General features: G+C 64.3%; 12 protein-coding genes across 16 annotated transcripts in view; 6 read left to right on the top strand and 6 right to left on the bottom strand.

Annotated features, from left to right (window-relative positions):
- The window catches only part of VMO1 (vitelline membrane outer layer 1 homolog), a 2608-nt gene extending 406 nt beyond the window's left edge, over positions 1-2202 (bottom strand). The window contains exons 1-3 of the mRNA XM_054052765.1: positions 1927-2202; positions 679-776; positions 1-139 (exon numbers count right to left, since the gene is read on the bottom strand). The exon at positions 1-139 is cut by the window's left edge and continues 406 nt beyond it. Of these exons, the coding sequence (XP_053908740.1) occupies positions 1-139; positions 679-776; positions 1927-2103 (414 nt within the window). The 5' untranslated portion in view covers positions 2104-2202. The remainder of the gene's footprint in view (positions 140-678; positions 777-1926) is intronic.
- A 1403-nt stretch (positions 2203-3605) lies between these two features.
- On the top strand, positions 3606-5150 carry LAMTOR4 (late endosomal/lysosomal adaptor, MAPK and MTOR activator 4). Its single transcript, XM_054052770.1, has 4 exons — positions 3606-3683; positions 3781-3861; positions 4687-4804; positions 4893-5150. The coding sequence occupies exons 1-4, from the start codon at positions 3681-3683 to the stop codon at positions 4988-4990; spliced, it is 300 nt and encodes a 99-aa protein (XP_053908745.1). The 5' UTR covers positions 3606-3680; the 3' UTR covers positions 4991-5150.
- A 174-nt stretch (positions 5151-5324) lies between these two features.
- TRAPPC14 (trafficking protein particle complex subunit 14) lies at positions 5325-13491 on the bottom strand. Of its 2 annotated transcripts, XM_054052748.1 has the most exons (11): positions 12981-13489; positions 12368-12463; positions 10789-10921; positions 9995-10081; positions 9178-9298; positions 8942-9089; positions 8655-8737; positions 8397-8560; positions 6848-7002; positions 6582-6775; positions 5325-5777 (listed from the first exon to the last, which is right to left on the bottom strand). In XM_054052748.1, exons 1-11 carry the CDS (start codon positions 13347-13349, stop codon positions 5624-5626), a joined length of 1704 nt encoding a protein of 567 aa, XP_053908723.1. In that variant the 5' UTR covers positions 13350-13489; the 3' UTR covers positions 5325-5623. The 2 variants fall into 2 exon arrangements, with proteins under 2 accessions (XP_053908723.1, XP_053908722.1); XM_054052747.1 differs by having other exon boundaries at positions 6582-7002; positions 12981-13491.
- A 774-nt stretch (positions 13492-14265) lies between these two features.
- On the bottom strand, positions 14266-21577 carry GAL3ST4 (galactose-3-O-sulfotransferase 4). The gene is made up of 4 exons (XM_054052756.1): positions 21393-21577; positions 20234-20380; positions 17548-17809; positions 14266-15168 (listed from the first exon to the last, which is right to left on the bottom strand). The coding sequence occupies exons 2-4, from the start codon at positions 20341-20343 to the stop codon at positions 14356-14358; spliced, it is 1185 nt and encodes a 394-aa protein (XP_053908731.1). The 5' UTR covers positions 20344-20380; positions 21393-21577; the 3' UTR covers positions 14266-14355.
- Positions 21578-24894: 3317 nt separating this feature from the next.
- Positions 24895-48098, top strand: STAG3 (stromal antigen 3). Its single transcript, XM_054052707.1, is given in 32 exon segments — positions 24895-25529; positions 25623-25896; positions 27097-27193; positions 27268-27344; positions 27413-27617; positions 27687-27838; positions 27907-27980; positions 28069-28192; positions 28984-29082; positions 29215-29294; positions 29911-30021; positions 30146-30564; positions 31439-31575; positions 32340-32452; positions 33868-34099; positions 34208-34297; positions 34400-34423; positions 34425-34490; positions 34593-34793; positions 35875-35945; positions 37507-37532; positions 37535-37593; positions 38197-38277; positions 39566-39693; positions 39753-39922; positions 43819-43892; positions 43894-43929; positions 43931-43948; positions 44361-44462; positions 45437-45621; positions 46693-46813; positions 47877-48098. Coding segments are annotated over 32 exon segments (3969 nt in total). The 5' UTR covers positions 24895-25428.
- Positions 48099-52567: 4469 nt separating this feature from the next.
- Positions 52568-63882, bottom strand: AP4M1 (adaptor related protein complex 4 subunit mu 1). The gene is given in 18 exon segments (XM_054052771.1): positions 52568-52763; positions 52766-52881; positions 55012-55071; positions 55074-55108; positions 55666-55714; positions 55785-55833; positions 56703-56799; positions 56898-57000; positions 58764-58817; positions 59134-59200; positions 59820-59882; positions 59976-60053; positions 60152-60262; positions 62493-62589; positions 62693-62799; positions 62880-62974; positions 63085-63149; positions 63752-63882. Coding segments are annotated over 17 exon segments (1308 nt in total). The 5' UTR covers positions 63143-63149; positions 63752-63882; the 3' UTR covers positions 52568-52694.
- On the top strand, positions 63791-84240 carry MCM7 (minichromosome maintenance complex component 7). Its single transcript, XM_054052743.1, has 16 exons — positions 63791-63966; positions 64431-64510; positions 65274-65438; positions 66511-66635; positions 69715-69895; positions 72241-72378; positions 73561-73710; positions 74607-74718; positions 74795-74926; positions 75677-75760; positions 76687-77080; positions 78771-78854; positions 81107-81275; positions 82818-82927; positions 83790-84025; positions 84217-84240. The coding sequence occupies exons 1-15, from the start codon at positions 63936-63938 to the stop codon at positions 83992-83994; spliced, it is 2160 nt and encodes a 719-aa protein (XP_053908718.1). The 5' UTR covers positions 63791-63935; the 3' UTR covers positions 83995-84025; positions 84217-84240.
- Positions 84241-87137: 2897 nt separating this feature from the next.
- The window catches only part of COPS6 (COP9 signalosome subunit 6), a 147958-nt gene continuing 103680 nt past the window's right edge, over positions 87138-131415 (bottom strand). Inside the window, exons 2-11 of one of the 2 annotated variants that reach the window (XM_054052754.1) lie at positions 97385-97436; positions 95994-96119; positions 95098-95229; positions 94395-94483; positions 94225-94287; positions 93297-93344; positions 91604-91718; positions 90632-90724; positions 88763-88863; positions 87138-87292 (exon numbers count right to left, since the gene is read on the bottom strand). In XM_054052754.1, the coding sequence (XP_053908729.1) occupies positions 87152-87292; positions 88763-88863; positions 90632-90724; positions 91604-91718; positions 93297-93344; positions 94225-94287; positions 94395-94483; positions 95098-95229; positions 95994-96119; positions 97385-97403 (927 nt within the window). In that variant the 5' untranslated portion in view covers positions 97404-97436 and the 3' untranslated portion in view covers positions 87138-87151. Of the gene's footprint in view, positions 87293-88762; positions 88864-90631; positions 90725-91603; positions 91719-93296; positions 93345-94224; positions 94288-94394; positions 94484-95097; positions 95230-95993; positions 96120-97384; positions 97482-131415 lie in introns of those variants that run through there. The other variant, XM_054052753.1, reaches the window with a different exon arrangement.
- MED11 (mediator complex subunit 11) lies at positions 97916-107599 on the bottom strand. 3 transcript variants are annotated; one of them, XR_008447516.1, is made up of 9 exons: positions 107370-107599; positions 106898-107028; positions 105231-105680; positions 104652-104759; positions 103793-103853; positions 102589-102669; positions 101635-101841; positions 101182-101393; positions 99327-99460 (listed from the first exon to the last, which is right to left on the bottom strand). XR_008447516.1 is itself a non-coding variant. In XM_054052764.1 (3 exons), exons 1-3 carry the CDS (start codon positions 107452-107454, stop codon positions 105543-105545), a joined length of 354 nt encoding a protein of 117 aa, XP_053908739.1. In that variant the 5' UTR covers positions 107455-107599; the 3' UTR covers positions 104879-105542. The 3 variants fall into 3 exon arrangements, 1 of the variants encoding a protein (XP_053908739.1); XR_008447515.1 differs by lacking the exons at positions 106898-107028; positions 107370-107599 and adding an exon at positions 97916-97969 and having other exon boundaries at positions 105231-105545; XM_054052764.1 differs by lacking the exons at positions 99327-99460; positions 101182-101393; positions 101635-101841; ... (1 more) ...; positions 103793-103853; positions 104652-104759 and having other exon boundaries at positions 104879-105680.
- On the top strand, positions 108295-127327 carry PELP1 (proline, glutamate and leucine rich protein 1). The gene is given in 18 exon segments (XM_054052741.1): positions 108295-108465; positions 110045-110194; positions 111501-111572; positions 111683-111742; positions 113322-113472; positions 115540-115669; positions 115761-115848; positions 117060-117148; positions 119365-119481; positions 120070-120221; positions 121008-121134; positions 121463-121518; positions 122499-122717; positions 125734-125903; positions 125906-125954; positions 125957-126204; positions 126206-126982; positions 127229-127327. Coding segments are annotated over 18 exon segments (2856 nt in total). The 5' UTR covers positions 108295-108348; the 3' UTR covers positions 127313-127327.
- Positions 127513-131085, top strand: SNAPC2 (small nuclear RNA activating complex polypeptide 2). The gene is made up of 6 exons (XM_054052706.1): positions 127513-127730; positions 128307-128426; positions 128513-128581; positions 128734-128983; positions 129352-129514; positions 130953-131085. Exons 1-6 carry the CDS (start codon positions 127530-127532, stop codon positions 131083-131085), a joined length of 936 nt encoding a protein of 311 aa, XP_053908681.1. The 5' UTR covers positions 127513-127529.
- CTDNEP1 (CTD nuclear envelope phosphatase 1) overlaps positions 131025-131415 on the top strand; it is a 9949-nt gene continuing 9558 nt past the window's right edge. Inside the window, exon 1 of the mRNA XM_054052760.1 lies at positions 131025-131415. This exon is cut by the window's right edge and continues 47 nt beyond it. Within this exon, the coding sequence (XP_053908735.1) occupies positions 131361-131415 (55 nt within the window). The 5' untranslated portion in view covers positions 131025-131360.

Here is a 131415-nt window from a genome sequence, read left to right as displayed (position 1 = left end):
CACCCGCCCGTCCGAGCAGGCCATGTCCACGTTGTTGGCCGCCGTGTCGTCCCAAAGCCCTCGAGATGCCTCCACGCGCAGGCGGAAGGCCGTCAGGTGGCCACGGTTGCAGCTCAGCGGGGAGGACCAGGTTCCTCGGCTTGAGGGGGGAACGTGGAGAGGACATCATGGTCACCACCCCCTCCTTGGGCACCTCCTGGGTCTCTTCCTTGGAGGTGGTGTCCAGCAAGGGGTTGGGGCGGCCATGGTTGGGTTGGGGTGGTCGTGGTTGGGTTGGGGTGGTCGTGGTTGGGTCATGGAGGTCATGGTTGGATCGTGGTGGTCATGGTTGGGTCCTGGTGGTCATGGTTGGGTCATGGTGGCCATGGTTGGGTCATGGTGATCAGGGTTAGGTCATGATGGTCATGGTTGGGTTGGGGTGGCCATGGTTGGGTTCTGGTGGTCATGGTTGGGTCATGGCGGCCATGGTTGGGTCGTGGTGGTCATGGTTGGGTCGCAGTGGCCACCAACGTCACTTTAGATGAGTGTCCTGTGGCCGCTGCCCCCACCTCACAGGGACCCCCATGGCCACCGCCCTCACCCCACGGCCACCCCGACCCCCCAGGACCCCCCAGGTCCCCCCCAGGAGCCCCCAGGTCCCCCCCAGCCCCCCCAGGTCCCCCCCGTCCCCTCACTCACGGTCCCTCTCCGGCCGTGGCCACCGCCCCGTTGGCGCAGAGCAGCCGCACCGCGTTGAGGGCGGTGTCGTCCCCAAAGAACCCCTGAGGGGGCTGAACCTGGAGAAGGTGCCACCACCCGTCAGCCCCGCGGACCCCCGTGGACCCCCACAGCCTCCACGTCCCCCGTGTCCTCCATGTTCCCCCCATGTCCTCCACGTCCCCCATGTCCCCACATCCACCCCATCCCTGTGTCTTCCACATCTCCTCCACATCTCCATGTCCACCACATCCACATGTCCTTCATGTTCCCCCCATGTCCTCCATGTCCCCATGTCCTCCATGTTCCCCCCATGTCCTCCATGTCCCCATGTCCTCCATGTTCCCCCATGTCCTCTACGTCTTCATGTCCTCCACATCCACATCTTCCATGTTCCCCCCATGTCCTCCACTTCCCCACATCCTCCACGTCCTCATGTCCTCCACGTCCCCCCCGTGTCCTCCACGTCCCCCATGTCCTCCATGTTCCCCCCATATCCTCTACATTTTCATGTCCTCCATGTCCACATGTCCTCCATGTTCCCCTCATGTCCTCCATGTCTCCATGTCCTCCATGTTCATCCCCATGTCCTCCACGTCTCCATGTCCTCCTCATCTCCATGTCCTCCACGTTCCCACGTCCTCCACGTCCTCCTCATGTCCTCCACGTCCTCATGTCCTCCACGTCCCCACGTCCTCCATGTCCTCCTCGTGTCCTCCATGTCTCCCCCACGTCCTCCATGTCTCCTTCACATCCTCCTCGTGTCATCCACGTCCTCCTCCTGTTCTCCACATCCTCCACATCCCCATGTCCTCCATGTTCCCATGTCCTCCACGTCCTCCTCATGTCCTCCACATCCTCCACATTCCCATGTTCTCCACATCCCCATGTCCTCCACGTCCTCATGTCCTCCATGTTCCCATGTCCTCCACGTCCTCCACATCCTCCTCATGTCCTCCATGTCTCCCCCACGTCCTCCTCATGTCCTCCACATCCTCACGTCCTCCATGTCCTCCTCATGTCCTCCATGTCTCCTCCACGTCCTCCTCGTGTCCTCCATGTCTCCTCCACATCCTCCTCATGTCCTCCACATCCTCATGTCCTCCACGTCCTCCACGTCCTCCTCGTGTCCTCCATGTCTCCTCCACGTCCTCCTCGTGTCCTCCACGTTCCCCCCACGTCCTCCTCGTGTCCCCGCCGTCGTCCGTGATGTCCCCGCCGTGGTCGCACCTTGAGCTGGAAGCCGACGGCGTAGAGGCCTTTGGGGCAGAACTCGGGCTCCCCCCACTCTCCCCACGGTCCCCCGTTCTCCACCGAGATGACTGCGGTGGAGACATCTTTGCCCCAACCCCGGACCGCGGCCACCAGGGCCACCAGGGCCACCAACGGGCGCAGGAACGAAGCCATGGTTGCCACCTCCTGGTGCCACCACCCCTCCTTTAGAACCTCCGTGAGGACAAAGACCTGGAGGACATCAGGTTGTCGCCGCCTCCAGGTGGGACCTCGTGGACCCGTGGGTGGGACCGGCAGGAGATGGTGGTGGTGGAGCTCCTCTAAGGTTGTGCCACGTCTGCTCGGGACGACGTTGGGACCTCCTGAGGGGGTCACCGACCTCCAGGTCACCGGGGTGTCCTCTTGGCCGTGACGTCGGCCACCTCCACCCCCTGTCCTGGAGCTCCTGTTGGCCCAGCCAGGAGGACGTGGGCTCCAGGTCCGGACACAGAGAACCTGGAGAGGAACCCAACCCTTTTGGGGTGTCCTGTGGTCCTCAGAACCCCCCCGAGATCAGATTTTGGGGTGTCCTGGGGCCCTCAACCCCCCTCAGGTCAGGTTCTGGAGTGTCCCGTGGTCCTCAGTACCCTCAGCTGATGTTTTGTGGTGGCTTGAGGACCTCTAAACCCCTCAGGACAGGTTTTGGGGTGTCCCGTGGTCCTCAGGACCCCCCAGGTCAGGTTTTGGGGTGTCCTGTGGTCCTCAGAACCCCTCAGGTCACGTTTTGGGGTGACCTGGAGCTCTCAAACCCCCCAGGTCACCTTTTTGGGGTGGAGAAGACCTCACAGAGCAAAATGACTCCAAAGACAGTCTCTACACAAGGGTTGGAGAAGATTCTCCAGACCAAGGGCCCACCCAGGACCCCTCGAGAGCCACCCAGGACCCCTCCAGGACCCTCAGGACCCCTCAAGTGCCACCCAGGACCCATCCAGGACCCCTCCAGGACCCCCAAGACCCCTTGAGATCCACCCAGGACCCATCCAGAACCCTCAGAACCCCTTAAGAGCCATCCAGGACCCCTTGAGATCCACCAAGGACCCTCAGAACCCCCTCGAGATCCACCCAGGACCCATCCAGGACCCTCAGAACCCCTCGGGATCCACCCAAGACCCATGGAGGACCCTCAGGACCCCTCAAGCGCCAGTCAAGACCTATTCAGGACCCTCAGAACCCCTCGAGAGCCACCAAGGACCCATCCAGGACCCTCAGAACCCCTCGGGATCCGCCCAAGACCCATTGAGGACCCTCAGAAGCCCTCGAGATCCGCCCAAGGCCCATGGAGGACCCTCAGGACCCCTCAAGCGCCACCCGGGACCCCTCGAGAATCCCGTGGGACACCTTTCGGGCCTTTCCTGACCCTCTTTGGACCCTCAGGAGAGCTCTGGAGCCCCACAGGACCCCTCAAAGCCCCTCCGGGACCCCCTCTCACCCCCCCCTTCCCCGAGGAGCTGCAGTACCACGCGGTGGCCAATTGGCGGCAGCCGCGAGGCGGCGGGGGGCGGGGCTTCGGGGGAAGGGCGGGGTTTAGCAGAGAGGGGCGTGACTTAGCAGAGAGGCGTGGCTTGGGACGGGGCGGAGATTAGAGGAGAGGGCGTGGCTGAACGGAGGGGGCGGGGCATATCGGGGCTCCCATTGGCTGCCGCGCAGTGATTGGCAGCGCTGTGAGCCAATAGGAGCGCTCGGGGCGGAGCGCGGGAAGCGGAGCGGCCGCCATGGTGAGAGGGGAGGGGGAGAAGAAGGGGGTGAGGGAGTGAGGGGGGGGGGATATTGGGGTTCATTTGTGTGTGGGGGGGGTGTGTGTGTCCCCCCCAGAGCACAGCGCTGACCCAGGGGCTGGAGAGGATCCCGGGGCAGTGTGGGTACCTGGTGATCAGCGATGGAGCCGTCCTGGCGGTGGGAATGGGGGGAGAAGGGGGAAAGGAGGGGGACAGTGGGAATGGGGGGGAAGGGGAAAGGGGGGGGGACAGTGGGAATGGGGGGGGAAAGGGGAATGGGGGGGACAGTGGGAATGGGGGGGGAAAGGGGAAAGGGGGGGGACGGTGGGAATGGGGGGGAAAGGGGAAAGGGGGGGACAGTGGGAATCGGGGGGGAAAGGGGAAGGGGGGGACAGTGGGAATGGGGGGGGAAAGGGGAAAGGGGGGAGTGGGAATGGGGGGGAAAGGGGAAAGGGGGGGACAGTGGGAATCGGGGGGGAAAGGGGAAGGGGGGGACAGTGGGAATGGGGGGGGAAAGGGGAATGGGGGGGACGGTGGGAATTGGGGGGGGAAAGGGGAAAGGGGGGAGTGGGAATTGTGAGGGAAAGGGGAAAGGGGGGGACGGTGGGAATTGGGGGGGAAGGGGAAAGGGGGGAGTGGGAATTGGGGGGGAAAGGGGAATGGGGAAAGGGGGGAGTGGGAATTGGGGGGAAGGGGGGAGTGGGAATGGGGAGGGAAGGGGAAAGGGGGGAGTGGGAATTGGGGGGGAAAGGGGAATGGGGGGAGTGGGAATTGGGGGGAAGGGGAAAAGGGGGGGACAGTGGGCATTGGGGGGAAAGGGGGGTGGGGGGCAGCGGGAATCGGGGAGAGAAGGGGTTTCTGGGTGTGGGAGAAAGGGGGCAGTTGGGAGGAACCGTGGTGGGAGCTGGGGCTGAGATTTGGGGGGTTTCCCCGCTGTTGGGGTGTCAGACTCCAGGCGTTCCCCCCCTCTCCCCCCGGTGACGCTGCCCGTGTCCCCCCCCAGTCCTCGGGGGATCTGGAGAACGACGAGCAGACGGCGGCCGTCCTCTCGGAGCTGGTGGCCACGGCGTGCGGGCTGCGGCTGCAGCGCGGCCACGACCCCCCCTTCAAACGCCTCTCCGGTGAGATCATTTGGGTTATTTTTGGGGGTCCCCCCCCTCTCCCCGCCCCCCCCTTCTCTGTCCCCACACACTGACACTGTCCCCACAGTGGTTTTTGGGGAACACTCTCTCCTCGTCACCATCTCTGGGCAGAAGCTCTTCGTGGTGAAGCGCCAGAACCACAGTCAGGAACCCATCGCGGTCTGAGTTTCGGGGACCCCCTCTGTGTCCCCCAAGGATGGGGACGCGACCCCCGCCCCGCGGTGACTCCTGTCCCTTCCAGAGCTCTGTGTGACCCATCCCGGTGGTCCCCAAAGCCACACGGTGTCCCCCCAAACCCTCTCTTGAGACAATAAATTGTATCCCGAATCCCTGATCCGCCCTTGTTTTTGGGGTTTTGGGATTAGAACGGGGGGGGGGGGGCTGTGGGGGGTCCCCCCACTCTCTGGGCCATCGCAGCGCTCTCCAAGTGACGCCTTTGTCCCCGCGTCCCTCCCGGCAGCGTTTATTGGCACACGTGCAGACAAATAAATAACATGGAGCGAAGGTGACGCTCGTCCCGGGATTCGGGGACGTCCCCCGTGTCCCCAAAGGAAAACGGGGGGTCCTGGTCCCATTTCCCGCCCCCCTCTCCCAATCCCTCCCTTCCCAAATGGAAGCCAAAAGGCTGTAAACAGCGCTGGGACAGCCCCGAGATGTCCCCAAAGCCAAAATGTTTGTTTGGGGACAATCCCTTCTTCCCGTCGGTCCCTCCGGTGGCTCTTTCCAGAGCCCGGGAAGCAGCGGATCCCTTCCCCTCCCTCTTGGCGTCTCTCCCCCCTTCCTTTTCCGAGGTCTCCGTCACTTGACGGGTTCCACGACGAGGACTTTGCATTCCCGTTTGGCGATTTTATCCAGCGACAGCACTGCCTTCTCGGGGGGCAGATAGAGCGGCCGCCCCACCGGGGACCCCACGGGCGGCGTGATGGCGCGGCGTTCCATCACACTGCCGGACCTGCGCCGACGGAGCGCCCTCATCCCGGGCCCCATCGTCCCTTTGTGTCCCTCATCCCGGTCCCCATCGTCCCTTTTCCCTCAGTCCCATCCCACTGTGTCCCTCATCCCTCCCAGTCCCCATCGTCCCTTTTCCCTCATCCCGGTCCCCTCCGTCCCGCTGTGTCCCTCATCCCGGTCCCCATCGTCCCTTTTCCCTCCGTCCCTTTTCCCTCCATCCCATCCCGCTGTGTCCCTCATCCCTCCCGGTCCCCATCGTCCCTTTTCCCTCAGTCCCATCCCGCTGTGTCCCTCATCCCGGTCCCCATCGTCCCTATTCCCCTCCATCCCATCCCGCTGTGTCCCTCATCCCTCCCGGTCCCCATCGTCCCTTTTCCCTCATCCCGGTCCCCTCCGTCCCTTTTACCTCCGTGTCCCCCATCCCGGTCCCCATCGTCCCTTTTCCCTCAGTCCCATCCCACTGTGTCCCTCATCCCGGTCCCCATCGTCCCTTTTCCCTCCGTGTCCCTCATCCCGGTGCCCATCGTCCCTTTTCCCTCCATCCCATCCCGCTGTGTCCCTCATCCCTCCCGGTCCCCATCGTCCCTTTTCCCTCCATGTCCCTCATCCCGGTCCCCATCGTCCCTTTTCCCTCCGTCCCATCCCACTGTGTCCCTCATCCCGGTCCCCATCGTCCCTTTTCCCTCATCCCGGTCCCCATCATCCCTTTTCCCTCCGTCCCATCCCGCTGTGTCCTTCATCCCGGTCCCCTCCGTCCCTTTTCCCCTCTGTGTCCCTCTCCGCGCCGTTGCGGCCGTTGCGGTACCTCATGAGGTGGCTCCGTGCGGGCTGTTGGTGGGAGAAGGACTGGGATCTGCCGAGCCCGGCCTGGTGCCGCTCCACGAGCTCGCGCACGGCGGGGCTGCCGGGGCTGCTCTTGCGGGACACGGGCCGGGCCTCTGCCGGCGGGTTGGCCACGCTCGCCGTGAACTGCAGCTTCAGCTTCATGTGCTGCGACAGCTGCGGGGGAAGCGGAGGACGCGGTGACAACGGGAACGGCGCTCGGCGGTGTCCGCGTCCGCGCGGCCTCACCTCGAAGAGTCCGGCGCGCAGCGCCTCGAAGGCCACGCGGATGGTGAGAGCGCTGCCCTTGCGCGAGTAGCCCAGGTTGTTGAGCGGCGTGTGGCACACGATGGCGTCCAGCGCCGCCTGCGTGGCGCGCCGTTCCTCCCCGGACAGCTTCTTCCCTGAGGGAACGGCACGGGCGCCTTCTACCCCATCTTTGCAACCTCCCATCCCGTCCCAACTGCTTCCGCCTCCTCCTGTCCCACCCCAACCTTCAGTCCATCCCGTCCCAACCGCCTCCCTCCAGCTTCTTCCATCCCATCCATCCCATCCATCCCATCCATCCCAACCGCCTCCAGCTCCTCCCATCCCATCTATCCCATCCCAATCGCCTCCAGCTCCTCCCATCCCATCCCATCCCAACCGCCTCCGGCTCCTCCCATCCCATCCATCCCAATCGCCTCCAGCTCCTCCCATCCCATCCATCCCATCCCAACCGCCTCCAGCTCCTCCCATCCCATCCATCCCAACCGCCTCCAGCTCCTCCCATCCCATCCATCCCAACCGCCTCCAGCTCCTCCCATCCCATCCATCCCATCCCAACCGCCTCCAGCTCCTCCCATCCCATCCATCCCAACCGCCTCCGGCTCCTCCCACCCCATCCATCCCAACCGCCTCCGGCTCCTCCCACCCCATCCATCCCAACCACCTCCAGCTCCTCCCATCCCATCCATCCCAACCGCCTCCAGCTCCTCCCATCCCATCCATCCCAACCGCCTCCAGCTCCTCCCATCCCATCCATCCCAACCGCCTCCAGCTCCTCCCATCCCATCCATCCCAACCGCCTCCAGCTCCTCCCATCCCATCCATCCCAATCGCCTCCAGCTCCTCCCATCCCATCCATCCCATCTATCCCATCCCAACCGCCTCCAGCTCCTCCCATCCCATCCATCCCAACCACCTCCAGCTCCTCCCATCCCATCCATCCCATCTATCCCATCCCAACCACCTCCAGTTCCTCCCATCCCATCCATCCCATCCATCCCAACCGCCTCCAGCTCCTCCCATCCCATCCATCCCAACCGCCTCCAGCTCCTCCCATCCCATCCATCCCATCTATCCCATCCCAACCGCCTCCGGCTCCTCCCATCCCATCCATCCCAACCACCTCCAGCTCCTCCCATCCCATCCATCCCATCTATCCCATCCCAACCACCTCCAGTTCCTCCCATTCTATCCATCCCATCCATCCCAATCGCCTCCAGCTCCTCCCATCCCATCCCAACTTTCAGCTCCTTCCATCCCATCCCATCCCAACCACCTCCAGTTCCTCCCATCCCATCCCATCCCATCCCAACCACCTCCAGCTTCTCCCATCCCATCCCAACCTTCAGCTCCTTCCATCCCATCCCAATGACCTCCAGCTCCTCCCATCCCACCCATCCCATCCCAATCACCTCCATCTTCTCCCATCCCCGTCTCCATCCCAAATCCCCACCTCCATCCCCACCTCCCGCCCTCCTCTCCGTCCCATCCGGGTCCCCCTCGGCCCCTTCCGCCGCCCGTTCTTCCCCACCGGCCGTGGCGGTTTCCGGTGTCCACACGAGGCGGACGGCGAGGAAGTCCTGGAGGTCGTTGAGGAGAGTGTAGGTGACGGTGAAGCGCTGCCGGGCTCGCACCGGCGACTCGCAGGCGGCCGTCATCACGAAGCGCGGCCGCTCCAGGCGGATGCTCGGCAGCCTGCGGGGCCGCACACGGGAGCACGGAAACTTCCCACCGGGAGCGCGGTGGGACGTCCCCACGGACGCGGAGGAGCCTCTCCGAGGAATCTCACCGGTAATGGGTGAAGATGCTACTGGTGAACGGCAGCTTTGGCGTCGACCACTGGATCACGGCCACCAACGGAACCTCCAGGCCCTGAGAGTGGCAACAACCGCTCGGAGACGCTTCCCGGACGGCGCGGTGGACGCGCGTCCCAACCGCGGGCGCCGGGAACAGGGACATTGTTGCCCAGGTGACCGACTGGAATGGCAGCCCTCAATCCAGTCCCCTCCGTGTTGTTCCGGCCTCCCCGGAATCCGCATCCCGGACCCCCATCCCCACCCAGGGCGTCCCCCTCACCTCTTTGGCATCTTCCGGAGGCCTTTCCGGCGCCTGGAGCTGGAAGAGGAAATTGTGCTCCTCGAGGGCGCCGAGGGCGCAGGGACAGGCGGAGCCGGCGCCCGCCACGCGGCAGAAGGCGCCCACCGGCACCTCTCCGGAGTGGTGGCTGCGGAAGGGAGTGGGCAGCGGGGACGGCTCGGACCCACGGGAAGCGTCTCCCGGGGGACAGAGCAAGCGGGGCTGGCGTGGCTCACCAGACGTCGTCGACCAAGAGGACGGAGCCGTCGGGCATGACGGGCAGGTAGCTGGCGTTGAAGTTGGGCAGGATCTGCACGTCCCACAGCGACACCTCCTCCTGGGAGCACCCGTTCAGCACTGCCGGCGACCATCACCGCGCGTCACCCTACGGCACCGCCGCCGGGTACGCCCCGCGCCCTCTGCTGCGCCACAGGCACCCCACGCAACCCCCGACCCCAGCCCCGGGACCCCCATCTCACCCCCGGGACCCCCATCCCCATCCCAAACCACCCCCGGGACCCCCATCCTCACCCCCGGGACCCCTGAGACCCCCTTTCTCCACCCCTGGGACCCCCATCTCCATCCCAAACCACCTCCGGGACCCCCATCCTCACCCCCAGGACCCCCATCTCCATCCCAAACCACCTCTGAGACCCCCATCCTCACCCCCGGGACCCCCGTCCCCATCCCAAACCACCCCTGAGACCCCCATCCTCACCCCCGGGACCCCCATCCCCATCCCAAACCACCTCTGAGACCCCCATCCTCACCCCCAGGACCCCCATCCCCATCCCAAACCACCTCTGAGACCCCCATCCTCACCCCCAGGACCCCCATCCCCATCCCAAACCACCCCCGGGACCCCCATCCTCACCCCTGGGACCCCTGAGACCCCCTTTCTCCACCCCTGGGACCCCCAGGACCCCTGAGACCCCCTTTCTCCACCCCCGGGACCCCCATCCTCACCCCCAGGACCCCCATCTCCATCCCAAACCACCCCCGGGACCCCCATCCTCACCCTGGGACCCCTTTCTCCCCCCCCGTCCCCCTCACCTTTGAGCACAGTGAGGTATTTCCCGGACACGGTGAGTTGGCGGCACCGCACCACGGGCGGCGGCAGCACCGTCAGCAGAGTGCTCACTGCGGGGACAGGGACACCGCGTGGGACGCGGGGACACCGGGAAGGAGAGGGGACACCGGGAAGGAGAGGGGACACCGGGAAGGAGAGGGGACGCGGGGACACTGGAACGAGAGGGGATGCAGGGATGTGGGGACACTGGGAAGGAAAGGGGACACGGGGACAAAAGGAAGGAGAAGGGATGTGGGGACATGGGGACACAGAGAAGGAGAGGGGATGTGGGGACAAAAGAAAGGAAAGGGGACACAGGGATGTAGGGACACTGGGAAGGGGAGGGGACGTGGGGACATGGGGACACCGGGAAGGAAAGGGGACACGGGGACACAGGGAAGGAAAAGGGATGTGGGACACCGGGAAGGAGAGGGGACACAGGGACACTGGAAGAAGAGGGGACGTGGGGACACTGGAAGGAGATGGAATGTGGGGACACCAGGAAGGAGAGGGGACACAGGGACAAAGGGAAGGAGAAGGGATGTGAGGACATGGGGACACCGGGAAGGAGAGGGGCCGTGGGGACACTGGAAGGAGATGGAATGTGGGGACATGGGGAAGGAGAAGGGATGTGGGGACACCGGGAAGGACAGGGGATGCAGGGACATGGGGACACGGGGAAAGAGAGGGGATGAGGGGATGAGGGGACGTGGGGACACCAGGAAGTAGAGGGGACGTGGGGACACCGGGAAGGCGAGTGGCCGCGGGGCCCTCGTACCCTGCGCCTTGAAGGCCGCCTGCTCGTGGCGGAAGACGTGTGCGGGCGCGCGGGCCTGCAGCAGACCCAGGTACCCACCGCCCTCCCGCAGCTCCGGCGGCTCCGTGTCCCTCTTCCACACTGTCACCACGATCTGGGGACGAGAGGGGACACTGCTCCAACCCCCGCTGTCCCCACGGCTCCGCGCCACCCCCCGAGAGGACCCCGAGAGCGTTGGAGCCACGCTGTCCCCGAGGTCCCCTCCTATCCTTGAAGTCCTCACACTGTCCCCGAGGTCCCCTCTGGTCTTTGAGGTCCCCACGGTCCCTACACTGTCCCCAAGATCCCCTTCTATCCCCGAGGTCCTGTCCTGTCCCCAAGGTCCCCACATTGTCCCCAAGGTCTCCTTCTATCTTTGAGGTCCCCACACTGTCCCCGAGGTCCCCACACTGTCCCCAAGGTCCCCACATTGTCCCCAAGGTCCCCTCCTGTCTCCAAGATCCCCACACTGTCCCCAAGGTCCCCTCCTGTCCCCGAGGTCCCCTCCTGTCTCCAAGATCCCCACACTGTCCCTGAGGTCCCCACATTGTCCCTGAGGTCCTCCTGCTGTCCCCAAGGGCCTCTCCTATCCTTGGGGTCCTCACACTGTCCCCGAGGTCCCCTCCTGTCTCCAAGGTCCCCTCCGGTCTTTGAGGTCCCCACATTGTCCCCAAGGTCCCCTTCTATCCTTGAGATCCCCACACTGTCCCCAAGGTCCCCACATTGCCCCTGAGATCCTCCTGCTGTCCCCAAGGTGCCCTCCTATCCTTGAAGTCCTCCTGCTGTTCCCAAAGTCTCCTCCTGTCTCCGAGGTCCCCACACTGTCCCCAAGGTCCCCTCCTGTCTCCGAGGTCCCCACACTGTCCCCAAGGTCCCCTCCTGTCTCCGAGGTCCCCACACTGTCCCCAAGGTCTCCTCCGGTCTTTGAGGTCCCCACGTTGTCCCCAAGGTCCTCTCCTATCTTTTAAGGTCCCCACACTGTCCCCAAGGTTTCCTCCTGTACCCAAGGTCCTCTCCTATCCTTGAGGTCCCCACATTGTCCTCAAGGTCCCTACACTGTCCCCAAGGTCCCCTCTGGTCCCTGAGGTCCCCTCCTATGCTTGAGGTCTCCATGCTGTCCCCAAGGTCCCCTCCTATCTTTAAGGTCCCCACATTGTCCTGAAGGTCCTCATGCTGTCCTCAAGGTCCCCTCCTGTCTCTGAGGTCCCCACACTGTCCCCAAGGTCTCCTCTGGTCTTTGAGGTCCCCACGCTGTCCCCAAGGTCCCCTTCTATCCTTGAGATCCCCACATTGTCCCCGAGGTCCCCTTTTATCCCTTAAGTCCCCGCCTGTCCCCGAGGTCCCCTTCTATCCGTGAGGTCCCCACACTGTCCCCAAGGTCCCCTTCTATCCGTGAGGTCCCCACGCTGTCCCCAAGGTCCCCTTCTATCCTTGAGATCCCCACATTGTCCCCGAGGTCCCCTTTTATCCCTTAAGTCCCCTCCTGTCCCCAAGGTCCCCTTCTATCCGTGAGGTCCCCACACTGTCCCCAAGGTCCCCTCGTGTCCCCCCCGGGGCTCACCTTGGCCTTGACGGTGCCGGGCGGCAGTTTGTCGAGGGCGATGGTGAGGGGGAAGATCACCTCATCCGTACACACGATGGGATCCTCCACCGGGATCTGCGGGGACCCCACCGGTGCTGCCCCGAACCCCCAAACCCCCCCGGCCCCAACACCCCCCCCGCACCCCCATTTGTCAACCCCCGGCCCCGTTCCCCCCCCCCCGTACCCCCGTTTGTCACCCCCCCCATCCCCAAGCCCCCCCGAACCCCCGTTTGTTACCCCCTCGGCCCTGAACCCCCCCCCCCCCGCGTACCCCGTTTGTCACCCCCCCCCGGCCCCGTTCCCCCCCCCATACCCCCGTTTGTCACCCCCCCGGCCCCGAACCCCCCCCACCCCGCACCCCGTTTGTCACCTCCCCCGGCCCCGAACCGCCCCCCGAACCCCCGTTTGTCACCTCCCCATCCCCAAGCCCCCCCCGCACCCCCATTTATCACCCGCCCCGGCCCCGAACCCCACCCCCCGAACCCCCGTTTGTCACCCACCCCGGCCCCGCACCCCCCCCACCCCCCACCCCCGTTTGTCACCCACCCCGGCCCCGCACCCCCCCCACCCCGCACCCCCGTTTGTCACCCACCCCGGCCCCGAGGCGCCCCGGGGGGCCCTGGCCGTGGGTGAGCAGCGCCCGGCACTCCCGGAACACCGGCGGCTCCGCTCCGCTGCCGTCCGCTTCCCGCTCCCCGTCCCGCTCCCCGGTGGGCTCGGTGGCCCCGGGGCTGACGCTGGCCAAGGCGGCGAGCGAGGCGGCCAATTCGGCCCAAGGCGGCCTTCCCGGTCCGGTACCGGGACGGCAGCGCAGCACCAGGAGGAACCGGACGGTTTCGCCAAGGTAGAGGTGGTTCCGGCGCGGCAGAGCCCGGTACCGGCCCGGTTCCCCCGACAGCAGCTCCCGAGCCGCGAACGGCACCGCCGGGAAGTACATGAAGTAATCGCACTGCGACTCCATTGTACCGGGAACGGGGGGAACCGGGAGAACCGGGAATGAGGGGAGAGAGGGGCACTGGGAGAACCGGGAATGATGGGGGGGGGCCGGCGGCGGTGGGCACTGAGGGGACACCGAGAGGACCGGGAATGGGGGGATTGGGAGAACCGGGAATGGAATGGAGGGGGGGATCCCGGGGATCGGAACAGGGAGGAACTGGACCCGGGGGCAGCGGGAATTGGGGGGACCGGGAGACCAGGGAAAATGGGGCGATCCCGGGGGGAACGGAACAGGCGGGACCGGGAATGGGGGAAGGAATCCCGGGGAACGGGGGGACCCGGGGGCTCGGAGGAGGATCCCAGCAGCGGGGCCGGGGCCGAGGGGGGATGGGGGGGACGGGGGAAGGGTCCCGGGGGAGGGGGCGGACCGGCACCGGCTCCGCTCGGCGCTTCCGGAGCCGCCGCGCGTGCGCAGGGCGCGGCGCCGAGTACCGAGCGGGGAGCGCCGAGAGGGGGCGGAGCGCCGAGCGCATCGATGCGGCGCCCAATCAGCGGCCTCGGCCCTCCCGCCTTTATTGCCTTAGCAACAGCGAGGGGCGGGGGCCCCCCTTTGTTGCCATGGCAACCGTCGCGCGCGCGCGCGCCCCCCGCAGGGCGGGAAAAAGGGGAGCCCTGAGGGGAAACTGAGGCACAGGAGGAATCCAAAAGGGAAACTGAGGCACAGGAGGAATCCAAAGGGGAAACTGAGGCACAGGAGGAGCCCAGAGGGGAAACTGAGGCACAGGCTGAGCCCGGCCCTCAATGGGGAAACTGAGGCACGGGGCTGTCCCGGGGTTGGGATTACCCAAGAGGAGGTAAACTTGAGACACAAAAGGTAAACTGAGGCACAGGATGAGCCCGTTGCTCGACGGGGAAACTGAGGCACGGAGCCATACCACGAGTCAGAGCGCGAGCCTATTAACTCAGTGCCAGTAAACTGAGGCACAAAGCGGTACCGTAGGAGGGTCTGGGGTGGAGTGGGAAGGTTGCCGTCACCCCGCGGGCGGCACGGAGCCGTTGCCCGCGGCCGCGCCGAACTGCCGCCGGTCCAAGATGTCCTTGTACTGCAGCTCGGGGGTGGCGAGGCGGGCGCAGCGCTCGGCGTCGGCGGGCGGCAGCCCCGTGCGGAGGGCGTAGCCGGCGATCTGCGCCCGCCCCGGCGGCTGGAAGGGCCGCAGGCGCCCGTCGGCGATGGCGCGGGCGGGCAGAGGGCCGCCGCCGCGCAGGCAGCGTCGCGCCAGGCCGTCGCGGCGTTGGCGCAGGCGGGCGACCTCGCGGCGCAGGCGGGCGGCACCGAAGGCTTCGGCGCGGCGCCAGAAGGAGCGGTTGAGGTGGGTGTAGAGCGCCCAATCGAGGCCGTTCCACGCCCGCAAGCGCGCGGCCTGCGCCGGCGACACCCGCGGCCCCGCCGCCTCGGCCAGGCGGCCGTTGTGCGCGAAGGCGGCCACGGCGTCCTCGGGCCAACACAAAGCATCGCGAAGAAGGACCAGCGACTCGTCGAAGTGCTCGGCCAACAACACCAAAGCGAAGACGCGCTCGACGCTCGCCAACGCCGACGCCACCGCCGAGCCCGACGCCGACGGCGGCAAACCGAAGTCGAACCATTGGAGGTTACGGGCGTAGTGGTTACCGCGAGCTCCGGGTTGGTAGAACCGCTCCGGCGACGCCAAGAAGGCGGCGAGAGACGGGGCTCGGCGGAAGGCCGGCGCCACGGCGCGGTAGTAGGCGAAGGCCGACTCGCCCAACGTGCCGGGGTCCCGCACGATGGAGAAGTAGAAGCTGTCGTTGGGCATCACCTTCTGCACCTGAAAGCACCGGCGCCGCTCAGCGCCTCCGAGGCCCCACCGGCGGCGGCCCCGGAGCTCGTCGGCGTGACGCGACGCCCGCCATCGCCCTCAGACGTCCCCACAGCATCCTGGGAGTCCTCCGGCGACACCGGGCATCGCGTCTCTTCCCAACGCCTCTCCGTGTTCGACATCTCCCCGCGATGGCTCCAATGTCCCTCAGACAGCGTTTCGCTTCCCAAATCCCCTCCACGTCCTCCATTTTCCCCTCAACGTCTCACGTCCTCCATTTTCCCCAATGTCTCACATCCTCCATCTCCCCTCCATCTCCCCAATGTCCCTCAGACATCGTTTCTCTTCCCAAATCTCCTCCATGTCCTCCATTTCCCCTCAACGTCTCACGTCCTCCATTTCCCCACAATGTCCCCAATGTCCCTCAGACATCGTTTCTCTTCCCAAATCCCCTCCAAATCCTCCATTTTCCCCTCAATGTCTCACCTCCTCCCATTTTCCCCAATGTCCCTCAGACAGCGTTTCTCTTCCCAAATTCCCTCCAAATCCTCCATTTCCATCTCCCCCCAATGTCCCCAATGTCCCTCAGACATTGATTCTCTTCCCAAATCCTCTCCATATTCTCCATTTCCCCTCAACACCTCATGTCCTCCATTTCCCCTCAATGTCTCTTATTTTCCATCTCCCCAATGTCCCTCAGACAGTGTTTCTCTTCCCAAATCCCCTCCACATCCTCCATTTTCCCTCAATGTCTCATATTCTCCATTTCCCCTCAATGTCCCCAACGTCCCTCCTTGTTTCTCTTCCCAACTCCTCTCCATGTTTGCCATCTCCCCTCGATGTCCCTCAGACATCGTTTCTCTTCCCAAATCTCCTCCATGTCCTCCATTTCCCCACAATGTCTCACATCCTCCATTTCCCCTCCATCTCCCCAATGTCCCTCAGACAGCGTTTCTCTTCCCAAATCTCCTCCATGTCCTCCATTTCCCCTCAATGTCTCACATCCTCCATTTTCCCTCGATCTCCCCTCAATGTCCCTCAGACATTGATTCTCTTCCCAAATCCCCTCCACATCCTCCATTTCCCCTCAACGTCTCATGTCCTCCATTTCCCCTCAATGTCTCTTATTTTCCATCTCCCCAATGTCCCTCAGACATCGTTTCTCTTCCCAAATCTCCTCCATGTCCTCCATCTCCCCTCAATGTCTCACGTCCTCCATCTCCCCTCCATCTCCCCAATGTCCCTCAGATATCGTTTCTCTTCCCAAATCCCCTCCACGTCCTCCATTTCCCCACAATGTCCCCCAGATGCCGTTTCTCTTCCCAAATCTCCTCAAGATGTCCACCGGATGTCCCCACTGTCCCTCAGACACCCCTTCTCTTCCCAAAGCCCCTCCACGGTCTCCATCTCCCCCATTGCCCCCATCTCCCCCAATGTCATCTCCCCCTGATGTCCCCATTGTCCCCCATCTCCCCCCGCCCCTCATCTCCCCCCTTCCCCCATTGTCCCCATCTCCCCCCACCGCCCCCCATTGCCCCATCTCCCCATTGTCCCCATCTCCCCCATTGCCCCCTGATGTCCCCATCTCCCTCCCTGCCCCCATCTCCCCCCGACGTCCCCCATCTCCCCCCATTGCCCCCATCTCCCCCCATTGTCCCCATCTCCCTCCTTGCCCCCATCTCCCCCCATCGCCCCCTGATGTCCCCAATCGCCCCCATCTCCCCATTGTCCCCATCTCCCCCATTGCCCCCTGATGTCCCCCATCTCCCCATTGCCCCCATCTCTCCCATCTCCCCCCATTGCCCCCATCTCCCCCCATTGCCCCCATCTCCCCCCGATGTCCCCCCCATCTCCCCCATCTCCCCCACTGCCCCCATCTCCCCCATTGCCCCCCATCTCCCCCAGATGTCCCCCATCTCTCCCCATCGCCCCATCTCCCCCCATCTCCCCATTGTCCCCCAGATGTCCCCCATCTCCCCCAGATGTCCCCCCATCTCCCTATTGTCCCCCATCTCTCCCCATCGCCCCCATCTCCCCATTGTCCCCCAGATGTCCCCCATCTCCCCCAGATGTCCCCCATCTCCCCCCATCGCCCCCATCTCCCCATTGTCCCTCATCTCCCCATCGCCCCCATCTCCCCATCGCCCCCCATTTTCCCCCCCCCCCCGCCCCCCCATCTCCCCCTCTGTCCCCCCCCGCCCCCCATCTCCCCCGATGTCCCCCATCTCCCCTCATTTCCCCCCCCGCCCCCCATCTCCCTCTCTGTCCCCATCTCCCCCCATTTCCCCCCCCTGCCCCCCATCTCCCCCCATTTCCCCCCCCCGCCCCCCATCTCCCCCTCTGCCCCCAATCTCCCCCCCCCCAGGGTTCCCCCCCCCCCCTTGGTACCTCGGTGAGGTTGAAGCGCATGTGGTGGCAGATGATGTCGAAGGGGGTCCCCCCCGGGCTGTAGCCCTTCACCCTCTCGGCTCGGAAAGTGTTGGGGTACCCGAACTGGTAGCGATGGGGGAGCGCGAAGCGCAGCCCCCGCGTCTCGCCGAAGCGGTGCAGGAGGTTGACCACACTGCTGCCCCCCGTCTTGTGGGTCTTGAGGAACACCAGGTGCGTGTGGGGCTGACACGGCGGGGGGCGCGGGGGGCGCGGGGGGAACCTGGCCAGGGGGACGGCACCCTTGAGTCCTTTGGGTTGGAGGAGACCTTCAAGATCATCCGCTTCCAACCCAACCGCCGCGGGGACGTCGCTCCGAGCTCCATCCCACGCGGCCTCGAAGCCCTCCAGGACGCGGCCACCACCGCCGCCGTGGGCGCCCCGCGGTCTCCCCACCCTCAACGAGTTCTTCTCCATGTTTAGACTGAACCTCTCCGTTTTATCACCGTTGTCGCTCCCCAGTTTTCCTGGAGAGGCGCTGGAAAGTCGCTCCAAGGTCTCCTCGGAGGTTCTCCAGCCCCACTTCTCCTCCTGTCCAGGTCCCTCTTGGCCCTGTTGAGGTTCTCCAGCCCCACTTCTCCTCCTGTCCAGGTCCCTCTTGGCCCTGTTGAGGTTCTCCAGCCCCACTTCTCCTCCTGTCCAGGTCCCTCTTGGCCCTGTTGAGGTTCTCCAGCCCCACTTCTCCTCCTGTCCAGGTCCCTCTTGGCCCTGTTGAGGTTCTCCAGCCCCACTTCTCCCCCTGTCCAGGTCCCTCTTGGCCCTGTTGAGGTTCTCCAGCCCCACTTCTCCTCCTGTCCAGGTCCCTCTTGGCCCTGTTGAGGTTCTCCAGCCCCACTTCTCCTCCTGTCCAGGTCCCTCTTGGCCCGGTTGAGGTTCTCCAGCCCCACTTCTCCCCCTGTCCAGGTCCCTCTTGGCCCGGTTGAGGTTCTCCAGCCCCACTTCTCCCCCTGTCCAGGTCCCTCTTGGCCCTGTTGAGGTTCTCCAGCCCCACTTCATCCTGTCCAGGTCCCTCTTGGCCCTGTTGAGGTTCTCCAGCCCCACTTCTCCTCCTGTCCAGGTCCCTCTTGGCCCTGTTGAGGTTCTCCAGCCCCACTTCTCCCCCTGTCCAGGTCCCTCTTGGCCCTGTTGAGGTTCTCCAGCCCCACTTCTCCTCCTGTCCAGGTCCCTCTTGGCCCGGTTGAGGTTCTCCAGCCCCACTTCTCCCCCTGTCCAGGTCCCTCTTGGCCCGGTTGAGGTTCTCCAGCCCCACTTCTCCCCCTGTCCAGGTCCCTCTTGGCCCTGTTGAGGTTCTCCAGCCCCACTTCTCCTGTCCAGGTCCCTCTTGGCCCTGTTGAGGTTCTCCAGCCCCACTTCGTCCTGTCCAGGTCCCTCTTGGCCCTGTTGAGGTTCTCCAGCCCCACTTCTCCCCCTGTCCAGGTCCCTCTTGGCCCGGTTGAGGTTCTCCAGCCCCACTTCTCCCCCTGTCCAGGTCCCTCTTGGCCCTGTTGAGGTTCTCCAGCCCCACTTCTCCCCCTGTCCAGGTCCCTCTTGGCCCGGTTGAGGTTCTCCAGCCCCACTTCTCCCCCTGTCCAGGTCCCTCTTGGCCCTGTTGAGGTTCTCCAGCCCCACTTCTCCCCCTGTCCAGGTCCCTCTTGGCCCTGTTGAGGTTCTCCAGCCCCACTTCTCCCCCTGTCCAGGTCCCTCTTGGCCCTGTTGAGGTTCTCCAGCCCCACTTCTCCCCCTGTCCAGGTCCCTCTTGGCCCTGTTGAGGTTCTCCAGCCCCACTTCTCCCCCTGTCCAGGTCCCTCTTGGCCCTGTTGAGGTTCTCCAGCCCCACTTCTCCCCCTGTCCAGGTCCCTCTTGGCCCTGTTGAGGTTCTCCAGCCCCACTTTGTCCTGTCCAGGTCCCTCCTGGCCCGGTTGAGGTTCTCCAGCCCCACTTCTCCCCCTGTCCAGGTCCATTTTGGCCCTGTTGAGGTTCTCCAGCCCCACTTCTCCCCCTGTCCAGGTCCCTCTTGGCCCTGTTGAGGTTCTCCAGCCCCACTTTGTCCTGTCCAGGTCCCTCCTGGCCCGGTTGAGGTTCTCCAGCCCCACTTCTCCCCCTGTCCAGGTCCATTTTGGCCCTGTTGAGGTTCTCCAGCCCCACTTCTCCTCCTGTCCAGGTCCCTCTTGGCCCTGTTGAGGTTCTCCAGCCCCACTTCTCCTCCTGTCCAGGTCCCTCTTGGCCCGGTTGAGGTTCTCCAGCCCCACTTCTCGTCCTGTCCAGGTCCCTCTTGGCCCTGTTGAGGTTCTCCAGCCCCACTTCTCCTCCTGTCCAGGTCCCTCTTGGCCCGGTTGAGGTTCTCCAGCCCCACTTCTCCCCCTGTCCAGGGGGGTTGAAGCACCTCAAGAGGGGCTGAAGCATCTTTGGGTGGGTTGAAGCACCTTTGGGGGTGCAGAAGCTCCTCGGGGGGGTCTGAGGCACGTTTGGGGGTGCTGAAGCGCCTTTTTGGGGGAGGGGGGGCTGAAGCGCAATGGGGGGGGCTGAAGCACCTTTGGGGGTGCAGGAGCGCCTCGGGGGGGTCTGAGGTGCCTTTGGGGGTGCAGGAGCGCCTCAGGGGGGTCTGAGGTGCCTTTGGGGGTGCAGGAGCGCCTTTGGGGGTGCAGGAGCGCCTTTGGGGGGGTCTCACCTGCGCTGGAAGGGCCCCCGCAGGAGCTGGACGGCGAAGCCGATGGTGACGCAGACCCCCAACGCCGCCCCCAGTGCCGACAGCCGCCAACGGGGGGACGGGAGCTGCATCGTCCGGGGGGACACGGGGTCACCTCCTCGGGGGACACTGAGGGGGGACACGGGGTCACATGATACCCGTGTCCCCTGTCCCCCATGTCCCCTGACCCCCCCATGTCCCTGCCCCCCATGTCACCCCTATGTCCCCCCGAGGGCTCCCCCAGACCCATCTCCCCCCCCCCCGGATCCCCCCCATTTCCCCTCCATGTTCTCCTGCCCCCCCAGTCCTGGTGTCCCTGGTCCCCCAGAATCGGTCTCGGGGTGTCCCCCATCCCAGGATCCCCTTAACTCCCAATGCCCCCCCCATCCCAGTACCCCCCCAGCTCCCAGTGCCCCTCCCCAGCTCCTGGTCCCTGTGCCCCCCTCTAACTCGATGCACCCCCCAACTCCATGGCCCCCCCAACCCGGTGCACCCCTCTAACTCGATGCACCCCCTAACTCAGTGCCCCCCCCCAGCTCCCTGTCCTTGTGCCCCCCTAAACTCGGTGCCCCCCCAATCCTTGTGCCCCCCCTAACTCGGTGCCCCCCCAACTCGGTGCACCCCTCTAACTCGGTGCACCCCCTAACTCAGTGCCCCCCCAGCTCCCCGTCCTTGTGCCCCCCTAAACTCGGTGCCCCCCCAATCCTTGTGCCCCCCTAAACTCGGTGCCCTCCCCCATCCTGGTGCCCCTCCTAACTCGATGCACCCCCTAACTCGGTGCCCCCCTTAACCCGAGACACCCCACAGCTCCCTGTCCTTGTGCCCCCCTTAAACTCGGTGCCCCCCTTGAACTCGGTGCCCCCCCCCCACCTCCTGGTCCTTGTGCCCCCCGTAAACTCGGTGCCCCCCCATCCCGGTGCCCCCCTCTAACTCGGTGCCCCCCCCATCCCGGTGCCCCCCCCCCAGCTCCCGGTCCTTGTGCCCCTCCATCCCGGTGCCCCCCTCTAACTCGGTGCACCCCCATCCCAGTGCCCCCTAACCCGGTGTACCCCTCTAACTCGCTGCACCCCTGAATTCGGTACCCCTCACCAGCTCCCGGTCCTTGTGTCCCCCCCCATCCCGGTGCCCCCCCCACACTCACGGCTCGCTCAGCCCGGCCGCATCCCGGGGAGGGGGTGTCCCGGTGTCCGGTGCCCCGAAACGGAAAGGGGGGGGTGTCCCGGGAAAGGAGGGAGTGTCCCGGGAAAGAGTGGTGTCCCGGGAAGGAGTGGTGTCCCCGGAAAGGGGGGGGGGTGTCCCGGGAAAGGAGGGGGTCCCGGGAAAAGGGGGTTCCTCAGCTGTCCCGGCAGCTCCGTCCTCGTTCTCCGCGAAGTTTTCTCTTTGTCTCCCGCCCCGCCTCCCCCTCCCGTCCCCCCCCCGGTACCGGGACAGCCCCGCCCCCCCATCCCCCCCCACCCCGGTACCGGGACAGCCCCGCCCCCCCATCCCCCACCCCCCCCGGTACCGGGACAGCCCCGCCCCCCCATCCCCCACCCCCCCCCCGGTACCGGGACAGCCCCGCCCCCCCATCCCCCCCACCCCGGTACCGGGACAGCCCCGCCCCCCCCATCCCCCACCCCCCCCCGGTACCGGGACAGCCCCGCCCCCCCATAACCCCCCCCCCGGTACCGGGACAGCCCCGCCCCCCCATCCCCCACCCCCCCCCCCGGTACCGGGACACTTCCCCCCCCCTTCCCCGGGGCGGCACCCGAGATATTGGGGGGGGCTATAAGGGGGCTATAAGGGGGGGTATAGGGACCCCCCCGGCTATGGGGGGGGTTACAGGGGGGACTATGGAGACCCCCAGGTTATGGGGGCGCCATAGGGGGGCTATAGGGCCCCTCAGGGTATGGGGTGGGCTATGGGGGGGATTGCAGGGGGTCTATGGAGACCCCCAGGTTATAGGGGAGCTATAGGGACGCTATAGAGACCCTGAGAGTATGGGGGGGCTGTGGGGGGAAGCTATAGGGAGCCCCAGGCTATGAGGACCCCTAAGCTATGGGGGGAAGGGGGGGCTGTTGAGACCCCCCGGCTATGGGGATCCCTGGGCCATAGGGGCTGTGGGGGCCCCCAGCCTATGGGGGGGCTATAGGGATCCCCAGGCTATGGGGGGGGGTTATAGGGACCCCCAGGCTATGAAGACCCCCAGGCTATGGGGGGGGGTCCCTGTAACCCCCCCTATAGGGACCCCCAGGCTATGAGGACCCCCGGCTATGGGGGGGCTATAGGGACCCCCAGGCTCTAGTGGGGCCACAGGAACCTCCCCCTCGCCCCCCACCCCCGCAAGCCCACGTGATCACTGAGTGACCCTCTGGCCCCGCCCCCCGCACGTGCTGGGGCTGGGCGGGCGTGGCCTCGCGCATGCGCACTGAGCGCGGGTTGGGCGGCCCCTCCCTCCCGAGGGGAGGTGGGCGTGGCCTCTCCCTGCGCACGCGCGGGGACCCTCGACCGGCACGTGCGCAGCGCGCGCGCTTCGGGCGGGAACGAGAGGCGAGGCGGGAAGGAGGTGGGGCGGCGTCACGTGACCTTCGAGAGCTTTCCAGAGGGGCTTCAAACTCCCCTCACTGTGAGGAGGAGGGGGTTTGGGGGGGTTGAACCCCTCTAACTGGAACCGGGGGGGGTTTGGGAGGGTTTGAACCCCTCTAACTGTGACCGGAGGGGTTTGGGGGGGTTTGAACCTCTCTAACTGTGACCGGAGGGGGTTTTGGGGGGGTTGAACCCCTCTAACTGTGACCGGGGGGGTTTTGGGGGGGTTTGAACCCCTCTAACTGTGACCGGAGGGGGTTTTGGGGGGGTTGAACCCCTCTAACTGTGACCGGAGGGGGGTTTGGGGGGGTTTGAACCCCTCTAACTGTGACCGGAGGGGGTTTGGAGGGGTTTGAACCCCTCTAACTGTGACCGGGGGGGGTTTGGGGGGGTTTGAACCCCTCTAACTGTGACCGGAGGGGGGTTTGGGGGGGTTTGAACCCCTCTAACTGTGACCGGAGGGGGGTTTGGGGGGGTTTGAACCCCTCTAACTGTGACCGGAGGGGGTTTGGAGGGGTTTGAACCCCTCTAACTGTGACCGGAGGGGTTTGGGGGGGTTTGAACCCCTCTAACTGTGACCGGAGGGGGGTTTGGGGGGGTTTGAACCCCTCTAACTGTGACCGGAGGGGGTTTGGGGGGGTTTGAACCCCTCTAACTGTGACCGGGGGGGGTTTGGGAGGGTTTGAACCCCTCTAACTGTGACCGGAGGGGGTTTTGGGGGGGTTGAACCCCTCTAACTGTGACCGGAGGGGGTTTTGGGGGGGGTTGAACCCCTCTAACTGTGACCGGGGGGGGTTTGGGAGGGTTTGAACCCCTCTAACTGTGACCGGAGGGGTTTGGGGGGGGTTGAACCTCTCTAACTGTGACCGGAGGGGTTTGGGGGGGTTTGAACCCCTCTAACTGTGACCGGAGGGGTTTGGGGGGGTTTGAACCCCTCTAACTGTGACCGGAGGGGGCTTTGGGGGGGTTTGAACCCCTCTAACTGTGACCGGAGGGGTTTCGGGGGGGTTGAACCTCTCTAACTGTGACCGGGGGGGGTTTGGGGGGGTTTGAGCCCCTCTAACTGTGACCGGAGGGGGTTTGGGGGGGTTTGAACCTCTCTGTGACCGGGGGGGGTTTGGGGGGGTTTGAACCTCTCTAACTGTGACCGGAGGGGGTTTGGGGGGGTTTGAGCCCCTCTAACTGTGACCGGAGGGGGGTTTGGGGGGGTTTGAACCCCTCTAACTGTGACCGGAGGGGTTTGGGGGGGTTTGAACCTCTCTAACTGTGACCGGGGGGGTTTGGGGGTTTTGAGCCCCTCTAACTGTGACCGGAGGGGGTTTGGGGGGGTTTGAACCCCTCTAACTGTGACCGGAGGGGGGTTTGGGGGGGTTTGAACCCCTCTAACTGTGACCGGGGGGGGGTTGGGGGGGTTTGAACCCCACTAACTGTGACCGGGGGGGGGTTTGGGGGGGTTTGAACCCCTCTAACTGTGACCGGAGGGGGGGGGTTTGAACCCCTCTAACTGTGACCGGGGGGGGGTTTGGGGGGGTTTGAACCCCTCTAACTGTGACCGGAGGGGGTCTGGGGGGTTTGAACCCCTCTAACTGTGACCGGGGGGGGGTTTGGGGGGGTTTGAACCCCTCTAACTGTGACCGGGGGGGGTTTGGGGGGGTTTGAACCCCTCTAACTGTGACCGGGGTGGGGTTTGGGGGGGTTTGAACCCCTCTAACTGTGACCGGGGGGGGTTTGGGGGGGTTTGAACCCCTCTAACTGTGACCGGGGGGGGGTTTGGGGGGGTTTGAGCCCCTCTAACTGTGACCGGAGGGGGGGGTTTGAACCCCTCTAACTGTGACCGGAGGGGTTTTGGGGGGTTTTGAACCCCTCTAACTGTGACCGGGGGGGGGTTTGGGGGGGTTTGAACCCCTCTAACTGTGACCGGAGGGGGGTTTGGGGGGGTTTGAACCCCTCTAACTGTGACCGGGGGGGGGTTTGGGGGGGTTTGAACCCCTCTAACTGTGACCGGAGGGGTTTGAGCCCCTCTGTGACCTGGGGGGGGTTTGGGGGGGTTTGAACCCCTCTAACTGTGACCAGGGGGGTTTGGGGGTCTCCCCATCCCTGAGGTTTTGAGGTCCCCTCATCCCATCCCTGAGGCTTTGGGGTCCCTTCATCCCATTTCTGGGGTTTGGGGGCCCTCCTATCCCTTCCCTGGGGTTTTGGGGTCTCCCTGTCCCTGAGGTTTTGGGGTCCCCTCATCCCATCCCTGGGCTTTGGGATCCCTCCCATCCTGTCCCTGAGGGTTTGGCCCCATCCCGCCCCTGGGGTTTTGGGGTCTCCTCATCCCTTTGGTTTTGGGTCCCCCTCATTCCTTCCCTGGGGTTTTGGGGTCCTCTTATCCCATCCCTGGCATTTTGGGGTCTCCCTGTCCCTGACATTTTGGGGTCCCCCCATCCCATCCCTGGGAGTTTGTCTGCCCCCCCCCCCATCCCATCCCTGAGGTTTTGGATTCCCCTCATCCCATCCCTGGGGTTTTGGGGCACCCCAATCGCATCCCTGGGGTTTTGGGGTCCCCCCATCCCACCCCTGGGGTTTTGGGGCGCCCCTGACCCCCTCTGCCTCCCGCAGGCCCCGCCATGGCACCGCGCCGCCCCGCCAGCGCCCAGGGCGCCTCGTCCAGCCCGGCCGCGGGATCCGCTGTGGGGCAGAGCAGCTCCGCCCCGGCCACCGACACCCCGTCAGTTTGGGGGGACCGCCGTGGGGGTCCCCCATCTTTCCCCCCCCCTCCCCATTCCCTGGGCTGTGCCCCATTGCGCTGCCATTCCCACAGGGACTTCGGCAGCGACGACTCCGGCAGCGACTTCGAGGAGACGCTACGGCTGCGCGGCAAGAGGGGGTCTCGCCGGGGTGCTGCCCTCCCGGTATGTCGTGCACCCCGTTTTCCACAGGGTCACCCCCAGTTCTGGGGCTGCTCCGGAGTGCGGTGTCCCCTCTCCCGGCAGGTCCCGAAACGTCCCCGGAGCAGCGATCCTGGCGGGGATGGGAGCGGCACGGAGCAAAGCGGCCTCTTCGAGGCTGTCCGGTCAGCCAAGGTCGCCATGGAGGTAACGGGAATGTGGGGGGACACGGGGGTTTGGGGGGCCACGGGGATGGGGGGACACAGTGGTTTGGGGGCGCAGGGATGTGGAGGGACGTAAGGATGTGGAGATGTAGGGATGTGGGGGGACACGGGGGTGTGGGACACATGGGGGTTTGGGGGGACACAGGGATGGGGGGACGTGGGGGTTTGGGGGGACACGGATGGGGGGACGTGGGGGTTTGGGGGGACACAGGGATGGGGGTACGGGGTTTGGGGGACACGGGGATGTGGGGACATGGGGGTTTGGGGGGACACTGGGATGTGGGGGGACACAGGGATGTGGGGGACGTGGAGGTTTGGGGGGATACAGGGATGTGGGGACGGGGTTTGGGGGACACGGGGATGTGGGGGACGTGGGGGTTTGGGGGGACACAGGGATGTGGGGGGACACAGGTTTTGGGGGACACGGATGCGGAGGGACGTAAGGATGTGGGGGACACTGGGATGTGGGGGACACTGGGATGTGGGGGGACACGGGGATGTGGGGGGACACGGGGGTTTGGGGGCACAGGGATGTGGGGGGACACGGGGATGTGGGGGGACACGGGGGTTTGGGGGCACAGGGATGCGGAGGGACGTAAGGATGTGGAGATGTAGGGATGTGGGGGGACATGGGGGTTTGGGGGGACAAAGGGATGTGGGGGACACGGGGATTTGGGGGTCACGGATTCAGGGGACATAGGGATGTGGGGGGACACAGGGATTTGGGGGCCATGGATTCAGGGGACACAAGGATTTGGGGGATACAGGGATTTGGGGGTCATGGATTTGGGGGACACAGGGATTTGGGGGACACCGGGACTGGGGGTCACGGATTCAGGGGACACAGGGATGTGGGGAGGCGCAGTGCCATGAGGGCAGACCGAGGGATGTGGGGTTTGGGGGGTCACTGGGATAGGGGGAGATGCAGGAGCGCAGGGATTTGGGGGGACCCGGGGTTGTGGGGGACACAGGGATTCAGGGGACACGGGTTTAGGGGCCACAGGGATTTGGGGGTCACGGATTCAGGGACCACAGCGATGTGGGGAGACGCAGCGCCATGAGGGCGGATCCGGGGACGTGGGGGTCGCTGGGATGTGGGGCGATGCAGGGATTTGGGGGGGACACGGGGTTCTGGGGGACCCCCCTGCCCCCCTCGGCTGCTGCCCACGGCGCCGTTCCGTAGGCCGTGGTGGACGATTGGCTGGAGACGTACAAGCAGGACCGGGAGGAGGGATTCCTGGAACTCGCCAACTTCATCGTGCGCTCCTGCGGCTGCAGAGGTCCGCGCCGGCCGCGCCGTCCCGCGGAACCCCCGCCCGCGGAACCCCGCACTCATCCCCGGATCCTCCGGCAGGCACCGTGACTCCGGAGATGTTCCGGAACCTGCAGAACTCGGAGATCATCCAGCAGCTGACGGAGAAGTTTGAGGAGGTACCGAGCGGGGCGCGAAGCGTTGACGCGGGCGGCGCGGGATCGTGTCTCACCGCCGTCTCCCGCAGGATTCGGCCGATTATCCGCTCTCGCTGAGCACTCAGCCCTGGCGCCGCTTCCGCGCCAGCTTCTGCGAGCTGCTGGCGGTGCTGGTGCGGCGTTGCCAGTACAGCGTCGTCTACGATGAGTTCTTGATGGATTCGCTCATCTCGCTGCTCATCGGCCTCTCCGACTCCCAAGTGCGAGCGTTCCGTCACACCAGCACCTTGGCAGGTAGGCCGCTCGCGGCGCTCCTCGCCGCCTCCGCCACCGGATCCCACCGCGTTCCGCCGTCTCTCGCAGCCATGAAGCTGATGACGGCGTTGGTCAACGTGGCGTTGGCCGTGAAGCTGCACCAGGAGAACAACCAGCGGCAGTTCGAGGCCGAGAGGAGCAAGGAGCCCGGCCGCCGCGCCACCGACAAGCTGGAAGCGCTGCTGGAGAAGCGCCGCGAGGTGAGCGGCGGCAACGGGAGCGACGGCGCGGAGCCGAACGGTGCCTGAGCGCCACCGCGTCCCCGCAGCTCCAGGAGCAGCAGGAGGAGATGGAGAACATGATGAACGGCATCTTCAAGGGCGTCTTCGTGCACCGCTACAGGTCGGGAGCGGAACGGGGCGGGGGCGGCGGTGCGGGTGGGAGCGGAGGGGATGGTGGCGCCAAGGCGGAACGGTGCTGTGCGCGGCAGAGACGTCGTCCCGGAGATCCGCGCCATCTGCATGGAGGAGTTGGGGACGTGGATGAGGAGCTACGCGGCCTCGTTCCTCACCGACAGCTATCTCAAATACCTCGGGTGGAGCCTCTACGACAAGGTGGGCCCCAACGGGGGGGCCGGGGGGGGGCCGGGAGCCGTGGGGACAGCGTGGGGGGCCCGGAGCCGTGGGGACAGCGTGGGGGGCCCGAGGGGGGGCCGGGAGCCGTGGGGACAGCGTGGGGGTCCCAATGGCGGTCCGGGGGACACGGGGACAGGGTGGGGGGCCCGAGGGGGGGGCCGGGAGCCGTGGGGACAGCGTGGGGGTCCCAATGGGGGTCTGGGAGCCATGGGGACAGGGTGGGGGTCCCAATGGGGGTCCGGGAGCCATGGGGACAGGATGGGGGTCCTGTTGGGGGTCTGGGAGCCCCGGGACGGGACGGGGGTCCCGTTGGGGGTCCGGGAGATATAGGGAGAGGATGGGGGTCCCGCTGGGGGTCCGGGAGCCATGGGGACGGGACGGGGTCCCATGGGGGGTCCGGGAGATATGGGGACGGGATGGGGGTCCCGTTGGGGGTCCGGGAGCCGTGGGGACGGGACGGGGGTCCCGTTGGGGGTCCGGGAGCCATGGGGCCGGGACGGGGGTCCCGTTGGGGGTCCGGGAGCCAGGGGGACGGGACGGGGGTCCCGTTGGGGGTCCGGGAGCCCCGGGGACGGGACGGGGGTCCCATTGGGGGTCTGGGAGATATGGGGAGAGGACGGGGGTCCTGCTGGGGGTCCGGGAGCCCCGGGGACGGGACGGGGGTCCCATTGGGGGTCCAGGAGCCATGGGGCCAGGGCGGGGGTCCCGCTGGGGGTCCGGGAGCCCCGGGGACCGGACGGGGGTCCCGGTGACGCCGGCTGTGGCCGCAGCAGCGGGAGGTGCGCATGCAGTGCGTGAAGGCGCTGCAGGGCCTGTACGGGAGTCGCGACATGGCCGCGCACTTGGAGCTCTTCACCAGCCGCTTCAAGGTGAGCGGGATCCCACGGAGACCCTTCCGGATCCCGGTGGGATCCCTCTGGATGGCGGTGGGATCCCTCTGGATGGCGGTGGGATCCGTCCGGATGGCGGTGGGCCGGGCGGTGAGCGCAGCCCCTCGGCAGCCGCGCATGGTGGCCATGGTGCTCGACAAGGACACCGACGTGGCCGTGCAGGTGGTGAAGCTGCTGACGCTGATGCTGGAGTGAGCGCCGGAGGGATTGGGAATGGCGGGACAGGGATCTCCGGAGGGATTGGGAATGGGGGGGACAGGGACCTCCGGAGGGATTGGGAATGGCGGGACGGGGATCTCCGGAGGGATTGGGAATGGGGGGGACGGGGACCTCCGGAGGGATTGGGAATGGGGGGGACGGGGATCTCCGGAGGGATTGGGAATGGCGGGACAGGGATCTCCGGAGGGATTGGGAATGGGGGGGACGGGGACCTCCGGAGGGATTGGGAATGGGGGGACGGGGACCTCCGGAGGGATTGGGAATGGGGGGGACGGGGATCTCCGGAGGGATTGGGAATGGGGGGGACGGGGATCTCCGGAGGGATTGGGAATGGGGGGGACGGGGACCTCCGGAGGGATTGGGAATGGGGGGACGGGGACCTCCGGAGGGATTGGGAATGGGGGGGACGGGGATCTCCGGAGGGATTGGGAATAGGGGGACGGGGACCTCCGGAGGGATTGGGAATGGGGGGGGACAGGGACCTCCAGTGGGATTGGGAATGGGGGAATGGAATGGGGGGACGTGGGGGGACCGGGATCCCCCACGGGGGTTGTGGACGGAGGGAACGGAGCCGCTCCATGTGCGCAGGAACATGGAGGAGGCGCTGACGGAGGACGACTGCCGCAGCGTTTACCCCGCTGGTCTACGTCTCCAGCCGCTCGCGCTCGCCTCCGCTGCCGGACTTTTCCTCTACCGCAGGTGAGCGGCGGCGGATACACCGTCCGCCCCGAGCTCATCCCTGCCCGGCACCGGCGCTGCCGTCACGCGGGCCGCAGCCCCCGCAAAATTCCCAGCGCTTTCTGTAGCCAAAACCTTGACTCAGCCTCGATTTCCTCCCCGCTCGCCGTGGGGAGCGCCTGGCGCGCGGCCAACCCTCCCCATCCCGATCCAATCCACGTAATGGGAGCGAGCCACGCCGTAACCGCATCCTTAACGGGAACGTGGCCCGGGGCGGCGCGAGACCGGCACGCGCTGGCTCCGCTGCTACGAGCCTCGTCCGCGTGTCCCGCTCGGACGCGGCGGCGGTGTCCGGCGGCGCCGTGTTTATCTCGGCGCGGGCCTTGGCGGCTCCTGGCGGAGAGGCCGTGTTTGGGCTCGGTCCCGGCTGCGTCGTCGGCACAGCTGCGGCTGCCGTCAGCGCGGATCCTCCCCGTCCCTCGGGGGAGCGGCTGCCGCCCCTCTGTCCCCCGCGGATTCCGCTCCTGGCACGTCCCCCGGCTCCGTTCCCGCAACACGGAGGGTGTGGGGTTGTGTCCTTGGAATAAGGGGTGTGGGGGACCCCCATGTCCCCATCTGGGGGGTTTGTGGTCTGTGTGTGTCCCCCAACTCCATCCCCGGAGCACAGAGGGTGTGGGACTCCCATGTCCCTGTTCTTGGGGTTCTGTCTTTGGAATGGAGGGTGTGGTGGACATTTGTGACCCCCAAACAGGGGTGTGGGGGACCCCCATGTCCCCATCTGGGGGATTTGTGGTTCGTGTGTGTCCCCCAACTCCATCCCTGGAGCACAGAGGGTGTGGGACTCCCGTGTCCCTGTTCTTGGGGTTCTGTTCTTGGAATAAGGGGTGTGGGGGACCTTTGTGACCCCCAAACAGGGGTGTGGGGGACCCCCATGTCCCCGTCTGGGGGGTTTGTGGTCTGTGTGTGTCCCCCAACTCCATCCCCGGAGCACAGAGGGTGTGGGACTCTCATGTCCCTGTCCTTGGGGTTCTGTCCTTGGAATGGGGGGTGTGGGGGACATTTGTGACCCCCAAACAGGGGTGTGGGGGACCCCCATGTCCTTGTCTGGGGGGTTTCTGCTCCCTGTGTGTCCCCCAACTCCGTCGTTGGAGCACGGAGGGTGTGGGACCCCCTTGTCCTTGTCTATGGGGTTCTATCCTTGGAATGGGGGGTGTGGGGGACCTTTGTGACCCCCCAAATAGGGGTGTGGGGGTCCCCCATGTCCCTGTTTCTGGGGTTCTCTCCTCGGAACTGGGGGTGTGGGCCCCCCGTGTCCCTGTTTCTGGGGTTCCATCCTCGGAACTGGGGGTACGTGGGCCCCCCGTGTCCCTGTTTCTGGGGTTCCATCCTCGGAACTGGGGGTACGTGGGCCCTCCGTGTCCCTGTTTCTGGGATTCAGCTTTTGGGGGGACACGGGGACACCCCCGCAGGCTGCTGGATCCCCGGCGAGGGGCGGATGCGGAGGCGTCAGCGTCGCGCGATGGTGACAACCGAGTCTTCTTCCGTCTACTTCTGAACTTCTTCATTGAGAGTGAGGTGAGCGCGGCCGGCGGGACCCCAAAAGGGCAACGGGACCCCAAAAGGGCACAGGGACCCCCGAGAGGGCAACGGGACCCTCGAGAGGGCACAGGGAACCCCGAAAGGGGACAGGGGCCCCTGAGAGGGCAGCGGGACCCCCGAGAGGACACAGGGACCCCCAAGAAGCCATAGGGACCCCCGGGAGAGCAGAGGGACCCCCGAGAGGGTAAGAGGACCCCCAAGAAGCCATAGGGATCCCTGGGAGGGCAATGGGACCCCTGAGAGATCATTGGGACCCCCGAGAGGGCAATAGGACCCCCAAGAGGGTAAGAGGACCCCCAAAAGGGCACAGGGACTCCTGAGAGGGCAGTGGGACACCGAGAGGGCAATGGGACCCCCAAGAGGGCAGTGGGACCCCCAAGAAGCCACAGGGATCCCCGGGAGGTCATTGGGACCCCCGTGAGGTCATTGGGACCCCCGAGAGGGCAGTGGGACCCCCAAGAGGCCACAGGGACCCCCAAGAGGTTATTGGGACCCCAAGAGGGTAAGAGGGACCCCCGAGAGGGTAAGAGGGACCCCCAAGAGGGTCATTGGGACCCCCGTGAGGTCGTTGGGGACCCCCGTGAGGTCATTGGGACCCCCGAGAGGGCACCGGGACCCCCGAGAGGGTAAGAGGGACCCCCGTGAGGTCGTTGGGACCCCCGAGAGGGCGCGGGGCCCCCCGTGAGGTCATGGGGACCCCCGAGAGGGCGCGGGGCCCCCCGTGAGGAGGTTGTTCGCAGCTGCACGAGCACGCGGTGTACCTGGTGGACAGTCTGTGGGAGTGCGCCGGAGCGCGGCTGCGCGACTGGGACACCGTCGGAGCGCTCCTGCTGCGGGGGGGCGCCCCCGGACGGTACGGAACCGCCCGGAGCGGCCGGAGCCAGCGGCGCTGGGGGGCACGGGGGGGCACTGGGACGGCACTGGGAGGCACTGGGGGGCACTGGGAGGCACTGGGGGGCACTGGGGGGCACTGGGAGGCACTGGGGGGCACTGGGGGGCACTGGGGGGGCACTGGGAGGCACTGGGGGGCAATGGGGGGCACTGGGAGGCACTGGGGGGCACTGGGATGGCACTGGGGGGCACTGGGAGGCACTGGGATGGCACTGGGAGGCACTGGGAATGGCACTGGGAGGCACTGGGAGGCACTGGGAGGCACTGGGACCGAGTAGGGCTACGCCGGAACGCCCTGGGATAACCTGGAGGTATATGGGGATGTCACTGGGATGCACTGGGAGGTGCTGGGATGCAGTAGGCGAGTTACTGGGATGGGCGGGGAGAGACTGGGATGCACTGGGAGGTACTGGGATGGGCAGGGAGAGACTGGGATGCACTGGGAGGTACTGGGATGGGCAGGGAGAGACTGGGATGCACTGGGAGGTGCTGGGATGGACGGGGAGGGACTGGGATGGACTGGGAGAGACTGGGATGCGCTCAGGACACACTGGGAGGTGCTGGGATGGACAAGGAGAGACTGGGATGTGCACTGGGAGGTACTGGGATGTGCGTGGGACGTACTGGGAGGTACTGGGATGGGCTTGGGATTCACTTGGATGCACTGGGGCACACTGGGGGGTACTGGGATGCACTGGGACGCATTGGGATGCGATTGGGATGTGCTGGGATGCACTGGAAGGTACTGGGAGGTGCTGGGATTGACTGGGATGCACGTGGGATGCACTGGGAGGTACTGGGATGCACTGGGATGCCCTGGGGGGCACTGGGAGGTGCTGGGATGCACTGGGATGCCCTGGGGGGCACTGGGAGGTGCTGGGATGCACATGGGATGCACTGGAAGGTACTGGGACTGACTGGGATGCACTGGGAGGTACTGGGATGCACTGGAAGGTACTGGGAGGTACTGGGATGCACTGGGAGGTACTGGGATGCATTGTAAGGTACTGGGATTGACTGGGATGCACTGGAAGGTACTGGGATTGACTGGGATGCACTGGGAGGTACTGGAAGGTACTGGGAGGCACTGGAAGGTACTGGGATGCACTGGGAGGTACTGGGATGCACTGGGAGGCACTGGAAGGTACTGGGATGCACTGGGAGGTACTGGGATGCACTGGGAGGTACTGGGATGCACTGGAAGGTACTGGGAGGCACTGGGATGCACTGAAAGGTACTGGGAGGCACTGGGATGCACTGTGGGAGGTACTGGGATGCACTGGGAGGCACTGGAAGGTACTGGGAGGCACTGGGAGGTGCTGTGATGCGCTGGGAGCTCCAGGGCCTGGGATATTATGGGATGCTGGGCTGTCCCAGGGTTGCATCCTGCCCGCTGGAAGCCGAGGAGTGGGAGGCACTGGGATCGACTGGGACGCACTGGGATCTGTGGGAGGGTTACGGGGGGGGCTCTGGGCCGCCCCCCATTATTTCCGCCCCCCCCCCAGGGCTGTCGGACGCGCAGGAGAAGGCGCTGGTGGACATCCTGGCGGCGAGCGTGGCGCGGGCGGCCGAGGGGCGGCTGCCGGTGGGCCGCGGCCCCGCCACCAAGGTGACAACAGAGCCCAGGGCGGCCATTGGAGGGGGTCCCCCTAAATCCTTCCTCCCCCACACCCCGAACCCCCCTTTGTTTCCCGTCTGTGTCCCCCCCTTTTCGCAGCTCTCGGCGCGGGAGCGCAAAGCGCAGGCGGAGGAGCGGTCGCGGCTCAGCCATTGCCTCATCCCGGTGCTGCCGCAGCTCCTGCTTAAGGTGAGCAGGGTACGGCCCCCCCAAAAAACCAAACCCCAGCTTTTTGGGGGGGGTTTGGGGGTGACACACAGCTCCCCCCCCCCTATTTTTATGGCTCCGCAGTTCTCCGCCGACGCCGAGAAAGTGGGCTCCGCTCCTGGAAACGCTGCAATGCTTCGACCTCAGCGTCTACCGCACCGGACGCCTCGAAAAGGTGTTCTGGCGGCGCTTCAACCCCCCAAAAAAACTGGGGTTCAACCCTCCTTTTCTGGTGTGTGTCCCCCCCAAACTCCTCGTTGTGGGTCCCCCCCCGCAGCATTTGGATTCGGCGCTGGAGCAGCTGCAGGAGGTGATGGAGAAGCACACGGAGGGAGCGGTGCTGGAGGCGGCGTCGCGGGCGCTCCACGCGCTCTGCGATCCCCAAGTGGCGCTGAGCGGCCGCGCCCAAACGGCCAGGGGGCGGCTGGCGGACCGGCTGGCCGACAAGTGCCACCGGGAGGTGACAGACCTGCTCCAGGTGGGCGCTGGGGGCACTGGGAGGGACTGGGAGGGACTGGGAGAGGATGGGGGGGCAGACAAGTGCCACCGGAGGTGACAGACCTGCTCCAGGTGGGCGCTGGGGGCACTGGGAGCACTGGGGGGGGGACTGGGAGAGGGATGGGGGGGCAGACAAGTGCCACCGGGAGGTGACAGACCTGCTCCAGGTGGGCGCTGGGGCACTGGGAGCACTGGGAGTGATGGGAGGGGGGATGGGGGGGCAGACAAGTGCCACCGGGAGGTGACAGACCTGCTCCAGGTGCGCACTGGGGGCACTGGGAGCACTGGGAGGGATGGGAGAGGGATGGGGGGGGCGGACAAGTGCCACCGGGAGGTGACAGACCTGCTCCAGGTGGGCACTGGGGGCACTGGGAGCACTGGGGGGGACTGGGAGAGGGATGGGGGGGGCAGACAAGTGCCACCGGGAGGTGACAGACCTGCTCCAGGTGGGCACTGGGGGCACTGGGAGCACTGGGAGGGACTGGGAGAGGGGATGGGGGGGCACTGGGAGCACTGGGAGTGATGGGAGAGGGGATGGGGGGGCACTGGGAGTGTTGGGAGTGATGGGAGAGGGAATGGGGGGGCACTGGGAGGGACTGGGAGAGGGGATGGGGGGGCACTGGGAGGGAACTGGGAGTGATGGGAGAGGGGATGGGGGGGCACTGGGAGGGACTGGGAGTAATGGGAGAGGTGAGGGAGGGACTGGGAGGGACTGGGAGAGGGAATGGGGGGGGACTGGGAGGGACTGGGAATGATGGGAGAGGGAGAAGGGGGGACTGGGAGGGACTGGGAGAGGGAATGGGGGGGACTGGGAGGGACTGGGAGTGATGGGAGAGGGAGAAGGGGGGACTGGGAGGGACTGGGAGAGGGAATGGGGGGGGACTGGGAGGGACTGGGATTGATGGGAGAGGGAGAAGGGGGGACTGGGAGGGACTGGGAGAGGGAGGGGGGTACTGGGGCTAACTGGGAGTGACTGGGAGTAGGAGAGGGGCATACTGGGGGTAACTGGGAGTGACTGGGAGAGGGAGGGGGGGTAACTGGGAGTGACTGGGAGCGCTCAGGCCGTGTCCCTGGAGGAGGAGGAGCTGTACAGTATGGCCGCCACACTGCGCCGCATCGCCGTCCTCTTCACGTGAGCGCCAACGTGGCACCCTCTGAGACCCCCTGGGACCCCCGGCACCCCCGTGTCCCCCAGTGTCCCCCCCAGTGTCCCCAGTGTCCCCCCATGTCCCCATCGTGTCCCCGTTATGTCCCAATTGTGTCCCCATCCCCTCCCGGCTGTGTCCCCATCCCCTCCCGGCTGTGTCCCCATCCCCTCCCGGTTGTGTCCCCATCCCATCCCGGTTGTGTCCCCATCCCCATCCCGGTTGTGTCCCCATCCCATCCCGGTTGTGTCCCCATCCATCCCGGTTGTGTCCCCATCCCCATCCCGGCTGTGTCCCATCCATCCCGGTTGTGTCCCCATCCCCATCCCGGTTGTGTCCCCATCCCATCCCGGTTGTGTCCCCATCCCCTCCCGGTTGTGTCCCCATCCCATCCCGGCTGTGTCCCCATCCCATCCCGGCTGTGTCCCCATCCCATCCCGGCTGTGTCCCCATCCCATCCCGGCTGTGTCCCCATCCCATCCCGGTTGTGTCCCCATCCCCTCCCGGTTGTGTCCCCATCCCATCCCGGTTGTGTCCCCATCCCCTCCCGGTTGTGTCCCCATCCCATCCCGGTTGTGTCCCCATCCCATCCCCGTTGTGTCCCCATCCCCATCCCGGCTGTGTCCCCCATCCCCTCCCGGCTGTGTCCCCATCCCCATCCCGGTTGTGTCCCCATCCCATCCCGTTGTGTCCCCATCCCCATCCCCGGCTGTGTCCCCATCCCATCCCGGTTGTGTCCCCATCCCCATCCCGGTTGTGTCCCATCCCATCCCGGTTGTGTCCCCATCCCCTCCCGGTTGTGTCCCCATCCCATCCCGGTTGTTGTCCCCATCCCATCCCCGTTGTGTCCCCATCCCATCCCCGTTGTGTCCCCATCCCCCATGCCCGGTTGTGTCCCCATCCCCTCCCGGCTGTGTCCCCATCCCATCCCGGTTGTGTCCACCATCCCATCCCCGTTGTGTCCCCATCCCCTCCCGGTTGTGTCCCCATCCCATCCCCGTTGTGTCCCCATCCCCATCCCGGTTGTGTCCCCATCCCATCCCGGTTGTGTCCCCATCCCCAACCCGGTTGTGTCCCCATCCCATCCCGGTTGTGTCCCCATCCCATCCCGGTTGTGTCCCCATCCCATCCCTGCTGTGTCCCCATCCCATCCCCGTTGTGTCCCCATCCCATCCCGGGTTGTGTCCCCATCCCATCCCCGTTGTGTCCCCATCCCATCCCGGCTGTGTCCCCATCCCCATCCCGGTTGTTGTCCCCATCCCATCCCGGCTGTGTCCCCATCCCATCCTGGTTGTGTCCCCATCCCATCCCGGTTATGTCCCCATCCCGGCTGTGTCCCCATCCCATCCTGGTTGTGTCCCCATCCCATCCCGGCTGTGTCCCCATCCCCTCCCGGTCGTGTCCCCATCCCATCCCGGTTATGTCCCCATCCCGGTTGTGTCCCCAATCCCCTCCCGGTTGTGTCCCCATCCCATCCCGGTTGTGTCCCCATCCCATCCCGTCCCGGTTGTGTCCCCATTCCGTCCCCGTTGTGTCCCGGTCCGGCAGTGCCCACGATCTGACTCCGTGGCAGCTCTTGAGCCGTGTGTGCGGCTGCTGCGCCGCGCGGTGGCGACGGGAGAGGTTCCCCCACAGGTACCCCCCGAGACCCACCGGGGCCCTATGGGCTGCCCCACAAGTGCCCTGCGGCCCCTCTGCCCCCTATGGGGCTGCCCCACAACTGCCCTGCGGCCCCTCTGCCCCTATGGGGCTGGCCCCACAAGTGCCCTGCGGCCCCTCTGCCCCTATGGGGCTGCCCCGCAAGTGCCCTGCGGCCCCTCTGCCCTATGGGGCCTGCCCCACAAGTGCTCTGCGGCCCCTCTGCTGCTATGGGGCTGCCCCACAAGTGCTCTGCAGCCCCTCTGCTGCTATGGGGCTGCCCCACAGAGTCTCTGGGGTCTCTGCGGCCCCTCTGCTGCTATGGGGCTGCCCCACAGAGTCTCTGGGGTCTCTGCGGCCCCTCTGCAGCTATGGGGCCTGCCCACAGAGTCTCTGGGGTCTCTGCGGCCCCTCTGCTGCTATGGGGCTGCCCCAACAGAGTCTCTGGGGTCTCTGTGGCCCCTGTGCTGCTATGGGGCTGCCCCACAGAGTCTCTGGGGTCTCTGCGGCCCCTGTGCTGCTATGGGGCTGCCCCACAGAGTCTCTGGGGTCTCTGTGGCCCCTGTGCTGCTATGGGGCTGCCCCACATCTCTCCCTCAGGTCCTCGTTCCCACCATCTCCTGTCTGACCTTCCATATCCTCTGGGATCTCTCCCACCTGCCGAGCACCGACGTCCCCGAGGTGAGCGCCGCCATGGCTGTGGGGGCTGCTCCGAGCGGCCACCGCCACCGTTCCTGACGGCCACCACGGACACCCCTAATGGCCACCGTGTCCCTAACGGCCACCATGTCTACCCCTAATGGCCACCGTGTCCCTAATGGCCACCATGTCTACCCCTAATGGCCACCATGTTCATCCCTAATGGCCACCGTGTCCCATCCCTAATGGCCACCGTAGTCCCTAACGGCCACCACATCCATCCCTAATGGCCGCCATGTCCCTAATGGCCACCATGTCCATCCCTAATGGCCGCCATGTCCATCCCTAATGGCCGCCATGTCCCTAATGGCCGCCACGTCCATCCCTAATGGCCACCATGTCCCTAATGGCCGCCATGTCCATCCCTAATGGCCGCCATGTCCCTAATGGCCGCCATGTCCCTAATGGCCGACATGTCCATCCCTAATGGCCGCCATGTCCCTAATGGCCGCCATGTCCCTAATGGCCGCCACATCCATCCCTAATGGCCGCCATGTCCCTAATGGCCGCCATGTCCCTAATGGCCGCCATGTCCATCCCTAATGGCCGCCATGGTCCCTAATGGCCGCCATGTCCATCCCTAATGGCCGCCATGTCCCTAATGGCTGCCATGTCCCTAATGGCCCACCACATCCATCCCTAATGGCCGCCATGTCCCTAATGGCCGCCATGTCCCTAATGGCCGCCATGTCCATCCCTAATGGCCGCCATGTCCCTAATGGCTGCCATGTCCCATAATGGCCACCACATCCATCCCTAATGGCCGCCATGTCCCTAATGGCCGCCATGTCCCTAATGGCCGCCATGTCCCTAATGGCCGCCATGTCCATCCCTAATGGCCGCCATGTCCCTAAATGGCTGCCATGTCCCCTAATGGCCACCACATCCATCCCTAATGGCCGCCATGTTCCTATGGCCGCCATGTCCATCCTAATGGCCCGCCATGTCCATCCCTCATGGCCGCCATGTCCCCTAATGGCCGCCATGTCCATCCCTAATGGCCACCACATCCATCCCTAATGGCCGCCATGTCTCCTAATGGCCGCCATGTCCATCCCTAATGGCCACCACGTCCATCCCTAATGGCCGCCATGTCCCTAATGGACGCCATGTCCATCCCTAATGGCCACCACGTCCATCCCTAATGGCCGCCATGTCCTAATGGTCACCATGTCCATCCCTAATGGCCACCACGTCCATCCCTAATGGCCGCCATGTCCATCCCTCATGGCCGCTGTGTCCCTGACGTCCCCCGTTTTTTCCATTCCAGGAGCCGCTGCAGCGCCTTCGCTCGCGCTCCACCTCCTTCGTCTCGCTGTGCCAGAGCTGCCTGCTGGACGCGGACGGCCGGCGTGCGGGAAACAGTCGCCTGCGCGCCGCCATGCTGCCAACATGGCGGTTTGGTTGGTTTCTCCCGGATAACGGCGGCGCTGAGTCCTCTCTCGACGTCTCCTCAGGCCTTCGTGGCGCTCGCCGACCTCCTGGTGGTGTTGGGCCCGCGGATGGCGCAGGACGGCGCGAGGCGCTGGCGCGCTGGTGCTGCTGCCGGACACGGAGCTGCAGGCCCAACTCGCCGCCTTCCTCATGGATCACGTCTTCAACGACGGCGGCGAAACGGCGCCCGAGGGTACGTCCCAGCGAGGGCTTCCGCTCGAGCCGAGGTTGACCCAACGTTCCGTTCGACTTCCAGAAAGGGCGGAGGGACGATTCGGTGGGGGATGATGGGATTGAGAGGAGAACTTGAGGTGTTGTGAGGCGAGAGGAGCGTCTCATTGTCCAGAGGGACGTGGACAGGGGGAGAAGTGGGGCTTGGAGAACCTCAACAGGGCCAAGAGGGACCTGGACAGGGGGAGAAGTGGGGCCTGGAGAACCTCAACAGGGCCAAGAGGGACCTGGACAGGACGAGAAGTGGGGCTGGAGAACCTCAACAGGGCCAAGAGGGACCTGGACAGGGGGAGAAGTGGGGCTGGAGAACCTCAACCGGGCCAAGAGGGACCTGGACAGGAGGAGAAGTGGGGCTGGAGAACCTCAACAGGGCCAAGAGGGACCTGGACAGGAGGAGAAGTGGGGCTGGAGAACCTCAACAGGGCCAGGAGGGACCTGGACAGGAGGAGAAGTGGGCTGGAGAACCTCAACAGGGCCAAGAGGGACCTGGACAGGGGGGAAGAAGTGGGGCTGGAGAACCTCACCCGGGCCAAGAGGGACCTGGACAGGGGAGAAGTGGGGCTGGAGAACCTCAACAGGGCCAAGAGGGACCTGGACAGGGGGAGAAGTGGGGCTGGAGAACCTCAACCGGGCCAAGAGGGACCTGGACGGGGGGAGAAGTGGGGCTGGAGACCTCAACAGGGCCAAGAGGGACCTGGACAGGGGGAGAAGTGGGGCTGGAGAACCTCAACAGGGCCAAGAGGGACCTGGACAGGAGGAGAAGTGGGCTGGAGAAACCTCAACAGGGCCAGGGAGGGGACCTGGACAGGAGGAGAAGTGGGGCTGGAGAACCTCAACAGGGCCAAGAGGGACCTGGACAGGGGGAGAAGTGGGGCTGGAGAACCTCAACCGGGCCAAGAGGGACCTGGACAGGGGGAGAAGTGGGGCTGGAGAACCTCAACCAGGGCCAAGAGGGACCTGGACAGGAGGAGAAGTGGGGCTGGAGAACCTCAACAGGGCCAAGAGGGACCTGGACCAGGAGAAGTGGGGCTGGAGAACCTCAACAGGGCCAAGAGGGGACCTGGACAGGAGGAGAAGTGGGGCTGGAGAAACCTCAACAGGGCCCAAGAGGGACCTGGACAGGAGGAGAAGTGGGGCTGGAGAACCTCAACCGGGCCAAGAGGGATCTGGACAGGAGGAGAAGTGGGGCTGGAGAACCTCAACAGGGCCAAGAGGGACCTGGACAGGGGGAGAAGTGGGGCTGGAGAACCTCAACAGGGCCAAGAGAGGGACCTGGACAGGAGGAGAAGTGGGGCTGGAGAACCTCAACCGGGCCAAGAGGGATCTGGACAGGAAGGAGAAGTGGGGGCTGGAGAACCTCAACAGGGCCAAGAGGGACCTGGACAGGGGGGAGAAGTGGGGCTGGAGAACCTCAACCGGGCCAAGAGGGATCTGGACAGGAGGAGAAGTGGGGCTGGAGAACCTTAACAGGGCCAAGAGGGACCTGGACAGGGGGAGAAGTGGGGCTGGAGAACCTCAACAGGGCAAGAGGGATCTGGACAGGAGGAGAAGTGGGGCTGGAGAACCTTCAACCGGGCCACAGAGGGACCTGGACAGGAGGAGAAGTGGGGCTGGAGAACCTCAACCGGGCCAAGAGGGATCTGGACAGGAGGAGAAGTGGGGGCTGGAGAACCTCAACAGGGCCAAGAGGGACCTGGACAGGAGGAGAAGTGGGGCTGGAGAACCTCAACAGGGCCAAGAGGGACCTGGACAGGGGGAGAAGTGGGGCTGGAGAACCTCAACAGGGCCAAGAGGGACCTGGACAGGGGGAGAAGTGGGGCTGGAAGAACCTCAACAGGGCCAAGAGGGACCTGGACAGGACGAGAAGTGGGGCTGGAGAAACCTCAACAGGGCCAAGAGGGACCTGGACAGGGGGAAGAAGTGGGGCTGGAGAACCTCAACCGGGCCAAGAGGGACCTGGACAGGAGGAGAAGTGGGGCTGGAGAACCTCAACAGGGCCAAGAGGGACCTGGACAGGAGGAGAAGTTGGGGCTGGAGAACCTCAACAGGGCCAGGAGGGACCTGGACAGGAGGAGATGTGGGGCTGGAGAACCTCAACAGGGCCAAGAGGGACCTGGACAGGGGGAGAAGTGGGGCTGGAGAACCTCAACCGGGCCAAGAGGGACCTGGACAGGGGGAGAAGTGGGGCTGGAGAACCTCAACAGGGCCAAGAGGGACCTGGACAGGGGGAGAAGTGGGGCTGGAGAACCTCAACCGGGCCAAGAGGGACCTGGACGGGGGGAGAAGTGGGGCTGGAGAAACCTCAACAGGCCAAGAGGGACCTGGACAGGGGGAGAAGTGGGGCTGGAGAACCTCAACAGGGCCAAGAGGGACCTGGACAGGAGGAGAAGTGGGGCTGGAGAACCTCAACAGGGCCAGGAGGGACCTGGACAGGAGGGAGAAGTGGGGCTGGAGAACCTCAACAGGGCCAAGAGGGACCTGGACAGGGGGAGAAGTGGGGCTGGAGAACCTCAACCGGGCCAAGAGGGACCTGGACAGGGGGAGAAGTGGGGCTGGAGAACCTCAACAGGGCCAAGAGGGACCTGGACAGGAGGAGAAGTGGGGCTGGAGAACCTCAACAGGGCCAAGAGGGACCTGGACAGGAGAAGTGGGGCTGGAGAACCTCAACAGGGCCAAGAGGGACCTGGACAGGAGGAGAAGTGGGGCTGGAGAACCTCAACAGGGCCAAGAGGGACCTGGACAGGAGGAGAAGTGGGGCTGGAGAACCTCAACCGGGCCAAGAGGGATCTGGACAGGAGGAGAAGTGGGGCTGGAGAACCTCAACAGGGCCAAGAGGGACCTGGACAGGGGGAGAAGTGGGGCTGGAGAACCTCAACAGGGCCAAGAGGGACCTGGACAGGAGGAGAAGTGGGGCTGGAGAACCTCAACCGGGCCAAGAGGGATCTGGACAGGAGGAGAAGTGGGGCTGGAGAACCTCAACAGGGCCAAGAGGGATCTGGACAGGAGGAGAAGTGGGGCTGGAGAACCTCAACCGGGCCAAGAGGGACCTGGACAGGAGGAGAAGTGGGGCTGGAGAACCTTAACAGGGCCAAGAGGGACCTGGACAGGGGGAGAAGTTGGGGCTGGAGACCTCAACAGGGCCAAGAGGGATCTGGACAGGAGGAGAAGTGGGGCTGGAGAACCTCAACCGGGCCAAGAGGGACCTGGACAGGAGGAGAAGTGGGGCTGGAGAACCTCAACCGGGCCAAGGAGGGATCTGGACAGGAGGAGAAGTGGGGCTGGAGAACCTCAACAGGGCCAAGAGGGACCTGGACAGGAGGAGAAGTGGGGCTGGAGAACCTCAACAGGGCCAAGAGGGACCTGGACAGGGGGAGGAAGTGTGGGCTGGAGAACCTCAACAGGGCCAAGAGGGACCTGGACAGGGGGAGAAGTGGGGCTGGAGAACCTCAACAGGGCCAAGAGGGACCTGGACAGGGGGAGAAGTGGGGCTGGAGAACCTCAACAGGGCCAAGAGGGACCTGGACAGGAGGAGAAGTGGGGCTGGAGAACCTCAACAGGGCCAAGAGGGACCTGGACAGGGGGAGAAGTGGGGCTGGAGAACCTCAACAGGGCCAAGAGGGACCTGGACGGGGGGAGAAGTGGGGCTGGAGAACCTCAAACCGGGCCAAGAGGGACCTGGACAGGAGGAGAAGTGGGGCTGGAGAACCCTCAACAGGCCAAGGAGGGATCTGGACAGGAGGAGAAGTGGGGCTGGAGAACCTCAACAGGGCCAAGAGGGACCTGGACAGGGGGGAGAAGTGGGGCTGGAGAACCTCAAGAGGGTTCACCCTCATCTGGAGAACCTCAACGTCGCTGCAGACGAGAGCGAGAGCCGCATCGCCGAACTGCACCAGCGCCGCGTCCTCCTCGCCGCCTTCTGCAAACTCTTCCTCTTACGGTGGCCTCGAGCTCCGCGCCGCCTCCGACGTCCTTCAAACACTACGGAAAGGTGGGAACGGGGGGACACCGGATGGCTCTGGGGACACCGGGATGGCTGTGGGGACACCAGGATGGCTTTGGGGACACCGGGATGGGCTTTGGGGACACCGAGATGGGCTTTGAGGACACCGAGATGGCCCTGGGGACACCAGGATGGGCTCTGGGGACACCGGGATGGCTTTGGGGACACCGGAATGGGCTTTGAGGACACCGAGATGGCCTTTGGGGACACCGGGATGGCTCTGGGGACACCAAGATGGCCTTTGGGGGACCACCGGGATGGGCTCTGGGGACACCGGGATGGCTCTGGGGACACCGGGATGGGCTTTGGGGACACCAAGATGGGCTTTGGGGACACCGGGACCAGCTTTGGGGACACCGGGATGGGCTCTGGGGACATCAGGACACTGTTCCATCCTCAGTTCTACAACGACTATGGGGACATCATCCGGGAGACGATGAACTGTGTGCGTCAGATCGACCGCCAGGAGTGGGCACAGACCCTCCTCCTCAGCCTCCAGCAGGTCCGGGGGTCCCCAGGGGCGTCCGCGGGGGTCCCCAGAGGGGTCCGGGGGGTCTCCAGAGAGGTCCTGAGGGTCTCCAGAGTAGGTCTGAGGGTCTCCAGAGGGGTTTGAGGGTCTCCAAAGAGGTCTGAGGGATCTCCAGAGAGGTCTGAGGGATCTCCAGAGGGGTTTGAGGGTCTCCAGAGAGGTCCCTGAGGATCTCCAGAGAGGTCTGAGGGATCTCCAGAGAGGTCTGAGGGTCTCCAGAGAGGTTTGAGGGGATCTCCAGAGAGGTTTGAGGGTCTCCAAAGAGATCTGAGGGTCTCCAGAGAGGTCTGAGGGATCTCCAGAGAGGTTTGAGGGTCTCGAGAGAGGTCTGAGGGTCTCCAGAGAGGTTTGAGGGTTTCCAGAGAGGTCTGAGGGATCTCCAGAGAGGTTTGAGGGTCTCCAGAGAGGTTTGAGGGTCTCCAGAGAGGTCTGAGGGATCTCCAGAGAGGTCTGAGGGTCTCCAGAGAGGTTTGAGGGTCTCCAGAGAGGTCTGAGGGTCTCCAGAGAGGTCTGAGGGTCTCCAGAGAGGTCTGAGGGATCTCCAGAGAGGTTTGAGGGTCTCCAGAGAGGTCTGAGGGATCTCCAAAGAGATTCTGAGGGATCTCCAGAGAGGTTTGAGGGTCTCCAGAGAGGTCTGAGGGATCTCCAGAGAGGTCCTGAGGGTCTCCAGAGAGGTCTGAGGGTCTCCAGAGAGGTTTGAGGATCTCAGAGAGGTTTGAGGGATCTCCAGAGAGGTCTGAGGGATCTACAGAGAGGTCTGAGGGTCTCCAGAAGAGGTCTGACGGATCTCCAGAGAAGTCTGGAGGTCTCCTGGAAGCTCGTGGAGATGTGGTTATGGAGTCTTTGGAGAGGTCAGGGGTGGTTGAGGGGCACCTGGAGGTTCTGAGGGGCACCTGGAGGTTTTTGGGGGGTCTCCGGGTCCCCCCACTCCCCATGTTCCCCCTCAGCTGATGTCGGAGCTGCTGCTGACTGAAGGCCCCGAGATCCGCGCGTCCGAGGGCTTCCGGGAGATCCGGGACCTGGCGCGGCGCTTCTCGCTCTTTCTTCAGTCCCCACTCCGTCCACCACCGCCCGGGAGCTGCTCCGTCTCCACCGGTCAGGGGGGCTGCGGCCTCCGTTTGGGGGTTCCGGGGTCCCACGAGGGGGTTCTAAGACCTCATTTGGGGGTTCAAGGAGGTCGTTTGGGGCTCTGGGGGCTCAGTTGGGGGGTTTTGGGGTCTCCTGGAGGGGTCTGGGGGCTCATTTTGGGGGTTCTGGGGTCTCCAGAGGGTTCTAGGAGCTCATGTTTGGGGTTCTAGAAGGTCATTTTGGGGTCTGGGGGCTCAGGTTAGGGGTTCCAGGGTCCCCAGGGGGTTCTGGGAGCTCATTTTGGGGTTCTAGAAGGTCGTTTTGGGGTCTGGGGGCTCATTTGGGGGGTTGTTGGGGTCCCCAAGGGGGTTCTAGGAGCTCATTTTGGGGTTCAAGGAGGTCATTTTGGGGTCTGGGGGCTCAATTTGGGGGTTCTGGGGTCTCCTGGAGGGGTCTGGGGGCTCATTTTGGGGTCTGGGGGCTCATTTTGGCGGTTTTGGGGTCCCCAAGGGGGTTCTAGGAGCTCATTTTGGGGTTCTAGAAGGTCACTTTGGGTCTGGGGCTCATTTTGGGGGTTCCGGGGGTATTTTGGGGGTTCAGAGGGGGTTCATTTTGGGGTCTGGGGGCTCATTTTGGGGGGGTTTTTGGGGTCCCTGGAGAGTTCTAGGAGCTCATTTGGGGGTTCAAGGAGGTCATTTTGGGGGTCTGGGGGCTCACTTTGGGGGTTCTGGGGTACTCCTGGAAGGTCTGGGGCTCAGGTTTTGGGGTTTTGGGGTCTCCAGAGGGTTCTAGGAGGTCATTTTGGGGGTTCTAGGAGATCATTTGGGTCTGGGGGCTCAATTTGGGGGTTCTGGGGTCTCCTGGAGGGGTCTGGGGGCTCATTTTGGGGTCTGGGGGCTCACTTTGGGGTTCTGGGGTCCCCAAGGGGGTTCTAGGAGCTCATTTTGGGTTCAAGGAGCTCATTTTGGGGTTCAAGGAGGTCATTTGGCGGTCTGGGGGCTCAAATTTGGGGTTCCGGGGTCTCCAGAGGGTTCTAGGAGCTCATTTTGGGGTTCTAGGAGGTCATTTTGGGGTCTGGGGGGCTCATTTAGGATATTTTGGGGGTTCCGGGGTTCATTTTGGGGGTTCCCCGCAGGGAGGGGGTGCGCTTCGCTGTGGGCCCCCCGGGACAGGCGGTGGTTCCCCCGACTTTGCCGTTCCTGGAGGTGCTCAGCGAGTTCTCGCCCCGACTGCTGCCCCCCGACCCGCGCCTACCTGTGAGCGGGGGGGACCCCAACATCCTCGGGGGGACCCCAACAGCCCTAGGGAGCCCGGAGGTTCTTGGGGGGTTCTTTGGGGGGGGTCCTTAAGGTCCCTATGGAGCGCCTCAGGTTTCTTGGGGGTTCCTTAAGGTCCCTATGGAGCTCCTGAGGTTCTTGGGGGGTTCTTGGGGGGTCCTTAAGATCCCTATGGAGCTCCTGAGGTTCTTGGGGGGTTCTTGGGGGGGTCTTGGGGTGTCCTTAAGGTCCCTATGGAGCCCCTGAGGTTCTTGGGGGGTTCTTGGGGGGTCCTTAAGATCCCTATGGAGCCCCTGAGGTTCTTGGGGGGTTCTTTGGGGGGGTCCTTAAGGTCCCTATGGAGCCCCGGAGGTTCTTGGGGGGTCCTTAAGGTCCCTATGGAGCCCCTGAGGTTCTTGGGGGGCTCTTGGGGGGTCCTTAAGGTCCCTATGGAGCCCCTGAGGTTCTTGGGGGGTTCTTGGGGGGTTCTTGGGGGGTCCTTAAGATCCCTGTGGAGCTCCTGAGGTTCTTGGGGGGTTCTTGGGGGTTCCTTAAGATCCCTATGGAGCCCCTGAGGTTCTTGGGGGGTTCTTTGAGGGGTCCTTAAGGTCCCTATGGAGCCCCTGAGGTTCTTGGGGGGTTCTTTGGGGGGTCCTTAAGGTCCCTATGGAGCCCCGGAGGTTCTTGGGGGGGTTCTTGGGGGGTCCTTAAGGTCCCTATGGAGCCCCTGAGGTTCTTGGGGGGTTCTTGGGGGGGTCCTTAAGATCCCTATGGAGCCCCTGAGGTTCTTGGGGGGTTCTTGGGGGGTCCTTAAGATCCCTATGGAGCCCCTGAGGTTCTTGGGGGGTTCTTGGGGGGTCCTTAAGATCCCTATGGAGCCCCTGAGGTTCTTGGGGGGTTCTTGGGGGGTCCTTAAGATCCCTATGGAGCTCCTGAGGTTCTTGGGGGGTCCTTAAGGTCCCTATGGAGCTCCTGAGGTTCTTGGGGGGGTTCTTAAGGTCCCTATGGAGCCCCTGAGGTTCGTGGGGTTCTGGGGGGCTGTTGGGGGGCTGTTGGGGTTCAGGGGGGTCCCGGCGCCCCCAGGTTGGCGTTGGTGGAGCGGCTGTGCCGCGAGCGCTGGTCGGGAGGTGGCGACGGCGCCGCGTGGACCCCCATCGCCGCGTACCGGCAGTCACTGCGGCCCCCGGGAGAGGACCCCGCGAACCCCGCGAACCCCACGAACCCCACGAACCCCGCGAACCCCGCCAAGAGGCCCCGGCGCCACGGTGAGGGACCCCAAAACTGAGCCCTCAGGGGGACGGGGGGGACCCCAAAACTGAGCCCTCGGGGGCACGGGGGGGGACCCGAAACTGAGCCCTCGGGGGCACGGGGGGGGGTCCCAAAGCTGAGCCCTCAGGGGTACAGGGGGGACCCCAAAACTGAGCCCTCGGGGACGCGGGGGGGGGTCCCCAAAACTGAGCCCTTGGGGGGACGGGGGGATCCCCAAAACTGAGCACTCAGGGGCGCGGGGGGGGGGACCCCAAAACTGAGCCCCTGTGGTCACGGGGGGGGTCTCAAAGCTGAGCCCTTGGGGGTACAGGGGGGGTCCCCAAAACTGAGCCCTCGGGGGCAGGGGTGGGGGGACCCAAAACTGAGCCCTTGGGGGCACAGGGGGATCCCCAAAACTGAGCCCCTGTGGTCACCGGGGGGGACCCAAAGCTGAGCCCTCGGGGGCGCAGGGGGGGGGTCCCCAAAACTGAGCCCTCAGGGGCACAGGGGGGGTCCCCAAAACTGAGCCCATCAGGGGCACGGGGGGTCCCCAAAACTGAGCCCTTTGGGGCGCAGGGGGGGGTCCCAAAGCTGAGCCCTCAGGGGCACAGGGGGGTCCCCAAAACTGAGCCCTCGGGGGCACAGGGGGGTCCAAAACTGAGCCCTCGGGGACGCGGGGGGGGTCCCCACGAGGGCTCGGGGGGGGTCCCCAAAACTGAGCCCTCAGGGGCGCGGGGGGGGACCCCGAACTGAGCCCCTGTGGTCACGGAGGGGGGGTCTCAAGCTGAGCCTCGGGGGCACAGGGGGGTCCCCAAAACTGAGCCTCGGGACGCGGGGGGTGGGGGGTCCCCAAAACTGAGCCCTCGGGGGCACGGGGGGTCCCCAAAACTGAGCCCTCGGGACGCGGGGGGGGGACCCAAAGCTGAGCCCTCGGTGGCGCAGGGGGGGTCCCAAAACTGAGCCCTCGGGGCACAGGAGGGTCCCCATGTCCCGGGGGGTCCCCAAAAACTGAGCCCTCGGGGGCACAGGAGGGTCCCCATGTCCCGGGGGTCCCCAAAACCTGAGCCCTTGAGGGTCCAGGGGTGTCCCACAGTCCGGGGCCCCCCAAGTCTGAGAGCTTGGGGTCCTGGGGGTCCCCAAATCTGAGGTCTCAGTGTTTTGGGGGTCCCCACGGTCCAGGGGGTCCCCAAAGCTGAGGTCCCCACGTCCCTGGGGGTCCCCCAAAGCTGAGCCCTCGGGGTTCCTGGGGGGTCCCCATGTCCAGGGGGTCCCCAAGGCTGAGGTCCCTGTTGTCCTGGGGGGTCCCCAAGGCTGAGGTCCCCCTGTCTTGGGGGTCCCCATGTCCTGGGGGGTCCCCAAAGCTGAGGTCCCTCTGTCTTGGGGGTCCCCTGTCGTGTGTCCCCATGTCCGGGGGGGGGGGTCCCCAAATCTGAGGTCTCAGTGTCCTGAGGGGTCCCCATGGCTGAAGTCCCCACGGCTGAAGTCCCCACGTCCTGGGGGGGTCCCCAAGTCTGAGGTCCCCGTGTCCCGGGGTCCCCCTGTCCTGGGGGGGTTCCCCAAGTCTGAAGCCCCCCCTTTTCCCCCCCCAGTGAAACCCCCAGTCCGTCGGCGCTTCCCCACGCCGCTGCTGAGCCCGGCGCCCTCCTCCACCGCGCTGCGCCCGTGGCGCCCCAAAATCAGCCCCGGCGGCCCCCGGAGGTGAGGGACCCCCCCAAAAACAAACCCTGGGGCGGGGGGGGACACACTCCCCCCTGAAAGAGAAAGGGGACTCCCCTGAACCCCAACTCTTCATTCCCCCCAAAACAGCAGCAGCTCCGCGTCGCTGCGGCGCAGCAGGATGAGCCGGTGAGGGGGGTATGGGGGAAAAATGGGGGTACGGGGGGGGGGGAAAATGGGGGTAAGGGGGGGGAGCGGGGGGGGAAATGCGGGTATGGGGCGGGAAAATGGGGGTACGGGGGGGGAAAAATGGGGGTACGGGGGAAAAAATGGGGGGTACGAGGGGGGAAATGGGGGTACGGGGGGGGAAAAATGGGGGTACGGAGGGGGGAAAAATGGGGGTACGCGGGGGGGGAAAAAATGGGGGTACGGGGGGGGGAAAATGGGGGTACGGGGGGGGGAAAATGCGGGTATGGGGCGGGAAATGGGGGGTACGGGGGGGAAAAATGGGGGTACGGGGGAAAAAATGGGGGTACGAGGGGGGAAATGGGGGTACGGGGGGGAAAAATGGGGTGGTACGGAGGGGGAGAAAAAATGGGGGTACGGGGGGAAAAATGGGGGTATGGGCGGAAACATGGGGGTAAACGGGGGCGGATACGGGGGGGGAAATGGGGGTACCGGGGGGGAATGGGGTATGGAGGGGGAAAATGGGGGTATGGGGCGGGAATATGGGGGTACCGGGGGGGGGAAAAATGGGGGTACGGGGGGGAAAATGGGGGTACGGGGGGGGTAAATGGGGGTAGGGGGGGCGGGGAAATGGGGGTACGGGGGGGGAAAATGTGGGGTACGGGTGGGGGAAATGGAGGGTAGCGAGGGGGGGAAATGGGGGGTACAGGGGGAAAATGGGGGTATGAGGGGGGGGGGGAGGGGGGGGGGGGGAAATGGGGGTATGAAGGGGGGGAAGTGGTATGGTACGAGGGGGGAAAGTGGGGGTGATACGAGGGGGGGGGAAAGTGGGGGTACGAGGGGGGAAAGTGGGGGGGTACGGGGGTGGGAAATGGGGGGACAGGGGGAGGGCAAATGGGGGTACAGGGGGGACAATGGTGGTATGAAGGGGGAGAAAATGGGGGTACACGGTGGGAAAATGGGGGTACGGGGGTGAAAAGGGGGTACGGGGGAGAGCAAATTGGGGGTTACGGGGGTGAAAAAGGGGGTACGGGGGTGCAAGGGGTACAGGGGTGACTGGGTGAGGACATGGGGGCCCCCCCGTTCCATGCTCAGTCTGATTGGTGGAGGGAGGAGGAGATCCCCGAGGAGAGCAGTGAGGACATACCCCGGAGAAGGACGGTGGTGGGAAACCCACCACCGCCCCCGGGGCCCCCGTGAACAACCCCCCGACGGTGCCCCCCAAAACCCCCGAGATGCCCCCACAAAACCCGCGGAGATGCCCCACCAAACTCTTCCCTGTGCCACCCCCAAGCCCCTCCCGGGCACCCCCCCAAGATGGACTCCGCGACCTCTTTTCGGACTACCACCATTCATGGGAACTGAGGATGAAGGGGATTGGGGTGTGGGAAGGGGGGGGGACCACCCCCAAAAACTGCCGCCCCAACTTTTTTTTTTGGGGGTGTCTCATGGGAATCCCTAAAGCAGAGCCCCCCCCCCCCAATTTTGGGGGGTCTCACCACCCCTTCCCCCCCCCCAGGACGCCTGAGCCGTTCCAGACCCCTTTATTGTCGTTGGGACTCCAAAGTTTGGGGGTGTCTCACAGTGCCCCCCTCGAACCCCCCAAGTTTGGGGGGGGGGCACCCTAAACCGTTCGGAACGCATTGGTTGTTGTGGGGGCGCCCCAAGAGGGGTCCCGGAGCCCCCGTTGGGCGTCGTTAATAAACTCGGTTGATCTGCAGGATTGGGGGACCCCTTCCCAATATCGGGGTGCCCATTGCCACTATCGGGGTGCCCCTTCCCACTATCGGGGTGCCCATTGCCAATATCGGGGTGTCCCTTCCCAATATCGGGGTACCCATTGCCACTATCGGGGTGCCCCTTCCCAATATCGGGGTACCCGTTCTCAGTATCGGGGTGCCCCTTCCCAGTGTTGGGGTGCTTCTTCCCCCTACTGGGGTGCCCATCCTGGGGTCCCCATTTTTGGGGTGCCCATCCTGGGGTCCCCATTTCTGGGGTGCCCATCCCGGGGTGCCCATTTTTGGGGTGTCCATCCTGTTGTCGGTATCTCTGGTTTTGGGGTGTCCGGTCCATTGTCAGTGTCTCTGGTTTTGGGGTGTCCATCCCTTTGTGTCTCCATTTTCGGGGTGTCCATCCCATTGTCTCCGTTGGTTTTTGGGGTGCCCATGGTTTTCGGGGTGTCCATCCCTTTGTGTCTCTTGTTTTTGGGGTGCCCATCCCGAGGTCCCCATTTTCGGGGTGCCCATCCTGTTGTCTCCGTTGGTTCTTGGGGTGCCCGTGGTTTTGGAGTGTCCATCCCTTTGTGTCTCCGTTTCGGGGTGCCCGTCCGGTGTCTCCGTTGTTTTCGGGGTGCCTGTGGTTTGGGGGTGTCCATCCCTGTGTCTCCGTTGGTTTCGGGGTGCCCTTGGTTTCGGGGTGTCCATCCCTTTGTGTCTCTTGTTTTCGGGGTGCCCATCCCGAGGTCCCCATTTTCGGGGTGCCCATCCTGTTGTCTCCGTTGGTTTTGGGGTGCCCGTGGTTTCGGGGTGCCCATCCTGTGTCTCCGTTTTCGGGGTGCCCGTGGTTTTGGGGTGCCCGTGGTTTTCGGGGTGCCCATCCCGGTGTCTCCGTTGGTTTCGGGGTGCCCGTGGTTTCGGGGTGCCCATCCCTTTGTGTCTCCGTTTTTGGGGTGCCCGTGGTTTCGGGGTGCCCATCCCGTTGTCTCCGTTGGTTTCGGGGTGCCCGTGGTTTTCGGGATGTCCATCCCTTTGTGTCTCGGTTTTCGGGGTGCCCGTGGTTTTGGGGCGCGGTCTCAGAGGCGCAGGACGTAGGAGTCGGCGTGGGTGAGGGCGCGCAGCCAGGCCGGGGGTTTTGGGGGGCCCCGCTGACGCGCAGGAAGCGCACCCCGAGTCCCGAGCAGGTGCGCTCGGGCAGCTCGAACGCCATGGCGGCCGCGCCCACCTCCAGCAGCGCCGCCGCGCCGCCGCCGGGACGCGCGCCTGCAGGGCCGGAGAGGGGGGTCAGGGCCGGAGCGGGGGGCCGAGGGCCGTATTGGGGGGGCTCAGGGCCGTATTGGGGGGGCTGAGGGCCGTATCGGGGGGGCCGAGGGGTGTATTGGGGGGGGCTGAGGGCCGTATCAGGGGGGCCGAGGGGTGTATCGGGGGGTCAGGGCCGTATCGGGGGGGCCGAGGGGTGTATTGGGGGGCTTCAGGCCGTATTGGGGGGGGTCAGGGGCGTATCGGGGGGGCTGAGGGGTGTATTGGGGGGCTCAGGGCCGTATGGGGGGGTCAGGGCTGCAAGCAGGGGGGTCAGGGCCAGAGCAGGGGGCTGAGGGATGTATTGGGGGGGCTGAGGGGCGTATCGGGGGGCTCAGGGCCATATCAGTGGGCCGAGGGGTGTATTGGGGGGGTCAGGGCCGTATCGGGGGGCTGAGGGATGTATCAGGGGGCTGAGGGACGTATCGGGGGGCTGAGGGACATATTGGGGGGGCTGAGGGATGTATCAGGGGCTCAGGGCTATATTGGGGGGGCTGAGAGGCGTATTGGGGGGCTGAGGGGTGTATTGGGAGGGGCTGAGGGCCGTATTGGGGGGGCTGAGGGGTGTATTGGGGGGGCTGAGGGACATATGGGGGCGTGAAGGGCTGTATTGGGGGGGGCTGAGGGCCATATAGGGGGGGCCGAGGGATGTATCAGGGGGCTGAGGGGCATATTGGGGGGCTGAGGGGTGTATTGGGGGGCCGAGGGGTGGTATCGGGGGGCTCAGGGCCGCACCGGGGGGTCAGGGCCAGGAGCGGGGGCCGAGGGCCGGATTGGGGGGTCAGGGCAGCGTATCGGGGCGCTGAGGAGACATATCGGGGGGGCTGAGGGGTGTATTGGGGGGCTGAGGGACCTATGGGTGGGCTGAGGAGCGTATTGGGGGGGCTGAGGGGTGTATTGGAGGGGCTGAGGGATGTATTGGGGGGGCTGAGGGGTGTATTGGGGGGCTGAGGGACATATGGGGGGCTGAGGGCTGTATGGGGGGGCTGAGGGCCATATAGGGGGGGGCCGAGGGATGTATCAGGGGGCTGAGGGGCATATTGGGGGGCTGAGGGGTGTATTGGGGGGCTGAGGGGCATATCGGGGGGCCGAGGGCCGTATCGGGGGGCTCAAGGCCATATCGGGGGGCGGGGCTGTATTGGGAGGGCCGAGGGCCATATCGGGGGGTCAGGGCGTAGCGGGGGGCTGAGGGGTTGTATCGGGGGGCCAAGGGGTGTACTGGGGGGTCAGGCCGTATTGGGGGGCCGAGGGCCGTATCAGGGGGTCAGGGCCGTATTGGGCGTCAGGGCCGTATTGGGGGGTCGGGCCGCAGCAGGGGGTCAGGGCCAGAGCGGGGGGCTGAGGGACGTATTGGGGGGCTGAGGGGCGTATCGGGGGGCTCAGGGCCATATCGGGGGGCCGAGGGCTGTATTGGGGGCCGAGGGGTGTATTGGGGGGGTCAGGGCTGGAGCGGGGGGCCGAGGGGTGTATCAGGGGGCTGAGGGATGTATACGGGGGGATGAGGGACATATGGGGGCTGAGGGATGTATCAGGGGCTGAGGGCTATATTGGGGGGCTGAGGGGCGTATTGGGGGGCTGAGGGCAGTATTGGGGGCTGAGGGCTGTATCAGGGGGCTGAGGGGTGTACTGGGGGGCTGAGGATGTATTGGGGGGCTGAGGGATGTATTGGGGGGCTGAGGGACATATTGGGGGGCTGAGGGACATATTGGGGGGGCTGAGGGATGTATCGGGGGGCTGAGGGACATATTGGGGGGGCCGAGGGCCATATAGGGGGGCTGAGGGGTGTATGGGGGGCCGAGGGATGTATTGGGGGGCTGAGGGACATATAGGGGGGCTGAGGGACGTATTGGGGGGCTGAGGGGCATATTGGGGGGAACGGGGCCATATGGGGGTGCAGGAGCCAAATAGAGGGGGGCCATGGGCCGTATGGGGGGTGGGGGCCATATAGGGGGGGATGGGAGGGGGTCAAATGGGGGGCAGGGGCTAAATAGAGGGGGCGGGGGCCATATAGGGGGTCCGGGGGCCATATAGGGGGTCTGGGGGCCATATAGGGGGTGTGGGGCCCTCCCCCTCACCTGGAAGCGGGCGCTGAGCTGAGCGCCCCCTGGCAGCGCGGAATCTCCCAGCGCAGCCGCCGCGACTCGGGGAGCAGCAGCACGCCTGCTCGGGGGCCCCCAACTCCGGGGACAGCCTGGGGGACCCCCGGGACACCCCAGACCCACCATGGGACCCCCGGGACCCCCAAAGGAGCCCCCAGACCCCCAAAATGACCCCCAGGAACCCCAAAGGAGCCCTCAGACCCCCCAAAATGACCCCCAGGACCCCCAAAGGAGCCCCAGACCCCCCAAAATGACATCCGGGACCCCCAAAGGAGCCCCCAGACCCCCAAAATGACCCCCGGGACCCCCAAAGGAGCCCCAGACCCCCCAAATTACCCCGGGACCCCCAAAGGAGCCCCCAGACCCCCCAAAATGACCCCCGGGACCCCCAAAGGAGCTCCCAGACCCCCCAAAATGACCCCCGGCACCCCCAAAGATGCCCCCAGACCCCCAAAATTATCCCCGGGACCCCAAAGGAGCCTCAGACCCCCCAAAATGACCCCGGGACCCCCAAAGGAGCCCCCAGACCCCCCAAAAAAATGACCCTGGGACCCCCAAAGGAGCCCCCAGACCCCCCAAAATGAACCCCGGCGACCCCCCAGACCCCCCAAAATGACCCCGGGACCCCCAAAGTAGCCCCCAGCCCCACCTGGTGATCCCCTTGGGCAGCGGCAGCTCCAGGCTGACGTTGACGCTTGCTGGAATTTGGGGAGGGGGGGAGGTCAGGTCCAGGCTCGGCCCAAGCCCCCCCGAGCCCCCCGCAAACACCCACCACTATGGGGGGCAAATCGCAGCGGAGCTTCAGGAATAACTTTGAGCCTGCAGAAGAGAGGCAGAATTGGGGGGGTCTGGGGGGCTCAGAGGGGTGCGAGGGCTCCTTTGTGGGCTCGTTGGGGTCTGGCAGCTCTTTTTTGGGGGTCATTTGGGGGTCTGGGTGTCCTGGGGGTCATTTTGAGTCTGGGGGCTCCTTTGAGGGGTCCCTTGGGGTCATTTTGGGCGTCTGCGGTGTCCCAGGGGTTATTTGAGTCTGGGGTCTCCCTTGAGGGGTGCCTGGGGGGTCATTTTGGGGGTCCTGGGGCTCCTTTGAGGGGTCCCTTGGGGTCATTTGGGTGTCTGGGGTGTCCCAGGGTTTAATTTTGAGTCTGGGGTCTCCCTTGAGGGTGCCTGGGGGTCATTTTGGGGGGTCCTGGGGCTCCTTTGGGGGTTCCTGGGGATCATTTTGGGGGTCCGGGGGCGCCTTTTGGGGGTCCCGGGGGTCATTTTGGGGGTCTGGGGACTCCTTTGGGGGGGTCTGGGGTTCCTTTGGGGGTCCCGGGGGGGTCATTTGGGGGTCATAGTGGTCATTTTGGGGGTCCAGAGGCTCCTTTGGGGATGCCTGGGGGTCATTGGGGAGTCCCGGGGGTCATTTTGGGTCTGGGGGCTCTTTTGGGGGTCCCTGGGGGCCATTGTGGGGGTTCAGGGCTCCCTTTGAGGGGTGCCTGGAGGTCATTTTGGGGGTCCAGGGGGATCCTTTGGTGGTCCTGGGGGTCATCTTGGGGTCCCAGGGACTCCTTTGGGGGTCCTGGGGGTCATTTTGGGAGTCCAGGGGGTCCCTTTGGGGATGCCTGGGGGCCATTTTGGGGGTCCCCGGGGCCATTTTGGGGGTCCGGGTGCTCATTTGGGGGTCATTTTGGGTCTGGGGTCTCACCTCCCCGTGGGGTCCAATTCCACAGTGGGGAAGAGGCGGAAGGGCAGAGGGGTGGGAATGTTCATCCGCCAGTGTGTAAGCATGAGGGTCATCTGGGGGGGGGGGGACACACACACGTGGGGGTCGGGGGGGCTCCCAGTGCCCCCTCCCAGTGCTCCCAGTGCTCCCAGTGCTCCCAGTGCCCCTCACCTCGCCCTGGGGGGGGGGTGACGCGCAGCACCCGCGCGCTCTCGAACTCATCGAGCTGCACCGAACTGTGGAACCAACACTCGTCCACCCGCACGGGGGGACCGTAGCCTGGGGGGGGGGCAAAAAAGAGGGGGTACGGACGGGGAAAAAGGGGGGCCAAAAAGGGCATTGGGGGGCAAAAAAGGGGGTTTGGGGGGTGGAGAGGGGGTACGGAGGGGGAAAAAGGGGGGCAAAAGGGGGATTGGGGGGGCAAAAAAAGGGGGGTTTGGGGGTGGAGAGGGGATTAGAGGGCGAAAAAGGGTCACAAAAAAGGGGGTTTGGGGGGTGGAGAGAGGGGTTAAGGCGGGAAAAAGGGGGGGCAAGAAGGGCATTGGGGGGCAAAAAAGGGGGTTTGGGGAGGTGGAGAGGGATTAAATGGGGAAAAGGGGGGGCAAAAAGGGGGATTGGGGGCGCAAAAAAGGGGGTTTGGGGGGTGGAAAGGGGGTAAGGAGGGGAAAAAGGGGGGCAAGAAGGGAATTTAGGGGGGGGGCAAAAGGGGATTGGGGGGCAAAAAAGGGGGTTTGGGGGGTGGAGAGGGGGTACGGAGGGGAAAAAGGGGGGGCAAAAAGGGGATTGGGGGGGCAAAAAAGGGGGTTTGGGGGGTGGAAAGGGGGGTAAGGAGGGGAAAAAGGGGGGCAAGAAGGGGATTGGGGGGGCAAAAAAAGGGGGTTTGGGGGGTGGAGAGGGGGGTAAGGAGGGGAAAAAGGGGGGCAAGAAGGGGATTGGGGGGGCAAAAAAAGGGGGTTTGGGGGGTGGAAAGGGGGTAAGGAGGGGAAAAGGGCAAGAAGGGAGTTTGGGGGGGCAAAAAGGGGATTGGGGGCAAAAAAGGGGGTTTGGGGAGTGGAGAGGGGGTACGGAGGGGAAAAAGGGGGGCAAAAAGGGGAATGGGGGGTCAAAAAAGGGTGTTTTGGGGGGTTGGAGAGGGGGTACGGAGGGGGAAAAGGGGGGCAAAAAGGGCATTGGGGGGCAAAAAGGGAGTTTGGGGGGTGGACACGGGGGTAAGGAGCGGGGAAAAAGGGGGGCAAGAAGGGAGTTTAGGGGGGGGCAAACAGGGGATTGGGGGCAAACAAAGGGGGTTTGTGGGGTGGAGAGGGGGTAAAGGAGGGGAAAAAGGGGGGCAAAAAGGGGATTGGGGGGCAAAAAAAGGGGGGTTTGGGGGGGGTGAAAGAAGGGGGGTAAGGAGGAGAAAAAGGGGGGCAAAAAGGGGATTGGGGGGGCAAAAAAAAGGGGGGTTTGGGGGGTGGGAGGGGGGGTAACGGAGGGGGAAAAAAGGGGGGCAAAACGGGCATTGGGGGGCAAAAAAGGGGGTTTGGGGTGGAAAGGGGATTAAGAGGGGGAAAAAGGGGGGGCAAAAAGGGCATTGGGGGGCAAAAAAGGGGGTTTGGGGGGGTGGAGAGGGGGGTACGGAGGGGAAAAAGGGGGGGCAAAAAGGGGATTGGGGGGCAAAAAAGGGGGTTTGAGGGGTGGAGAGGGGATTAAATGGGGAAAAAGGGGGGCAAAAAGGGATTGGGGGCAAAAAAGGGGGTACAGAGGAGAAAAAGGGGGCTGAGGAGGGTAAAAAGGGGATTTGGGGCAAAAAAGGGGGTACAGAGAAGAAAAAGGGGGGCTGAGGGGGGGCAAAATGGGATTGGGGGCAGAAAAGGGGGTACAGAGAAGAAAAAGGGGGGCTGGGGGGGGCAAAATGGGATTGGGGGCAGAAAAGGGGTACAGAGGAGAAAAAGGGGGGCTGAGGGGGGTTGGGGAGGGGGTAAGGAGGGCAAAAAGGGGGGCAATAAGGGGTGGTGGGGATTTTGGGGGGCTTTTGGGGAGTTGGGGGGCGGGGGGGGGCTCACCCCTCAGCTCGGATCTCCCCACACACAGCTCCTCTGTCAGCCCCAACCGCAGCTCTGGGGGACACGGGGTCACCACTGGCGCACCCCAAAACTCCCCCCCTGCACCCCAAAAACTCCCCCACACCCCAAAGCTGCTCCCGAACCCCAAATCTGCCCCTTGAACCCCAAAATCCACCCCTACCCTAAAATCCCCCCCATACCCCAACGTTGCCCCCCATACCCCAAATCCCCTCTTTGTACCCCCAAATTTGACCCTATACCCCCAAATCCCCCCTACCCCAATCCCCCCCGTACCCCAAATTTGCTCCTGTACCTCAAATTTGCCCCCTGTACCCCAAAATAACCCCCCCGTACCCCCAAACCCGCGTACCCGGAGCGCTGGGCAAGAAGTTCTTGAGCCGGATCTCGCCCTGCACGTCCACCTTCATGGGGGTCCCCTGGAAAAAGGGGGTGCAAGGGGGGATTTGGGGGGGTCTCGAGGGTGGGGGGGGGAATTTCAGGGGTCCCAGGGCTGAGAGAGATGGGATTTGGGGGGGGTCCTGGGGTTGGGGGAGGTGGGATTTTGGGGTTCCCAAGGTTGGGGGGTTCAGATTTTGGGGTTCCCGAGGTAGGAAGGGGTCAGATTTTGGGGGTCCTGAGATTGGGGTGTGGGATTTGGGGGTTCCCAAGGTTGGGGGAGGTGGGATTTTGGGGTTCCCGAGTTTGGGGGGGGTCAGATTTTGGGGTTCCTGAGGTAGGAGGGGGTCAGATTTTGGGGGTCCTGAGATTGGGGTGTGGGATTTGGGGGTTCCCAAGGTTGGGGGAAGTGGGATTTTTGGGGTTCCCGAGGTTGGAGGGGGTCAGATTTTGGGGTTCCTGAGGTAGGAGGGGATCAGATTTTGGGGGTCCTGAGGTTGGGGTGTGGGATTTGGGGGTTCCCAAGGTTGGGGGGGGTATGGGATTTGGGGGGTTCCTGGATTGGTGTGTGGGATTTTGGGTTCCTGGGGTTGAGGAGGTCAAATTTTTGGGGGTTTCCTGGGGTTGGGGGGGTGTCAGATTTTGGGGTTCTCGGCTCACGTTGGCGGCGATGACGACCGTCAGCTTCTCCACCACATCCACAAAGATCTCATTCCTGCTGCTCTGCGGCCAAAAAATGGGGGGAAATCCTGGGAAATGGGGGGGGGTCCTAAAAAATAGGAGGGGGGGGCGCCCCAAAAAAATGGGGGGCCCTACCTGGTCCCCCCGAGGGGGGAGGACGGGGCGGGCGGCGGCGCTGGGGGCCACGCGGCTCTGCTGCGTCTCTGCTCCAAACTGGGGGGGACAGCGTAAGAGGGGGTGCGGGGGGGGGCATTTGGGGGGTGCGGGGAGGTGTCAGGGTTTTGGGGTGTCCCCCCCCCCCCCCCCCTCACCAGCCCGATGGAGCCCAAATCGAGGAGGCTGAAGGGTTTGGGGGTGATGGGCTCCGTCTGCACCAGCGCCCGCAGCACCTCCGGCGCCGTCGTCTGGATGTGGCCGTGGTCCTTTTATTGGGGGGGGGGGCACCCCTGTCACCCCCACACCGTGTCCCCGAGACCCCCCCATGTCACCCCCAAGTCCCTCTGTGCCCCCAATGTCCCCCATGTCCCTGTCACCCCCCATGTCCCCATCACCCCCATGTCCCCATCACTCCTATGTCACCCCCTATGTCCTCCCGTACCCCCCTTGTCCCCATCACCCCAATGTCCCCCTGCCCCCCCACGTCCTGTCACCCCCCCATGTCCTTGTCACCCCTCATGTCCCCCCGTGCCCCCATGTCCCCAATGTCCCTGTCCCCCCTTATGTCCCCCTGCATCCTCCACGTCCCTGTCACCCCTCACGTCCCCCCGTACCCCCCTTGTCCTCATCACCCCCATGTCCCCCACATCCCTGTCACCCCCAATGTCCCCATCACCCCCCATGTCCCCATCACCCCCCATGTCCCCATCACCCCTATATCTCCCACGTCCCCCCTCATGTCCCCATCACCCCCAATGTCCCCATCACCCCTATATCTCCCACGTCCCCCCTCATGTCCCCATCACCCCCAATGTCCCCCCTCACATCCCCCTGTGCCCCCCATGTCCCCATCACCCCCCATGTCCCCGTCACCCCCAATGTCCCCCACATCCCTGTCACCCCCCATGTCCCCCTGTGCCCACCATGTCCCCATCACCCCCCATGTCCCCAGTGCCCCCCAGTTCCCCATCACCCCCTCATACCCCCCCCACACCCCCAGTGCCTTCCACGTCCCCATCACCCCCACATCCCCCATGTCCCCATCGCCCCCCATGACCCATCACCCCCCACGCCCCCCACATCCCCATCACCCCCACAGCCCCCATGTCCCCAGTGCCCCCCACGTCCCCATCACCCCCCATGTCCCCAATGCCCATGTCCTCAGTGCCCCCCACATCCCCATCACCCCTCATACCCCCCACAACCTCCACGTCCCTATCATCCCCCACACCCCCCATGTCCCCAGTGCCCCCCACGTCCCCATCACCCCCATACCCCCCCACGTCCCCATCACCCCCCACGTCCCCATCACCCCTCATACCCCCCCATGTCCTCAGTGCCCCCCATGTCCCCATCACCCCCCACGTCCCCATCACCCCCACACCCCCCATGTCCCCGATGCCCCCCATGTCCTCAGTGCCCCCCCACGTCCCCATCACCCCCATACCCCCCATGTCCCCAGTGCCCCCCACGTCCCCATCACCCCCATACCCCCCATGTCCCCAGTGCCCCCCACGTCCCCATCACCCCTCATGTCCCCAATGCCCCCCATGTCCCCATCACCCCCACACCCCCCATGTCCCCAATGCCCCCCATGTCCCCATCACCCCCACACCCCCCATGTCCCCAATGCCCCCCATGTCCTCAGTGCCCCCACGTCCCCATCACCCCTCATACCCCCCCACACCCCCAGTGCCCCCTATGTCCCCATCACCCCCATGTCCCCCCACACCCCCAGTGCCCCCACGTCCCCATCACCCCTCATACCCCCCCACACCCCCAGTGCCCCCCATGTCCCCATCACCCCTCATACCTCCCACAACCCCCACGTCCCCAATGGCCCCAATGGCCTCCATGTCCCCATCACCCCCCACGTCCCCATCACCCCTCATACCCCTCCATGCCCCTAGTGCCCCCAACATCCCCATCACCCCCATACTCCCCATGTCCTCAGTGCCCCCCATGTCCTCAGTGCCCCCCACGTCCCCATCACCCCTCATACCCCCCACAACCCCCACGTCCCCAATGTCCCCATCACCCCTCATACCCCCCCATGTCCCCAATGCCCCCCATGTCCCCAATGCCCCCAGTGCCCCCAACATCCCCATCACCCCCATACTCCCCATGTCCTCAGTGCCCCCCACGTCCCCATCACCCCTCATACCCCCCATTGTCCCCAATGCCCCCCATGTCCCCAATGCCCCCCATGTCCTCAGTGCCCCCCACGTCCCCATCACCCCTCATACCCCCCATGTCCCCCATGTCCCCAATGTCCCCATCACCCCTCATACCCCCCATGTCCCCATCACCCCCCATGTCCCCAATGCCCCCCAAGTCCCCATCACCCCCATACCCGCCATGTCCTCAGTGCCCCCCACGTCCCCATCACCCCTCATACCCCCCACGTCCCCAATGCCCCCCACGTCCCCATCACCCCTCATACCCCCCATGTCCCCAGTGCCCCCCATCACCCCCCCGTGTCCCCCGTGTCCCCACCACCATCTCCTCCAGCAGCTCGTAGACCAGCGCCAAGTTGAGCGCGAGGTTCTTCTCGCTCAGGATCCCGCAGAAATCCCGCAGCAGCGCCACCAGCCTGGAAGGACAACAGGGTGGGGAGGGGGGTCCCCGGCACCCCAATATCCCTGTGTGTGTGTGTGGGGTGTCCCCCCCCCCAAAAAAAAAAACCCCTTCCAAACCTATTGAGGAACTCCACCACCGTGAAGGGCGACGCATCCGCCGTGGTGGTGGCCACGAAGAAGAGCCCCGCGTGCCGCACGTGGACAAAGTGCTGCCCCTCGTGTGCCTGGGGGGGACACAGACATGGGGTCCCCCCAGTTCTCAGACTAACCCCACCCCCACCCCGTACCCCAAAAAGCCCCTCACCAAGAAGACGGGGGGCTGATCCCCCGGCAGCGCCGTGATGCGGCGGTAGAAGGTGTCGGCGAGGTCGGTGCTGGTTCCAAAGGGCTCCCCGAGGACTTTGGGGGGGGTTAAGGAAAAGGGGGAGGGAGATAGGGGGTGGTGGGGAGCCCCCTCAAATGTGGGGGGGGGGGACCCCAGGATTGAAGGAGGGGTGTGTGGAGGATACAGTCCTTGTGGATAAGGCAGTCGCCCTTGGAGGAAAGGATGAAGATCTGGGACAGCATCGCAGGGCTGGGAGGGGAAAAGGGGGGGCGTTGGGGGGGAGCTTGAGCCCCCCCAAATCACCCTGTGCCCCCCCGAGTCCCCCCGAGTCCCCCTGTGCCCCCCCAAATCACCCTGTGTCCCCCTCCCAACCCTGAGCCCCCCAATCGCCCTGAGCCTCCAAATAATCCTGTGTCCCCCACAATCACTGAGCCCCCCCAAATCCCTCTGAGCCCCCCCAAAATAACCTTAGCCCCTCCCAAGCACCCCGAGCCCCCTCAATCACTCCGAATCCCCCCAAATTACCCTGAGCGCCCCCCCCCCCAACCTCCTCTGCCCCCAAACCACCCTGTGACCCCCGAGCCCCCCCAAATCACTGTGAGCCCCCCCCAAACCAGTCGGAGCCCCTCCCAATTACCCTGAGCCCCCCCAAATCACTGAGCCCCCCCTGACTCCCCTGTACCCCAAGATTACCCCTCAACCCCCCCGACCCCCTAAATCACCCTGAAGCCCCCCCCAGACCCCCAAACTCTGTAGTCCTCAATCCCTCCAGGACCCCCCCCTTTCAGCCCCCCCCCCAAATACCCCCGTCCCCCCCAAATCCCCCCCCCGCGGCCCCTTTAAGAGCAAACCCTGCGCTCCGCCGGGTCACGTGACAAAGCGGGGCGTGGCGCCGGGTCACGTGAAGCCGCTCCCCCGCCCATTGGGGGCGTGGGGTGGGCGTGGCCCGGCGGCGGTCACGTGGCGCCGGTTTTGGCGCCACTTTGGCGTTTGGCGGGAACCGAGCCGGTACCGGGGCGCGCGCGCGCGCACAGCATGGCGCCGCGGGACTACGGCGAGGAGAAGGGTGAGGGGGTCGGGATGGGGCGCTCGTACCGGTCCCGTTCCCCGTTCCCGCTTCTCCCCTCTTTCCCCGTTACCGGTCTCAGTCCTTCCTGTTGCCGGTTCCCCCGTTCCCGGTTCCTCCCCCGCCTTTTCCTTCCGTTCCCGGTTTCCTCCCCTCCCATTTCTTCCCGTTCCCGGTCCCCTCCCCCTTTCCTCCCAGTCCCCCCTTTCCTCCCGGTCCCCCCTTTCCTCCCGGTCCCCCCCCCCCCCCCTTTCCTCCCGTTCCCGGCCCCCCCCCTTTCCTCCCGGTCCCCCCCCACCTTTCCTCCCGTTCCCGGTCTCCCCCCCCCCCTTTTCCTTCCGTTCCCGGTTTCCCCCCCTCTTTCCTCCCGGTCCCCCCCCCCACCTTTCCTCCCGTTCCCGGTCTCCCCCCCCCTCCTCCCATTCCCGATCTCACCCCCGTTCCCGGTTTCCCCCCCTCCCCAGAGAAAGCCAAGCGGTTCTTCCAGGATTTCTACCGGGACGGCGCCGATGGCACCAAGGAATTCCCGTACCGGGAGCAGCTGGTGAGGGGTCCCCCCGCTCCGGTCCGGGGTCTCTTCCCCCCACTTTGGGATCCCCTCTCTGTTCTGGGGTCCCACTTCCCCACTCTCACCCCATTTTGGGGTCCCCTGACCTCTATTTGGGGTTTCTATGCCCCCTCTTGACCCATTTTGGGGTCCACCTGCCCCATTCTGGGGTCTCCACAACTTTTCTTACTCTGTCCTAATGTCTCTCTGCCTCATTTTGGGGTCCCTATGCCTCTTCCCACCCCATTTTGAGATCCCTCCTGCCCTTTTTCAGGGCCTCTTCACTATTCTGGGTCCCCCTTCACCCCATTTTGGGGTCTCCTCACCCCATTTTGGGGTCCCCCTGCCCTCTCTCGCCTCACTTGGGGGTCCCCTCACCCCATTTTGGGTTCCCCATACCCTCTCCCGCCCCATTTTGGGGTCCCCCTGCCCTCTCTCGCCCTATTTTGGGGTCCCCTCACCCCATTTTGGGATCCCCCTGCCCTCTCTCACCCCACTTTGGGGTCCCCCCTACCCCATTTTGGGTTCCCCATACCCCCTGCCCCATTTTGGGGTCCTCCCACCCCATTTTGTGGTCCCCCTGCCCTCTCTCACCCCATTTTGTGGTCCCCTTTACCCCATTTTGGGGTCCCTTCACCCCATTTTGGGGTCCCCTTGCCCTCTGTCACCCCACTTTGGGGTCCCCCCACCCCATTTTGGGTTCCCCATAGCCCCGCCCACTGCATTTTGGGGTCCCCTCACGGTTTACCCCCCTCCGCAGACGGCGTTGGCGCACCGGGAGTGCCGCGCGCTCTTTGTGGCGTTGGACGACGTCTCGGAGCTGGATCCGGCGCTCGCCGAAGCCGCCTGCGAGAACACCGCCCGCTACGCCCGCGTCTTCGCCGACGCCGTCCACGAGCTCCTACCCCTGCACACCGAGCGCGAGGTGAGGTCCCCAACGGGAAAGGGGGGATTTGGGGGCTCCCGGCATCGGGAATGGGGGGATTGGGGAGGTTTGGGGGCTCCCAGCATTGGGAATGGGGGGATTGGGGAGGTTTGGGGGCTCCCAGTGTTGGGAATGGGGGGATTGGGGAGGTTTGGGGGCTCCCAGCGTTGGGAATGGGGGGATTGCGGAGGTTTGGGGGCTCCCAGCATTGGGAATGGGGGGATTGGGGAGGTTTGGGGTCTCCCAGCATTGGGAAAGGGGGGATTTAGGGGCTCCCGGCATCAGGAATGGGGCGATTGGGGAGGTTTGGGGGCTCCCAGCATCGGGAATGGGGGGATTTAGGGGCTCCCGGCATCGGGAATGGGGCGATTGGGGAGGTTTGGGGTCTCCCAGCATTGGGAATGGGGGGATTTAGGGGCTCCCAGCATCGGGGAAGGGGGGATTTAGGGGCTCCCGGCATCGGGAATGGGGGGATTGGGGAGGTTTGGGGGCTCCCAGCATCGGGAATGGGGAGATTTAGGGGCTCACGGCATCGGGAATGGGGCAATTGGGGAGGTTTAGGGGCTCCCGGCGTTGGGAACAGGGGAGATTGGGGAGGTTTGGAGGCTCCCGGCATCGGGAATGGGGGGATCGGGGAGGTTTGGGGGCTCCCGGCATTGAGAACGGGGAGATCTGGGGGCTCCTGACATCGGGAATGGGGCGATTGGGGAGGTTTGGGGGCTCCCAGGATCGGGAATAGGAGGATTGGGGAGGATTTGGGGCTCCTCTTGACAGGAGTTGGGGAATTGGGGAGGATTTGGGGCACCCTGTGCTGAGAATGGGGGTGCAGAGGGGGGAGTTCAGGGGAGATTTGGGGCTCCCAATTCCAGGAATGAGGAGATCGGGGGTCCCCAGTACCAGGAAAGGGGCGTTTGCGGAGGGTTGGAAAGGATTTGGGGCTCCCGGTGTCACGAGAGGAGGTGTTGGAGGGGCTCTCAGGGCTGGGAGAAGAGGGGATGGGGGAGGTTTAAAAGGTGGGGGGAAGGACTGGGGGGGTTCCCAGCACCCCCTGACCCCCAGGCCGTATCCGCAGGTCTCCCACAGGGATGCGCTGGACGTGTACATCGAGCACCGGCTGCTGCTGGAGCAGCGCGGCCGCGAGGAGGGGCGACTGCGCGAACCCCAGAACCAGTACCCACCTGAGCTGCTGCGGCGATTGTCAGTGGGGGCTCCGTCACCCCTTTCCCACACCCCCAATCCCAATCCCAGCTTTCACATCACCCCATTTCCCGCTCTCCTGACCTTGATCTGAGCTTTGTGGCCCCAATTCCCTCTGCTTTCCGCTCCCTTTCTCCTGCTTTCCTGCATCGTCCCACCCTCTCCTCTTTCTCCTCTCCTCTTTCTCCTCTCCTCTTTCTCCTCTCCTCTTTCTCCTCTCCTCTTTCTCCTCTCCTCTTTCTCCTCTCCTCTTTCTCCTCTCCTCTTTCTCCTCTCCTCTTTCTCCTCTCCTCTTTCTCCTCTCCTCTTTCTCCTCTCCTCTTTCTCCTCTCCTCTTTCTCCTCTCCTCTCCTCCTTCTCCCCTCCTCCTTCTCCCCTCCTCCTTCTCCCCTCCTCCTTCTCCCCTCCTCCTTCTCCCCTCCTCCTTCTCCCCTCCTCCTTCTCCCCTCCTCCTTCTCCCCTCTCCCCCCTTTCCCCTCTCCCCCCCTTTCCCCTCTCCCCCCTTTCCCCTCTTCCCCTTTTCCTTTTTCCCATTTCCCTCGTCCCCTTTTCCCCTCTCCCCCTTTCCCCTCTCCCCCTTTCCCCTCTCCCCCCTTTCCCCTCTCCCCCCTTTCCCCTCTCCCCCCTTTCCCCTCTCCCCCCTTTCCCCCTCTCCCCCCTTTCCCCCTCTCCCCCCTTTCCCCCTCTCCCCCCTTTCCCCCTCTCCCCCCTTTCCCCCTCTCCCCCCTTTCCCCTCCCCCCCTTTCTCCCCCCCCTCCCCCCCCTCTCCCCCCTCTCCCCCCCCTCCCCCCCCTCCCCCCCCCTTCCCCCCTCTCCCCCCTCTTTCCCCCTCTCCCGTTTCTCCATTTCGTGTTTTTTTCTTTCCCGTTCCTTTTCTCTTTTTCCCTTCCATTTCCCTCCAATTCTCTCTCCACTCTCCCACTTTCTGTTCCCCCCCACCCTTTTCCCGCCTTTTCCCCCGCCCTTTTCCCGCCTCTTCCCCCGCCCTTTTCCCGCCTCTTCCCTCGCCCTTTTCCCGCCTTTTCCCCCGCCCTTTTCCCGCCTCTTCCCCCGCCCTTTTCCCGCCTCCTCCCTCGCCCTTTTCCCGCCTTTTCCCCCGCCCTTTTCCCGCCTCTTCCCCCGCCCTTTTCCCGCCTCCTCCCTCGCCCTTTTCCCGCCTTTTCCCCCGCCCTTTTCCCGCCTTTTCCCCCGCCCTTTTCCCGCCTCTTCCCCCGCCCTTTTCCCGCCTTTTCCCCCGCCCTTTTCCCGCCTCTTCCCCCGCCCTTTTCCCGCCTCTTCCCCGCCCTTTTCCCGCCTCTTCCCCCGCCCTTTTCCCGCCTCTTCCCCCGCCCTTTTCCCGCCTCTTCCCCTCACCCTTTTCCCGCCTCTTCCCTCGCCCTTTTCCCGCCTTTTCCCTCGCCCTTTTCCCGCCTCTTCCCCCGCCCTTTTCCCGCCTCTTCCCCTCACCCTTTTCCCGCCTTTTCCCTCGCCCTTTTCCCGCCTTTTCCCTCGCCCTTTTCCCGCCTTTTCCCTCGCCCTTTCCCTGCTTTTTTCACGCTTTTCCCACCATTCCCCTCACGTTTCCCTTTTTTCCGCCATTCCCTTCGCTCTTCCCCCTTTATCCCCACACTTTCCCCTTATCCCACCTTTTCTTTTTGCGCTTTTTCCCTCCCATTCCTTCACTTTCCTCTCTTTCCCTCCAGATCCCCTCACGATTCCCTCCTTCCCCTCTTGCTTTCCCATATTTTCCCTGCAATTCCCTCGCTTTTCCCTTTTTGCCCCTTCCCCCCCGCGCTCTCCCTGGGTTTTCCCCTCGTGCTTTCCCACCTTTTCCTCACACTTTTCCCTCCCAACTCCCTCAATTTCCTTTTTTTTCCCTCCCGATTCCCCCCCTTTCCGTTCTTTCTCCTTGCCCTTTTCCCTCCTCGATCCTGTATTCCCACAATCCCACCTTTCCTTCCTCTCGACCCCTTCTGACTCCATTCCCATCCCGTTCATTCCCATCCCATTCCCATCCCTTTCCCCAATCCCAGCCTTCCTTTCCCCGGCCCCCCTTCCCCGATCCCACCTTTCCCCATTCCTTCTTCCATCCCCAATCCCGCCTTTCCTTTTCCACATTCCATTCCCAATCCCCCCCTTTTCCTGCCCCATTCCCCGATCCCACCTTTCCCCATTCCTTCTTCCATCCCCAATCCCCCCCTTTCCTGCCCCATTCCCCGATCCCACCTTTCCCCATTCCTTCTTCCATCCCCAATCCCGCCTTTCCTTTTCCACATTCCATTCTCAATCCCCCCTTTTCCTTCCCCATTCCCAATCCCCCCCTTTCCTGCCCCATTCCCTGATCCCACCTTTCCCCATTCCTTTTTCCATCCCCAATCCCACCTTTCCCCATTCCTTCTTCCATTCCCAATCCCCCCCTTTCCTGCCCCCTTCCCTGATCCCACCTTTCCCCATTCCTTCTTCCATCCCCAATCCCGCCTTTCCTTTTCCACATTCCATTCCCAATCCCCTCCTTTTCTGCCCCCTTCCCCGATCCCACCTTTCCCCATTCCTTCTTCCATCCCCAATCCCACCTTTCCCCATTCCTTCTCCATCCCCAATCCCCCCCTTTCCTGCCCCATTCCCCGATCCCACCTTTCCACATTCCATTCCTAATCCCTCCCCATCCCCAATCCCCCCCTTTCCTGCCCCCTTTCCCGATCCCACCTTGCCCCATTCCTTCTTCCATCCCCAATCCCGCCTTTCCTTTTCCACATTCCATTCCCAATCCCCCCCTTTCCTGCCCCATTCCCCGATCCCACCTTTCCCCATTCCTTCTTCCATCCCCAATCCCACCTTTCCCCATTCCTTCTTCCATCCCCGATCCCACCTTTCCCCATTCCTTCTTCCATCCCCAATCCCGCCTTTCCTTTTCCACATTCCATTCCCAATCCCCCCCTTTCCTGCCCCATTCCCCGATCCCACCTTTCCCCATTCCTTCTTCCATCCCCAATCCCACCTTTCCCCATTCCTTCTTCCATTCCCAATCCCCCCCCCCTTTTCCTGCTCCCTTCTCCGCAATTCCCGGCGCTGACTCTCGCGTTCCCGGCATTCCCGGCAGCGAGCTGTACTTCCAGCCGCCGTCCACGGCCAAGGCGCGGCTGATCCGTGAGGTCCGTGCCGACTGCATCGGGAAGCTCGTCACCGTCCGCGGCATCGTCACCCGCGTCTCTGAGGTGAAGCCCATGATGGTCGTGGCCACCTACAGCTGCGACCAATGCGGCGCCGAGACCTACCAGCCCGTGAGTGCCGGGAACGGGCACGGAACGGGCACGGATCTACGGAACGGGTGTGGGCTGGATCCAGGATGGGCATGGAAGGGTCCTGGAAGGGTCTCAGGGTGGGTACAGAATGGCCGTGCGGATGGAATTGCTCCATGATGGGTATGGAATGGGCATGGAAAGGCTCCAAGATGGGCATGGAATGGTTCTGGGCATGGATTGGCTCCATGATGGCTATGGAATGGGCATGGAAAGGCTCCAAGATGGGCATGGAATGGCTCTGGGTATGGATTGGCTCATGATGGCTATGGAATGGGCATGGAAAGGCTCCAAGATGGCCATGGAATGGTTCTGGGCATGGATTGGCTCCATGATGGGTATGGAATGGGTATGGAATGGCTCTGGGTATGGATTGGCTCCATGATGGGTATGGAATGGGTATGGAATGGTTCTGGGCATGGATTGGCTCCATGATGGGTATGGAATGGCTTCAAGATGGGTATGGAATGGGCATGGAAAGGCTCCAAGATGGGCATGGAATGGCTCTGGTCATGGATTGGCTTCAAGATGGGTATGGAATGGCCATGGAATGGCTCCAAGATGGGCATGGAATGGTTCTGGGCATGGATTGGCTTCAAGATGGGTATGGAATGGGTATGGAATGGCTCCAAGATGGGTATGGAATGGCTCTGGGCATGGATTGGCTCCATGATGGCTATGGAATGGGTATGGATTGGCTTCATGATGGGCATGGATTGGCTCCATGATGCATATGGAATGGGCATGGAAAGGCTCCATGATGGGCATGGAATGGTTATGGGCATGGAATGGCTTCAAGATGGGCATGGAATGGCCATGGAAAGGCTCCAAGATGGGCATGGAATGGCTCCAAAATAGGCATGGGATGGATCTGGGCATGGATTGGCTCCATGATGGGCATGGAATGGCTCCAAGATGGGCATGGAATGGCTCCAAGATGGGCATGGAATGGCTCCAAAATAGGCATGGGATGGCTCTGGGCATGGAATGGCTCTGGGCATGGAATGGCTCCAAAATAGGCATGGGATGGATCTGGGCATGGATTGGCTCCATGATGGGCATGGAATGGCTCCAAGATGGGCATGGAATGGCTCCAAAATAGGCATGGGATGGCTCTGGGCATGGAATGGCTCCAAGATGGCCATGGAATGGCTCTGGTCATGGATTGGCTTCAAGATGGGTATGGAGTGGCCATGGAATGGCTTCAAGATGGGCATGGAATGGCTCTGGGCATGGATTGGCTTCAAGATGGATATGGAATGGGCATGGAATGGCTTCAAGATGGGCATGGAATGGCTCTGGGCATGGATTGGCTTCAAGATGGATATGGAATGGGCATGGAATGGCTTCAAGATGGGCATGGAATGGCTCTGGGCATGGATTGGCTCCATGGTGGCTATGGAATGGGCATGGAATGGCTTCAAGATGGGCATGGAATGGTTCTGGGCAGGGATTGGATTCAAGATGGGTATGGAATGGGCATGGAATGGCTCCAAGATGGGCATGGAATGGTTCTGGGCATGGATTGGCTCCATGGTGGCTATGGAATGGGCATGGAATGGCTCCAAGATGGGCATGGAATGGCTCTGGGCATGGATTGGCTCCATGGTGGCTATGGAATGGGCATGGAATGGCTCCAAGATGGGCATGGAATGGTTCTGGGCAGGGATTGGATTCAAGATGGGTATGGAATGGGCATGGATTGGCTCCATGATGGGTATGGAATGGCTCCAAGATGGGCATGGAATGGCTCTGGGCATGGATTGGCTCCATGATGGGTATGGAATGGGTATGGAATGGCTCCAAGATGGGTATGGAATGGCTCCAAGATGGGCATGGAATGGCTCTGGGCATGGATTGGCTCCATGATGGCTATGGAATGGGCATGGATTGGCTCCATGATGGGTATGGAATGGCTCCAAGATGGGCATGGAATGGCTCTGGGCATGGATTGGCTCCATGATGGGTATGGAATGGGCATGGAATGGCTCCAAGATGGGCATGGAATGGCTCTGGGCATGGATTGGCTTCAAGATGGGTACGGAATGGTTCTAAGATGGGCGTGGAATGGGCATGGAATGGTTCCAAGATGGGCTTGGAACAGTTCTGGGGATAGAATGGCTCCAAGATGGGCATGGAATGGTTCTGGAGATGGATTGGATTCAAGATGGTCACGGAATGGCCTTGGAAGGGTCCCAAGATGGGCATGGAATGGGCCTGGAGCGGCTCCAAGATGAGCATGGGATGGGCAGGGGGTCTGTGGGATGGATTTGGGGGTCTCCGGGATGGATTTTGGGGTCTCAGTGTGCCTTCGCCCTTCCCGACAGATCCAAGCGCCGACGTTCACGCCGCTGCTGCTGTGCCCGAGCCGCGAGTGCCAGACCAACCGCGCCGGCGGCCGCCTCTACCTGCAGAGCCGTGGCTCCAAGTTCGTGCGCTTCCAGGAGCTCCGGATGCAGGAGCACGTGAGTGGGGACACCCGGCGCCTCCTCTGGGCCTTCTGGGGGACCATCTGGAGATGTTTGGGGCGTCTTGGGGGGCACATGGGGCCACTTGGAGATGCTTTGGTGATGCCTTGGGGCCACCTGGGGCCATTTTGGGGCCACCTGGGTTCTCTTGGGGGCTACTTGAGGCCATTCAGAGATCACTTAGAGCTACTCGGGGGCCACCAGGAGATACCTGGAGCTTCTTAGGGACCACCTGGGGCTTCTTGGGGCCACTCGGGGACATCCAGAAGCCACTTAAGGCCACCTGGAGCCACTTGGGGCCACTTGGAGATGGTTGGTGGTGCCTTAAGGCCACCTGGGGCTTCTTATGGGCCACCTGGGGCCATTTTGAGGCCACCTGGGTTCTCTTGGGGGCTACTTGAGGCCATTCAGAGACCATTTAGGGCTACCTGGAGCCACTTGGGGGCCACTGGGAGATACTTGGGGCTACTTGGGTGCCGCTTTGGGCCACCAGAGGCCGCTTGGAGATGCCTGGGGCTTCTTGGGGGCCACCTGGGGACATTCAGAAGCCGCTTAAGGCCACCTGGGGCCACTTGGGGGCCACTTGGAGATGTTTGGTGGTGCCTTAAGGCCACCTGGGGCCATTTTGGGGCCACCTGGGTTCTCTTGGGGGCCACTTGAGGCCATTCAGAGACCATTTAGGGCCACCTGGAGCTACTTGGGGGCCACTGGGAGATGCTTGGGGCTACTTGGGTGCCACTTTGGGCCACCAGAGGCCACTTGGAAATGCCTGGGGCTTCTTGGGGGCCACCTGGGGACATCCAGAGGCCGCTTAAGGCCACCTGGGGCCACTTGGGGGCCACTTGGAGATGGTTGGTGGTGCCTTAAGGCCACCTGGGGCCATTTTGGGGCCACCTGGGTTCTCTTGGGGGCCACTTGAGGCCATTCAGAGACCATTTAGGGCTACCTGGAGCCACTGGGGGGCCACTGGGAGATGCTTGGGGCTACTTGGGTGCCGCTTTGGGCCACCAGAGGCCACTTAAGGGCACCTGGGGCCATTTTGGTGCCCCATGGGGGCTACTTGAGGCCATTCAGAGACCATTTAGGGCCACCTGGAGCTACTTGGGGGCCACCGGGGCTTCCTGGGGGCCACTTGTGTGCCCTCCCAGTCCATCCCAGTCCGTACTGGTGTCCCCGCAGAGTGACCAGGTGCCGGCGGGCCACTTGCCGCGCTCGCTGACGGTGGTGGCTCGCGGCGAGAACACGCGGCGAGCGCAGCCCGGGGACCACGTGGGCATCACCGGCATCGTCCTCCCCCGTCTGCCCGGAGGCTTCCGCCAGCTCAGCCAGGTGAGACCCCAGACCCATAGCAAAGACTCCAGACCCACAGCGAGGGACCCCCAGACCCACAGCGAGGGCCCCCAGACCCATAGCGGGAACCCCAGACCCATAGCGAGGGCCCCCAGACCCACAGCAGGGACCCCCAGACCCACAGCAAGGGACCCCCAGACCCACAGGGGGGCCCCCAGACCCACAGCGAGGGACCCCCAGACCCACAGCAAGGGACCCCCAGACCCACAGCAAGGGACCCCCAGACCCATAGCGGGAACCCCAGACCCATAGCGAGGGCCCCCAGACCCATAGCGGGGCCCCCAGACCCACAGCGAGGGCCCCCAGATCCATAGCAAAGACTCTGGACCCGCAGCGAGGGCCCCCAGACCCATAGCAGGGACCCCAGACCCACAGCGAGGGCCCCCAGACCCATAGCAAAGACTCTGGACCCGCAGCGAGGGCCCCCAGACCCATAGCAGGGACCCCAGACCCACAGCGAGGGCCCCCAGACCCATAGCAAAGACTCTGGACCCGCAGCGAGGGCCCCCAGACCCATAGCAGGGACCCCAGACCCACAGCGAGGGCCCCCAGACCCACAGCGAGGGCCCCCAGACCCACAGCGAGGGCCCCCAGACCCACAGCAGGGTCCCCCAGACCCATAGCGAGGGACCCCAGACCCACAGCGAGGGCCCCCAGACCCATAGCAAAGACTCTGGACCCACAGCGAGGGACTCAGACCCATAGCAGGGACCCCCAGACCCACAGCGAGGGCCCCCAGACTCACAACAGGGACCCCCAGATCCGTAGGGGGCCCAGTCCTACGGAATAGACCCCCAGTCCCACAGAGGGTGAATCCCAGACCCCCAGAGGGACCCCCAGCCCCATAGCGAGCCCCCCAACCGCGCTTTGGGCAGGGGCTGCTGGCCGAGACCTACCTGGAGGCCCACAGCATCCGCAAGATGAACAAGAGCGAGGAAGAGGACGGCAGCGAGGAGCTGAGCGAGGAGGAGCTGCGCGAGATCGCAGGTGAACAGGGGGTGGGCTGTGCCTGCCCCACGGCTGCCCCACAGCCGCCCCATAGCTCAGTTCTCCTGCCCCGCAGAGGACGATTTCTACGAGAAGCTGGCGGCGTCCATCGCCCCCGAGATCTACGGCCACGAGGACGTGAAGAAGGCGCTGCTGCTGCTGCTGGTGGGGGGCGTGGAGAGGAGCCCCCGCGGGATGAGGATACGCGGTGAGGGGCGAGAGGGGGACCCCCCCAAGTGCCGTGGGGCTGGGCTGGGGGGAGCTGGGACCCCCCCAAGTGCCGTGGGGCTGGGCTGGGGGGAGCTGGGACCCCCCAAGTGCCGTGGGGCTGAGCTGGGGGGAGCTGGGACCCCCATGAGAGCCGTGGGGCTGGGTTGGGGGGAGCTGGGACCCCCATGAGAGCCGTGGGGCTGGGCTGGGGGGAGCTGGGACCCCCCAAGTGCCGTGGGGCTGGGCTGGGGGGAGCTGGGATCCCCCAAGTGCCGTGGGGCTGGGCTGGGGGGAGCTGGGACCCCACAAGTGCCGTGGGGCTGGGCTGGGGGGAGCTGGGATCCCCCAAGTGCCGTGGGGCTGGGTTGGGGGGAGCTGGGACCCCCCAAGTGCTGTGGGGCTGGGCTGGGGGGAGCTGGGACCCCCACGAGAGCCGTGGGGCTGGGCTGGGGGGAGCTGGGACCCCCCAAGTGCCGTGGGGCTGGGTTGGGGGGAGCTGGGACCCCCCAAGTGCCGTGGGGCTGGGTTGGGGGGAGCTGGGACCCCCCAAGTGCCGTGGGGCTGGGTTGGGGGGAGCTGGGACCCCCCAAGTGCCGTGGGGCTGGGCTGGGGGGAGCTGGGACCCCCACAAGTGCTATGGGGCTGAGCTGGAGCTGTGGGGATGAGTTGGGGGGAACTGGGACCCTCCGAGCCCCCCCACTTTTGCTGCCCCATAGCTTCACCCCACATTTCCCCCCCCCCCCCCCAGGAAACATCAACATCTGCCTCATGGGTGACCCCGGCGTGGCCAAATCGCAGCTCCTCTCCTACATCGACCGCCTGGCGCCGCGCAGTGCGTACCGCGCCGTGGGGCGCCCCCAAGCGCTGTGGGGCTGGGCTGGCAGGAACCCCTCGTGCCCCATAGCGCCCTCCCCTCACCCCATAGCCCCCCTCCTCTCACCCCATAACCCACCTATCACCCCATAACCCCCTCTTTCTCACCCCATAACCCCCCTCCTCTCACCCCATAGCCCCCACATCACTCCATAACCCCCTCTTTCTCACCCTATAGCCCCCCCATAACCCCCTCTTCTCACCCCATAGCCCCCCCATAACCCCCTCTTTCTCACCCCATAGCCCCCACATCACCCCATAACCCCCCTCTCTCTCACCCCATAGCCCCCACATCACCCCATAACCCCCTCTTCTCACCCCATAGCCCCCACATCACCCCATAACCCCCTCTTTCTCACCCCATAGCCCCCACATCACCCCATAACCTCCTCTTTCTCACCCCATAGCCCCCACATCACCCCATAACCCCCTCTTTCTCACCCCATAGCCCCCACATCACCCCATAACCCCCTCTTTCTCACCCCATAGCCCCCACATCACCTCATAATCCCCTCCTCTCACCCCTTAACCCCCTCTTTCTCACCCCATAACCCCCCCTTTCTCACCCCATAACCCCCCCTTTCTCACCCCATAACCCCCCCTTTCTCACCCCATAGCCCCTACATCACCCCATAATCCCCCTCCTCTCACCCCATGGCCCCCCCATCACCCCATAACCCCCTCTTTCTCACCCCATAACCCCCTCTTTCTCACCCCATAACCCCCACATCACCCCATAACCCCCCCCCCCCCACACCAGTACATGACGGATCAGTGCTCCTCGAGCGTGGGGAGCAGTGGGGCGGTACCGGGGGGCACCCAGGACCCCTATCTCACCCCCCATCCCCTCTGACAGCCATATTGTGTGTCCCCCCCCACCCCCAGGTCAGTACACGACGGGCCGGGGCTCGTCGGGCGTGGGGCTGACGGCGGCCGTGCTGCGCGACCCGGTGTCGGGGGAGCTGACCCTGGAAGGGGGCGCGTTGGTCTTGGCCGACGGCGGCGTTTGCTGCATCGACGAGTTCGACAAGATGCTGGAGGCCGACCGCACGGCCATCCACGAGGTGATGGAGCAGCAGAGCGTCTCCATCGCCAAAGCGGGCGTCCTCGCCACCCTCAACGCCCGTTGCGCCATCCTGGCCGCCGCCAACCCCGCCTACGGGCGCTACAACCCCAAGCGCAGCCTCGAGCACAATATCCAGCTTCCTGCCGCCCTCCTGTCCCGCTTCGACCTCCTTTGGCTCATCCAGGATCGCCCCGACCGCGACAATGACCTGCGGTGAGGGGGGGGGGAGAGGGGGGAGAGGGGCTGGGGGCTGTGGGGAGGGGATGTGGGGGAGCTGGAGGGGGTTTGGGGGAGCTGGAGGGAGTTTGGGGGGTGCTGGGAGCTGTGGGGAGGGGATATGGGGGAGCTGGAGGGGATATGGGGGAGCTGGAGGGGGTTTGGGGGGTGCTGGGAGCCGTGGGGAGGGGATATGGGGGAGCTGGAGGGGGTTTGGGGGGAGCTGGGAGCCATGGGGAGGGGATATGGGGGAGCTGGAGGGGGTTTGGGGGGAGCTGGGAGCCATGGGGAGGGGATATGGGGGAGCTGGAGGGGGTTTGGGGGGCGCTGGGAGCCATGGGGAGGGGATATGGGGGAGCTGGAGGGGGTTTGGGGGTGCTGGAGGGGGTTTTAGGGGCGCTGGGAGCCGTGGGGAGGGGATATGGGGGAGCTGGAGGGGGTTTGGGGGAGCTGGAGGGAGTTTGGGGGGTGCTGGGAGCTGTGGGGAGGGGATATGGGGGAGCTGGAGGGGCTTTGGGGGTGCTGGGAGCCGTGGGGAGGGGATGTGGGGGAGCTGGAGGGGGTTTGGGGGGCGCTGGGAGCCATGGGGAGGGGATATGGGGGAGCTGGAGGGGGTTTGGGGGTGCTGGGAGCCGTGGGGAGGGGATCTGGGGGAGCTGGGGGGGATATGGGGGAGCTGGAGGGGATCTGGGGGAGCTGGAGGGGGTTTGGGGGGTGCTGGGAGCCGTGGGGAGGGGATATGGGGGAGCTGGAGGGGGTTTGGGGGGCGCTGGGAGCTGTGGGGAGGGGATATGGGGGAGCTGGAGGGGATATGGGGGAGCTGGGAGCCATGGGGAGGGGATATGGGGGAGCTGGAGGGGGTTTGGGGGTGCTGGGAGCTGTGGGGAGGGGATATGGGGGAGCTGGAGGGGGTTTGGGGGGCGCTGGGAGCCGTGGGGAGGGGATATGGGGGAGCTGGAGGGGGTTTGGGGGGCGCTGGGAGCCGTGGGGAGGGGATATGGGGGAGCTGGAGGGGGTTTGGGGGCGCTGGGAGCCGTGGGGAGGGGATATGGGGGAGCTGGAGGGGGTTTGGGGGTGCTGGGAGCCGTGGGGAGGGGGTTTGGGGGAGCTGGAGGGGGTTTGGGGGGCGCTGGGAGCCATTCGGAGGGGATATGGGGGAGCTGGAAGGGGTTTGGGGGGCGCTGGGAGCCATTCGGAGGGGATATGGGGGAGCTGGAAGGGGTTTGGGGGGCGCTGGGAGCCATTCGGAGGGGATATGGGGGAGCTGGAGGGGGTTTGGGGGTGCTGGGAGCCGTGGGGAGGGGATATGGGGGGGCTTTGGGGTGACCCTGGGGGGACTGTAGGGGTCTGGGGGTGACCGTGGGGGGGTCTGAGGGGTCTGGGGGTAACCCTGGGCGGCTTGGGGGTGTCTGGGGGGGTTTGGGGGTGACCCTGGGCGGGTTGGGGGGGGGCTGGGGAGTCTGGGGGTGACCAGGGGCATGTCTGTGGGGATTTGGGGGTGACCCTGGGTGGGGTGGTTTGGGGGATCTGGGGGTGACCCTGAGGGGGTTGGGGGGGTTCTGGGGTTGACCGGGGGGGTGTCTGTGGGGGTTTGGGGGTGACCCTGGGTGGGGTGGTTGGGGGGGTCTGGGGGTGACCCTGGGGGGTGTCGGTGGGTTTTGGGGTGACGGTGTGGCTGTCCCCCCAGGCTGGCCCAGCACATCACCTTCGTGCACCAGCACAGCCGGCAGCCGCCCCGGCCCCGCCCCCCCCTGCCCATGCGCCTCATGAGGTGAGGGGGGACACCTGGGTGCCCCCCAACGTCCCTGTGTCCCCCCAGCGTCCCTGTGTCCCCCCAACGTCCCTGTCCCCCAATATCCCTGTGTCCCCCATCCCTGTGTCCCACCCACAATGTCCCTGTGTCCCCCCCATCCCTGTGTCCCCCCCACAACGTCCCTGTCCCCCAACATCCCTGTGTCCCCCATCATCCCTGTTCCCCCGTCCCTATGTCCCCCATCCCCGTGTCCCCCCCATCCCAGTGTCCCCCCTCAATGTCCCCTTCCCCCATCATCCCTGTGTGTCCCCCAATATCCCTGTCCCCCCATCCCAGTGTCCCCCCCAATGTCCCTGTCCCCCCATCCCAGTGTCCCCCCAATGTCCCTGTCCCCCCCATCCCAGTGTCCCCCCCAATATCCCTGTCCCCCAATCCCAGTGTCCCCCCCAATGTCCCTGTCCCCCCCATCCCAGTGTCCCCCCAATGTCCCCCCTCAATGTCCCCTTCCCCCATCATCCCTGTGTCCCCCATCCCAGTGTCCCCCCAATGTCCCCCCCCCAATGTCCCCTTCCCCCATCATCCCTGTGTGTCCCCCCAATGTCCCCTTCCCCCATCATCCCAGTGTCCCCCATCCCTGTGTCCCCCCGAATGTCCCCATCCCCCATCCCTGTGTCCCCTGTCCCCCCAACAATGTCCCTGTTCCCCCCCATCGTCCCTGTCCCCCCCCGCCACATCCCTGTGTCCCCCATCCCCGTGTCCCCCCCTTGTCCCCCCTGTCCCCCCCCACAATGTCCCTGTGTCCCCCCAATGTCCCCATGTCTCTCCAATGTCCCCGTCCCCCATCCCTGTGTCCCCTGTCCCCCCAACAATGTCCCTGTTCCCCATCGTCCCTGTCCCCCCCGCCACATCCCTGTGTCCGCCAGTGTCCCTCCCTTGTCCCCCCCATTCCCCCCATCCCTGTCCCCCCCATGTCCCCCCCACAATGTCCCTGTGTCCCCCATCCCTGTGTCCCCCCGAATGTCCCCGTCCCCCATCCCTGTGTCCCCTGTCCCCCCAACAATGTCCCTGTTCCCCATCGTCCCTGTCCCCCCCGCCACATCCCTGTGTCCCCCATCCCCGTGTCCCCCCCTTGTCCCCCCTGTCCCCCCCCACAATGTCCCTGTGTCCCCCCAATGTCCCCATGTCTCTCCAATGTCCCCATCCCCCATCCCTGTGTCCCCTGTCCCCCCAACAATGTCCCTGTTCCCCCCCATCGTCCCTGTCCCCCCCGCCACATCCCTGTGTCCCCCATCCCCGTGTCCCCCCCTTGTCCCCCCCATTCCTCCCATCCCTGTCCCCCCCATGTCCCCCCCACAATGTCCCTGTGTCCCCCATCCCTGTGTCCCCCCGAATGTCCCCGTCCCCCATCCCTGTGTCCCCTGTCCCCCCAACAATGTCCCTGTTCCCCCCCATCGTCCCTGTCCCCCCCGCCACATCCCTGTGTCCCCCATCCCCGTGTCCCCCCCTTGTCCCCCCCATTCCCCCCATCCCTGTCCCCCCCCATGTCCCCCCTGTCCCCCCCCACAATGTCCCTGTGTCCCCCCAATGTCCCCATGTCTCTCCAATGTCCCCATCCCCCATCCCTGTGTCCCCTGTCCCCCCCCCATCGTCCCTGTTCCCCCCCATCGTCCCTGTCCCCCCCCACCACATCCCTGTGTCCCCCAGTGTTCCTCCCTTGTCCCCCCCATTCCTCCCATCCCTGTCCCCCCCATGTCCCCCCCACAATGTCCCTGTGTCCCCCATCCCCGTCCCCCCCGAATGTCCCCGTCCCCCATCCCTGTGTCCCCTGTCCCCCGAACAATGTCCCTGTTCCCCCCATCGTCCCTGTCCCCCCCGCCACATCCCTGTGTCCCCCATCCCCGTGTCCCCCCCTTGTCCCCCCCATTCCCCCCAATGTCCCTGTTCCCCCCCATCGTCCCTGTCCCCCCCCGCCACATCCCTGTGTCCCCCAGTGTCCCCCCCTTGTCCCCCCCATTCCCCCCATCCCTGTCCCCCCCATATCCCCCCCCAATGTCCCTGTGTCCCCCCCAATGTCCCCATGTCTCCCCAATGTCCCCATCCCCCATCCCTGTGTCCCCTGTCCCCCAACAATGTCCCTGTTCCCCCCCATCGTCCCTGTCCCCCCCCGCCACATCCCTGTGTCCCCCCCTTGTCCCCCCCATTCCCCCCATCGTCCCTGTCCCCCCCCATTGTCCCCCCCGTGTCCCCCCATGGCGGTGGTGTCCCCGCAGGCGGTACGTGGCCGCGTGCCGCCGCCGGCACCCGGTGGTACCGGAATCGTTGGCGGAGTTCCTCACGGCCGCGTACGTGGAGATGCGCAAAGAGTCCTGGAGCCAACGCGACGCCACCTTCACCTCGGCCCGCAGCCTCCTGGCCGTGCTGCGCCTGGCCACCGCCCTGGTGGGGACCCCAAAACCCCCGGGGGGGACCCCAAAACCCTGCTGACCACCCCAGGGCTCCCCCAAACCCCACTGACCCCCCCAAACCCCACTGACACCCCCTTCCAAATCCTACCGCCCCTCCCATTCCCTGCTGGCCGTGCTGCGCCTGGCCACCGCCCTGGTGGGGACCCCAAAACCCCCGGGGGGGACCCCAAAACCCTGCTGACCCCCCCAGGGCTCCCCCAAACCATACCGACCCCCCCAAACCCCACTGACACCCCCAAACCCCGCTGACCTCCCCTTCCAAATCCTACCACCCCTCCCATTCCCTGCTGGCCGTGCTGTGCCTGGCCACCGCCCTGGTGGGGACCCCAAAACCCCGCTGACCCGCCCAAACACTGCTGACCCCCCCAAGGGCCCCCCCAAACCCCGCTGACCTCCCCTTCCAAATCCTACTGCCCCTCCCATTCCCTGCTGGCCGTGCTGCGCCTGGCCACCGCCCTGGTGGGGACCCCAAAACCCCCAGGGGACACCCAGGCCCCCCCCCAAAACCCCGCTGACACCCCCAAACCCTGCTGACCCCCCCAGGGCTCCCCCAAACCGTATCTCTCACTCTGCCCCCCCATGTCACACTGTGCCCCCCCTAAATCTCTCTGCCCCCTTCGCTCTGACCCCCCAAATCTCACTGTGCCCCCCCAAAATCTCACTGCTCCCTTCGCGTTGCCCCCCCCGACCCCCAAATCTCATTCTGCCCCCCTTAAATCTCACTGCTCCTCCATGCTCTACACCCCCCGATCCCCCAAATCTCACTCTGACCCCCCAAATCTCACTCTGCCCCCCCAAATCACACTGTGGCCCCCTAAATCTCACTGCTCCCTTCGCTCTGCACCCCCCGATCCCCCAAATCTCACTCTGACCCCCCCAAATCTCGCTCTGCCCCCCCATATCACACTGTGCCCCCCCTAAATCTCACTGCTCCTCCTCGCTCTGCACCCCTCGATCCCCCAAATCTCACTCTGACCCCCCCAAATCTCACTCTGCCCCCCCATATCACACTGTGCCCCCCTAAATCTCACTGCTCCTCCTCGCTCTGCACCCCCCAACCCCCCAAATCTCACTCTGCCCCCCCATATCACACTATGTTCCCCCTAAATCTCTCTGCCCCCTTCGCTCTGACCCCCCAAATCTCACTGTGCCCCCCCAAAATCTCACTGCCCCCTTCGCGCTGCCCCCGACCCCCAAATCTCACTCTGCCCCCCTTAAATCTCACTGCTCCTCCATGCTCTGCACCCCCCGACCCCCCAAATCTCACTCTGACCCCCCAAATCTCACTCTGCCCCCCCAAATCACACTGTGGCCCCCTAAATCTCACTGCTCCTCCATGCTCTGCACCCCCCGATCCCCCAAATCTCACTCTGACCCCCCCAAATCTCGCTCTGCCCCCCCAAATCACACTGTGCCCCCCCTAAATCTCACTGCTCCTCCTCGCTCTGCACCCCCCGACCCCCCAGATCTCACTCTGCCCCCCCAAATCTCACTGTGCCCCCCCAAAACCTGGCAGGCCCGGCTGCGCCTCGGGGAGGTGGTGGCCAAGGAGGACGTGGCCGAAGCGATGCGGCTGATGGAAATGGCGAAGGACTCTCTGCTCGGTGACCGCGGCCACCAAACCCGGTGAGGGGGGACCCCGGGAAAGAGGGGGGACCCCAGGAAAGAGGGGGGGTCCTCAAGGAGGGGTGACAAGACTAGGGGCCCCCCAGAAAGGTGGTGACAGCACCAGGGTCCCCACTTCATGTCCCCAAAGAGGGGGGGACAGTGCCAGGGGCCCCCCAGGATGGAGGTGACAGTGTCAGGGCCCCCCCCAATGTCCCTAAAGAGGGGGGGACAGTGCCAGTGTCCCCCCAGTGTCCCCAAAGAAGGGGTGACAGTGCCAGGGGCCCCCCAGGATGGAGGGGACAGTGCCAGGGACCCCCCAGGATGGAGGGGACAGTGCCAGGGGTCCCCTCAGTGTCCCCAGAGAGGGGGTGACAGTGCCAGGGACACCCCAAAGAGGGGGTGACAGTGCCAGGGTCCCCCCCAATGTCCCCAAAGAGGGGGTGACAAGACCAGGGACCCCCCAGGATGGAGGGGACAGTGCCAGGGTCCCCCCTGGTGTCCCCAAAGATGGGGGTGACAGTGCCAGGGGCCCCCCAGGATGAAGGTGACAGTGTCAGGGCCCCCCCCAATGTCCCCAAAGAGGGGGGGACAGTGCCAGGGACACCCCAAGAGGGAGGTAACAGTGCCAGGGTCCCCCCAATGTCCTCAAAGAGGGGGGGACAGTGCCAGGGTCCCCCCTGGTGTCCCCAAAGAGGGGGGGACAGTGCCAGGGACACCCCAAGAGGGAGGTAACAGTGCCAGGGTCCCCCCCAATGTCCCCAAAGAGGGGGTGACAGTGCCACACCGCCCCCCCCACCCCACCCCGTGAACGAAGGTGACCCCAGGAAGGAAGGGTCAGTTTTGGGGTGTCCCTGATCTCCTCCCCCCTTCCCCCCCCCAGGCCGCAGCGCCCGTCGGACGCCATCTTTGCGGCGCTGCGGGAGTTGGCGCAGGACGGCGATGGCGGCGTTGCGTACGCGCAGGGGCTGCAGCGCTGCCTCGCCCGCGGCTTCACCCCCGCGCAGCTGCTCGACGCGCTGCGAGAGTACCAGGAGCTCAACGTGCTGCAGGTCAACGCCGCGCGGACACGCATCACCTTCCTCTGAGGGACCCCAAAAACCCCGGGGACCCCAAAAACCCCCCTCAGAGACCCCAAAAACCCCCCCAGAGACCCAGAAACCCCCTCAGAGACCCAGAAACCCCCCCGGAGACCCCAAAAACCTCCCCGGAGACCCCCAAAAAACCCCCCGGAGACCCCAAAACAGCCCAGAGACCCCCAAAAAACCCCCCGGAGACCTCAAAACCCCCCCCGGAGACCCCCAAAAAAAAACCCAGAGACCCCAAAAACCCCAAAAAACCCCCAGAGACCCCAAAAACCCCCCAGACACCCCCCAAAACCCCCCAGAGACCTCAAAACCCCCTCGGAGACCCCAAAAAAAACCCAGAGACCCCAAAAACAGCCCAGAGACCCCCAAAAACCCCCCAAAAAACCCCGGAGACCCTAAAAACAGCCCAGAGACCCCCAAAACCCCCCCGGAGACCCCAAAAAAACCCCCCCCCGGAGACCTCAAAAACCCCCCAGAGACCTCAAAAACCCCCCAGAGACCCCCAAAAAAACCCCCAGAGACCCCCAAAAAACCCCCCAGAGACCCCAAAAAAACCCCCGGAGACCCCAAAAAAACCCCCCAGAGACCCCAAAAAACCCCCCGGAGACCCCAAAAAAAACCCCCAGAGACCCCAAAAAAACCCCCCAGAGACCCCAAAAAACCCCCAGAGACCCCAAAAAAACCCCCCAGAGACCCCCAAAACCCCCCCCGGAGACCCCAAAAACCCCCCAGAGACCTCAAAAACCCCCCCGAGACCCCCAAAACCCCCAGAGACCCCAACCTTCCCCCTCAGAGACCCCCCCAGAACCCTGTGGGAACACCTCAGAGACCCCAAAAACCCCCTCTGAAACCCCACAGAGACCCCAAAAACCCCCTCGGAGACCCTCCAGAGACCCCAAAAAACCCCTCGGCGATCTTCCAGAGACCCCAAAAACCCCCTCAGAGACCCCAAAACCCCCCTCAGAGACTCCACAGAGTCCCCTAAACCCCGCGGGGACACCCCAGAGCCCCCCAAAAAACCCCTTAGAGATCCCCCAGAGACCCCAAAACCCCCCTCGGAGATTCCACAGAGTCCCCCCAAACCCCGCAGGGACACCCCAGAGACCCCAAAACCCTGTGGGGACACCTCAGAGACCCAAAACCCCCCCCCCCCGAGACCCCCCCAGAGCACCCCAAACCCCGCGGGAACACCCCAGAGATACCCAAACCCCACGGGGACACCTCAGAGCCCCCCAAAACCCCCTCTGAGACTCCATAGAGTCCCTCAAACCCTGTGGGGACACCTCAGAGCCCCCAGAACCCCCTCGGAGACCCCCCCAAAACCCTGCGGGGACCCCCAAAACCCTGTGGGGAAACCCGAGACCTCCCCTCATTAATATATTTTTTTAAACCAATAAACGGGTTTTTTACGCGGTTCTATCGATGCACCTCCAAACCATTATGTACCCCCCCAGAAACACATTTGCGCCCCACTCCGTGGTTATCTCCCTGACCCCTATTTCTGCCTCACACTCTCCCCAAACCCCTATTTCTGCCCCCATTCTCCCCCAAACCCCTATTTCTGCCCCACACTCTCCCCAAACCCCTATTTCTGCCCCCATTCTCCCCCAAACCCCTATTTCTGCCCCACACTCCCCCCAAACCCCTATTTCTGCCCCCATTCTCCCCCAAACCCCTATTTCTGCCCCACACTCTCCCCAAACCCCTATTTCTGCCCCCATTCTCCCCCAAACCCCTATTTCTGCCCCACACTCCCCCCAAACCCCTATTTCTGCCCCCATTCTCCCCCAAACCCCTATTTCTGCCCCACACTCCCCCCAAACCCCTATTTCTGCCCCCATTCTCCCCCAAACCCCTATTTCTGCCCCACACTCTCCCCAAACCCCTATTTCTGCCCCCATTCTCACCCAAACCCCTATTTCTGCCCCACACTCTCCCCAAACCCCTATTTCTGCCCCACACTCTCCCCAAACCCCTATTTCTGCCCCCATTCTCCCCCAAACCCCTATTTCTGCCCCACACTCCCCCCAAACCCCTATTTCTGCCCCCATTCTCACCCAAACCCCTATTTCTGCCCCACACTCTCCCCAAACCCCTATTTCTGCCCCCATTCTCCCCCAAACCCCTATTTCTGCCCCACACTCTCCCCAAACCCCTATTTCTGCCCCACACTCCCCCCAAACCCCTATTTCTGCCCCCATTCCACCCCCAAACCCCTATTTCTGCCCCCAAACCCCCTATTTCTGCCCCCATTCTCTCCCCCAAACCCCTATTTCTGCCCCCAAACCCCCCATTTCTGCCCCCAAAACTCACATTCTCTCCCCCAACCCCCCTATTTCTAACCCCATTCCCCCCCAAACCCCTATTTCTGCCCCCAAACCCCCCATTCTCTCCCCCAAACCCCATATTTCTGCCCCACGCTCCCCCCAAACCCCTATTTCTGCCCCTATTCCCCCCCAAACCCCTATTTCTGCCCCCCACTCTCCCCAAAACCCCTATTTCTGCCCCCATTACCCCCCAAACCCCTATTTCTGCCCCCATTCCTCCCCCCAAACCCATATTTCTACCCGCATTCCACCCCCAAACCCCTATTTCTGCCCCACACACCCCCCCAAACCCCTATTTCTGCCCCACACCCCCCCCCAAACCCCTATTTCTGCCCCCAAACCCCCCATTCTCTCCCCCAAACCCCCTATTTCTGCCCCAAATCCCCCATCCCACCCCCCAAACCCCCCCATTCTCCTCCAAACCCCCTATTTCTACCCCCATCCCTCCCCCCAAACCCCTATTTCTGCTCCCAAACGCCTCATTCCCCCCCCAAACCCCCTATTTCTATCCCCATTCTCCCCCAAACCCCTATTTCTGCCCCCAAACCCCCCATTCTCTCCCCCAAACCCCTATTTCTGCCCCCAAAACCCCCCCATCCCTCCCCCCCAAACCCCTATTTCTACACCCCCGCCCCCAAACCCCTATTTCTGCCCCCCCCAATCCATTTTCACCCAACTCAAATCCCCAATTCCCATCCTGGAAGTGCTTTATTTTGAGGAGGAAGGAAGGGGTTGATTTTGGGGTTCCAGGAGGAGGAGGAGGAGGAGTTTGGGGGGGGGGTAGAAAGCACACACAAAGAGCCTTGGAGGAAGGTGGGGGGGGGGTCCCCCTAAAAGAAAAGCCCCCGCATACGGCGCCCCAAACCCTGTCGGTCGTAGAGAACGTTGAATTTGTTGACGAATTGGTTCATGGTGTTGCAGGCCTTGGTGATGGCGCCCAGGTAAGCCATGAGCCCCACGTCGTTGCATTGCTGCGGGGGCAAAAAGAGGGGGGTCACGGGGTGTTGGGGGGGCCCCAACACAGAGCCTGAACCCCCACACTGAGCCTGACCCCCCCAAAGTGCCACCTAAAGCTGCTCCTGAGCCCTAAAAACTGGTTCTGAGCCTTAAAAGTTGGCCCTGGGGATCCCCCCCGGGGATGTGGGGACCTTTTGAGGGACTTGGGGACCCCCTCCAGGTGACACGGGGAACCCCTGAAGTGACACGGGGACCCCCCCAAAGGATGGGGGAACCCCTGAAGAACACGGGGATCCCCAAAGGATGTGGGGACCCCTGAAGGATGTGGGAACCCTTTAAGGGGACATGAGGACATCTCGAGGGGATTGGGGACCCCCGAGGTGACTTGGGGACACCCCCCCAGGGGATGTGGGGGCCTTTTGAGGGACTTGAGGGGACCCCCAGGTGACACGGGGACCCCCAAAGGATGAGGGGACCCCCAAAGGACACGGGGACCCCTGAAGGACATGGGGACCCCCGAGGGATTTGAGGACTCTTCAAGAGGACATGAGGACATCTCGAGGGGCTTCAGGACCCCCGAGGTGACTTGGGGACCCCCCCAAAGCGATGTGGGGGACCCCTGAGGGCTTTGAGGACCCCTTGGAGAGAGCGTGAGGAGATCTCGAGGGACGTGGGGACCCCCTGAAAGACTCGGGGACCCCTGAGGGGGTGACGTGGGGACCCCAAAGGTGACACGGGGACCCTTGGAGGGGACTTGGGGACCCCCCAAAGCGATGTGAGGACCCCTGAGGGCTTTGAGGACCCCTTGGAGAGAGCATGAGGAGATCTCGAGGGACGTGGGGACCCCCTGAAAGACTCAGGGACCCCTGAGGGGGTGATGTGGGACCCCAAAGGTGACACGGGGACCCTAGAGGTGACACAGAGACCCTTGGAGGGGACTTGGGGACCCCCCAAAGCGATGTGGGGACCCCTGAGGGCTTTGAGGACCCCTTGGAGAGCGTGAGGAGACCTCGAGGGACGTGGGGACCCCCTGAAAGACTCGGGGACCCCTGAGGGGGTGACGTGGGGACCCCAAAGGTGACACGGGGACCCCCCCAAAGCGATGTGGGGACCCCTGAGGGCTTTGAGGACCCCTTGGAGAGAGCGTGAAGAGATCTCCAGGGACGTGGGGACCCCCTGAAAGACTCGGGGACCCCTGAGGGGGTGACCCCAAAGGTGACACGGGGACCTCAGAGGTGACACAGGGACCCTTGGAGGGGACTTGGGGACCCCCCCAAAGCGACGTGGGGACCCCTGAGGGCTTTGAGGACCCCTTGGAGAGAGCGTGAGGAGATCTCGAGGGATGTGGGGACCCCCTGAGAGACTCAGTGATCCCCGAGGAGGTGACGTGGGGACCCCAAAGGTGACACGGGGACCCCAGAGGTGACGTGGGGACCCCAGAGGTGACACGGGGACCCTTGGGGGACCCCCCGGGGGGTTCTCACGTCGTAGAAGTCGGTCTTGAATTTGTCGGTGCTGAGCACGGGGAGGCAGTGGCAGAGGGCGCAGGCCTCGCGCAGCACCTCGTGGTTGTACGGCACTTCCCCTGCGCGGCACCGCGGCGACTCACCTCCGTGTCCCCGTGTCCCCGTGTCCCCGAACCCGTGTCCCCATCCCCGTCCCCGTGTCCCCGTGTCCCCATGTCCCCGTCCCTGTGTCCCCTTTCCTCTTCCCATGTCCCCATTGCCATCCCGGTATCCCCACAATGGTGTCCCCATCCCGCTGTCCCCATCCCGGTGTCCCCGTTATCTCTGGTGTCCCCCCCATCCCGGTGTCCCCATCCCCATTCCGGTGTCCCCTCATCCCGGTGTCCCCCTCCCCATCCCGGTGTCCATGATCTCCGGTGTCCCCCCATTACCCCCGGTGTCCCCATTATCCCTGGTGTCCCCCCATTACCCCCGGTGTCCCCATTATCCCCGGTGTCCCCCCTTTACCCCTGGTGTCCCCCCCATTATCCCCGGTGTCCCCCTCCCCATCCCGGTGTCCCCTTTATCCCCGGTGTCCCCCCATATCCCCAGTGTCCCCATTACCCCCGGTGTCCCCCCTTTACCCCCGGTGTCCCCCCATTATCTATCCCCGGTGTCCCCCTCATCCCGGTGTCCCCCCATTATCCCCAGTGTCCCCATTATCCCCGCTGTCCCCCCATTACCCCCGGTGTCCCCCCTTTACCCCCGGTGTCCCCCCATTATCTATCCCCGGTGTCCCCCTCATCCCGGTGTCCCCCCATTATCCCCAGTGTCCCCATTATCCCCGCTGTCCCCCCATTACCCCCGGTGTCCCCCCTTTATCCCCGCTGTCCCCCCATTATCCCGGTGTCCCCCATTATCCATCCCCGGTGTCCCCCCATTACCCCCAGTGTCCCCATTACCCCCGGTGTCCCCCCTTTATCCCCGGTGTCCCCCTCCCCATCCCGGTGTCCCCCTCATCCTGGTGTCCCCCTCCCCATCCCGGTGTCCCCATTATCCCCAGTGTCCCCTCATCCCGGTGTCCCCCCTTTACCCCCGGTGTCCCCCCTATCCCCGGTGTCCCCATTATCCCGGTGTCCCCCCATTCTCTATCCCCGGTGTCCCTCATTATCCTGGTGGTGTCCCCCGTTCTCCATCCCCGGTGTCCCCCATTCTCTATCCCCGGTGGTGTCCCCCGTTCTCCATCCCCAGTGTCCCCATTATCCATCCCCGGTGTCCCCCATTATCCCGGTGTCCCCCGTTCTCCACCCCCGGTGTCCCCCCGTTCTCCACCCCCGGTGCCCCCCGTTCTCCATCCCCGGTGTCCCCCGTTCTCCACCCCCGGTGCCCCCCGTTCTCCACCCCCGGTGCCCCCCGTTATCTATCCCCGGTGTCCCCCGTTATCTATCCCCGGTGTCCCCCGTTCTCCACCCCCGCTGTCCCCCGTTATCTATCCCCGGTGTCCCCCGTTCTCCATTCCCGGTGTCCCCCCGTTATCCCCGGTGTCCCCCGTTCTCCACCCCCGGTGTCCCCCCTTTATCCCCGGTGTCCCCCCGTTATCCATCCCGGTGTCCCCCCGTTCTCCATCCCCGCTGTCCCCCCATTATCCCCGGTGTCCCCCCATTATCCCGGTGCCCCCCGTTCTCCATCCCCGGTGTCCCCCCGTTATCCCCGGTGTCCCCCCATTATCTACCCCTGGTGTCCCCCGTTCTCCATCCCCGGTGCCCCCCGTTCTCCATCCCCGGTGTCCCCCCATATCCCCGGTGTCCCCCCATTATCCCCGGTGTCCCCCGTTCTCCACCCCCGGTGCCCCCCGTTATCCCGGTGGTGCCCCCCGTTCTCCCCCCCCGCTGTCGGGGTGCCCCTCACCCGCCTGCGCCGCCCGCACGAACTCGAGGATGAGGCGCACGCGGCTGTGCAGCATTTTGATGGCGCTGTGCTGGGCCAAAAGGTGCTCCGCCACTGCGGGGGGGCACCCACCTCGCACCGGCGGACCCCCAGTGGCCCCCCAGTATCACCCCAGTATCCCCAGTTACCCACCAGTGGCCCCCCAGTGTCCCCAGTTACCCCCCAGTATCTCCACTCCCCCCACACTATCCCCAGTTCCCCCCAGTATTCCCAATTCCCCCCTCCCAGTATCCCCAGTTCCCCCCCACACTATCCCCAGTTCCCCCACAGTATCCCCAGTTCCTCCCCCCCCAGTCTCCCCAGTATTCCCAGTTCCTCCCAGTCTCCCCAGTCCCCCCCAGTCTCCCCAGTATTCCCAGTTCCTCCCAGTCTCCCCAGTTCCCCCCCAGTCTCCCCAGTTCCGTCTTCCCAGTCCCCCCCAGTCTCCCCAGTATTCCCAGTTCCTCCCAGTCTCCCCAGTTCCCCCCTCCCAGTCCCCCCCAGTATTCCCAGTTCCCCCCAGTCTCCCCAGTCCTGCCCCCCCAGTCTCCCCAGTATTCCCAGTCCCCCCCAGTCTCCCCAGTGGAGCTCTCTCCGCCCCCGGTCGCTGTCATTCCCCCCCAGTCCCCCCCAGTCCCCCCTTCCCAGTCCCCCCCAGTCCCTCCCAGTCCCCCCAGTCCCTCCCAGTCCCCCCTTCCCAGTCCCCCCCAGTCCCCACCGGTGGAGCTCTCCCCGCCCCCGGTCGCTGTCATTCCCCCCCAGTCCCTCCCAGTCCCTCCCAGTCCCCCCCAGTCCCCCCCAGTCCCCACCGGTGGAGCTCTCCCCGCCCCCGGTCGCTGTCATTCCCCCCCAGTCCCTCCCAGTCCCCCCCAGTCCCCCCCAGTCCCCCCTTCCCAGTCCCCCCCAGTCCCTCCCAGTCCCCCCCAGTCCCCCCCAGTCCCCCCCAGTCCCCACCGGTGGAGCTCTCCCCGCCCCCGGTCGCTGTCATTCTCGCCACGTGATCGACGCCGATGCGCTCCGCCTCTTCGGTGGCCAAAGTGTACGGCAGCTCCGCAAACAGCATCGTGGCCTGGGGGGGGCGGGAAAAAGGGGGTGAAGGGCCCCCCAAAACCCCCGCTGGGACCCCAAAACCCCCTCTGGACCCCCCAAAACCCCCTCAGACCCCCCTGTGCCCCTTCAAACCCCCTCTGGACCCCCCCAAAACCCTCCTCTGGAGCCCCAAACCCTCTCTGGACACCCCCAAACCCCCTTGAATCCCCCCCCAAATACCTCTGGGCACCCCAAAACCCTCCCTGGGACCCCAAAACCCCCTCAGACCCCCCTGTGCCCCCCCAAACCCCCTCAGGACCCCCCCAAAACCCCCTCAGGACCCCCCTGTGCCCCCTCAAACCCCCTCTGGACCCCCCCAAAACACCCTCAGACCCCCCTGTGCCCCCTCAAACCCCCTCTGGACCCCCCCAAAACACCCTCAGACCCCCCTGTGCCCCCTCAAACCCCCTCTGGACCCCCCCAAAACCCCCTCAGACCCCCCTGTGCCCCCTCAAACCCCCTCTGGACCCCCCCAAAACCCCCTCAGGACCCCCCTGTGCCCCCTCAAACCCCCTCTGGACCCCCCCAAAACACCCTCAGACCCCCCTGTGCCCCCTCAAACCCCCTCAGGACCCCCCAAAACCCCCTCAGACCCCCCTGTGCCCCCTCAAACCCCCTCTGGACCCCCCCAAAACCCTCCGCTGGGGCCCCAAACCCTCCCTGCATACCCCAAAACCCTCTTGAATCCCCCCCAAACACCTCTGGGCACCCCCAATCCCCTCTGGACCCCCCAAAACCCTCCTCTGGGACCCCAAACCCTCTTCTGGACACCCCCAAAGCCCCTTGAATTCCCCCCCAAATACCTCTGGGCACTCCAAAACCCTCCCTGGGACCCCCTCAAACCCCCCTGTCCCCCCTCAAACCCCTCTGGGCACCCCCAAACCCTCCCTGGACCCCCTCAGACCCCCCTGTCCCCCCTCAAACCCCCTCAGGACCCCCCAAACCCTCCCTGGACACCCCCAAACCCCCTTGAATCCCCCCCCAAAGCCCTCTGGGCACCCCCAAACCCTCCCTGGACCCCCTCAGACTCCCCCTGTCCCCCCTCGAACCCACTCAGGACACCCCAAACCACACTGGGTCCCCCCAAACCCTCCCTGGACACCCCCAAACCCTCCCTGGGTCCCCCCCAATCCCTCCCTGGACACCCCAAACCCGCTTGAATCCCCCCCCAAACTCCTCTGGGCCCCCCCAAACCCCCTCAGGACCCCCCAAACACCTATGGGCACCCCAAACCCTCCCTGGACCCCCCCAAACCCCCTTGAATCCCGCCCCAAACACCTCTGGGCCCCCCAAACTCCTCTGGACACCCCCAAAGCCCCTTGAATCCCCCCCCCCAAACACCTCTAGGCACCCCCAAACCCCTCTGGGCTCCCCAAACCCTCCCTAGACACCCCAAAACCCCCCTGAATCCCCCCCCCCCCCAAACCCTCCCCGGACTCCCCCAAATGCTTCTGGGCCCCCTAAACCATCCCTGAGCCTCCCCCAAAACCCTCCCTGACACCCCCAAACACCCCCGACACCCCCAAACCCCCCCGACACCCCCAAACCGCCCCCTCACCTCCCCATTGATGATGTCAATCACTGACTCGAAGACGCTGACTGGCAACTGGGGAGGGGGAAACACACGGATTTGGGGGGGCCTGGATCCCCTCTTTTGGGGTCCACAGCCCCATTTTGGGGTCCCAAACCCCATTTTTGGGTCCTCACCCCCATATTTGGGTCTCTATCCCTATAGTTTGGATCTCCAACCCCATTTTGGGGGGTCCCTACCCCTATTCTTGGGTCCCAAACCCCACTTTTGGGTCCCCAACCCCATTTTTGGGGGTCCCCAACCCCACTTTTGAGTTTCCAGCCCCATTTCTGGGTCCCCAACCCCATTATAGGCTCCCAAGTCCAATTTTTGGGGGTCCCCACCCCCATTTTGGGGTCTTGAGTCCCATTTTTTGGGTCCCCACCACCATTTTTGGGGTCCCAAGTCCCAGTTTTTGGGTCCCCACCCCCATTTTGGGGTCCCAAACCCCATTTTTGGGTCCCCAACCCCCATTTCTTGGGTTCCCAAACCCCATTTTTGGGCCCCATCCCTATTTTTTGGTTCCCAAATCCCATTTTTGGGGGTCCCCAACCCCATTTTTGGGGGTCCCCAACCCCATTTTTGAGTCTCCAGTCCCATTTCTCGGTCCCCAATCCAATTATTGTCTCCCAAGTCCAATTTTTGGGGGTCCCCACTCCCATTTTTGGGTCCCCACCCCCATTTTTGGGTCTGCATCCCTACTTTTGGGGGTCCCCAGCCCCAATTTGGGGTCCCCACCCCCATTTTTTGGGTCCCCATCTGCATTTTTTTGGGTCCTCAGCCCCATTTTGGGGTCCCAAGTCCCATTTTTGGGGTCCCCACCCCCATTTTTGGGGGTCCCCACTCCCATTTTTATGTGTGTCCCCCCCATTTTTATGTGTCTCCCCTAATTTTTGGGGGGCCCCCCCCGACTCACATCCGTGTGTTTCGTCATGGGGTTCAGTTTGAGGAAGAGGGGACTCTCGATGATCTCACACACCTTTGGGGGGGCAAAAAGGGGTAAAGGGGTGTCAGGAAAAGGGGGGGCTGCACCCCCAACCCCCCCCGAACCCCAAATTATCCCCTCTCGCCCCCCCAAAAACTCACCTGCTTGTGGACGTGGATGTCGGCGGGGTCGGGGGGACCCCCCGTCGTGTACCACCCCAAAAACTCCAACTCCTTAAACACCTGCTTGACTGGAAAGGGGGGCGCGGGGGGACCCCAAAACTGAGGGTTGCCCCCCCACACCTTCCCTAGGACCCCCATGACCCCCCCCAAGGCTCTCTAGTGCCCCCCCAAATCCTCTCTTGGACCCCCAGGATCCCCTCAACCCCCTCTTCCCCTCAAACCCCCCTAAACCCTTCCAGGACCCCCCCCAAATCCTCTCTAGGACCCCCCCAAACCCCCCTAAACCCTTCCAGGACCCCCCTAAATCCTCTCTAGGACCCCTAAGACACCCCCAAATCCTCTCTAGGACCCCCACAGGACCCCACAAACCCCCCTAAGCCCTTCCAGGACCCCCCTAAATCCTCTCTAGGACCCCTAAGACACCCCCAAATCCTCTCTAGGACCCCCACAGGACCCCACAAACCCCCCTAAGCCCTTCCAGGACCCCCCCTAAATCCTCTCTAGGACCCCTAAGACACCCCCAAATCCTCTCTAGGACCCCCACAGGACCCCACAAACCCCCCTAAACCCTTCCAGGACCCCCCTAAATCCTCTCTAGGACCCCCAAGACCCCCCCAAATCTTCTCTAGGACCCCCTAGACCCCCCCAAATCCTCTCTAGGACCCCCCCTTCCCCAGCTCACACTGCTCCTCCTTGGTGTAATAGTACTCTTTGTCGATGAGGACGTGGCCGTCGACCACGTGCGACAGCAGCTCGAAGGAGTTCATCACCTCGATGTTGCGCCCCTCCTGCCGCCCGATCAGCGCCCCGATAACTGCGGGGGGTGGGGGGGAAAGAAATGGGGGTGTCAGTGGGGCGGGGGGAGCTTGGTTTTAGGCTCTAAAAGCGCTCTAAGAGGGTTTTGGGGGGCTCGGGGGGGGAAATCAGTGGGGCACAGGGGGGTTTAGAGTGTTTTGGGGGCATTGGGGGGGTCTGGGGGGTCGCTGAGGGAGTTTTGGGGGGGCTCTGGGGGTCCCTGTGGGGTTTTGGGGGAGCTCTGGGGGTCCCTGTGGGGTTTTGGGGGTACCTGCCCCCCCTCCATAAGCGCATGCAGATCGTGGGGGTCCCGGTATCCATTGGGGTCTATGGGGGTCGCTGTGGGCCTGGGGGGGCTATAAGAGTTTTGGGGGGCTCGAGGGGAAGGTTGGGGGCCCATGTGGTGTTTAGGGGGTCCCTGGAGGTCCCCCATATCCATACCCTGCTTGACCCCCCCCGGTTAAATGCATGCAGATCCTTGGAAGTCTCCGTATCCATTGGGGTCTATGGGGGTTTCAGGGGTCGCTGTGGGTCTGGGGGGGCTGTAAGGATTTTGGGGAGCTCTGGGGGGGTTTGGGGGTCCCTTTGGAGTTTGGGGGGGTCCCTGGGAGTCCCCTGCCCGGCTCCTCATCCCGGTAAGCGCATGCGGATTCCGGGGACTCCCGCTATCCATTGCGGTTTATGGGGGTCCCCAGGTTAGCTGTGGGTTTGGGGGGGCTATGAGGATTTTGGGGGTGCTCTGTGAGGCTTGGGGGGGGTTTTGGGGTCCCCCCCTCTCCATACCCTGCCCGGGGCGCCCCTCCTGTGAGCGCATGCGGATCCAGTGGTCGGAGATGTTGAGGATGACGAGGGGATGCAGCGCGACGGCCACGCTGCCGGTGACGCCGCCCGCCATCACCGAGGGGGGGGCTGTCAGGGACGGCAGTTTTGGGGACCCCCCCTTCTCATTTTTGGGGTCCCCTCAACTCCGTTTTTATGTCTCCAGACCCATTTTTGGATCCCCAGACCCATCATTGCCTCCCAAATCCAATTTTGGGGGGGTCCCCACACCCATTTCTTTGGTTCCTAACTCCATTCCTTGGGTTCCCACCCCCATTTTTGGGGTCCCCAACCCCAGTTTTGGGTCCTCACCCCCATTTTTGCGGTCCCAAACCCCATTTTTCTGGGTCCCCAGCCCCATTTTTGGGGTCCCAAACCCGATTTTTGACTCCCCAGCCCCATTTCAGGCATCTCAAACCCTATTTTTAGGTCCCCATCCCCAATTTTGGGGTCCCCACCCCCATTTTTGGGTCTCAAACTCCATTTTTGGGTTTGCATCCTTATTTTGGGGGTTCTCCAGCCCCATTTTTGGGTCCCCAAACCCCATTTTTGGCTCCCCATCCCTATATTTTCGGTTCCCAGACCCATTTTTGGGTTCCCAGCCCCGTTTTGGGGTCCCCAAATCCCATTTCTGGGTCCCCATCCCCGTTTTTGGAGTCCCAAAGCCCATTTTTGGGTCCCCAGCCCTATTTTTGGGGGTCCTCACCCCCATATCTGGGTCTCTATCCCTATAGTTTGGATCCCAAAACCCATTTTAGGGGGACCCTACCCCTATTTTTGGGTCCCAAACCTCACTTTTGGGTCCCAAACCCTATTTTTGGGGGTCCCCAACCCCATTTTTGAGTCTCCAGCCCCATTTCTGGGTCCCCAACCCAATTATAGGCTCCCAAGTCCAATTTTTGGGGGTCCCCACTCCCATTTTTGGGTCCCCAGCCCCATTTTTGGGGTCCCAAGTCCCATTTTTTGGGTCCCCACCACCATTTTTGGGTCCCAAACCTCATTTTTGGGTCCCCACCTCCATTTCTTGGGTTCCCAAACCCCGTTTTTGGGCCCCATCCCTATATTTTCGTTCCCAAACCCCATTTTTGGGGGTCCCCAACCCCATTTTTGAGTCTCCAGCCCCATTTCTGGGTCCCCAACCCAATTATAGGCTCCCAAGTCCAATTTTTGGGGGACCCCAACCCAATTATTGGCTCCCAAACCCCATTTCTGGGGTCCCCATCCCTATTTTTTGGGTCCCCGTCCCCATTTTCCTGTGTCCTCATCCCCATTTTAGGGGCCCCAAACCCTGTTTATGGGTTCCAAACCCTATTTTTGGGGTCCCCAACCCCATTTTTGGGGTCCCCGGCCCGTACCTGCCCCGTCCACCTCCATCCCGCCCGCCCCGTTGCTGCCGATCGCCGCCGCGGAAGGAGCGGAGGCCCCGGACGCCGCCATCTTGGCCCGGCCCCGCCTGGGCCCTCACGGCCGCCGTAGAGGAGGGGGGACGGCTCACGTGACTTGGGCGTGGACAACTGACTGGCTGTTGTGGGCGTGGCCATGTGGAAAGGGAGGCGTGGCCTCCGCGCTCCAGCGGCCGCCCCGGGTCCTTGTGCCTCCCGGAGCTCCCAGTACCTCCCAGTGCCCCCAGTACCTCCCAGTGCCCCTTAGTGTCCTCCCAGTCCCCTCCCAGTGACCCAAATCCCTCCCAGTGCCCCTTATTGTCCTCCCAGTCCCCTCTGTCGTCTTCCAGTGGCCCCCAGTTCCCTCCAATCCCCTCCCAGTGCCTCCCAGTCCCCTCCCAGTGTCCCCCCAACACCTCCCAGTCCCCACCAGTCCTTCCCAGTAAGCACGCGGCACTGGGGGCAGTGGGTTTATTGGGGGGGGGGGGGGGGCGGTGTCACACGTCCAGGTCGTCATCGGGGTCCTCATCCTCGGGGGGGGGCGGAGGCTGGAGCAGCCTGGGGGGGGCACTGGGATCACTGGGGGGGCACTGGGAGGAGACTGGGGGGGCACTGGGAGGAGATTGGGGTTACTGGGAGGGGACTGGGGGCACTGGGAGGGGATTGGGGAGTTACGGGGAGGAGATTGGGGTTACTGGGAGGGGACTGGGGGCACTGGGAGGGGACTGGGAGGCACTGGGAAGGGATTGGAGGCACTGGGAGGGGACTGGGGGGGCACTGGGAGGGGACTGGGAGGCACTGGGAGGGGACTGGGAGGCACTGGGAGGGGACTGGGAGGTACTGGGAGGGGGCTGGGGGGGCACTGGGAGGGGACTGGGAGGGGACTGGGAGGCACTGGGAGTGGATTGGGAGATACTGGGAGGGACTGGGAGGGGATTGGGAGGCACTGGGAGGGGACTGGGAGGGGACTGGGAGGTTGTGGGGTTGGAACTGGTCTGTACTGGGATCCCTCACCTGTGCTGGTATGTGGGGGGGGACACACTGGTCTGTACTGGTCTATACTGGTTTCTCATTTGCGCTGGTATGGGGGCAGCATTAGTGTGTACTGGTCTATACTGGTCTGTACTGGTCTGACCTGTAGCTGCTATGGGGTGGGGGGGCACTGGTACGTACTGGTCGTATACTGGTTTATATTGGTCTATACTGGTCTGTATTAGCGTGTGCTGATTTATATTGGTGCGTACTGGTCCATACTGGTCTATACTGGTCTCACCCGTACTGGTGGAGGGGGGAGCACTGGTGCGTACTGGTGTATATGACTCTGTATTCATCTGTACTGGTCTGTACTGGTTTATATTGGTTTATACTGGTCTAAATTGGTCTGTATTAGTTTATACTGGTTTATACTGGTCTATACTGGTCTGTACTGGTGTCGCCTGTGCTGGTTGGGGTGGGGGTGGGGCGCTAATATATATACGTATATATAACTTTGTATTGATCTATACTGGTCTGTACTGGTCTATACTGGTTTGTACTGGTCTAAACTGGTCTGTATTGGTTTATACTGGTCTATACTGGTCTGTACTGGTGGCACCTGTGCTGGTTGGGGGGGGGGGGCGCTAATATATATATGTATATATAACTCTGTATTGATCTATACTGATCTGTACTGGTCTATACTGGTTTGTACTGGTCTAAACTGGTCTGTATTAGTTTATACTGGTCTATACTGGTCTATACTGGTCTGTACTGGTGGCACCTGTGCTGGTTGGGGTGGGGGGGGCGCTAATATATATACATGTATATAACTCTGTATTGATCTATACTGGTCTGTACTGGTTTATACTGGTTTGTACTGGTCTAAATTGGTCTGTACTGGTTTATACTGGTCTATACTGGTCTATACTGGTCTCACCTGTGCTGGTACGGGGGGGTCGTTGCCCCCCTCGCTGCCCTTTCGGCCGCTGAGAGCTGCAGGCGGAAAGTGAGGGGGGGGCGCGAGGGGGGGACCCCAAAATCCGAGGGGGGACCCCGAGCGAAGGCTTCAACCTGGGGGGGGGGGGGGGGAGAGAAATTGAGGGGGGCTGAGGGGACCCCCCAACCTCGGGCCCCCCCAGTTTGGGGTCCTGGACCCCCCCCCCAATCCCTGACCCCCCCCCCAAAATTTAGGGTTCAGGACCCCCCCCCCCCAAACCTTGTGTCCCCCCAATTTGGGGTTCAGGACCCCCCCAAGCTCTCAGCCCCCCCCAATTTGGGGTTCAGGACCCCCCCAGCATTCAACCCCTCCCAAATTTGGGGTTCAGGACCCCCCCCCCAAGCTCTCAACCCCCCCAAATTTGGGGTTCAGGACCCCCCCCAGCATTCAACCCCCCCCCAAAATTTGGGGTTCAGGACCCCCCCCCCAAGCTCTCAACCCCCCCAAATTTGGGGTTCAGGACCCCCCCCCAAGCTCTCAGCCCCCCCCAATTTGGGGTTCAGGACCCCCCCCAGCATTCAACCCCCCCCCAAAATTTGGGGTTCAGGACCCCCCCCCCCCAAAGCTCTCAACCCCCCCAAATTTGGGGTTCAGGACCCCCCCCCAAGCTCTCAACCCCTCCCAAATTTGGGGTTCAGGACCCCCCCCCAGCATTCAACCCCCCCCAATTTGGGGTTCAGGACCCCCCCCCAAGCTCTCAACCCCCCCCAAATTTGGGGTTCAGGACCCCCCCCAAGCTCTCAGCCCCCCCCCCAAATTTGGGGTTCAGGACCCCCCCAGCATTCAACCCCCCCAAATTTGGGGTTCAGGACCCCCCCCAGCATTCAACCCCCCCCAATTTGGGGTTCAGGACCCCCCCCAAGCTCTCAACCCCTCCCAAATTTGGGGTTCAGGACCCCCCCCAAGCTCTCAACCCCTCCCAGATTTGGGGTTCAGGACCCCCCCCCAGCATTCAACCCCCCCCCCAAAATTTGGGGTTCAGGACCCCCCCCAAGCTCTCAACCCCCCCAAATTTGGGGTTCAGGACCCCCCCCAAGCTCTCAACCCCTCCCAAATTTGGGGTTCAGGACCCCCCCCAAGCTCTCAACCCCTCCCAAATTTGGGGTTCAGGACCCCCCCCAGCATTCAACCCTTCCAAATTTGGGGTTCAGGACCCCCCAAGCTCTCAACCCCTCCCAAATTTGGGGTTCAGGACCCCCCCCAGCATTCAACCCCCCCCAAAATTTGGGGTTCAGGACCCCCCCCCCAGCATTCAACCCTCCCAAATTTGGGGTTCAGGACCCCCCCCAGCATTCAACCCCCCCCAATTTGGGGTTCAGGACCCCCCCCAAGCTCTCAACCCCCCCCAAATTTGGGGTTCAGGACCCCCCCCAAGCTCTCAGCCCCCCCCAATTTGGGGTTCAGGACCCCCCCCAGCATTCAACCCCCCCCCCAAATTTGGGGTTCAGGACCCCCCAGCATTCAACCCTCCCAAATTTGGGGTTCAGGACCACCCCAAGCTCTCAACCCCCCCAAATTTGGGGTTCAGGACCCCCCCCAAGCTCTCAACCCCCCCAAATTTGGGGTTCAGGACCCCCCCCAGCATTCAACCCCCCCCAAAATTTGGGGTTCAGGACCCCCCCAGCATTCAACCCCCCCCAAAATTTGGGGTTCAGGACCCCCCCCAAGCTCTCAACCCCCCCAAATTTGGGGTTCAGGACCCCCCCCCAGCATTCAACCCCCCCCCAAAATTTGGGGTTCAGGACCCCCCCCAAGCTCTCAACCCCCCCCCCAAATTTGGGGTTCAGGCACCCACCTTTTCCTGCCCCCCCCACCTCCGGGGGGGTCTGAGGATGCTGAGGACATGTGGGGGCGCTCCTGGGTTGGAGGGACCCCCCCCCATAAATTTGGGGTTCGGGGGCCCCCCCATTCGAATCTGGGTGGTGGCGACCCCCCCCAGCGCCCCCAGAATGGGGGGGGGGTGCAGGTCCTCGTGCAGCAGCGCCACCACACGGGGTGGGGGGCGCCCTGGGGGGGGGGGGAAACAGCTTTATTGGGGTGGGGGCACCCCAAAACCCCAACCTGGGACCCCCCCCCCCCTTAAAAAAGCACCCCAAAAAGTGACCCCCCCCCAAAACTCCTATCTATACCTTCTCTATTTTTTGCCCCCCCCCCCATATCTCCCCTATTTTTTCCCCTATTTTTGCCCCCCATTTTGGGGGTGCCCCCCCCAACTTAGCATTTTGGGGGTGCCCCCCCCCCAACTTACCATTTTGGGGGTGTCCCCCCCCCAGCAGCGCCCTCAGGACCCCCCCGGCGCGGGGGGGGGGCAGACGCAGCAGGATCCAACTCAGCGAATCCAAGAGCAGCAGCGTGGAAGGAAAAGGGGGTGACCCCCCCAAGAGCCCCCCAATATCCAGGGGGGGCCCCCCCCCCCCAACCCAGGGGGTCCTGGAATGCTTCCATCACCTGGAACCTGGGGGGGGGGGGGGCGTAAAAGGGGGGATTTGGGGGGGGTTATGGGGTGGGGGGGGTAAAATGGGGGTGTGGGGGGATTTGGGGGGCCTATGGGGGGCAAAACGGGGGGCAAGGGGGTGGGGGGGGCAAAATGTTGGGATTGGGGGAGCAAAATGGGGGGGTTTGAGAGGGTTGGGGGGCAAAATGGGGGGGTTGGGGGGGTCCCAGGGGTGTCTGGGGGGTGTCGGGGGGGGTCCCAGGGGGGGTTTGGGGGGGTCCCGGGGGGTGGGGGTCCCAGGGGGGTCTTGGGGGGCCTGAGGGGGTCTGGGGGGTGTCAGGGGGGTGTCTGGGGGTGTCGGGGGGGTCTGGGGGTGTCTGGGGGGGTCCCAGGGGGGTCTTGGGGGGCCTGAGGGGGGTCTGGGGGGTGTCGGGGGGGGTCCCAGGGAGGTCTTGGGGGGCCTGAGGGGGGTCTGGGGGTGTTGGGGGGGTCTGGGGGGTGTCTGGGGGGTGTCAGGGGGGTGTCGGGGTGGTCTGGGGGTGTCGAGGGGGTGTCTGGGGGTGTCGGGGGGGGTCTGGGGGTGTCTGGGGGGTCCCGGGGGTGTCTGGGGGTGTCTGGGGCGTTCCAGGGGGGTCTTGGGGGTCCTGAGCGGGGTCTGGGGGTCCCGGGGGGGTCTGGGGGTGTCTGGGGATGTCTGGGGGGTCTGGGGGTGTCTGGGGGGGTCCCAGGGGGGTCTTGGGGGGTCTGGGGGTCCCGGGGGGGTCTCACCGGCGGGTGATGTCGGGGTTCAGCCCGGCCTCGAACTGCGCTCGCGGCACTTCCAACAGCAGCAGCAGCACCGGCTCCTCCCTGGGGGGCAGAAACCCCATAGCGCCCCATAACCACCCCATAGCGCCCCATAACCACCCCATAGCGCCCCATAGCACCCCATGGTGCCCCATAGCCACCCCATAGCCACCCCCATAGCCACCTCATAGCCCCCCCCATAGCACCCCATGGTGCCCCATAACCACCCCATAGCACCCCCATAGCACCTCATGGTGCCCCATAGCCACCCCATAGCCCCCCCCATAGCACCCCATGGTGCCCCATAACCACCCCATAGCCCCCCCATAGCACCTCATGGTGCCCCATAGCCACCCCATAGCCCCCCCCATAGCACCTCATGGTGCCCCATAGCCCCCCCCATAGCACCCCATGGTGCCCCATAACCACCCCATAGCACCTCATGGTGCCCCATAGCCACCCCATAGCCCCCCCATAGCACCCCATGGTGCCCCATAATCATCCCATAGCACACCATAACCACCCCATAACCACCCCATGGTGCCCCATAACCACCCCATAGCGCCCCATAACCACCCCATAGCACCCCATAACCACCCTATAGCCACCCCATAGCGCCCCATAACCACCCCATAGCCACCCCCATAGCGCCCCATGGTGCCCCATAGCTACCCCATAGCGCCCCATAGCACCCCATGGTGCCCCATAACCACCCCATAGCGCACCATAACCACCTCATAGCGCCCCATAACCACCCCATGGTGCCCCATAGCCACCCCATAGCCACCCCATAGCACCTCATGGTGCCCCATAGCCCCCCCCATAGCACCCCATGGTGCCCCATAGCCACCCCATAGCCACCCCCATAGCACCCCATGGTGCCCCATAGTGCCCCATAACCACCCCATAGCCCCCCCATAGCACCCCATGGTGCCCCATAGCACCCCATAGCGCCCCATAACCACCTCATAGCGCCCCATAACCACCCCATAGCGCCCTATCGTGCCCCACAGTGCCCCATAGCTGCCCTATAGAGCCCCCCATAACCCCCAGCACCCCTATAGTGCCCCATAGCCAATATGTAGCGCCACTCATTGCACCACAGGGCGCCCCATGACCCCCTATAGCGCCCCATAGCGCCCCATAGCCCCCCCATAGCGCCCCATAGCCCCCCCGTGCCCCCCACCTTCGTGCAGCGGCGCAGGCGAAGGTCCTGAGGAGGCTGCGCCCCTCGCAGGCGGCGCTATCTGGGGGGGGGGGCGGGGAATGACACGGTGACCCCCCCAAAACCAACGCAGGGCACCCCGACACCCCCATAGCAGACCCATAACCCCATCTAGAGACCCCAAACTAACCCCAGCCCCCCCCAAACCAGCACTAGGGCACCCCACTGGCCCCCCAGCCCCCCCAAACCAACCCCAGGCCCCCCCCAAAACCAGCACTAGGGCACCCCACTGGCCCCCCAGCCCCCCCAAACCAACCCCAGCCCCCCCCAAACCAGCCCTATAGCACCCCACTGCCCCCCCCGGGCCCCCAGCCCCCCCAAACCAGCACTAGGGCACTCCACTGCCTCCCCCCGAGCCCCGAAAGCAGCCTTAGGGCACCCCACTGCCCCCCTTGGGCCCCCAGCCCCCCTAAACCAACCCCAGCCCCCCCAAAACCAGCCCTAGGGCACCCCACTGGCCCCCTCTGGGCCCCCAGCCCCACAAAATGAGCCCTCAGCCCCCCAAAACCAGCTCTAGGGCACCCCACTGCCCCCCAGCCCCCCCCAAACCAGCCCTAGGGCACCCCACTTCCCCCCCCCCGGGCCCCCAGCCCCCCAAAATGAGCCCTCAGCCCCCCCAAACCAGCACTAGGGCACCCCACTGCCTCCCCCCGAGCCCCCAAAGCAGCTTTAGGGCACCCCACTGCTCCCCCCCGGGCCCCCAGCCCCCCCAAACCAACCCCAGCGCCCCCAAACCAGCACTAGGGCACCCCAGTGCCCCCCCTCGAGCCCCCAAACCACCTCTGCACCCCCTAAGCCACCTCTGCCCCCCCGCCCGCACCCCGGATCAGGACCAGCCCCTCCACGCCCCCCTCCACCAGCGCCTCCAGCATCGCGCTGCCCCGTCGCCTCCCGATGACGTCAATACCGCGCGCCTTCGTGTGCCGTACTGGAAAGGCGGGAAAACCACCACGTTCCCGTACGGCAAAAGGCAACCGCCATATTCCCGTACGGCAAAAGAGAACCGCCATATTCCCGTACGGCAAAAGGCAACCGCCATATTCCCGTACGGCAAAAAGCAACCGCCATGTTGGGGCGTGGAAGCGCTTTGAGGGAGGACAGAACCCCCCCCCCCCCAAAATGGCGAGAGAACCCCAAAAAATGGGGGACAGACCCCCAAAACAGGGAGGAGACCCCCAAAATGAGGGGTCCCCACGCATCACGGACCCAGCCTGAAGGCCCCCACAGTTGGCTTTTATTTCACGTGTCTTTAGGACACGCTTAGCGTGTTCTTATCATGTTCTTAGCATGATCTTAGCATGTTCTTAGCATGATCTTAGCATGTGCGAGGGCGGAGCTGTGGCCTCGGCATCCATGTGACCTGCGTCCTCATCTCCCGGCGGCATCCATGTGTCCCCACCTTGGTGTCCGTGTGTCCGTATCCCGTCCGTGTCTCCGCCCCAGCGTCCATTTCTCCATGTTGGAGCTGATATCTGTCCGTCCGTCTGTCCGTTAGGGCTCGGTGGCCGCCTCGCAGGCGCTGGCCGTGTGTCCGTCTGTCCGTCAGGGCTCGGTGGCCGCCTCGCAGGCGCTGGCCGTGTGTCCGTGTGTCCGTCAGGGCTCGGTGGCCGCCTCGCAGGCGCTGGCCGTGTGTCCGTGTGTCCGTGTGTCCGTCAGGGCTCGGTGGCCGCCTCGCAGGCGCTGGCCGTGTGTCCGTGTGTCCGTCTGTCCGTCAGGGCTCGGTGGCCGCCTCGCAGGCGCTGGCGAGCTCCCCGAGCCGCCGCCGGGCGTACTCCACGCGGTTCAGCGCCAACTCCGTCGCCTTCCGGGCCGCGTAGCTCGAGCCCTCGTGCGGTTGCCCCGTGGCCACCTGCGGGGAGGGGCAACCGTGGCCTCTGAGTCTGGGACCCCCTCCCTGGGACCCCCAGATCCCTGTGACCCCCACACTGTGACCCCCACAATGTGACCCCCAGATCTCTGTGTACCCCAGACCCCCGTGACCCCAAATCCCCATGACCCCCACACCCCCGTGACCCCCCAGACCCCTGTGAGCCCCAGATCCCCGTGACCCCAACCCTCGAGACCCCCAGACCCCTATAACCCCCAGGCTATGCCCCCCTCAACCCCCGTGCCCCCCCAGACCCCCGTGCCCCCCCAGACCCCCGTGACCCCCAGACCCCCGTGCCCCCCCAGACCCCCGTGACCCCCTAGACTCCCGTGACCCCCCCAGACCCCCGTGACCCCCAGACTCCTGTGCCCCCCCTAGACCCCCATGACCCCCCCAGACCCCCATGACCCCCAGACCCCCGTGACCCCCCCAGACCCCCGTGACCCCTAGACCCCCGTGACCCCCCCAGACCCCCGTGACCCCCAGACTCCTGTGCCCCCCCTAGACCCCCGTGCCCCCCCAGACCCCCGTGCCCCCCCAGACTCCCGTGAGCCCCCCAGACCCCCGTGACTCCCCAGACCCCTGTGACCCCCTAGACTCCTGTGACCCCCAGACCCCCATGATCCCCCCAGACCCCCGTGACCCCCAGACTCCTGTGCCCCCCCTAGACCCCCATGACCCCCCAGACCCCCATGACCCCCCAGACTCCTGTGCCCCCCAGACCCCCATGACCCCCCCAGACCCCTGTGACCCCCAGACTCCTGTGCCCCCCCTAGACCCCCATGACCCCCCCAGACCCCTGTGACCCCAAACCCCTGTGACCCCCAGACCCCCGTGACCCCCCAGACCCCCAGACTCCTGTGCCCCCTAGACCCCCGTGACCCCCCAGACCCCCGTGACCCCCAGACCCCCGTAACCCCCAGACTCCTGTGCCTCCTAAGCCCCCGTGAGCCCCCCAGACTCCTGTGACCCCCCCAGACCCCCGTGACCCCAGACTCCTGTGCCCCCCCTAGACCCCCATGACCCCCCCAGACCCCCATGACCCCCAGACCCCCGTGACCCCCCCAGACCCCCGTGACCCCTAGACCCCCGTGACCCCCCCAGACCCCCGTGACCCCCCCAGACTCCTGTGACCCCTAGACCCCCATGACCCCCCCAGACCCCCGTGACGCCCCTTTTTCCTCCCGTCCCCCCCAGACCTGTGTCAGGTACCGGATCTGCGCTGACAGCTCTGCCTCCACCTTCTGGACGGCGGCGCCGAACTGGGCGGCCTGGCGCTCCAGCAGCCGCTCACCCGCCTTCTCCTTCGACAGCTCCAGGATCACCGTCCCTGTGGGCACCCCAAAATCGGACCCCAACCTGGGACCCCCCAAAACCTCCGACCCCATCCCCCCAAACTCGCCCCCCATGACCCCAAACCAACCTCCCCCTTCCCCCTCGAGGCCCTGAGTGTGTGTGGGGGAAGCTTGGGGTGCATTCTCTGACCCCCCCATGTCCCTCAGCCTCTCCCCCTCTCCATTAGCCCCCCCATAGCCCCCCATTAGCCCCCCCATAGCCCCCCATTTAGGCCTCAAGCCCCGCCCCCTCACAGGCCGCGCCTCCTCCTGCCCCTTGACCCCCCCCCTCTCTCCCCCATGGCCCTTCCCCTCAGCCCCCCCCTTCCCCGCTCACCCGCGCTCTGCAGGGACGCCCCAATCTCCCTCTCCAGCTCCTCCAACACCCGCAGCCGCTCGTTCGCCACGCCGTACCCCGCCATGACTCCCGCTCTAGGCACGACTCTATGGTTCCCCCTCCTCCTCTTCCTTTCCTACGCCCTGCCGCTCTAGAGCACAACTCTATGGTGCGGCGGCCGCGCTCCGCCACCGCCCGCCTTCACGTGACCCGGAAGCGCCGAGGCGAGCGGGCTGCTCTGGCGCGCCACTCTATGGCGCTCCGCTCTATGGCTCTCCGCCTGCGGCTCTCTCTGAACCGCTGTCGGTGGTGCTGATGTCATCGCGAGGCGCGGTGGGTCGCGCGGCGGTGACGTCAGCGGGCGGTGCTGCGATGGCGGCGGCGGTGGCGGCCGCGAGGGCCCCGGCGGCGCCGCTGCTGGAGGCCCTGAGCGCGTTGCCTCCGTCCCGGAGGGCCTTACCGGGGCTCGTGAGGGGGTTGCGGGACAGCGCGGGCACCCAGGTGGGCGGAGGATGGGGGGAGGGCAAAGGGGGAGGGGGGGGGGGGGCACCGAGATGAGGGGGAGGAGGAGAATGAAGAGGAGGAGGAGGAGGAGGAGGGGGCGGGGGGTAGAGATGGGGGGGGCAAAGAGAGAGGAGGGGGGCAAAGGGGGAGAGCAAAGAGGGGGAAGTGATATGGGGGGGGCAAGAGGGAGGAGGAGGTGGGGGCAAATGTGGGGGGACAGCGAGATGGGGGGCAGAAAAGAGAGGAGGGGGTGGGCAAAGGGGGGGCGCACAAGCAGGGAGAAAGAGCAGGAAAACGGGGGGGCAGGGGGATGGGGGGGGCAAGGAGAGGAGAAAAGGAGGTAAAGGGAAGGTATCTCTTACTTAATCATGAAGATCTTCCTCCTCGTCCTTTGTGCCCCCCCCCGGACCCCCCCCCCCAGAGCGCTCAGGCTATTGGGGGGCTGGTGGGCGTCACCAGCGCCCGCCTGGGCTCCATGAAGACGCGCTTCGAAGGGCTTTGTCTGCTCTCGCTCCTCGTCAGCGAAAGCCCCACCGAACCCTTCCAGCAGCACTGCCTGGGGTGGCTGCGGGGGCTGCAGCACCTCCTGCAGGTGAGGGGAGGGGCTTTGGGGGGGTCCTGGGGGGCTGGGGAGGGGCTTTGAGGGGTCCAGGGGGCTCCTGGGGGGCTGGAGAGGGGCTTTGAAGGGGTCCTGGGGGGCTGGGAAGGGGCTTTGAGGGGTCCAGGGGGCTCCTGGGGGGCTGAGGAGGGGCTTTGAGGGTTCTGTGGTGGTCCTGGGGGGCTGATGAGGGGCTTTGAGGGGTCCATGGGGGTCCTGGGGGGCTGGGGAGGGGCTTTGAAAGGGTCTTTGGGGGTCCTGGGGGGCTGGAGAGGGGATTTGAAGGGGTCCTGGGGGGGTTAGGAAGGGGTTTTGAAGGGGTCCTGGGGGGCTGAGGAGGGGCTTTGAGGGGTCCAGGGGGCTCCTGGGGGGCTGGGGAGGGGCTTTGAGGGGTCCATGGGGGTCCTGGGGGGCTGGGGAGGGGCTTTGAAGGGGTCTTGGGGGGCTGAAGAGGGGCTTTGAGGGGTCCATGGGGGTCCTGGGGGGCTGAGGAGGGGCTTTGAGGGTTCCATGGGGGTCCTGGGGGGCTGAGGAGGGGCTTTGAAGGGCTCCTGGGGTGCTGAGGAGGGGCTTTGAGGGGTCTTTGGTGGTCCTGGGGGGCTGAGGAGGGACTTTGAAGGGGTCTTGGGGGGCTGAGGAGGGGCTTTGAGGGGTCTTTGGTGGCCCTGGGGGGCTGGGGAGGGGCTTTGAAGGGGTCTTGGGGGGCTGAGGAGGGGCTTTGAGGGTTCCATGGGGGTCCTGGGGGGCTGAGGAGGGGCTTTGAGGGGTCCATGGGGGTCCTGGGGGGCTGGGGAGGGGCTTTGAAGGGGTCTTGTGGGGCTGGGGAGGGGCTTTGAAGGGGTCTTGGGGGGCTGAGGAGGGGCTTTGAGGGGTCCATGGGGGTCCTGGGGGGCTGAGGAGGGGCTTTGAAGGGCTCTTGGGGTGCTGAGGAGGGGCTTTGAGGGGTCTTTGGTGGTCCTGGTGGGCTGGGGAGGGGCTTTGAGGGGTCCATGGGGGTCCTGGGGGGCTGGGGAGGGGCTTTGAGGGTTCCATGGGGGTCCTGGGGGGCTGAGGAGGGGCTTTGAAGGGCTCTTGGGGTGCTGAGGAGGGGCTTTGAGGGGTCTTTGGTGGTCCTGGGGGGCTGATGAGGAGCTTTGAGGGGTCCATGGGGGTCCTGGGGGGCTGAGGAGGGGCTTTGAAGGGGTCTTGGGGGGCTAAGGAGGGGCTTTGAGGGGTCTTTGGGGGTCTTGGGGGGCTGGGGAGGGACTTTAGGGGGGCCATGGGGGGCCACGGGGGCTGGGATTGCTTCTGGGGGCGCGAGGGGGGGATTCCAAGGGGGATCCGGGGGGGCACTGGAGCGTCCTGGGGCTCTTGGATGGCATGGGAAGGATTTGGGGGGTCCTGAGGGGGGGGTCTCTGAGGGGGTTTTGGGGGGTAGTCGGGGTATGGGGGGGGGTCCTGAGGGGTCTTTGTAGGTTTGAGAAGGGGTTTGGAGACATTCTGACAGCACTGAGGGGTTTTGGGGGTGTACTTGGGGGGGTTCCTATGCAGCAGGAGTCTTACTGACCCCCCCGTTTCACCCCCTTTTCCGCAGTCGCAGGATCCGGCCCCCACGATGGCGCTGGGGGTGTCGGTGCTGCACGAACTGCTGCGGTTCTCGGCGCAACTCCCGGAATTGGCGCGGGAAATCGGCACCGACCACATCCCGGGGCTGCTGACCTCCCTGCTGGCCCTGCGCCCCGAGGTGGCAGTTTGGGGGGGCTGGGGGGTCTATGAGAGGCTTTAGGGGGGGCTGTGAAAGGATTTAGGGGTCTACGAGAGAATTTAGGGGGGTTATGGGGGGCACTGAGTACATCCCGGGGCTGCTGAGCCCCCCCTGTGCTGGCCCTGCACCCCGAGGTGGGATTTGGGGGGGTCTTGGGGGGATTATGGAAGGATTTAGGGGGCCAGGAAAGGTTTTGGGGGGACTATGCAAAGATTTAGAGGAGTTACAAGTGATTTTAGGGTAACTGTGATAGGATTTAGGGGGGCTGTGAGAGGATTTGGGGGGCACTGAGCACATCCCAGGGCTGCTGAGCCCCCCCAATGCTGGTCCTGCACCCTGAGGTGGGATTTGGGGGGGTCTTGGGGGGGTTATGAAAGGATTTAGGGAGCCAGGAAAGGTTTTGGGGGGACTATGGAATGGTTTAGAGGAGCTACGAGTGATTTTAAGGGAACTATGAAAGAATTTAGGGGGGCTGTGAGAGGATTTAGGGGGTTATGGGGGGCACTGAGCACATCCCAGGGCTGCTGAGCCCCCCCTGTGCTGGTCCTGCACCCCGAGGTGGGGTTTGGGGGGGTCTTGGGGGGATTATGGAAGGATTTAGGGAGCCAGGAAAGGTTTTGGGGGGACTATGGAATGGTTTAGAGGAGCTACGAGTGATTTTAGGGTAACTGTGAAAGGATTTAGGGGGGCTGTGAGAGGATTTGGGGGGCACTGAGCACATCCCAGGGCTGCTGAGCCCCCCCTGTGCTGGCCCTGCACCCCGAATTGGGGGTTTTGGGGGGGCTGGGGGGGGGCGCTGACCCAAGGTCTGGGGTTTAAAAGGGTTGTAGGGCGGGTATGGGAGGATTTAGGGGAGCTGTGAGAGGATTTTGGGGGGCTGTGGGGGGATTGAGTACAGTTTAGGGCTGCTGACCCCCCCCACGCTCGCCCTGCGCCCCGAATTGGGGTTTTGGGGGGGCTGGGGGGGACCACTGACCTCTAAGGAAGGGGGTTAGGGGGTATCTACGGTGTTGTTTGAGGGGTTTGGGGGGGCTGGGAAGAACGGTGACCCCCAATGTTGGGGTTGTTGATCTTCTTGTCCCCCCCAAAAGGGGGGATTTGGGGGGGCATTGACCCCCAAATTGAGGTGGGGGGGGCACAGGGGATTTGAGGTAAGCTTGGAGGGGGACGCAGGGGACTTGGGGGTTTGAGGAGGGGTTCTGGGGAATTTGGGGGGTGTTGTAGAGGATTTGGGGGGGTCTGGGGTCTTCGGGGGGGGTCTGATTGAACCCCACTTTTCCCCCAGTGCGAGTTGTCGACGCTGGAGGGGATCAAATCGTGTATGACCTTCTACCCGCGTGCCTGCGGCTCCATGCGGGTAAGCCCCCCCCCCAGCAATTTCGGGGACCCCCCTGTGGGATTTAGGGGTGCCCCCCTGTGATTTGGGGGGGTCCTGACCCCCCTTCCAAACCCCTTTTCATTCCACAGGGGAAGTTGGCAGCGTATTTCCTATCCCGCATCGATTCCGAGTCCCCCCAACTACAGCAGGTGGGGGGGATCCCCAAAACCGGAGAGGGTGGGATTGGTTTTGGGGGGGGGGGGTTGGTGGTCTCAGGATTGATTTGGAGGTTCCTGGGTCCATTTTTGGGGGGGTCCCAGATCTGTTTTTTGGGTTGCGGAGTCTATTTTGGGGGTTCCTGAGTCTCTTTGGTCCACTTTTGGGGTTCCCGGGTTTGGGTTTTTGGGTTTTGCTGTTCCTGAGTCCATTTTGGAGGGGATTTTGGGGTTCTCGGATTGTTTTTGGGGGTTTTTGGCTCTGTTCTTTTCTGATTTGGGGGTTTTTGTGTTTATTTTTGAGATTCTTGAGTCTGTTTTTGGGGTTCCCAGCTCCATCGAAGGGGGGAGTTGGGTGTTTTGTGTTCATTTCTGGGGTTCCCGGATCCATTCCAGGGATTTTGGGGTTTCCTTTTAGGGGGTTTGGGGTTCCCAGGCCCGATTTTGGGGTTCCCAAGCCTGATTTTGGGGTTCCCAGACCTGATTTTGGCATTTCTGGGTCTGTTCTGAGAGGTTTCTGGATATCGCAGACTAATTTTGGCGGATTTTGGGGTTTGTTCGGGGAGGTTTGGTGTTCCCAAACCCATTTTTGGGGATCCTGAAGTCATTTTTGGGGGTCCTGGGCCCGATTTTGGGGTTCCCAAGCCTGATTTTGGGGTTCCCGGGTCTGATTTTGGCATTTCTGGGTATGTTCTGAGAGGTTTCTGGACGTCACAGACTAATTTTGGGGATTTTTGGGTTTGTTCTGGGGGGGTTTGGGGTTCCCAGGCCCATTTTTGGGGTTCCCAGGCCTGATTTTGGGGTTCCCAAGCCCGATTTTGGGGTTCCCAGGCCTGATTTTGGCATTTCTGGGTCTGTTCTGAGAGGTTTCTGGATATCGCAGACTAATTTTGGCGGATTTTGGGTTTGTTCTGGGGGGGTTTGTGGTTCCCAGGCCCATTTTTGGGGATCCTGAAGTCATTTTTGGGGTTCCCAGGCCTGATTTTGGGGTTCCCAGGACTGATTTTGGGGTACCCAGACCTGATTTTGGCATTTCTGGGTCTGTTCTGAGAGGTTTCTGGACGTCGCGGACTAATTTTGGGGAATTTGGGGTTTGTTCTGGGGGGGTTTGGTGTTCCCAGACCCATTTTTGGGGATCCTGAAGTCATTTTTGGGGTACCCAGGCCTGATTTTGGGGTACCCAGGCCTGATTTTGGGGTTCCCAGACCTGATTTTGGCATTTCTGGGTCTGTTCTGAGAGGTTTCTGAACATCACAGACTAATTTTGGGGATTTTGGGGTTTGTTCTGGGGGGGTTTGGTGTTCCCAGACCCATTTTGGGGGATCCTGAAGTCATTTTTGGGGTTCCCAGGCCCGATTTTGGGGTTCCCAAGCCTGATTTTGGGGTTCCCAGGCCTGATTTTGACATTTCTGGGTCTGTTCTGAGAGGTTTCTGGACGTCGCAGACTAATTTTGGGGTTTGTTCTGGGGGGGTTTGGTGTTCCCAAACCCATTTTTGGGGGTCCTGAAGTCATTTTTGGGGTTCCTAGGCCTGTTTTTGGGGTGCGGGTCTGACTTTTGGGGTGCTCCCGCAGCTGGCGTGCGAGTGCTACGCGCTGCTGCCGGCGTTGGGCAGAGGATTCTCGCAGGGGCTGCGGCACACGGAGTGTTGGAACCAGGAGGTGCAGGGGCTGTTGGCCACGCTGCATCGGCTTCTTGGGGCGCTCTTCGAGGGCAGCGAGAGCGGTAAGGGGGGGCCAGGGGGGTGCAGGCGCCCTTGGAGAGGGATTTGGGGGGGCTTGGGGGGATGGAGAAGTCCTTGGAGAGGGATTTGGGGGGGATTGGGGGGATGGAGAAGTCCTTGGAGAGGGATTTGGGGAGGTGGAGAAGTGTTTGAGGAGGAGGAAGGGGGATTTTGGGGGGCCTGGGGGAGCGGTGAGGCTCTTAAGAGGGGGTTTGGGGGTGTCTGGGGGCACAAAGGGGGTTCACAAAGGGTTTGGGGGGAGTTTAGGGGGGTGCAGGCGCCCTTGGAGAGGGATTTGGGGGGGCTTGGGGGGGATGGAGAAGCTGTTGGAGAGGGATTTGGGGAGGTGGAGAAGTGCTCGGGGAGAAGAGAGGAGGACTTTGGGGGTGCCTGGGGGGTGGTGAGGCTCTTAAGAGGGGTTTTGGGGGTGTCTGGGGGCACAAAGGGGGTTCACAAAGGGTTTTGGGGGAGTTTAGGGGGGTGGAGAAGCTCTTGGAGAGGGATTTGGGGGGGTGGAGAGGTGCTTGGGGAGAAGAGAGGAGGACTTTGGGGGGGCCTGGGGGGTGGTGAGGCTCTTAAGAGGGGTTTTGGGGGGGTCTGGGGGCACAAAAGGGGTTCACAAAGGGTTTTGGGGTCTAGGGGGGTGCAGGCACTCTTGGAGAGGAATTTGGGGGCGCTTGGGGGGATGGAAAAGCCCTTGGAGAGGGATTTGGGGAGGTGTAAAAGCGTTTAAGGAGGAGGAAGGGGGATTTTGGGGGGCCTGGGGGGGTGGTGAGGCTCTTAAGAGGGGGTTTGGGGGGGTCTGGGGGTACAAAAGGGGTTCACAAAGGGTTTTGGGGGAGTTTAGGGGGTGGAGAAGCTTTTGGAGAGGGATTTGGGGCGCTTGGAGGGATGGAAAAGCCCTTGGAGAGGGATTTGGGGAGGTGGAGTAGCATTTAAGGAGGAGGAAGGGGGATTTTGGGGGGCCTGGGGGGGTGGTGAGGCTCTTAAGAGGGGTTTTGAGGGGGTCTGGGGGCACAAAAGGGGTTCACAAAGGGTTTTGGGGGTGGAGAAGCTCTTGGAGAAGGATTTGGGGGCGCTTGGGAGGATGGAGAAGCCCTTGGAGAAGGATTTGGGGAGGTGGAGAAGTGCTTGAGGAGAAGAGAGGAGGACTTTGGGGGGGCCTGGGGGGTGGTGAGGCTCTTAAGAGGGGTTTTGGGGTGTCTGGGGGCACAAAAGGGGGTTCACAATGGATTTTAGGGGGTTCTAGGGGGGTGGAGAAGCTTTTGGAGAGGGATTTGGGGGGGCTTGGGGGGATGGAGAAGCCGTTGGAGAGGGATTTGGGGAGGTGGAGAAGTGTTTGAGGAGGAGGAAGGGGGATTTTGGGGGGCCTGGGGGAGTGGTGAGGCTCTTAAGAGGGGTTTTGGGGGGGTCTGGGGGCACAAAGGGGGTTCACAAAGGGTTTTAGGGGGTTCTAGGGGGGTGGAGAAGCTTTTGGAGAGGGATTTGGGGGGGCTTGGGGGGATGGAGAAGCCGTTGGAGAAGGATTTGGGGAGGTGGAGAAGTGTTTGAGGAGGAGGAAGGGGGATTTTGGGGGGGCTGGGGGAGCGGTGAGGCTCTTAAGAGGGGGTTTGGGGGTGTCTGGGGGCACAAAGGGGGTTCACAAAGGGTTTGGGGGGAGTTTAGGGGGGTGCAGGCACTCTTGGAGAGGGATTTGGGGGCGCTTGGGGGGATGGAGAAGCCCTTGGAGAAGGATTTGGGGAGGTGGAGAAGTGCTTGAGGAGAAGAGAGGAGGACTTTGGGGGGGCCTGGGGGGGTGGTGAGGCTCTTAAGAGGGGTTTGGGGGTGTCTGGGGGCACAAAAGGGGGTTCACAATGGATTTTAGGGGGTTCTAGGGGGGTGGAGAAGCTCTTGGAGAGGGATTTGGGGCGCTTGGAGGGATGGAGAAGCCCTTGGAGAGAGAGATTTGGGATCTTGAGGTGGGGGGGGGCGCTCAGGGGGTCTTGGGGCTTTCAGGGGACCCCCGGGCTGGTTTTGGGGGGCCCCTGACACCCCTTCTTTTTCCCCCCCCCCTCCCTTTCCTCCCCAAGACCCCCTTCCCTACGAGGGTCCTGGGGTGGAACTGCTGCTTCCGCCCCCTCCGGACGGCGACGCCGGCTTCGTCCTCACCCTCCACAACCGCTTCTCGGGACTCGCCCGCGTCCTTCAGCTCCTGCTCAGGTACCGATCCCCCCCCCCGGCACCCCAAAACCAATCCCCTGTCCCCCCCAAACCGTTTCCCCCCCCCAATCGCTTCCCATTTCGTTCCCAGTAAGGAATTCGTGGCGCCGGTTACCGTTCCGGTCCAGGATATCTTGGATCTCGTGTGCCGCGCGCTCAACATCACCAGCAAGAACATCGTGAGAGGGTTGGGGGGTGTACTGGGAGCACTGGGAGGGAACTGGGAGTACTGGGGGGGGAAACTGGGAGCACTGGGAGGGAACTGGGAGCACTGGGAGGGAACTGGGAGCACTGGGGGGGAAACTGAGAGCACTTGGGGGGAGCTGGGAGCACTGGGGGGGAGCTGGGAGCACTGGGAGGGAAACTGGGAGCACTGGGAGGGAAACTGGGAGCACTGGGGGGGGAACTGGGAGCGCTGGGGGGGAGCTGGGAGCGCTGGGGGGGAAACTGAGAGCGCTGGGGGGGAACTGGGAGCGCTGGGGGGGAAACTGGGAGCACTGGGGGGGGAAACTGGGAGCGCTGGGGGGGAACTGGGAGCACTGGTGGGGAACTGGGAGCACTGGTGGGGAACTGGGAGCACTGGGGGGGGAAACTGAGAGCACTTGGGGGGGAACTGGGAGCACTGGGGGGGGAACTGGGAGCGCTGGAAGGGAACTGGGAGCGCTGAGGGGGAAACTGGGAGCGCTGGGGGGGAAACTGAGAGCGCTGGGGGGGAACTGGGAGCGCTGGGGGGGAACTGGGAGCACTGGGGGGGGAAACTGGGAGCGCTGGGGGGGAACTGGGAGCGCTGGGGGGGAAACTGGGAGCGCTGGGGGGGAAACTGAGAGCGCTGGGGGGGAACTGGGAGCGCTGGGGGGGAACTGGGAGCACTGGGGGGGGAAACTGGGAGCGCTGGGGGGGGAACTGGGAGCACTAGGGGGAAACTGGGAGCACTGGGAGGGAACTGAGAGCACTGGGGGGGAACTGGGAGCACTGGGAGGGGAAACTGAGAGCGCTGGGGGGAACTGGGAGCACTGGGAAGGAACTGGGAGCGCTGGGGGGGAACTGGGAGCACTGGGAGGGAACTGGGAGCGCTGGGGGGGAACTGGGAGCACTGGGGGGGAACTGGGAGCACTGGGGGGGAGCTGGGAGCGCTGGGGGGGAACTGGGAGCACTGGGGGGGAATTGGGAGCACTGGGAGGGAAACTGGGAGCGCTGGGGGGGGAACTGGGAGCACTAGGGGGAAACTGGGAGCACTGGGAGGGAAACTGGGAGCGCTGGGGGGGAACTGGGAGCACTGGTGGGAATCCGAGCGAGTTGGGGGGCGGTGGATTTGAGGGGGGCCCTGGGAAGGGGTCCCCAAAGCTCTCCCAGTCTCTCCCAGTCCCGACCCTTCCCGGTGTCCCCCCAGAACTGGTTTGGGGACGGTCCCCTCAAAATGCTGCTGTTGCCGTCGGTGCATATGGAAGTGTTGGATGTGCTCTCCGCCCTCATCCTGGCGTGAGTTTGGGGGGGACAGGGGGAGCGTTTTGGGGGGGCCCCGAGGGTTTTGGGGGGGCACTGGGGGTTCCCTAGGGCTGTTGGGGGGGGGGAACTGGGAGGACGGGGAGGGGGGGGAACTGGGAGCGTTGGAGGACACTGGGAGTGCTCTTTGCTCTCATCCTCATCCGAGTCCGGGGAGGTTTTGGGGGGTGCGTGGCTGATTTTGGGGTGTCTGGAAGTGATTTGGGGGTGATTTGAGGGGTTTTTGTCTAACGTTGGGGTGATCTGGGGGGGTTTGGCTGTGATTTTAGAGTGGTTTGGGGCAGATTTTGGGGTGTCTTCTGCTTTTTGGGTGGCCTACTATGATTTTGGGGTGTTTGGGGCAGATTTTGGGGTGTCCTCTGATTTTCGGGGTGCTTTGCTATGATTTTGGGGTACTTCAGGCAGGTTTTGGGGCGTCTCTTTTGGTTTTGCGGTGATTTTCTGTGATCTTTGGGGCGATTTTGGGGCGTCTTCTGCTTTTAGGAGTGGTTTGGGGCAGATTTTGGGGTGTTCTCTGATTTTTGGGGTGCTATGCTATGATTTTGGGGTGCTTGGGGCAGGTTTTAGGGCGTCTCTTTTGGTTTTGTGCTGATTTTCTGTGATCTTTGGGTGTTCAGGGCCAATTTTGGGGCGCCTTCTGCTTTTAGGAGTGGTTCGGGGCAGATTTTGGGGTGTCCTCTGCTTTTTGGGGTGCTTTGCTATGATTTTGGGGTGCTTCAGGCAAGTTTTGGGGCGTCTCTTTTGTTTTTGCGCTGATTTACTGTGCTTTTTGGAGTGGTTTGGGGCAGATTTTGGGGCGCCTTCTACTTTTTTGGGGTGTTTGGGGCAGATTTTGGGGTGTTCTCTGATTTTTGGGGTGCTATGCTATGATTTTGGGGTGCTTGGGGCAGGTTTTGGGGCGTCTCTTTTGGTTTTGCGCTGATTTACTGTGCTTTTTGGAGTGGTTTGGGGCAGATTTTGGGGCGCCTTCTACTTTTTTGGGGTGTTTGGGGCAGATTTTGGGGTGTCCTCTGCTTTTTGGGGTGCTTTGCTATGATTTTGGGGTGTTTGGGGCAGATTTTGGGGCGTCTCTTTTGGTTTTGCGCTGATTTACTGTGCTTTTTGGAGTGGTTTGGGGCAGATTTTGGGGCGCCTTCTGCTTTTAGGAGTGGTTTGGGGCAGATTTTGGGGTGTCCTCTGCTTTTTGGGGTGCTTTGCTCTGATTTTGGGGTGCTTGGGGTAGATTTTGGGGCATCAGTTTTGATTTTGCAGTGATTTTCTGTGATCTTTGGGGCGATTTTGGGGCGCCTTCTGCTTTTAGGAGTGGTTCGGGGCCGATTTTGGGGTGTCCTCTGATTTTTGGGGTGCTTTGCTCTGATTTTGGGGTACTTCAGGCAGGTTTTGGGGCGTCTCTTTTGGTTTTGCGCTGATTTACTGTGCTCTTTGGGGCGATTTTGGGGCGCCTTCTGCTTTTAGGAGTGGTTCGGGGCAGATTTTGGGGTGTCCTCTGCTTTTTGGGGTGCTTTGCTATGATTTTGGGGTGCTTCAGGCAAGTTTTGGGGCGTCTCTTTTGTTTTTGCGCTGATTTACTGTGCTTTTTGGAGTGGTTTGGGGCAGATTTTGGGGCGCCTTCTACTTTTTTGGGGTGTTTGGGGCAGATTTTGGGGTGTTCTCTGATTTTTGGGGTGCTATGCTATGATTTTGGGGTGCTTGGGGCAGCTTTTGGGGCGTCTCTTTTGGTTTTGCGCTGATTTACTGTGCTTTTAGGAGTGGTTCGGGGCCGATTTTGGGGCGCCTTCTGCTTTTAGGAGTGGTTCGGGGCCGATTTTGGGGTGTCCTCTGATTTTTGGGGTGCTTTGCTCTGATTTTGGGGTGCTTCAGGCAGCTTTTGGGGCGTCTCTTTTGGTTTTGCGCTGATTTACTGTGCTTTTAGGAGTGGTTCGGGGCCGATTTTGGGGCGCCTTCTGCTTTTAGGAGTGGTTCGGGGCAGATTTTGGGGTGTCCTCTGCTTTTTGGGGTGCTATGCTATGATTTTGGGGTGCTTGGGGCAGGTTTTGGGGCGTCCCTTTTGCTTTTTAGAGCGCTTCGGGGCGCGTTTTGAGCTTTTGATTTTGATTTTCGGGGCGGATTTTTTTCAGCGCCGCCTTTGAATTTTGGGGGTGGTGGGTTGGGATTTTTTGGGGTGCTGAAAGCTGATTTTGGGGTCCCCCCAGTTGTGGGGCGCGCTTGGTCCGTTGGGGCTCCGTCCTGGGGCGCCTCTTCCCGCAGGTGCTGAGCGCCTGGAGCGGCGCGCGGGATCCGTTGCTGCCGGGACAGGAAAGACCCTTTGGGTACGGAAGTTTTGGGGGACCCTGAGGGATTTTGGGGTGTCCTATGGGGGGGGGGGGGGGATGTTATGCGGGGGGGGGGGATCCCTTGAGGGGGATATGGGGGGATTTGGGGCGCACAGGGGTAGACTTTAGAGCATCCCTGAGGAAATTGGGGGAGCACAGGGAGATTTGGGGGGGGCCTGAGGGGGAATTGGGGGTCCCCCAGGGTTTTGGGGTCCCCTCTGATCCCACTGCCCCCCCCCCACCCCAGGGCTGTGCATACTTTTGGGGGTGCTGGGGGAGGGTCTCTCTTTTGGGGGTCTCTGGGCAGGGAGGAAGGGGAGAGGGGGCGCATTGGGGTCCTTGAGGGGGTGTGGGGGATGTTGGGGGGCCCCCCAGGTTTTTGGGGTCCCCTCTGATCCCACTGTCCCCTCCCCAGGGCTGTGCATACCTTTGGGGGTGCTGGGGGGGGGTCTGTCTTTTGGGGGTCCCTGGGCAGGGATGAAGGGAGGAGGGGGCGCATTGGGGTCCTTGAGGGGGGGGTGGGGGATGTTGGGGGGCCCCCCAGGTTTTTGGGGTCCCCCCTGACCCCCTCTTCTCCCCCCCCAGGGCGGTGCGGACGCGCCTGTACGAGGTGTTGGAGTTGTGGGTGCGCGTAGCGGGCGCCGCTTCGGGGGTGCTGCAGGGGGGGGGGCGCCCCCGCCGAGGCTCTATTGGGGCACCTTTTGGGGGACATCACCCCCCCCACCGCCGGCGCCAGGGTGAGCACCCCAAAACCGAGACACCCCCAAATCGACCACTTAAATTGAGTCCTGAGACATCCAAACAGCTCTGAGCCCCCCAAAATTGAGACACCCCCAAATCAACCCCCCCAGGACCCCCTAAATTGAGTCCTGGGACCCCCAAACAGCTCTGAGCCCCCCCAAAACCGGGACACCCCCAAATCAACCCCCCCCCCAGGACCCCCTAAATTGAGTCCTGGGACCCCCAAACAGCTCTGAGCCCCCCAAAACCGGGACACCCCCAAATCAACCCCCCCCAGGACCCCCTAAATTGAGTCCTGGGACCCCCAAACAGCTCTGAGCCCCCCCAAAGTGACCCCCACACACCAAGACACCCCCAAATGATCTCTTTGGGACCCCCAAACAGCCCTGAGCCCCCCCTAAGTGACCCCACACACACCAAGACACCCCAAAATGACCCTCTGGGACCCCCAAACAGCCCTGAGCCCCCCCTAAGTGACCCCACACACACCAGGACACCCCCAAGTTATCTCTCTGGGACCCCCAAACAGCCCTGAGCCCCCCCTAAGTGACCCCCACACACCAAGACACCCCCAAACAGCCCTGAGCCCCCCCAAAGTGACCCCCACACACCAAGACACCCCCAAACAGCCCTGAGCCCCCCCAAAGTGACCCCCACACACACCAAGACACCCCCAAACGACCCCCCCGGGACCCCTAAACAGCCCTGAACCCCCCCAAAGTGACTCCTTTACACCAGGACACCCCCAAATAACCCCTTTCTCTCCCCCCCCCCCCCAAAAGCTGAAAGCGGACCCCAAACCCAGCGCCCCCAAACGCCCCAAATTGGGGGACGGGGGGGACGCCCCCCCCCTGCACCGCAAAGTGGAACCGACGGCCAACAGCGACGTCTGCGCCGCCGCGCTGAGAGGTGGTGGGGGGTCCCCTAAAATTGGGGGGGGGGCAGCAAAAAAAGGGGGGGCTGTGGGTCAAAGGAGGAGGGGGGGAGCAAAACTGGGGGGGGGGATGAAGTGGTGCCTTGAAATAAAAGGGGTGCAAAGTTGGGGGGGGTGGGGCTGAGGGGTCTGGGGTCCCCAAAAATGGGGGGGGGGGTGTTGGGGGGGGGTGTTGAAAATTAGGGGGGGTTGAAAATGAAAGGCAAGAGAGGATCTAAAAATAGACGAGAGCTGAAAATGGGGGGGGGGGTCCCCCAAAAAAGGAGGACACCCCCCCAGTGACACCCCACTTTTCACCCCCAGCGCTGCGCCGCATCGTCCTGACGGGGGGGCCACTCATCAAGGAGGAAACGCATCGGGTAAGGGGGGGGGGTCCCCCCAAAAGGATGAGGGGGGGGGGATTTGGGGGTGTCAAGAGACCCCATAAATTTGGGGGGGGGTCGGGGTGGATGGGGGGGGGCAAGGCGTTTTTTTTTGGGGGGGGGGGGGTTCCTGTGGGGTTAAGGTATTGGGGGAGGGTTCCTATGGGTTTGGGGGAGTTTAGGGGGTATTGGGGGGGGGGGTTGTAGATTTGGGGGGGGTCAGGGGGTCCCTATGGGGCTGGGGGGGGGGGGGGGACGGAACAGGGGGTGTCAGGGGGGGTCTCCATGAGATTTAGGGGCTCAGGGGGCATTGGGGGGGTCCCCATGAGATTTAGGGGCTCAGGGGGTGTTGAGGGGGGGGTCCCCACGGGGCTGGGGGGGGGTCAGGGGGCATCGAGGGGGATCCCCATGAGATTTGGGGGGGTCAGGGGGCATCGGGGGGGTTGTTGCCATGAGATTTGGGGGGGTCAGAGGGCATTGGGGGGGTCCCCATGAGATTTGGGGGGGTCAGAGGGCATTGGGGGGGTCCCCATGAGATTTGGGGGGGGTCAGGGGGCATTGGGGGGGGGTCCTCATGAGATTTGGGGGGGTCAGAGGGCATTGGGGGGGTCCCCATGAGATTTGGGGGGCTCAGGAGGCATTGAGGGGGGGGTTTTCCATGAGATTTGGGGGGTCAGAGGGCATTGGGGGGGGTCCCCACGAGGCTGGGGGGGTCAGGGGGCATCGGGGGGGGTCCCCATGAGATTTGGGGGGGTCAGAGGGCATTGGGGGGGGTCCCCACGGGGCTGGGGGGGGGGTCAGAGGTTGTCAAGGGGGGGTCCCCACGAGGCTGGGGGGGGGTCAGGGGGTGTTGGGGGGAGTCCCCATGAGATTTTGGGGGGTGGGGGGGATTTAGCAGCTCCCTATGGTGGTGTTGGGGTGGGGGTGTGTTAGGGAGGTGTGACCCCCAAACCCCTGTGCCCCCCCTTTTTCCCCAGCGGCTGCAGGAGTTGGTGGTGCCGTTACTGCTGCGATTACCGCAAGGGGAGAACCCCCCCGGTCCGTCCCCCCTCCCCGGTTCGCCGTACGCCGCTGCCCGGTGCCGCGTCGCCCTCTACCGGCTGCTGCTGGCACTGCTGCTCGCCCCCGCCCGCGCCCCCCCGCTGCCCTGCGCCCTGCGCGCCTTCACCCAGGGGCAGCGGGACCCCGCGCTGCAGGTCAGACACCCCCAAATCCTAGGGGACCCCCCCCCAAATCCCTAGAGACACCCCCCATTCCAGATATGGGACCCCCAAACCCCCCCATCCCAAAGCTGGGAACCCCCTCCTTGTCCTGTGCACCTTCACCCGGGTCAGCGGGACCCCGCGCTGCAGGTCAGACACCCCCAAATCCTAGGGGACACCCCCAAATCCCTAGAGACCCCCCCATTCCAGAGACCCCCCCCTATCCCAGAGCTGGGACCCCCCCCCCCTTGTCCTGCGCTCGTTCACCCAGGGGCAGCGGGACCCCGCGCTGCAGGTCAGACACCCCCAAATCCTAGGGACCCCCCCATTCCAGAGGTGGAACCTCCAAACCCCCCTATCCCAGAGCTGGGACCCCCCACCCTTGTCCTGTGCACCTTCACCCAGGGGCAGCGGGACCCCGCGCTGCAGGTCAGACACCCCCAAATCCTAGGGGACCCCCCCATCCCAGAGCTGGGACCCCCCCCCCCTTGTCCTGCGCGCCTTCACCCGGGGCAGCGGGACCCCGCGCTGCAGGTCAGACACCCCCAAAATCCTAGGGGACCCCCCCATTCCAGAGGTAGAACCCCCAAACCCCCCTATCCCAGACCTGGGACCCCCCCGCCTTGTCCTGTGCACCTTCACCCAGGGGCAGCGGGACCCCGCGCTGCAGGTCAGACACCCCCAAATCCTAGGGGACCCCCCCAAATCCCTAGAGACACCCCCATTCCAGAGGTGGAACCCCCAAACCCCCTATCCCAGAGCTGGGACCCCCCCCCCTTGTCCTGCGCACCTTCACCCAGGGGCAGCGGGACCCCGCGCTGCAGGTCAGACACCCCCAAAATCCTAGGGGACCCCCCCATTCCAGAGGTGGAACCCCCAAACCCCCCCATCCCAAAGCTGGGACCCCCCCTCCTTGTCCTGTGCGCCTTCACCCAGGGGCAGCGGGACCCCGCGCTGCAGGTCAGACACCCCCAAATCCTAGGGGACCCCCCCAAATCCCTAGAGACACCCCCATTCCAGAGGTGGAACCCCCAAACCCCCTATCCCAGAGCTGGGACCCCCCCGCCTTGTCCTGTGCGCCTTCACCCAGGGGCAGCGGGACCCCGCGCTGCAGGTCAGACACCCCCAAATCCTAGAGGACCCCCCCCAAATCCCTAGAGACCCCCCCCATTCCAGAGGTGGAACCCCCAAACCCCCCCATCCCAAAGCTGGGACCCCCCCTCCTTGTCCTGTGCACCTTCACCCAGGGGCAGCGGGACCCCGCGCTGCAGGTCAGACACCCCCAAATCCTAGGGGACCCCCCCAATCCCAGATATGGGACCCCCAAACCCCCCCTTGTCCTGCGCACCTTCACCCAGGGGCAGCGGGACCCCGCGCTGCAGGTCAGACACCCCCAAATCCTAGGGGACCCCCTCCAAATCCCTAGAGACCCCCCCATTCCAGAGCCCCCCCCCCTATCCCAGAGCTGGGACCCCCCCCTTGTCCTGCGCGCCTTCACCCAGGGGCAGCGGGACCCCGCGCTGCAGGTCAGACACCCCCAAATCCCTAGAGACCCCCCCCATTCCAGATATGGGACCCCCAAACCCCCCCATCCCAAAGCTGGGAACCCCCTCCTTGTCCTGTGCACCTTCACCCGGGGCAGCGGGACCCCGCGCTGCAGGTCAGACACCCCCAAATCCTAGGGGACCCCCCCAAATCCCTAGAGACACCCCCATTCCAGAGGTGGAACCCCCAAACCCCCCTATCCCAGAGCTGGGACCCCCCCCTTGTACTGTGCACCTTCACCGAGGGGCAGCGGGACCCCGCGCTGCAGGTCAGACACCCCCAAAATCCTAGGGGACCCCCCCATTCCAGATATGGGACCCCCAAACCCCCCTATCCCAGAGCTGGGACCCCCCCCCTTGTCCTGTGCGCCTTCACCCAGGGGCAGCGGGACCCCCTTTATCCCCCTAAGACCCCCATATTGCTCCCCAGAACCCCTTTATTGCCCCGGGACCCCTCTATCCCTCCCTCAAGACCCCCATATTGCCCCCCAGGACCCATTTAACTTCCCAGGACCCCTTTAATCCCCCCCGGGACCCCTTTATTCCCCCGGGACCCCTTTAATCCCCCCCAAGACCCCAATATTGCCCCCCCAGGATCCATTTAACCTCCCAGGACCCCTTTAATCCCCCCCAAGACCCCCATATTGCCCCCCCAGAACCTCTTTATTCCCCCAGGACTCCTTTATCCCCCCTCAAGACCCCCATATTCCCCCCCCAGAACCCCTTTATTCCCCCGGGACCCCTTTAATCCCCCCCAAGACCCCAATATTGCCCCCCCAGGATCCATTTAACCTCCCAGGACCCCTTTAATCCCCCCCAAGACCCCCATATTGCCCCCCCAGAACCCCTTTATTCCCCCGGGACCCCTTTAATTCCCCCCCCAAGACCCCCATATTGCCCCCCCAGAACCCCTTTATTCCCCCGAGACCCCTTTAATCCCCCCCAAGACCCCAATATTGCCCCCCCAGGATCCATTTAACCTCCCAGGACCCCTTTAATCCCCCCCAAGACCCCCATATTGCCCCCCCCGAACCCCTTTATTCCCCCGGGACCCCTTTAATTCCCCCCCCAAGACCCCCATATTCCCCCCCCAGAACCCCTTTATTCCCCCGAGACCCCTTTAATTCCCCCCCAAGACCCCAATATTGCCCCCCCAGAACGCCTTTATTCCCCCAGGACCCCTTTAATCCCCCCCAAGACCCCAATATTGCCCCCCCAGAACCCCTTTATTCCCCCGGGACCCCTTTAATTCCCCCCCCAAGACCCCAATATTGCCCCCCCAGGACCCATTTATTCCCCCGAGACCCCCATATTGCCCCCCCAGGACCCCTCCCCTCCATAACAACCCCCCCCAAGACCCCCATATTGTCCCCCCAGGACCCCTTTAACCCCCCCCAAGACCCCCATTTCCCCCCCCAGGACCCCTCCCCTCCATAACAACCCCCCTTCTGTCCCCCCCCCTCCAGGTCTCCTCTTTCTGCACCGAAGCCCTGGTGGTGGCAAACGCCCTGGCGCGCCCCTGGGTGCCCCCTTTGCACCCCCAAACGGCACCGGGAGCCCCCCCGGATCCCCCAGGACCCCCATTTCGTCCCCTTCCCCCCCCAGCATTTCCAGGGGGCCCCCGAGCCGTGGCGGCTGCAGCCCCCCCAAACCCCCTGGGACTGCCGCGGTTGCCACCGTTGGCGGAAGAGCCCCCGGGTGGGGGTGAAGCCCCTGCGGGTTTGGGGGGTGAAGAGGATGGGGGGGTCCCAGGGGGTGGGGGGCGCCCCCGTCGCCCCGTTTTTGTCCACTATGATAAAGAAGAACCGTCGGACGTGGAGATCTCGTTAGAGAGCGACTCCGACGATAGCGTCGTTATCGTCCCCAAACGGGGGCCCCCGGCACCCCCTCCCCAAGAGACCCCCGGCCCCAAAGCTGCCCCCCCCCACCGCCAACGCTGCGCCCCCCCTTCCTCCTCCTCCTCCTCCTCTTCCTCCTCCTCCTCCTCCTCCTCCACCTGCCCCCTCCCCACCTCCCACTGAGCCCCCCGAGGAAGCGGGGCCCCCCCTGGCCCCCCCACCGCCCCCCACCATCCCCACCGAGTCCCCCGGGGAACCCGATCCGGCCGTCATCAACATTAACAGCAGCGAGGAAGAGGAAGAGGAAGAGGAAGAAGAGGAGGAAGAGGAGTTTGGGGAGGAGGAATTCTTTGAGGAAGAAGAGGAGGAAGAAGAAGAGGAAGAGTTTGACGAGGAGGAAGAGCTGGGTGAGGAAGAGTATGAGGAGGACGAGGAGGAGGAAGAGTACGAGGAGGATGAAGGTCTTTCCGAGGAAGAGGAAGAAGAAGAGGAAGAAGAAGAGGAAGAGGAAGGGCAGCCCCTTCCCCAGGAAACCTCCCTGCCGCCACCGCCGGACACGGGGGGGCTGGTGATGGAGGTGGAGGAAGGCCAGGAGCCCCCCCCGGCCCCCGAGGAGGAGGAAGACGAGGAAGACGAAGGCAGAGGGGACCCCAAAACCGCTCAGGATAGGGGGGAAGAAGAAGGGGAGCCCCCCCCGGAGCCCCCTATACTGGAGGCCCCTGAGGTGCCCCCCCCTACCCTGGATGAGGCCCCTCCAGAGCCACCGCCGCCCCCCGAAATCCCAGGGGGAACCGGGACCCCCCCTGCACCCCCCGAGCTGGGGGATGAGGAGGAGGAGGAGGAGCCCCCCCCGGCCCCCCCCACCGAGAAGGAGGAGGTGAAGAGGGGAATTTGGGGTGAAACGGCAATTTTGGGGGAGCAAGAAAAGCAGTTTGGGGGCAATTTGGGGCAATTTGGGGGGCAGAATGGAGTAATTTGGGGGGAGATGGTGCAATTTAGGGGCTGGAGGGGGAAGGGGGTGGTCAGGGGCTGAAAATGGGGGGGGGGGGGTTGGGGGCGGTTTTGGGGTAGAATGGGGCGGTTTTGGGGTGCTGACCCCCCCCTTTGCTCCCCCCCCCCCCAGGAGCTGGATGAGACGGCCACGATGCTGGCTGACTTCATCGATTGCCCCCCAGACGACGACAAAGCCCCTGAAAATGCTCTGTGACACCCCCTTCCGATCCTTCAACACCCCCCAGCGCGAAATTTGGGATAAAAGGGAATAAAACCGGATTAAAAAGCATCCCACTCCCCATCTCGTTTCGTTGTGGTGTGGTGGCGCGCGAACTACAAGTCCCAGCGTGCTTTGCGCTGGTCGCGCCGCAATTACGTCACTAAGCCATGCCGTCGCTCTGCGAGTGACGTCGCTAAGCAGCGCCGCTACCATGAAGCCGCCGAGGCGGCCGCGCGTGGCCCCGTCGCGGTTCGCGGAGGTCCCGGGAGACGCGGGGGACGCGGGACGGGCCTGGTCGGTGCGGGAGAAGCGGGCGCTGCTGGCGGGGCTGCGAGCACAGGCCGCCATGGCGCTCCCCGAGCCGTTACCGGGGCTCCTGAGGGAGAGGCTGCCCCGGCGCAGCGAGGCCGAGGTGGGAGGGAGGGGGTATAGGGGTCACTGGGGGGGACTTGGGGGGGCGGAAGGGGGGCACTGGGGGGGGCAGCGAGAGGGGGGAAAGTGGGGGGACACGGGGGTCGCTGGGGGGGGTGTGGTGAGGGGGGGGGGAAGTGGGGGGACATGGGGGTCGCTGAGGGGGCAGCGAGAGAGGGAGAAAGTGGGGGGACATGGGGGTCGCTATGGGGGGGTGTAGTGAGAGAGGGAAAGTGGGGGGACATGGGGGTCGTTGTGGGGGTGTAGTGAGAGGGGGAAAGTGGGGGGACATGGGGGTCGCTGGGGGGGCAGCGAGACGGAAGAAAGTGGGGGGACATGGGGGTCGCTGGGGGGGCAGCGAGACGGAAGAAAGTGGGGGGACATGGGGGTCGCTATGGGGGGGTGTAGTGAGAGGGGGAACCTGACGGGACACGGGGGTCGCTGTGGGGGTGTAGTGAGAGAGGGAAAGTGGGGGGACATGGGGGTCGCTGGGGGGGCAGCGAGAGACGGAAGAAAGTGGGGGGACACGGGGGTCCCAGGGGGGGTCACACCCCACCCTGACCCCCCCTGTCCCCAGATCCGCGCCCTCCTGTGCCGCCTGCGCGGCCGCGCCGCCCGTGAAGCCGTGGGGACGCGGTTCCGTCTCTGCCTGGAGCGACAACGCCAGCGCCGGGCTGTGCCCCCCGCCCCCATCGAGGTGTGTAGGAAAAGGGGGGGGGTCCCCCCCACAACGGGGGGGGGGTCACATCCTGCCCCACTGACACCCCCAATTCCCCCCCCCAGGTGTGGTTGGAGCTGGCGCAGACCCTGGCGGAGGCGTTGGAGGAACCGATGACGGCCGCGCTGTCACAGGTTGGGGGTCCCCAAAACCAGGCGGGAGGGGGGCCTAAAATTAAAAAGGGGGGGTCTAAAATAAAGGGGGGGTCTAGAATAAAGGGGGGGTCCATAAAAGCTCTGCCCCCACCCCACGGGAGTCTTTCACCCCTGTTTCTTTCCACTCTCAGGTCCTGACGGTGGCGGGTACGGAGCCTCTAAGCCTCCTCCGCTCTGTCCCCCCGCGTTCCCCAGCACCGACGGATTTGGGGGGGCCCAATCTGGACCCCCCCGAAACCCAAGACCCCCCCGAAACCCAAGACAGCCCCTCGGATCCCCCCAGAACCCCTTCTGGGGAATTAACCGTGGATTTCCAAAGGGTGTATGAGTTTTTGGGGTTACTCTGCTGCGGTAAGGGGGTGGCCGTGCCCCCCCCAGGAGGTGAGGGGGGGGGCTGAGAAGGGATTTTGGGGGTCCTCAGGACTGGGGGGGTGTTTGGGGGGGGGAAATGTTGGATTTGGAGGGATCCTGGTGCCCCCCACCCACATGGGGGGGGAGGTTTGGGGGTGTCCAGATGCCCCCCCCAGATTGGAGAGCGGGAGGGGTGGTGAAGGGTTCCCAATTAGGGGTGGGAGGTGAGTTTGGGGGTCCTGATGTCTCCCAGGAGGATGGGGGGGGGGGAATGGATTTGGGGGAGTCCTGATACCCCCCCCCACTGGATGGGGATGGATTTGGGGGTTCCCAATTGGGGGGGAATGGATTTGAGGGGGGGTCTCTGATGGTTTTCTCTTCCCCCCCCCACCCCACAGAGTGTGCGGTGCTGTTGGCGCTTTTGGGGGGACTCCCCCCGGAACTGGGGGTGCTGGACCGGGAGGCACTGGGGGGGCACCTGCGGGGGGTGTACAGCGACCTCAGCACCCCTCAGCCCCCCCACCCCAAAATGAACCCCCCATGCCCTGAAATGCCCCCCCCGTGCCCCAAATCGCCCCCTTCATGCCCCAAATCGCCCCCCCCGTGCCCCAAATCAGCGCCCCCCGACCCTTCCTCCCTCAATTCACCCCCTTTGTGCCCCCCTGACGCCCCCCGCCCCCCCAATTCAGCCCCCCCGGGCTCCCCCCATTCTAAATCTCTCCCTTCCTTTGCCCCCCCCCCAAAATCAACTTCCTCAGACCACGAACCGGGTCCCGTTTCTCCCTCTCTGACCCCCATATTGCCCCTCCCGCCCCCCCTACACCCGGATTTGCCCCCCCCAGGCCCAGAATTGACCCCCCCAGACCCAGAATTGCCCCCCACAAGTCCCCACCCCCCCCAATTCCTATCCCTTGACCCCAAATTATTCCCCTTCGACCCCCCCGGTTCACCTTCCCCTCATTCCCCACCCCCCAAACTGCCTCCCCCGGGTCCCCACTTCTCGGAATCTGCCCCCCCAGACCCCAAACTGCCCCCCCAGACCCCCTCAGACCCCAAACTGCCCCCCCCGACCCCCCCAGACCCCCAACTGCCCCCATCAGGTCTCTGGGGGGGTCTCGGTTTCTGCCCCCTTAACCCTTTCCTGGTACCCTTGAGGCTACTGGCGAGGGGGGGGACCCCAGACAGACAGGGGGGACCCCAACCTGATGGGGGGGGAGCCCCCAAATGCTCTACCCCCCCACTTTAGGACCCCTACAAACTATACCACCACCATCCCCCAACGTGGGGCTGTGAAATAAAGGTTGGAATTTGCCCAAGTTTGGGGGGTTTGGAGGCATTTGGGGGGGGGGGGGGAAGGTGGCGAGGGGCTAAACTGGGATGAATGGGGGGAGGCACTGGGAGGAATGGGGAAAGGACACGGGTGGGATGGATGGAGCTGGACTGGGAGGGGATTGGGATGGACTGGGTAAGGATTAAAGGAGACTGGGATGAACTGGGAGAGACTGGGAACAGATTGGGAAGGACCAGGAGGGTCTGGGGGTGGCACTGGGGCTACTGGGAGTAGTAGGGAAAAGGCGAGAAGGAGACTGGGGAGAACTGGGAGGGACTGAGAGTAGCAGAGCAGAAAGTGGGAGCGCTGAGAGGGGACTGGGAAGCACTGGGAGGGGACTGGGAGCGAGTAGGAGGCACTGGGAGGTGACTGGGGAGCATTGGGGAGGGGACTGGGAGCGAGTAGGGGGCGTTGGGAGGGGTCTGGGAAGGACTGGGAGTGAGTGAGGGGCACTGGGAGGTGACTGGGGAGCATTAAGAAGGGACTGGGAAGGACTGGGAGCGAGTAGGGGGAACTGGGAGGCACTGGGCGAGCGGGCACTAAGACCCGGGGCGGGCGCTGGAGAGTGACCACGCGCTACGTGACCACGCCCCCGATGCCACGCCTCCTTACTGACGTCACGTGCCGTGCAGTCACGCCCATTGTGATGACGTATGATTGCGGCCACAGCTCTTATGGTGACGTGCGCCCCTTTAGCCACGCCCCCTCGCTCGCCCCGGAAGTGCTCGGCCGGAAGTGCCCTCGGTGGCGGGCGGGGCTGGGCGGGCGCGCAATGGCGGCGGCCGGGGGTCCCAGCCGGTAACGGCAGAGCTCGTCCCGCCGCGCCGGGAAGCGTCGCCTCCTTCTCCCTCGTTGCTTTCTCCGACGCTTCCGCTTGCCGCCGCCGTCCCCTCTTCCCCGTTTTACCGGCGCCGCTTCTCCCCTCCCCTCCCCCCGGGCCGGCGGCCGTAACGGGGGCCCAAGGTCCCCCCCGGGGCCGGCCCGGGGCTGGGTCCGCCGGCGCGGGGGGGTGGGAAACTGGCGGAGCTGGGTCGGGTTGGAGGGGGGTCCGGTACCGGTGCCGGTGCCGGTACCGGGATGATGCGGACCCAGTGTTTACTGGGGCTCCGCACGTTCGTGGCTTTCGCCGCCA

The sequence above is a fragment of the Cuculus canorus genome, chromosome 36 (assembly GCF_017976375.1).
Source record: "Cuculus canorus isolate bCucCan1 chromosome 36, bCucCan1.pri, whole genome shotgun sequence".
NCBI lineage: Eukaryota > Metazoa > Chordata > Aves > Cuculiformes > Cuculidae > Cuculus > Cuculus canorus.
This window is presented reverse-complemented; position numbering and strand designations above follow the sequence as displayed.

What these genes read in the sequence shown, in the direction of transcription:
- LAMTOR4 (XM_054052770.1), top strand. An exon ending in GCGATGGAGCCGTCCTGGCG is followed by an intron (nt 3,862 to 4,686) that starts GTGGGAATGGGG and finishes GTCCCCCCCCAG; the next exon opens with TCCTCGGGGGATCTGGAGAA. An exon ending in CCCCTTCAAACGCCTCTCCG is followed by an intron (nt 4,805 to 4,892) that starts GTGAGATCATTT and finishes CTGTCCCCACAG; the next exon opens with TGGTTTTTGGGGAACACTCT.
- TRAPPC14 (XM_054052747.1), bottom strand. Translation starts at nt 13,349, where the DNA reads ATGGAGTCGCAGTGCGATTACTTCATGTACTTCCCGGCGGTGCCGTTC. An exon ending in CTCCGGAAGATGCCAAAGAG is followed by an intron (nt 8,738 to 8,941) that starts GTGAGGGGGACG and finishes TGCCACTCTCAG; the next exon opens with GGCCTGGAGGTTCCGTTGGT. An exon ending in GCACGGAGCCACCTCATGAG is followed by an intron (nt 5,778 to 6,581) that starts GTACCGCAACGG and finishes CCGTCGGCGCAG; the next exon opens with GTCCGGCAGTGTGATGGAAC.
- GAL3ST4 (XM_054052756.1), bottom strand. Translation starts at nt 20,343, where the DNA reads ATGCAGCTCCCGTCCCCCCGTTGGCGGCTGTCGGCACTGGGGGCGGCG. An exon ending in CGGGGGCCCTTCCAGCGCAG is followed by an intron (nt 17,810 to 20,233) that starts GTGAGACCCCCC and finishes CCCCCTGGCCAG; the next exon opens with GTTCCCCCCGCGCCCCCCGC. An exon ending in TGCGCTTCAACCTCACCGAG is followed by an intron (nt 15,169 to 17,547) that starts GTACCAAGGGGG and finishes CGGTGCTTTCAG; the next exon opens with GTGCAGAAGGTGATGCCCAA.
- MCM7 (XM_054052743.1), top strand. Translation starts at nt 63,936, where the DNA reads ATGGCGCCGCGGGACTACGGCGAGGAGAAGG. An exon ending in GACCGCGACAATGACCTGCG is followed by an intron (nt 77,081 to 78,770) that starts GTGAGGGGGGGG and finishes CTGTCCCCCCAG; the next exon opens with GCTGGCCCAGCACATCACCT. An exon ending in GACCGCGGCCACCAAACCCG is followed by an intron (nt 82,928 to 83,789) that starts GTGAGGGGGGAC and finishes TCCCCCCCCCAG; the next exon opens with GCCGCAGCGCCCGTCGGACG.
- MED11 (XM_054052764.1), bottom strand. Translation starts at nt 107,454, where the DNA reads ATGGCGGGGTACGGCGTGGCGAACGAGCGGCTGCGGGTGTTGGAGGAG. An exon ending in GGCGTCCCTGCAGAGCGCGG is followed by an intron (nt 107,029 to 107,369) that starts GTGAGCGGGGAA and finishes GGGTGCCCACAG; the next exon opens with GGACGGTGATCCTGGAGCTG. An exon ending in AGATCCGGTACCTGACACAG is followed by an intron (nt 105,681 to 106,897) that starts GTCTGGGGGGGA and finishes CCCTCCCCGCAG; the next exon opens with GTGGCCACGGGGCAACCGCA.
- SNAPC2 (XM_054052706.1), top strand. Translation starts at nt 127,530, where the DNA reads ATGAAGCCGCCGAGGCGGCCGCGCGTGGCCCCGTCGCGGTTCGCGGAG. An exon ending in TGCCCCCCGCCCCCATCGAG is followed by an intron (nt 128,427 to 128,512) that starts GTGTGTAGGAAA and finishes TCCCCCCCCCAG; the next exon opens with GTGTGGTTGGAGCTGGCGCA. An exon ending in TGCCCTGAAATGCCCCCCCC is followed by an intron (nt 129,515 to 130,952) that starts GTGCCCCAAATC and finishes TTGCGGCCACAG; the next exon opens with CTCTTATGGTGACGTGCGCC.